The 144,179-nt window shown below is 39.0% G+C and overlaps 2 protein-coding genes across 2 annotated transcripts in view; one reads left to right on the forward strand and one right to left on the reverse strand.

The window, feature by feature from the left end:
• Positions 1 to 593: 593 nt before the first annotated feature.
• Positions 594 to 61,292, reverse strand: CDS1 (CDP-diacylglycerol synthase 1; the record flags this gene model as incomplete). Its single annotated transcript, XM_084233186.1, has 13 exons — positions 594 to 723; positions 9,554 to 9,657; positions 11,648 to 11,767; positions 13,291 to 13,443; positions 15,240 to 15,308; positions 17,936 to 18,023; positions 19,561 to 19,643; positions 21,202 to 21,260; positions 26,094 to 26,233; positions 29,051 to 29,148; positions 36,591 to 36,687; positions 40,354 to 40,481; positions 61,173 to 61,292. 13 exons carry the CDS (start codon positions 61,290 to 61,292, stop codon positions 594 to 596), a joined length of 1,389 nt encoding a protein of 462 aa, XP_084089312.1.
• Positions 61,293 to 143,695: 82,403 nt separating this feature from the next.
• NKX6-1 (NK6 homeobox 1) overlaps positions 143,696 to 144,179 on the forward strand; it is a gene marked incomplete at both ends in the record, with an annotated part of 5,026 nt that continues 4,542 nt past the window's right edge. Inside the window, one exon of the mRNA XM_084233630.1 lies at positions 143,696 to 144,179. This exon is cut by the window's right edge and continues 186 nt beyond it. Coding sequence (XP_084089756.1) covers positions 143,696 to 144,179 — 484 coding nt within the window.

Raw genomic sequence — 144,179 nt, forward strand, 5'->3', positions numbered from 1 at the left:
TTTACCCTAAAAATGGAATATTTTCTCCTGACAAATGATTACTTCTTTGAAAAGTAGAACAATCTTTTTTTTTTTTTTCTTTTTGGCTCCAACTCAGCCCTTCTGCAAATACTTCAGGCTAAAAGAGGAGGAAGTGCAGAAGAACTAACTTCCTATTGTGCCTTACATAAAACATTTTGCTAAAATTACAATAGCAGCTCCAAGTGCAAAAGTAAATATTTGTGCAAAGGGCACACTGCCAGGTGCAACCTTAAGACAACCTCAATTTACTCATTTTATAGTATTTGACTTTGTGAAACACAAGTCTTTTAAATTATGAAACCTAGCAAGTAAAGGGAAGGAAATCAACATCAGAAAATACACTTTGGAAAAAGTACAGGAGATTTTGCTGACAATTTGCTACTTATTTCATAACTTAGATCAAGTAAGTGTTTGTTAAATATTCACAGTAATTTCAGAGAAGAAACATTCATGTCTGTAAAACTTCAATCTATTGCATTTTCAACCATTTTTCTGTACAATTACAAATTTTCATCTGTCAGTGCTTTTCTGCAGAATTCCTTATTGCCAGTCCTTCCCATCTCTTGGTCCAGTTATACCTTCAAGGTAGGCTGTAGGATTCCTTTCTCAATGAGATGAGTCTTCAGGGTTTTATATATATTTAACTGCTGTTCTGGCTGAAGCACCAACAACTGTTGTAGCACTTTGCTGGGATTTGGACCCCTGACAACAAAACAGAAAAGACAAAGTTCATGCAACTTTAAGAGAGCTGAAGGAAGCAGGAACCTGCCGGTTAAAAGGAATCATGCATTTAAGTAGGGTGGCAGCGAGCTTTACAGAATTCACAGTCTTGATCAGTTCATGTCAAGGCCCAGGGTTAGTGTTAAAGGGACAAAAACCCCAGCAGGATTCTGTATCAAGGGATACACAGCCCAACTGTGGAAGGAAGGCACAAACACAAAACAGAGCAACAACAGAAGGCAGGTCTAAGTTCCACAGATTCTCACAAAGTAGGGAGTAATAACAAATCCTGAGATTGGAAAAGATACAAAAACTAACCTGTAAAGAAAGGAGTAAAATTGCCGGTAGATGAGGCTAAACCAAAACAGAGGTCATGAGAACAGAACTTAAATTTTGGCCCTCAAAGAAACTTCGGACAGTGGAAGATACTTTGTTGAAGCAATACCCCTGGGGAACTAGGACTGTTCAAGACAAAGGACACAAAAGTCATGAACCAAGCACTGAGGGGCCTGTCTGGAATTTACAAAAGGTGCCTGAGCCTTTGCTCAAAGAAAGTTTTAGGCAAACCCTAAAACAGTAGACAAAAGTGCTCTGGTTGCAAGAAGGGAAGAGAGGAGGTGAGCTCTGCCCTCCTTGGCATCAATGCGGAAGAAACAAGTCCAGGAGAACTGAAGGGGCAGTGATGCCAGGTACACACCATCCGCCCCTCCAAAACACATTTCCACAGCTGGGGAGGGGCTTCTCCTCAGGCCACTCCCTCTGGGCAAGCCCCCCAACATCCTGCTCCTGAGTTTGTCCTGCCCCCTTCAGTGGCACACTCCAGGTCAGAAACTTCCTGGAAAGGACGCCTACTCTGCCACCTTACCCAACGGGTGACTTGAAAATACCTTCTCCCACTGGATAGGCGGTCTTTTGTTTTGTTGATGATTTCCTCAAGGTACAGAAGCTATAGATCATCACATTAGCTCATTTTTGCCTTTAGTTGCCTTTGCTTTTGGAGTTAAGTCCAAAAAAATCATCTCATTGCCAAGATGAATATCAAGGAGTGTATTGCCTAAGTTTTCCTCTAGGGCTTTTAGATTTCAGGATTTAACATTCAAATCTTTGATACCTTTGTGTTAATCTGTGTGTGCGCTGTAAGGCTGTGGTCCACTTTCCTTCTTTTGCATGTGGCTGACCTGTTTTCTACCATTTATTGAAAAGTCTGTCATTTCTTGCCCTCATAAATAAATTGAATATATATGTGTGGGTTTACTTCTGGACTCTATTCCATTGATCTCTGTGCCTGTTTTGGTGGCAATAACATACTGTTTGATTCCTATAGCTCTGTAGTATTGTTTGAAATCAAGAAATGTGATGCCTCCAGCTCTGTACTTCTTTCCCAACATTGCTCTGGCTCTTTGGACATTTGCAGTTCCATACAAATTTTACTATTGCTTATTTTAAAATTCTAATGCTTTTGGTGTTTTGATAGGGATTGCACTGACTCTAGATTGCTTTGTGAGTGTGGATATTTTAACAATAATAATGCTTGCAATGATAAGCACAGATTCTCTTTTCTTTGTGTCTTCTTCAATTCCTATCAATGCCTTACAGTTTATAGTGCATAGGCCATTTACCTACCTAGTCAAATTTATTCCTAAGTATTTCATTCTTTTTGATGCTACAGTAAATGGGACTGTTTTCTTAATTTCTCTTTCTGCTACCTCATTGTTTGTGTATAGGAACACTACTCATTTTTGTATATTGATTTTATGTCCTGTAAATTTACTAAATTCATTTATCAGTTCTAACTGTTCCTTGGTGGTGTCCTTAGATTTTCCATGTCATCTATAAAGAGTGGCAGTTTTCCAACTTGGATCCTATTTATTTCTCTTACCTAATTAATTGCTCTGAGGACTTTCCAGTGTTATGCTGACTGAAGTGATGAGGGCAAGCACCTTTCCTGGTCTTAGAGATAAAAACTTTCAGCTTTTTTACAGTTGAGTATGAAGTTATTAGCTCTATATTCTTAAAATATGGCCTTTGAGATGTTGAGGCATGTTCCCTCTATACCCACTTTATTGAGCATTTTAAAGCATAAATGGATATTGAATTTTTCAAATTTAAGAGGGGTATTGAATTTTTCTGCATCTATTAAAATGATTGTATGATTTTTATCCTCCATTTTGTTGATGTGGATTATTATTTTACTGATTTGCATATGTTGAACCATTCTTGTATCCTTGGAATAAATCCTACTCAATCAAGGTGCAGGATCATTTTAATATACTATTGAATTCAGTTTAGGAATATTTTGTTGAGGATTTTTGCATTTATGCTCATCTGGGATATTGGCCTATAACTTTTTTTGTAATGTACTTCTCTGGTTTTAGTATTAGCGTAATGCCTTATAAAATCAATTTTGAAGTAGCTCTTGAGTATAATTATTAAATCTTTGAATATTTGGTAGACTTTCCCAGTGAAGTCATCTGGTTCAAGGTTTTTATTTTGGGTTTTTTTTTTTTTTTTTTTTTTTTTTACTACTGTTTCAATCTCTTTACTAGTCTTTTCAGACTATTCAGATTTTTTAGTCATTAGTCAGCCTCAGAAAATACATGCTTCTAAAGATTTATCCATTTTATTCTAGGTTGTCAAATTTTTTTGTTATATGGGTATTATTGATCTATTAGTCTGTAATGACCCTTTGTTTCTATGATAGCAGTTGTAACATTTTTGACTGAGTACACTATTTTTTGTGACTCTAAAAGGCTTATCAATTTTATTTTTGTCAAAGAACCAGCTGATAGTATCACTGACCATTTCTATTGTTTTTTAATATTTTTTTCCTACTCTGAAATTTATTATACCCTTCTTTTAATTCCCTCTGGGCTTTATTTATTCTTTTTCTAGTTCTTTCAGCTGTAAAGTTAGATTGTTTATTTGAGAAATTTTTTCATGTTTTCTGTATTGGTCTGTGCTCCCCTTTTAGAACCAATTTTGCTGCAGCCCATAGATTTTGGTAACTTATATTTCCATCATGTTACCAATACTTTCTTCTTTGATTTGGTCATATAGTCAATGTTTGTTTAGCATCTTGTTTTTTAATTTCCACATTTTTGTGATTTTTTCAATTTTTTACTCTTATTCACTTCTAGTTTCAACCATTGTGGTGGCAAAAGCTTGATATAATTTCAGTCTTTGTGAATTTATTGAAATTTGTTTTGTGGCTTAATGTGTTCTTTTCTGGAGAATGTTCCATGTGACCATCAGAAAGAATGTGTATTCTGCTGAATTTAGAGGGAATGTTCTGCATATATCTATTAAATCCATCTGTTATAACATGCTTAAGGCTAATGTTTCCTATTTGATTTTCTCTATGGATGATGTAGCCAATGATTCAAGTAGGATATTAAAGTCTTCTGCTCTTATGGTATTGCTGTAAATTTCCTTTAAGCCTGTATTTGCTTTATGTATTTTGGTGCTCCCATATAAGGTACATATATAAACAAATATATCTTGTTGGACACACCCCTTGATTGTTAAATAGTGTCCTTCTTTGTTTTTCTTTAACAGATATTGTTTTAAAGTCTATTTTGTCTCAGTATAGCTACACTAGCTTTCTTTTCATTTCCATTTTCGTGGAGTAGCTTTTTCCATCCCTTTACTTTCCTCAGCTAGGTGTCCTTATATCAGAAGTGGCTCTCTTTCAGCAGCTTATTGATTAGTTTATTACTATCCATTCAGCCATTCTGTACATTTGATTGGAGAATTTAGTACATTTATATTTAAAGTGATTATTGAGAGGAGTGTATTGCCATTTTGTTGTTTTCTTTATTTGTATTTCCTCTCTTGTTGGTTAATTTTTCTCTTGACCTCTTCCCTTGCAGTTTGGTAACTTCTATAGTATTGTTTAGATTCCTTTCACATTTTGTGATTCTACTATAAGGCTGTTTCTTCTGTGTTTCTCTTTTTACATTGTGGTTGTCATGAGTTTCACTTATAACATCTGATGTATACTGTTGTGTATTTTAAGTTCATAGCAACTTAATTTTAAGCTCACTCTAAAATTCTATATTTTTACTCCCTCCTCCTCCACATGATTTTATATTTTCCTGTCAGTTTTTTATATTTTTTTACTATATGTATCTCAATAAATTTTAGTTCTAATATTTCTATTTTTGTTTTTTAACCTTCATATTTGCTTTATAGAGTAATTAATAGATCCACTATCTTTACTATATATTTTTTCCAGTGAGAATTCTTCTATCATTTTGTTGTTATTGTTGTTACTAATTACTGTCATTTCTCTTTAGCTTACAGCTTTCCCTTTAATATTTGTTCTGAGGCCAATTTAGTGATGATGAGCTCTTAGTTTTTGTTTATCTGGATAACTTTTTCCTGCTGCTTTGAGTGATAACCATGGTAGAGTATTCAGAATTTTAAGTTTTTCCTTCCACACTTTGAATATATCATGCTACTTTCTTCTGGTCTGCAGGTTTGCCGATAATTGCTAATAGTCTTTTGTGGGTATGTGCAGGGGGAGGGCATTCCCTTGCATGTAAAATATTTTGCTCTTTTTTTCCCTTGTAATAGAAGTTTCTCCAGGTTCTATTTGCCTGGGAAAGCCTTTATTTCTTCCTCTTATTTGAGAGTTTTCCTGGATAAAGGATTTCTGATTGGTAGTTCCTTTTATCTTTGAGTATTTTGAATGTCATTCCACTATCTCCTGTCCTATAGAGTTTCTACTGAGAAGTCTGAAGATAACCTGATAGGAGTATCTTCTTATGTTAACTGCCTTTTTCCCTTAGCCACCTTTAACAACTGTTCTTTGTCTAGGACTATTGATAGATTCACTAACATGTGTAGGTGTTGTTCTCTTTGCATTGAGATAATCAGGTATTCTGTTCATGAACTTGTATATTCAATTCCTCTCCTAGCTCTGGGAAGTTTTCAGCTATTAATTCTTTGGTGTCTTCATCCATTCTTATCCAAACTTCAGTGAACATCTTTATGAACATTATTCTGAATTCTGTGTCAGGTTGTATATCTGTTTCATTGCATCTTTTGGGGAGGCTTTGTTTTGTCTTTTATTTGGAACACATTCCTGTGTTTCTTCATTTTGTTGATTTTCAGTGTTTATTTCTATGACTAAGCAAAAGAGATGGTTCTCCCAGTCTTGAAAGGCTAGCATTTTGTAGGGTTGAATCTTAACATTCAACTTTGTCCTGGTTATTGCCTGTTTCTCAAATTTTTATGAATGTTAAGGCAGCCTCATTTATTCTTGATAGGCCCCTGCTGTTGAGGGTGTACCAAGATCCGTGTTCCAAGGGGAAGGGATCTCTTTTAGCAACCAGTCTCAGGTTGACCGGAGGCCAGAATCTCAGGTATTAGTTTTTAAATTATGTCAATATGAACAGTTCTGTGGCACCACAGTTATAACCTCTGCTAGTCTCCAGACAAGTTAATACAAAGATGTCTCCTTAGGGACAGCAACAATAATGGTTCTAGATAAGTGTATGATTTCATTTCTGGAAGATACTAGTGAGCTGTAGTTAGAGTAAAGTGGGGACAAAGATATCGTCCCTCAGTCTACATTCCCTGAGACTGCTGTTGTTCCAGCAGTGCTGGTGGGGGATGAAGAGAAGCAGAGCACATGACAAGATATCTGTGTTTAATGAGTCTGGCATGGTGGGCCATGGCAAGTCTCATGGCCCCTCCAGCTGTGGCTCTAGTAAGGTATTGCAGAAGCACAAAAATGGTTCTTGCTGATACCTTCATCCCTAGAGAAACTTCTTATATATCCTTGCCCTCACACCATGCAGACACTTCAAAATTAACTAGTGAATCTCCTTTGTGATCTAGGTGCTTTTCTATGAACTTGCCCTTTAAGAGAACCCTTTGTTCCCCACCCCCTCTCAGGTATCCTTTCGGAAGCCCTGTTGGTTTTCAAATCTGGATGTTTGGGTGGGCTTGTACCTCCTCTGCAGGTTTCAAAGGTTGTCATACTGGATGTGAAGTATGAACTGCTCACTGCTTGGGAGGAAGCTCCATAACTGTGAAACCCTCCTAATTGTGGGTTTCTGCATTGGGGTTGGGGTGAGGAGTGCATGGGGGGAGGGTTCTAAGAGAGACTGTATCTTTGCCTCCTCTACCCATTTTGATGTGTTCTTTTTATCTTTGGATTACTGAGGAGCTGGTCAGCTTATTTTCAAATCCTTTTAATAGGGAACTGTTGCATATGTAGCTATATATTTAGAGTATCCACACGAAGAGATAAACCCAGGTTTTTCTACTGTGTCATCTTGAACTCTCCTGAATGTCTTTCCTTTAAAAAACTGAAGAGCTCAACTCTTCTGCCAAAAATCTATGGCCATCTGTCTCTTAGAGTGAAAGTCTACTCAAGTCAGGACAATACTTATTTTAGCTTGTTTTCAAAGGATTCAGCAACTTCGTAACATAAATTCAGAGTAGGGGCACACAGAGAAAAGGAACCTCTTCTAGCAAGTTCAGCTAAATGCAAAATTATGTCAATAAGTGCTCTTGGAAAAGAGTTGCCTCCTGGCACTATCATGGTATTTTTAATAGTATAAATATTTGCTTTCAAATGGTGGATACCAAGGCTCACAGTATGACTTCTCTCTAGAGAAGAAAACAGTAGATTCAAAATAAAGTGTTTATGCCCTAAAAACGGCTATTTTCTGATCAGTTGATTTTACCACTAATTACTAATGCTGAAGTACATCAGTAAACAAATCATATGTAAATGGAAATATTCCAATTAAAAAGGCAAATATTGAATAACAAAAAACAAAGCTATATGCTTGTGAGAGGGAAAAAAAGGAAATTTTAAATATGATAAAGCAATGCTAAAAATAAAAGGCTAGACAAAGAAATACCATACAAATACTAACCAAAAGAAAATTAATATAGCTTTTCTAAGATCCAAGAAAATAAATTTTAAGCAAGTAGTTAATAAAGATGGATATTATGTAATGAAACAAAAGGATTAATTTAACAGATATGACAGAACTGGATCAACTTCAAAATATATAAAGCAAACTGACAGAATTAAAAATAGGAATGATATGTATATTTACCATCATAATGGGAGATTTAGACAAAAGTTCTCTTTATAATAGATAGAACAGGTAGACAGAAAAAAACAAACCAAAAATTCAATACAGAGAACTTAGCTAAACTTCATGTAATTGATGTATGTTAAAATATCCATAAGCTTCAGAATGCACATTCATTACAGGTGCACATGGAACAAGTATCTGAAGAGACGATATACTGGGGCATAAGATAAATCTCAACAAATACTGAATACTGAAACAAGAAAGTATTTTTCTGGAAACATACTCTATTAATTAAGGCAATAATTAATAAAGGAAGAAGGATGAGAAAATGTCTGTTTGGAAACCTAACGATACACTTCTAAATATTCCATGTGTCAAAGAACAGATAATAGGGAAATCAACTTATCTGTGACTGAATAATAAAAATCTATAAAATGAAAATAAAGTGGTGCTTTAGAGGAAATTTACGTCTTATATGGATATAATAGACAAGGCTGACAGAAAGAAAAAGAAAAATACCGGATGGTCTCACTCACAGCAGGAATCTAGAAAACTTAAATAAGGGACCAGGAAAATGAATAATGATAAGAAAGTGAAAATCAAAATCAACAAAAAACTATGAACCAGAGACACTTTTTGGGGGGTGGGGGGTGAGAGGGGAGGGATTGGGGTCAGAAAAAAAAAATAGACAAGGCTGAAAATCAATAAGCTAAGCTGTTTTAAGAAGCTTAAAGGGCAAATTCAAACTAAAGATGAAGAAATGAAAGATGAGTGGGGCTCAATGAAATTGATGAAATATACAATAGCACATGGGTGAAAGAGAAAAAACATACAAAATAGAGGAAGTTTAACAAACTTGGATTTGATTCTTTGTAAATTATAATGAAACATATAAACTCCAATAGGAATATCCAAGAAAATAAGTTAATATAAAAGCTCTTACACTGCTAGAGGCATATATTTGAAATGCATATTTAGGGATGTATATATACATTTCACTCTAAACTTATGAGGAACATAGAAATTTTCTATGACTCTGGCACTAGCAGACCATGGAAAATAAAGTTAACATGTAATTGATAATGGTAGCTCTTCACACCACAAAGTGGCATCTTAAGGCAGATCCAAAACATTAAGATTGAATAACAGTAATAAACCACCTTATATAAAATAGTAACTAACATCCCTCCACTCACCTCACATCACCTCCCCAGCCCCTACACATACCTACTATCCCCTGGCCTGCTTTATTTTTCTGCATGGCACTTGTTACCACCTAAAAGTTGTATTAATTTGTTTATTGTCTTCTGCTCCTGCTCCCTCTGACGAATGTAAGCTCTATATCTAGAACATTCTCCAACACTTAGCAAGCACTGAAGCAATAATTAGTAGGCTGGATCAATTATTGTGTCCCCCTCCCCCCCTTTTAACTCTTAGTATTTACTGCAATATCCGTAGTCGAGATATTACAACTCCCGATGTGCCAAATCCAGTGCAATTGGCCATAACTGGATCTTTAACACAGCCCTGTTAAGTACCATGCACTATTGTTTTTTCAATTATTCAAATGTATGTAAAACAATTATAATTTAACCACAACATTCAGGATTCCATGTGACACAACTTCAGGGCTCTCCATTCCCCTTAATACATTTTCTTTTCAACGGTCATCTACAGTAACTCATTCAAGCTAATGCCTATGGGAATAAAAACTCAAATTATCTAATAAATCATTAAAAAAGTAAAAGTACCTTATAAAACTTGTGATGTACACATGAACAAATGTTGCCATCAAATACTGACAATCAAATCTGTCCATTATCCCACCATGTCCAGGAATGGTGTTTGCAAAATCCTTCAGAAACAAATATACATATTAGCAAAGTTTCTAGAAAAAAAAAGAAAAAGAAAACCTCCTACCTGTAAATGTCTCTGGCATCATGAACTCTAAGACAAATACTTTACTACTGTATTTTTCCCACTAAATACAAACATATTAGAACATGACCAACAGATCTAAAAATATATCCATGTTAGAATGATTCCTGAATTGAGCCTCAACATTCAAAAACATGAATTAAAATTAACTGAATCTAGCACCAAATTCTTTCAGTTAACAAAACTCCTAAATCCACCAGCTATTATTAATCTGATCTTGTGGTAGCCTACTTACTCTTCTATTTAATCAGAAACTATTTGGTGAGCTATTTTATTGTTGTTGACAGATGCACAACTGGTTCTCTTACTACTCCTAAAAGTCCTTACACTGAAATAAACATTTTACTACTATGATAAGAATTTCTTCTTTAAAATGTATGTGTAAAAAGAAGAGCACATGTTAGTCCCTTAAATGGCCAAATTGAAGGAATGGTTAGTAAGCCTCTGCAGATGGACTCCATGTAGACAGCTCCACATGTCTGAGCGTCTAGAAAATGGAAACTGATTTTGCGCTTCCAAGTTTACTCAGGCAGCCTAAAAACATCTAAAATGCAATAACAATTATGTTTTCATTTCAAAACAAAATGCCGAAAACAATCAACAAGAGATTTTAGACTGCAAGCCATTTAAGAAACACCATTCTAAAATATGACATTTCTCTGTTTATAACAAATATTGAACAACTCTTTAATGTTTGCCAACACACTTCCTTCTCTTCCCTGCTAGCCAAAGCCTAAGAGCCATGGTGACTAAATACCACTCTCCTGTGTGCAACTTTATAGGACACTCATCACACATGGTTGTGTGTGGCTCCCTGTGGACATATATTATCTCTCCTTGTAGGTGGTGAGTGTCTAGAGAACAGAAACAACACCCTCCACCTTGTTGTATACTATATCCCACCTAACAGAGTTTCCCTCCCATTTCAAGAGCTCACTGAGTTCATTAATTAGTTTTCCTGGCCTCTGGGGCCAGTGCAGTCCCATCTTCTATTCCACCTCAGCCACACTGTTTTGCTCCTCTTTACACAGGTTAAGCTCCTCCACTCCTCTGCACTCACTGGAACTCCCTTCCTTAGATTTCTCTGCAGGACTCATTTTCCTCCTTTTCTCAGATCCCTGCTCCCAATGTCACCTCCTCAGAAAAGCCTGCCTTGACCTTGCAGCCTTTAGCAATCACGCTGTAAGTGCTAGTGTTATGTTTAATCTTAACTTGGTGAAGCAATGTGAGGGATGCTGAGAAAACAGGGCAAATATATTTCATGTTATGAAACTCTAACTTAAAGCACAGGGAGAACTGTAAGTATCTGAGACAGGTGACAGGAAACTATGTCCCACAGATCAGATCCAGCCACTGCCTATTTTTGAAAATAGTTTCATTAAGGCCCAGCTACCCCCAATCTCTGACCAAGTCCCCTTAAGGACTTCCATACTACAAAGGCATAATTCACATTGAGTAACTGCAGTGTGATTAATAAATAGATGCCTTGTTCCTTATACAAAGAGTTTGCTGACTCTTATCTCGCTGAATGGACAGTTAAATATGCAAAGTTATCTTACATGTCCCTTTAGATGAGACTGTAGCAAGGAACTAAATTTTAGATAATTCATGGCTAGATTATTAAACACTCAGCAGACCAAGATTCTGTGTATGTTCCAACAATTAGTGGCACATGCCATTTCTACATGGCCCTTTAGAATTCATCAGTATGATATGATCAAACCTTACAGTAAGAAAGAATACACTCAAAATTAGCCAAGAGTTCAGTTCCATGAGGCTGAAACAAATAGGTATAAAGGTTTTTGCCTAAGGGCTTAATGTATGAAATCAACCAAACAAAATTCCAACTATATGATAATCTTGAATTACATCCTCTAATAACATGACAAAGTTTCAAAATATATCACCTTGATTTTGAAAGCTCTTTTGAATCCACTGGCAAAAAAGCCTCCAAAAGGACCAATCAACGATGCAAAAGTTGAAAGAGCAATGCTGTGTATCTGGAAAGGATACAAACTCACTGTTTCCTAAAGGAGAAAAAAAGGTGGAAAAGGGTTGGGGTTCACCACATGAAAACTACTTGAGCATGCCATCCACAGTAATAATAGTAATCTTACTTTATGACAAGTAGTAAGGCAGAGCATATACCATATTTTTGTTAATTTCACAAACTTTCAGGATCATGAGAAAAATATATCGTAAACTCTCATTATTATTCTCTACTTAGCCAACACTCCCCATTTCCTCTGTAAACACGCTGACAGCATCTAGCACACTAAAATCTTGAAGCTCATAAAGAAGTTTCTAAGTAACCTAGAAAATAGCCTAACAACTGAGTTGTAGACTTACCAAAACTTAATTGAGCTAATATCTGATTTTGTTTTTACCACTAGTACTTTGTTTTAGTAATTACATAAAGTACTTTTATTTTTATCTTATTTCACTTTAATTTTATATGAGTAAATGAAGGAAAAGTTGGTCTTTCTCTTAAAACTAAATGCTGTGGGACCACATGAAAGTATAAGTTGTTTTTAAAAAACTACCAAATGAGTACAAGACAATTATAAATGATTTAGGGAGGGAGATCATAAACATTGAGATTTCTGCAACTTATTTTGTAATTGATAGAAACTACAACAGTCTATAATGGATATGGCTTTAAACAGAAACTGCAGAAACTACAATAGTCTATAATGGATATGGCTTTAGAAAGATCACGGAGAAAGACTATCAATCTTTGGACCTACTCTCAAAGCAATGGCCTTGTCCGTAATCAAAGACTGGAAACCTCAAGAAGTATTTATAGCAGGTAATAGATGGTTTTGACATTGAAAAAATTCTTATAGTTCACGAATTTAACTCAAGGAGAGAAACAATTCACTACTTAACCTGCTTCTGAAAAATTATGGATTTTAGCAAAAAAAAAAAAGATACACATGTGTGCATATGTGCACGCACATATGCAAATTTTTGACTCCTCCATTTTAACCAATTAGCCACCAGTCTTGATACACAGATCAATAGGTTTCAAGTAGACAGATGTAAGTGAACAGTCATCTGGGGCAAACCTCACATTGCCTTTAAATGACAGAAATGTGCTTTTGGAAAGGAAACTGATTTTCAGAAGCAGCAGTTTTAATAGTAAACATTCCCTAAAAAATCAAGTAATCTTTGAACTGGTGAATTTAATTGGTTTTAAATTGAGTAAATAATCCCAATTACATGTGAAACTCACTTTAACCCATTCCATTTCTAGAAACTAAAGGAATATTGAAAGATGTTTTCAAAACAAATACAAGATAAATTAACAACAGTGTTCAAACCATTAGGAGGTAAATCCCTAATAGACAACTTGATGGCAGCAGTTATATTCATTGTATGTTCAAGAAGAGGAATCACTGGAGGATCAAATATATTATTGATGTTAAGCTGACAGTGCTTAACACCTCTATATTGTAAAGTTAAAAATTCAGCAAAAATAAATTTCTTAAAAAATCTTAACTCTACTTTTAAATGAAAATCTAAAGGACCCAAATCATATTTATCTTACCCATCTCAACACTGCCTTTAGAAAAGGAGGAAGTGAATAGTTCTGAAGCTGGAAAAGCTCTGAGGGTTCACATTCCGTAACGAAGGAGTTGACATCACTTCGGTATTCCACTGGGCAGACAAAGTACTGGTATTTGGATAGCAGGTAAGCAGCCTGAATAACAAAGCAAGAGTTCATGAAACACTGAATGGAAGTGTGTGTATATGTGTGTGTGTTACATGTCAGAAAGACCAGAGATAGAATATCAAAATTTCTTTGCATTTACTTTCTGTTATGTATATTTGAAGTTATACCGACCCAGTAAAAAACTTGGAAGAGTGATTGCAAAATCAAAGGGGCTTTTTAAATCTTTTGCATCAACACAATCTATAAAGGGTAAAGAGACAAGAAGCTGATTTGAACATTTAGAGAAGCAGTATATCAAGGTTTTACTTTTTTTAAAATATACATAATATTAGCAGAAACTAACAATTATAAATGTATGGGAGATTATAGGGCTAAGGTTCTTTGGATAAAGATTATGTTAATTTCACCAATTAATAAATAACCAGTGATTAAAAATTATTCTGAAAATAGTACAGGTGAAAAATACCAATTGTTCTTAACCAACCCAGGAAACTTTGACTAAATTATCTTGCCTAACCACATTACATTATTGCAGTTTTTTTTAACTGGTTGTCCAGAGTCATGGATTCATAAAACAAATATTATTATACATTTAAATTGCAAGAGTACAGTTTATTCTCTTTCTTTTCCAATGCAGCCATCCCATCTATTATTTACTCAAAAACTTAACAGAAGTGCAATTATGACACCAGGAATAGGCATAAACTGATTTTGCTTCCAGTTTCCTCAAAATCATTTATTAGAAAAGATAATTTCCTTCACTATTATTTCATCTTGCATTTCATTCTTACAAGATAGCTCTTTATTTTCTTCCAATGATATGGTTACTTTTGTAATTCCAAATTAGTCTTTAACAATACCAAACTCTTGCAGTATTATTAACTTAATAATAATGTTACCCATGCTTTGTAATATACAAACACTGGACAGAACCAGATCTCTTTTACTATTTTACTTACTGTTATCTCATCAATATTCTACCACATGAACAGTGGAATAATTTTATCAACTTCTGCTCAAATTTTCTTGAGAATGAACTAAACTTATATATCAAAGAGAGGAATTATGGTGGCTTTTCCATTTGGGAGCATGGCATGTTTCCCATTTATTTTACATTTTCTCCTTCTCAAAGCTTCACATTGCTACTAGTTATTCTGTATTTGGGTATATGAAATATTCCAGAACTGTCAGGGACTAGACTTAAGAAGTGTAATTTCCTAACATTAATTATATTGTATATTTAGCTTATATATAGTCATCTTATTGTAACTTTCTTAATTCTCATGAGACATTTTTTAATAAAAACCTGGATTCCATAGCTATAAGCTAATTTTTAAAGCACTGACAATATCTATTATTTACTTTTAAATGAACATCAATTATTTTTAACCAATTTTCCATGCAAGCTGGGGTCACAGCAGTAGGACCCACCAAGCCAAGTAGCTGATGTGTGTGGAGGCACAGCTCCTTAACATCGCTCAAATACCACCCATCCAAGTGCCTCTGACCACCACAAGGCTGTTAGAAACTTCGTAAACATAACTGCATGGAAGTGGGGCTCAAGCCTAGCTCACATGAGGATCACCTGGAGGAGTGACTGGAACCTGGAACTGTCTGGGAGAGGCTGGTTTTACCTACACCTGCCAAGTGATTCAGATCTGAGGCCAGCAAGAGAGCTACTAGAGTACAGAATAGGTTCTGTTTGGTGAGTTTCAGTAATTGAATTATTAGCATTTTGTGGTTTCTTTTAGCTTTACAATAGACTAATAAACTTGCTACCATTTTTCAAAATGTAAGTAAAATAAATTCCCAGTAAAACTCACAATGAATCCAAACACGACTGTGGAAAAGAAACCACCGATGAATCCTTCCCACGTCTTTTTAGGAGACAACTAAAAAAAGGCCAAATAAAAATTTTAAGGTTACTGCATTAACAAAATACACATATATACAAATTTTGTTCAAATTCCCACAATACCTTTTACTTTTCTGCTCACTTTTTCTCACTAGAATGGCTTTGCACCCCCTTTCCTTCATTCTATGATCCCGATTTATCTGGGCTTTTATTTCTAGTAACATCTAACTCATATTAGGTCCTCCAACATTTGCTATACTGTGAATATCTGTTTCTGTATACAGCCTCAATGATTTGTATTTTTTTTTAAACTCTATACTGAAATAATCATCCTATGAATTTTATGCTTATATAAATTCCCTTCATAGTGTAGTTCTTGAAATAAGGAGACATATTCAAGTACACATGTTCTGTGCTGACCTATTACTAACCAAAAATAGACGGAGTGTAACAAAACATGAATACTGCAGCTTACCAGTTTCACATGCTCCCCTAAAGTCACACAACTACAGACCTCTTTCTGAAATGATAAAATACCCCTCAGGCCCAGACACCAACTTTGCTCCACTTACATATCCAGCATTCTCTGCTGGGTCATAGTCTATGCCTATCTCCTTAAGAAAGGCACATGCTGTGCTTCTAAGAATAGATACCATTTGTCAGAGTCAGGCTACTGCTTTTCAGACAATGGCGGATTCAGGAAGACAAATTTGAAGGAAAGTCTGGAATTTGGTAAAGCAGGGGCAGAAGGAAAAGACTGAGAGGGTGCTGCAGAACATAAAGATGGGTCTATGGGAATCTATTATCAGGAGATCACTGATGATCCCCGTGATGGTCCTTTTGGTGGAACAATGGAGAATAAAACAATGTAAGTATCAGAGTTAAGGTGGACAGAACTGGGTGGACAAAGATAGATGAGTTCTTTCTTTATAGAACTCTTGTCCTGATGTTCAAAGAGCCCCAAACTCAACATGTGGGCAGAAATGGTTTCCTGACAATCTGATCACAATTCCGCCATTAAGGAGGGCCTTCTGTGTACCTTCTCCTGGGATAATTCACTATTGCCAAGAAATAGGAGTTGGGCCTCCCTGGTGGCGCAGGTAGTTGAGTGCCACACTGTGAAGCTGTCCGCAGCCTCTGCAGCGCGAGTTTGATCCTGGCCGGCAGGGGAGAAACCCACATGGTGCAGCAGATCTCTCCTGTCTCGCCCACTACTCCCCTCAGCAGTGTATTTTGTCAGTCTGCCCGTTCTGTTCCCCACTCTGTCTCTGGTGAATCCTCTCACCCTCCCACACCTCTGGCCTGTACCCTGGTTCTTGTATAAATAAATAAATCTTTAAAATAAAAATAAATAGAAGAACTATATAAACAAAATTCAACTTAAAAAAAAAGTAGGAATTGACTCAAATTAAGGGTACCTGCTGATTATTTTAAAAATAGCTTATCAAATTAAATGGGAACCAGATCCTATTTGTGTAGGAGTTAATTTGCTTATTTACATCTGGGTAATATTATACTACTAACCCATATTCAAATTCAGACAATGAGAGTCTTCTGAAGTTGTAATGGCCTCACCTAAGACAGCTAAACAAAAACTTCTCAGCATAGAACAGATTTAATCATTTGCTTTTGTAATGAAGCAGCTTTAGAAACTTTAAAGCATACACAGCTTGCCGGCAAGTACCCTTAGAGTTGAGCCTGATTCTGTGTACTGGACTCCTATGTGGGACAGATTTAGGGAAGGTTTTTTGAAGGACAGACTGTTCAGACATCTCACCCTGAACAACAGAAGGTTTTATATCTGAATTCTGAAGAGCCTTTGTCTCTTTGAAACTGCCTTCACAAAATAACATCAAAATAGCCCATTAATATATCTATGGGATTATTAAAGACTTTACTCAATATATGAAACTGAGTGAGTCTTTATCTAAAGTCCCAATATGAAACGTGTTTTTTTTTAAAGAAATCAATTTGAGAAAAAGGTTTGTTTTACCATAAGTTGGTTTGTTTCATTCTGTCTCCAAATGAGAATGGTATAACTTAATTCATTTCCATTTTTGTCTCCACCGACTGAAAACCAAATCTAGGGCAAAACATTCTGCTCGTGTGTTTTTTTCTTTCTCTTATCTTTCATTATAACTTTTCATTATAACTTGCATTGTCAATGTTTTATTCTTTGGATGTCAAAAATTTTTAGTGAGTTTGGATGTACAAGTCTTACCAATGGACATGAATGTGTAGAGATATGGCAATGCACACTTTCAAAAAGTTTGGTAGATGAATGGATCAACAAAGAGATGGCTTGAAGGGAGAGCAGAACCAAAGAAAAGTTTTGTTTATAGGGTTTTTCAATGGGATAAAGAATGACATAAAAGCTAAGGGAAATTAAATAACAGAAAGATGAAAAGCTTTCATGGGAGAGAGGTTACTGGTAGAGTCAAATCCCTACTAAGGAGTCAGAGGAGCATCTGATGAAGAACCCAGATGGAATTTTGGGATGTATGCCCTTCTACCACTACACTGCAGTTGCTATGCACAGCTAGGGAAAATCAAAGTGCCTTGGAAACCAAACAATGTATAAAGGTACAAAATTGTTGGAAATTTGCTCCAGTGGCTAATCTTAAATGTTATGACAGTAGCTTACTTGTGATATTTTGCTATTACCTTAATTAGTGGAGTTCTCCCAAAAAAAAATCCAAAAAGGTAAGCAGTTATGTCATTGCAGATAACACTTGATATTGGGACAAGGAACCTTAAAAAAAAAAAAAGGTCAGCAGAATAAAGTCCATGTGATTAAATGACAAATATTCATATGATTATGACACACTATCAATGTAATAACCATTTGGATTAATCACAGTCTGGTCTAGAAAATAACACTTGATAAAACATTTGTAGAGACAACAAATATCAGCCACATTTGCCCAATGAATAAATAAACAGCAAAATCTATATGTAAACTAAAGTACTGCTAAGTAAAAATTAAATAATAATAAATTTCAGTTTTGTTAGGAATAAGAGTTCCTAATAAATGAAAGATTTTAAAATTTAAATTCTCTTAAATAGGACCCTTTTTAAAAGCAGCTTTTCAAAATAGAATGTTATTTGTTTAGACAGTATAATTGATAAATTTATAGCAAGAGCTTAATACAAATTCCCTCAGGAAAATTGTCAATTTTAATTTTTATATCTTAACCTATAGTTGCATTAAAACACTAGTAATTGTAGAATCCTTCTTCTTTCAGTAGGTGTCCCTTATCAATTAAAAGTTTGTATGTGGAAGACAGTATCAAAATGATTGCAATTATTCACACACACACACACACACACAGCTGGTAAGAGGATATATTTATCTTGACAAAACCCATCAACTTTAAACGACTTCAGCGAATGGATTTTAAAAGAAAGTAGGGAAAACATAAGATCAGATTTTTAAAATCTTAGTTTTTTTCTCCATTGTACTTTTTAACTAACAGTATTTTTTTTAATTTTAGGCTAAAATTTTAACTAATACAAATATTTTCTTAGCCTACAAGTTACTACTGCGTAGCAACTAATTCTGTACATCAGAAATCTGGTAATTACTCCTAGATAAAGGCAGTGTAGAACAGAACCTACCCATCCTTCACCTAGAGAAGTACACTGTCAGTACCTGTCTGCTGGCAAGCAAACTTCATGTTCTTTTTGCATTTCATGGAAGTAATACTTTTTAAAGTCAATGATTTATAATAAGTCACATTAAGGTGTAGTAACAATTAATTGTGGCTTTCATAACTTTCTGCATTTTATTTGGAACCTTAACAAGAAAGTTTCCAGCTATTAATAAAGTATTTGTATGTAGTTATCAAACAGTAAGCAAAACTGAGTATTTTAATGGAATGAGAGCAACGACAAATAGTACGTTTTAGTAGATATATTTAAGACACGGTCCAATGTAAAAGAGCTTTAAGTGCTATGTACAGGGCCTCCCTGGTGGCACAAGTGGTTAAGACGCAACCTAGGAAGCTAACACCAGCCACTGCAAGCACAAGTTTTGATCCCCAGCCAGGGAGCAACCCACATGGTGCAGCAGACCTCTCCTAACTCGCCTGCTGCTCCTCTCAGCTGTGTATTTCAGTTGATCTACCTGTTCTGTTCCCCACTCTGTCTCTGGTGAATCCTCTCAGCCCCCTGCATCTCTGGCCTGTACCCCAGCTCTTGTATGCATAAAAATAAAATAAATCTTAAAAAAAAGTGCTATGTACACATAAATATAATAAATATAAAGCAGCACAGTATCATCCCCTTACCATATCATGCCTTCAAACAGATTTTGGATGACAAGATGTGACTGAGTAACTGTTATCAGTAAAGTGACATGGGTCCATGCGAACTGTTAATAGCCCAACAACACAACAATTAGTGAACACGACTGATCAGTGTAGCCCAGGAAGGAACAGCAATGTTGAAACAAATTTCTAGAATGACTTTTGTTCAAAGCTTGAAACACAGGTAGTTAAATGTCATTAGTAAAATTATATTTATTTTGGTGCCCACTGGAACCTTAAAACCAGGAAAAAAATTAATGAACTGATCATAATTTACACACAAATGGTATATTAATAACACTGAGTTAGACTACTAACTTAAAAAAACAAAAACCTTGAGTCATTAGATTAAAATCATAATGAGAAATTTTGGGTATTATTGTGGCATTTACAAAACCATTTTATGCTGGCTGCATCCTGCAGTTATTAAAAATACTAAAAAGATTTATTTCAAAAATTTCAAAAGATCAAATAAGCAGGGATCAATTGCTCTGAAACTCTATCCTTTCAAACTTGAAAGTTGATCTTCACAGCTCTGTTCAATAACAGTATTCAATTTCTCATTTTCAAAGGCCTGTTTCATCAATTTCACCTAGCCTGAGAGAAAACTACTTTGGTGATTTTTAGCATCATCAGTATGAATAGAATATAAATAAGAAAAGCTAACATTTCCATGTATTAAGTTTCATAAATTGTATTTTATAAAATGACTTCAAAATTCTTAGTATTTTGATTTCTTCATAATAAACTTATTTCCCATCTTGGCAAGCAATTTATTATATTGGTACTTTAATTTAATCTGCTTAAAAGATCTAATTTCTTTTACCTCCTGCTTCAAAATGCATAAATGACTATTTTCCCAATAGGGACCATCTATATTTTCATAGGAAATTCTAATATTTTAAATTTGTCTGGATGGTTCTAGATTTTCACTTAGAATTTTATACTTTCCTCTGAGATCCTCAGAAATTAGAAACATTAAGAAATACTACCATTTCCCAGCAATAATGTGCTGCAGGTTGTCTTAATGAAGTAAAGCAAAGTAGAAAGAATAGGAAATATATCCTAATCTAAACTAAGATGTAAACAGTCATTGTATTTTATAGTCTCATAATTAGTAACATTTGCAAGAAAAAGTGAATTCATTACGTACAGAGATAAATTTCATAAGATGCTAAAAACTGTTCAAGGATATGCAGAATAAAATATTAAAGGCCAAAAAGAATTATGCAAGTCTATGACTAACCATAGCTAAATAAAAAAAATAAGTGTTCTGCTTCCTTTATCCTCAGGCTAAGCACAAGTAAACAGCTACTTTCCATAGAAGTACATGGTAGATGTTTCTCAGACCTACTAACTATCCAATATACCATGGAAATTCTAAAAGCTTCTGCAATTAATTGAAATATTGAAATAATAAGTTTTTAGGAAACTGAAAACATTTAAAATTTCTGAATTGTGAAATAACTTTTGTATTTGATAGTTATCCAAATTTGAAATACCCCTCACATTTAGGTAAGACATCGAATAGCAGATAATATTATATCTTCTCACTATAGAAAAAAACTAAAGGTAAGATCTTTAACTATAGATAGTGACTACAGAATACTGGTTAATACACACCATATAAAACTGCAGACGATAATGTTTCTTCACCAAGCTCAGCACAAACATGCAGAAACCTGTTCAAGAACAAAAACATATGCTTGTTATGCAATTTGGTGCAAAGTGTGAGATTCACTGAGTACAAATAAAATCAATCTTTTATACCATAACTATACCATTTATTAACTTATTAAATATTAAGCATTTTAAGCGAAAGTTTCTTGAAGGAAATAATCTTGTTTTCTCCAAAATGTCCCAATATATTCCATGGCATAATTTCAGTAAGTTTCCCCCTGCATTAAATGAATTAGTCTCTTATAAATATTGATACAAGGATGTGGAAAAACATCTTGAATTTCGGTTGAATAAGATTTGTTGTATTGATTGATCAAAAAATACAAAATACACAAAATACAAAAGTTAATAATTATTATGGCAGCTACTATCTATTGAACACTTATTATGTCCCAGTTGCTGGTCTAGATATTTTAGAAGTATTAACTATTTAATGGCTCCAACAACCTTATGATAGGTTGTACAGATTAAGAAAATATATATGAGACTTATTTTAATGGCAATTAAAGAGCTAGGAGTAGTTAAGCCTCCAATCTTACTGACCCTCCAGTGTCATGTAGTTCTATAAACCATTTGAGCAAGATGTGGTTTGTGACTTGAAATTTCTCAGAAGTATAATTATAATAAAATATGTTTATTATATAATGTTTACAAACAGCATTTTGTTTTCTATCCTACAAATTTATTAAACAATGAAATGCTCCTAAATAAAAATTGTTAAGTGAAATATAGTGAGACAGCATGGGGAACAGGACTAGATCTACTGGAATACACTGCTGAGGGGAGCCGCGGGAGAGACAGGAGAGGTCTACTGCACCGTGTGGGTCAGCTCCCTGGCTGGGGATCAAACTCAGGCCCTGGTGGTGATAGCACTGAGACTTAACCCCTATGCTACCATGGAGGCCCCTTATATTGTTTGAATGTGTAAAAAACATACTCTATTTAGTAACTTTGTACATTTGGGGAGGGAGTGGGGGGCACGGCAAATTATTACGCATTAATTTTAGCTATAATTTTAAATATATATCTCCACTAATTTTGCTGAATTCAGAACATTATTGTTCAAGTCACACCTTAAGGGTTTTTAAAGAGAGATCAAAATAGTTATATATATACAAATACAAGGAAAAATCCCTCCCACTAAACATAATATGCATTTCTCTGTCTGAAGAGATATTAAGGGTGATGACATGTAGGGTTAAACATTTTAAACTCATTAGGCGACATACACTAGCATGGCTGCTTGGCTTCTAAACAGCCCCAAACCCAAATCACCAAGATCTTTTAAAAATATATTAGGCCCTAGAGAAAATGTTCATCATTTTTAGTCTCACAGATATTTACTTTGTCAGTCAAATTCATTTTGAAACAAAATTTTCTAAATATAAGAATGACTTCCGGGTCCTACTCAGCAAGCAAGCCATTTTGTATGCTATTAAACATGTCATTTAATATCATGACTTTTTTATTTTAATTTAATTTTATTTTATTTTATATAATTCTTACATCATTTTTCATTTTTGCACAATGTATGCATTTTCATTTTGGTTATAATCCCCATAAAATTCCACCCCCTTATTTGACCCTAATCCCTTCTCTCCTCTCCCTCCCCCTCAACCCCCCCACCATAGTGTGCCTCTGGTTTATAGTTACTTGTTGATTTTGATTTTTTCTTTATTATAATTAGTCTTTTTCCTGGTCCCTTATTTAGGTTTTTCTAAATTCCTGCTATGAGTGAAACCATCTGGTATTTTTCTTTTTCTTTCTGGCTTATTTTGCTGAACATGATCCTGTCCAGCTCCATCCATGTTGCTGCAAATTGCATGTAATCTCATGACTCTTGATGAGGGAGTCAGAGCTAGAGATCCCCATATTTATTTTAATTAAATTGAAAATTAATGGACTAACTTGGGCGCTCTCTGCTTTTTTTTTTTTTTTTTGCTGTTACATGGCATATGCAAATATGTTTATAGGCAATTATAATATATATTGTTCTTTATATATAAAAAAAGAGAAAATACATATCTCTCTGCTTTTTAAATCTGCTAACATCTATACTTTAAAAGTCTTTTGATGACTACAGAACTAAAATTGTGACAGGACCTGTGGGATATTTAACAAAGAATTCCAAAGACTTTGACAGCAGAGTTTGATAGAAAAGCACAAATATCTCAACCTAGTATAATCTGTACTTCCAACTCCTCCATTTGATAGGCAAAGCTCTTGAAGGTCGCTGACAAGTTCAGGAGTCACAAGCAGAGGCTCAAAACTGAACAAAACACTGATCCTAAGCAGCACCATGTAAAAGTGCTCTCAGTCTTTATTATTCATTCATCTAACAAATATGTATGAAAACCAAATGCCAGATCATGTATAAGAAACTGATTACCAAACAAATAAAAGACACAAAGTGCTGGCTAATGGTCTATTAGGACCACGTTTAGGTCATACATAAAATAACAGCTAGAGAACACTATGTGTGATTTATATTGGAAGTTTTATTATTTAACCCATTCATTCCTATTTTATAAGGTTACATTTCAAAAATATTTTTGTAAGACTATAATGACAATATTCTGGTGTGATTATAATTTTACCACTGTTAGAATGTGGGCAAAGTACATGAGGGATTTCTTATAACTGCATGTAAGTAAACAATTATCTCAATAAAAAAAATTTTTATTTTTCCATTTATAATACTTTTGGTGTTAAATACAAATCTAAATGTCTCAGGTCCTCACTTTATTTACTATGAATTGCAGCATTAATTTCCTATCTAGTCTCCCAAGTTATTCATTTAATTACAAATCTGGTTGTATTATCTCCTAGCTTGAAATCCTCCCATGTTTTCCCAGGTATAAGTCCAAACCCTTTCATTATGTACAAAGCTTCTCAAGACACAGCTTGCCAAACGTTAAAGACTGTCACAGGCCCAGAACATGCAATCCCTGAGCAGCTGTTTTCTCTGCCTGAATGCCCTTTCCACTATCCACAGGCCAGTGCCTGCTTGTTCTTTACATTTCGTGATTCCTGTCATCTCTTCTCAAGCGCCTTCTGCAGCCTTCCCATGCTCTAGCACAGCTAGGGGCCTCCTTCCCTTTCTTTATACTTTTAGAGATCTTCTGGCATATTTCAGAAGTCAACTAGGGCACAAAAGTCTCACCAGTTTCATTGTGCCATAAAGCAAACTATAGACCTTATTTATACTTTGTATTTTCAACATTATTCATGGTGCTGAGATTTGGAAAACACTCAAATTTTTATTTGAAGGAAAAACACTAATAACTATCCCTGAATTTCTGTGATTCTATGAGCTTGAAATAGCAAGCAGTGAGCCATTTTTATAGCAAAAATCAGTAAGAAAAGGAATAATGATTTTATTTTATTAAAGAATCATAAAGTTTAGTATAGGAAACAGTTACTAAAAAGGGTGGGTTGGAAGGTATCATGTGAACTGAGGAGATACTATATTCTTCTCACCTGTGACAGTAAAGAATCCACCCCAGAATCTACCTTACATTTAGCAAAATAAATCAAATTTTTGGCTTAAAAAGTGGGAGAAACTATTCATGATCTCTATAATCACAATTCTTCTAAACTAATTAGCATTGAAAACAGAATGACTTAAAATGAATTACCTCTGCAAAAGAAGAGAAGTGCTTTTCAGTATCTTTTTCCAAGAATGTACTTTCTTTAGGTATATAAGTAATATATTTTTTTAAATGAATACACTCAAAACTGAACAAAAATACTGAATGTAAAAGAGGGAACTTGTTAGAAAATGTAGCATCCCATTCCCACTGCCTGCAAAAATGTTTCTCTAAAAACTATTATCATTTCAGATTGTGTTTCACTTTCTGGTGTTCTATAATCAAAAACGATCTGAAGATCAGGATATGAAGGTGCCTGACTAAAGTAAAAACACCATGAAGAACAACATTATAATTACTGGATAAAATTCTCTATATACTTCATGTATTTTCAGTTTAATGAGAAAGAGAAAGGAGTCTGTTATATACTTATATTGTATTCAGTTCCAAAATTGTACTAAAGGAGAACTAATTTACAGAGAAACTCCTAAGAGCTAAAACAACAAGGATTAAAAGTTAAAGTGAAAACTCGAAAATTTCATTTCCTCTTTTAAGATTGAAATGATAATAGTCAAATATTTAAATAGTGCCAGATACTACTCAAAGTGCTTTACAAAGAAGTTGAGACACAGAGAAATTAATTACATTCCCCAAATATTTATTCAGCTAGTAAGTGGTAGAGCCAGGATTCACATCAGCAATCAGACTTTTAAAAAAGCACATCTAAATCAATGTCTGAGATTTTTTTAATAATTGGTAAAATTTTATGGAAAATAAATCTGTTAATTTGAACTTTATCTGAAGTATCAAATTCTTAGTCTAAGATCATAAAAATGTGTGGCATGGCATAATATAAACAAATATATATACTCATATATATTATAAATATACAATAAACATGTCAGGAAAACTAAGTACCCTCATCAATTTTATGAGTCTATTTTCTAGGGACAAAGCAATATACATGTGAAATTTTCTTTGTAAATTATATTTAAGTTTTTTACTATAATTTGCAAAGAAAATAGTCAAATATATGGGGCTTCTATTAAGTAAATAATTTTTTAACCACCAGCAGAGAATAACTGCTCTTTAAGATGAGAGAGAGATATTTATGCATGGGACACAACTGAAAAGAGAAGTTGGGTTAAAATGTAACAAAGAATGTTGTGAATTTATATGACATAAATAAAAATGTACATAGAAAATATATAGCTACATAGCAACAGGATAGTGTCCTTAACTTACCTGCCAGATAGAGGGCAAATGATATAAATCTGTGATAGCGAATGAGGAACTGAAGTTGCTCTTCTCTTTGAACAAATGTAGCAAAATAATCAGCTACTGTCTCTCCATAGAAAAAGTAATTAACACACAGTAGAAAGTACCTGTAATTTAAAAACAATTAGCCTTTTTATATTTAAAGCTTTCTTCTCAACTTAAAACCATTCACTACATTCGATGATGACACAAAGATCAAAACCAAAGTCAGAAATCCAATTTAGAATGCAACTTACCATAATACTACATTGCTGTTTTAAATTTAATTTCAAACTCATCAGTCAACCAGAAAATGACTGCTTATAATTTATCTTTAATTAGCTTAAAATCTACTGGAGATAATTAGGAAGCAATGTAGAAAATACTATACATCAATAATCCTTCCCTCCAACTCTCCCTCTCTCCATCCTTCTCTCTCTTACCCACACATATACCCCCCCACCCATGCCACACACACATAGGTATTTATTAAATTTACATTGAAAACTCCCGATGACTACAGCTCTATTACTTTTAAGAATAGAGGTCCTAAGCCAAATTCCCACTTGTCCTAAGGAAGATCAACAGAGAGCGAAGGAAGAGGTAATTCAACCTCTTTCCTCACCATCCACACTTAATAGCATCTTTCTCTCTCCTCTCAATGCTCCAGTGATTCCTAAGGGTGCAGGCAGGAAGCAGCAGAAGACAAAAATCTCCAGGAGGAAATTTTTAAAACTGTTTAAATTACCTGTCTTTCCTCTGTCTGATACACCTTTCCCCCAGGGAGAGGTTGAACCCATGGCATTTGCCGTTGGCAGCTTGTGTGAACCAGAAAAAAGGGCTGAGAAACACTGCCTTACAGTCCCTCTGTGCCTCAACCTTTGAGACTGGTCCTAGGTAACAGGGAGAGCAAAGAAGATGGAACTGAACAGAGGCCATTCCTCTGGTCTCACAGATGGAATTACACCCTGCTGTTCTCAAAGTAAAGGGCATGTATTTTTTATTTCCATTTTTCTATTCTCCTACAATGGAAATTGTCTCTGATGCCTCTGTAAGCCCACCCACCCAACTCTGTGCCCCCCATTGCCAAGGCAGTGCCTTCTGCTCGGAAGGACCACCATGTCTTACCATCTGCGACACATCCCTCTTCTGTGTCACATCTACTTGGTGCAGCTTCCCTGACTCAAAATACCCTTCTCCATTCAACTGGTCTTCATTTTTCAAGAGTCAGGTCAGCTTATTTCTCACACCCTCTAGGAAGCCTCCACCATCACTGGAACACATACCCGCCTACAGTCTTTCTTTTCTGCACCTATAACCAATCCCGTGAGGCTTAGCTTTTAATTATTCTCTAACTACTTATCTACTTAATATTTCCCATGAATGTTGCCCATTCCTGAAGAAACTTGCTAGAATAAAAATCAGCTATTACCAAAATCAAGGAACTATTTTTTTTTATTATTTTAGCCCCAAAATACATGTTGTCTTAAGATACCAAAACTTTCTGGTTGATATTAATCAAGCAACTATATTAAAAGACATGACGAATTAGAATAATTATCATGTTTCCTGATCCAGGTCTTGAGAACTAAGAATTATACCTGAACAATTTTATTTATTTATTTATTTTTTTAATTTCTTCTTCTTTTTTTTTTAATAGAGGCATGTTTTTATTTATTTATTTATTTATTTGTTTGTTTGTTTGTTTGTTTGTTTATACATGCACTGGGTACAGTCAGAAGCGCGGGAGGGTGAGAGAATTCACCAGAGCCAGAGCGGGGAGCAGAGCAGGCAGAATGACCGAAGTACACTGCTGAGGGGAGCAGCGGGCGGCAGGAGAGGTCTGCGCGCCATGTGGGACCCTCCTCTGGTGGCCGGGAGCAGCCGGGAATCGAACCGGCGCTGCAGAGGCTGCGGGCAGCTTCGCAACCCAGCGCTCAACCACTGCGCCACCAGGGAGGCCCTACCTGAACAATTTTAAAAGAGATTATAAAACTCTAAATGTTAAAATTATCCAGCATTTTTTTTACTGGTTTTTCCTGCATTTGTACGTATACAACAGGTCATCAAATAATGTTATTTGATTATAACACACTGAGAAGAAAAATATCAATTCCCAGGCATAGTCACTATTTGGTTGTATTGTCCTAAGTGGATTTTCTCTAGGGATATTGGGTTCCCTCCCATATCCCAAAGATGTACATGTGAGGTTCACTGTTGTGTTTACATTATCTCAGTCTGAAGTGTGAATGTGTGTGTATGTGTGTAAAAGCACCCTGCAGTGGAAGGGACTTCTACTCAGGGTTGATTTCCGCCTCACACCTGGAGCTGCCAGCATAGACTCTGACCAACCAAGACCCTGAACTGGAATATGTGGATTGGAAAATAAAAGAATAAATTCAAACAATTATTGTATAATATTATAAGTGTTATGGGTCTTTATTTATTAGTTTGGTGATGTTTCTGTGAGCAGATGTGCTATAGAATTGATTTATATTTACATTTACATTGATTTACATTTACATTGCTACAGAATTCACTTACATCAATTTGTCTAACTGGTCTCTCTATAGGTTGTTTTGCTTCAAGTTTCAATTTCTAAGAATCTGCTATGACAGTATTTGAGGACTTACTGTACATTATTTCATGGGCTTTTCAATGCTGGTGCTATCTATTTACAAAGGTGTCTCACACACTACCCCTGCCCCCTTTTCTGCTGCTCCTCAGAGTTTTCCTCTTCCCTCTAACTCCCTCCTTGTATTTCATAGAACACAATGCCTAAAGAGTAGGAAAAAACAGAACAGCAAAGGAGGGGGCATTTTTCTTTAATCTCTTTCTCAATCTATAAGGTCAACAGTGTGGATCATGACTGATTAGGATGGTTCCTTTGCATACTTTAGCAAAGAATCAGATTTTCATATCGGAAACAGTTTTAAGCTACTTACCAGCTCAGTGTCCTAAACCAGGGAAGGTCATAAGAACGATAGACTCTGTAACCAATAGTGATAATTTCATGGAAGCATTTCACTTGGATGCCTAGAACCTGAAACCAAGGGAAAACATTAACATGCATTTCTCAATGATTACATCTGTGCTTATTTAATAAAGTAACATTGTCATATGCATTCAATAACTCTTTAGTCTGTCCAATTTTGATTATTCTAAATGTCAGTAGCAAAATTCAATAGTCAACATCTAGAAAATCAAGTGATGTCAAAAAAGGATAAATAAAACAATGTTTTATTCAAAATGTTTGGGCAGGGCCTCCCTGGTGGCACAGGCGCTATAAAGCTATCACCAGCCACTGCGGCATGAGTTTGATCACCAGCCAGGGAGCTAACTCACGTGGCACAGCAGTCCTCTCCTGTCTCACTCGCTGCTCCCCTCAGCAGTGTATTTCAGTAGATCCTCCTGTTCTGCTCCCCACTCTGTCCCTGGTGAATTCTCTTACCTACAGCACCTCTTGCCTACACCCCAGTTCTTGGATGCATAAATAAATAAAAACAAAACAAAACAAAACAAAAAGCATAAAATGTTTGGGCAAGCCTATTGGAGTAGAAGACAGTATTGTAGAGGAAAGTTTGAGGGATATAGTCTAGTTGGTGGCAGCTAACTAGATTTTATCTCTTGTTACTTCTTTATTTCTTGAGGTTTTCATCTATTTTGTTTCTTAGATAGTTTAGAAAAATGATCATATGTAAAACTTTGCTTGCATATATTTGTTTTTAATTATATGGTCTAGTATACTTAAAAAGGATAAAGATACTAGAGGGGCAAATGGCTGAATCATCTTTACCCAATGATCCAGGAGTTTGGGCATAGTCTTTTTATTCTCCTAGCGGTGCTAACTTTCCCATAGCAAGCTATATTCATCCCTGATCACCCCAGGCTATGCTATCTTGGCAAATGATAGGCAGCCTTCTCCAAATACCTCCACTTTGACCAGTCAATTGAGACTATGCAGTTCTCTTTGAACAGTATTCTGTATACATGCCTAAGCAAATGGGCTTGTATTTATGAATTTCTTTTTGATGGTCTCCATTTAGTGGTCCTCAAACTACTCTAATCCACCAATCTGAATAAAGTTTATTACCAAAGATATAACATTATTACTAGGGCTTGATTTAAGTCAATTCCAAGACTCAAGGAGCAAACGCTGAACACATATTTCCATGGACTTAGAGATTAAAATCTTTGCAAACAGAATCACTTTTTCAATCTCCAGAGAGTACACTCAAAGGCTCACTTTTACACAGCCCTAAAGCTATGAATGCACTTTATATTTTTAAAGAGTTAAACACACAAGAAAGTAAAGATTATATGACAGAGACATAGTGGTTCCTTAATGCTTAAATTATTACCATCTGGTCCTTTATAGCAAAAGCTTTCCAAACTCTGCGAAGGAAATAGAGTGGGATTTCTTTTTAAGATTTCCACAAACTAGCTTTCCCAAACCTAGTTTCCCAACAGTTATCACAAAGAAATTGATACTCCAATTCATGAATACTAGTAGTAATGCATAGTAACAAAACTGTTGCCCTGATTAATGTGTTACAAAGCCTTAGGAAAAAAACAGTATGTCAGTGCCTGCTCTGTACTGGTTACTGAGGATTCAGAGAAACAGTAAAGGGTGTAAGTTCCAGGGGAGCCTAGTTTGTCAGGGTGCCACACACCTCTACAATATAGCATAGAAGGAGCCACAAGGATGAAAGCACAGGCAGACAACCTGTGGCAAGAGTTGGGAAATGGAGGTTAACCTATGTAGGAGTGGCTGTGGTGCCACAAGTAGTTCAGTTTCTGGAACACAAAGGTGTGGGTGACAAATGCCCAAAAATAGATGACTGGATCAAGAAGATGTGGTACATATATACCATGGAATATTACTCAGCATTCAAAAAAGATAAACACATGCAATTTGCAGCAACATGGATGGTGCTGGAAGGGATCATGCTCAGCGAAATAAGCCAAAAAGAAAAAGAAAAATACCGGATGGTCTCACTCATAGCAGGAATCTAGAAAACTTAAATAAGGGACCAGGAAAATGAATGTAAGAAAGTGAAAATCAAAATCAACAAAAAACTATGAACCAGAGACACGTTTTGAGGGGTGGGGGGCGGGAGGGGAAGGATTGGGGTCAGAATGGGGCATTTGCAATTGTATGGGGGAATATAAAAATAAAATTTATTATTTAAAAAAAAAAAAAAAAAAGGTGTGGGTGAGAAGTGGAGAAAAAGAGCATTTTCACAGCATCACAGGAAATAAGCCAAAGGCGTGCACAGAGGAGTGCAACTCATCGTGAAAGGCCATGATCAGATGTTGAGTGTTTGGGGATGATGGGGATGGAAAGAACTAACTGTATTGTCAACGAGCTTAGATGCAACAAGGCAGGTATGACACCATCATCCAGGCGAGTCTGGATGAAGCATCTCTCCAGAACAGCGACAGACGGGGGAGTACAAGGCCTAAGAGACAACACAATACAACTGACTGGATTTAGTGGTTGAAGAATTGGGCACATAAGAGAAAGCATAGAATATAGAATAATGCCAGAGAAGGTTTAGGAAAAAGACATACTTATGAAGGATGGCTTGGAATGGAACAGAAGTTCAAAATGGATATGCTGATTTTGAACTGTTTTAACCTAGGGATAATCTAAATTAAAATGCTTATTTTTACCTTGGGAATCTACCTACAGAGAATAATCCTGCATATGAAAAAGTCTTTACTTTCTAATCTGTGCAGAACTGTGTTATTTCCAATGAAGAAAAACCAGAACACAATCTGAATATCTAAAAATAACACAATGGTTTAAATAACTTATGATGCACTCCCTTCCACTGAGTAGATGAATGTTTAAAGCTGATAGTTGTAAAGACTGTGGAGAAACACAAAGCGCCTGATATGACATTGAGCTTAAAAAATAAGATGTAGGGGCCTCCCTGGTGGCGCAGTGGTTGAGCGCTGGGTTGCGAAGTTGCCCGCAGCCTCTGCAGCCCTGGTTCAATCCCCTGCTGTTCCCGGCCACCGGAGGAGGGTCCCACATGGCTCGCAGACCTCTCCTGCCGCCCGCTGCTCCCCTCAGCAGTGTACTTCGGTCCTTCTGCCTGTTCTGCTTCCTGCTCTGGCTCTGGTGAATTCTCTCACCTTCCCGTGCTTCTGACTGTACCAGTGCTTGTATAAATAAATAAATAAATAAATAAATAAATCTTTAAAAAAATGTAAAATTTTAGTCACATTATGATACAATTGTGGTCTAAGTAAAGAGAATGAAAGAAAATATATTAAGTGGTTGTATTAATTGGATTTTTGGTGGTTGATGATAGAACTGGGGTGATTTTTAAAAAAATTATCTACTTTCCAAAGTACTCCTAATACACTTTCATAAATCTCACAATGAGAAAAAATTAAATACAGGATTCAAAAATCAATTACACAATGTAAACTAAAAATTTAACATATGACTTTCCAAGAAGATAGGGAAGAAAAATTCTTATAGTTATCTTTTAAATGTTCATATCTGCCTTATTTATTTATTCAAATATGAAATGCTTCACTAATTTGCATATCATCTCTGTGCAGGGGCCATGCTAATCTTCTCTGGATTGTTCCAATTTTAGTGTAGGTGCTTCCAAAGCCAGCCCCACATTTACCTTTAAATCAAAACATGTGTTAGTGACTCCACCACTTAGACTGTGACTCCAAGCTGTGAATACAACAATTAAAGTACTATAAATAGAAGGCTGAAGGGGAAAAAAAAAAACTGGAACATGAATATGAGTTCCATTTTTAAATTATAGCTATCATTTCCTAGAAGTAGGTTTTTAATAAGACTCTCTAGAGTTAGCTATTTGTGAGTGTGGTATCATAAGGCAATGCAATCAAGGTAATAATGTGTACTTCTCGAGATATAAATGGGTGAGTTAGAGATATGAACAGAATGAGACTTTATTTTTTCTTGGCGTGTGTAGAAGCACTGGGGTGTAGGCCAGAGGCATGGGGGTAAGAGGATTCACCAGAGTCAGAGTGGGGAGCAGAACAGGCCAATCGACTGAATACACTGCTGAGGAGAGCAGTGGGCGAGACAGGAGAGGTCTGCTGCGCCATATGTGGGTTAGCTCCCTGTCTGGGGATTGAACTCAGGCCAAAGCAGTGACAGTACCGAGACTGAAGCCTAGGTCACTGGGGAGGCCTCAGAATGAAACTTTAAAATGCACAGAAGTACTGTCACTTCAGTACCAACAATGTGCTGTTCTTTATTCATGTTCCCTAGACATAAATTCATAGAAATATAACAGACATACATATGCATATGAACACATGTGTGCATGTATATGCAATAAACTTAAAGGCAAAAACAGTTTAAATCTATTTAACTGGATTTTTAATATTCTTACTTTCTTCTCTGACTAAATTCACCAGTCTAAGCAAATAACTTGCCATAAAATGGTATTTTCCTGTTACAATAAAAAGATGAACAAAAAATTCCAAGTACCTTAAGTGTGTTTGTGATTTGCATTTAAAAAAAAAAATCAGAAAGTGAATAGGCAAGGATGTCTTTACAAGTGTTCAGAACTTTGTCAAAATGGAGTGGTTATAAAACAGTCATTCTTCATTAATTCTGGACCTAGATACCACACTAAGTCGTTCAGTTTGGCAAACAACGTGACTTATTCACAGCAAAGTCTACCAAACCAACCTGAGTCAGTGTACCTAAGACTCTGCTGTTTTTCAATGTCTTACATAAAAATTATCTTCTAAAGAGGAATAATAATTCAGAGGATCATCAATATTTCCAAAACTTTATAAATAAATTCCAAACTTCTCCACATAGCATTTTTTTTTTAAGATTTATTTATTTATTTATACAAGCACTGGGTACAGTCAGAAGCGCGGGAAGGTGAGAGAATTCACCAGAGCTAGAGCGGGGAGCAGAACAAGCAGAAGGACCGAAGTACACTGCTGAGGGGAGCAGCGGGCGGCAGGAGAGGTCTGCGCGCCAAGTGGGACCCTCCCCTGGTGGTCCAGGAGCAGCCAGGAATCAAACCAGCACTGCAGAGGCTACGGGCAGCTTCGCAACCCAGCGCTCAACCACTGCGCCACCGGGGAGGTCCTCCACATAGCATTTTAAAGCTCATCCAGAATCTGATCCCTAATTATTTTTCCAGTTTCAAAAGTCCTAGGGAACAAACTTAAAAGCAGGAACAGGACATCACCTGTTCTTTCCTGATACATCTTAGCCATTTGCCCCTTGGGTCACAGACCTTACTCAATGCTGCAAGATCCTTAAGGTCAGTTCAAAGATCCTGTCATTTGCAAAGCTGTCCTGAGCTGCCTGCCATCATGCAACCCTTTCTTCCTCAGGCTGCCCACTTACCCCGCTATACCGAAAAGTGCTCTGCACACCGTCACCTTAAATGCCCATATCCCAGGAGGCTGAGGATCCACTGGGCCGCAAGGCCCTCAACTGTCTCAAAAGTCTCAGAGTGAGAAGACTGCAAGCTGGGTGCTTCCCTCCAGTCACACCTGGCAGTGCTCACACCGGCATGCCTGACCTTAGAAAAGCATGTTCTGCCCTCACCTTAAGTTGGTCCTATCCATTATTCACTTTCCCTTTGTAAGAAAACACTCTTTAAGATGTCAGCAAATTAACAGAACAAAGGTAGTAATTTCTGATTCATTTTCATTATCGTGATATCCCCCAAGGATGTACAAAATTAACAAGGATAAAAAGTGAAAGACTTAAACAGGCTTAAAAGAGCTGCTTCAAGTATTTTTGTTTAAGTGTGGTGTTACTTTCTTTTCAATTGTGTCTAATTTCACTCCATATCTTTTTCTTTTATAAAATCAAATGAAAACCATATCATATTGCCCATAAGGTTATCACTATGACTAGGACTGAGCATGAAGGTGGAGGGGAAGACAGGTGAGCTAGATAAACAGACTTCTAAGTGGGCAGGAGAAGCCAGAAAACAGAGGGATGCATACAGAAGATGCTAAGTTAACTGCGATGGGATAAAGAAAAATAATAACAAAGAGGGATGCCTAACATATCCCTAAGAGCAGCTCACTGCTCAGTAGCTAGTGATTGATGAGTGCTGAACAAATGCACTTCTCTTCACACTTCCACCACTTTGGACTTCAAATGCTTCATGCTCCTTTAGATAGCAAGGCTTTTATCCACAGATATTCTCTGCTGTGACACTCTGTCCCCCCCTGCAACTCACTTCAACTCTCTGACTCCGACACAGCCTTCTGGGCACAGTATCCCTGGAGTCTCCTGGCTCCCATTTGTTCTGTTAGCACCCACTGCTTTCAAATACTTGCTGCAGTTTATCATTATATATCTAACAGATGCTCTAAAGTATAGCCAGTAAGCTCCAAGAGGACAGAGGCAGGTGTGACTTCTCAGCACCAGTGGATCATTTCCCAGAACTGGCGTCTTGAGTTTACCTGGAAGCATTTGCTGGATGAATTAATTAGAAGCATAAAAGACTCATCTGGCTTCATGACTTGTTAGGCTTCCCCAAAACAATAAAATCCCAAACTCTGACAATGGTTAGAGTCTCATCCCTAAATACGCTCTACTTGCACAACTTGTAGATCCTCCAAGGAACCGCATTCTGTTATTACCTCCATGCCTTCCCCTTCCAGCCCTTTCTTCAGGACTCAGTTTTGTCTTTACCTCTTCTGGAAGTGTTCCTTTATGTCGCTCTCAGATTGGGATACACACTTTTTTTTTTTTTAATAGAGGCATGTTTTATTTATTTGTTTGTTTTTTTGTTTGTTAGTTTTGTTTATACATGCACTGGGTACAGTCAGAAGCAGGGGAGGGTGAGAGAATTCACCAGAGCCAGAGCGGGGAGCAGAGCAGGCAGAAGGACCGAAGTACACTGCTGAGGGGAGCAGCGGGCGGCAGGAGAGGTCTGCGCGCCATGTGGGACCCTCCTCCGGTGGCCGGGAGCAGCCGGGGATCGAACCGGCGCCGCAGAGGCCGCGGGCAGCTTCGCAACCCAGCGCTCAACCACTGCACCACCGGGGAGGCCCGGGATACACACTTTTTTATTGAGCTCTCTTTACAAGGTCTATCAAGAGATTTATTCCACTATTTCCAATTCTCATATGGTTACTTACATGTCTCTGCCATTAGACTGAGTTCCTTGAAGTTAGTGATCTAGCTATATTATATATGCTGAATGTGTGTGTGCGCGTTTCTGTCATATATAATGTTTGGAAAAATGTCTGACAAAAAGATAAATATCTATTGTGTGTATTTGGTCTCTGCTGACTGAATATATTAAATAGCCATTCTTGAAGTAGAAAAGATTGGCCTAGGTCATTTCATGAACTAGAAGATGCTCAAAGGAACTAAATTTGCTATAACTGAGCTTCAAACTACCTTCTTTTTTATGACATGCTCAAATTACTTAAATTGTATCAATGCTGAAAATAAAGCAAGGGATGTTTATGAAAAGGTAAAACACTTACAAGAAGCATCAGCATAAACGATCCCATATAGATGATCAGGAAAAACAATGAAATCATAGTTAAAGTAAGAATTCCACGAATCCACCAGTTTTTCCACCTACAAAGAAAATGTTTATAAAGTTAGCATTTAATGTGTTCTTAGTTTTTTGTTTGGTTTCAGCACTGATTTGATATACTTAATGGAATTGTCCAAACCATACATTAAGAATCTCAACTTTTACTTTATGTAATAAGAACCAACACCAAAAAACAAAAACAAAAACACCAACCAACCTAGCAACATTCATTCACTACTGAGAGCGAAATTCAATCTAAAAATTATGTTAGGTAAAGAAAGAAAAGTAACTTCTGTTCAATATGACTGAGGATGAGACACAAGGCAAGGTGGTCACTGTGTGTTTGAGCACATCCCACTAGTGGTCACCAGGAGAGGGAGGAGAAGCTGGATGTAAAAAGTCCTATTAAAAAAAGGGGGATCAGGGTGTCGCTTGTGGCACAGGTGGTTGAGCGCAGTGCTGTGAAGCTGTCCACAGCCTCTGCAGTGCAGCTATCCACAGCCTCTGCAGTGCAGCTGTCCATAGCCTCTGCAGTGCGGATTCAATCCTGGCCAGCCAGGGAGATACCCACATGGCATGGCAGACCTGTCCTGTCTCACCTGCTGCTCCCCTCAGCAGTGTATTTCAGTCAGTCTGCCTGTTCTGCTCCCACTCTGTCTCTGGTGAATCCTCTCACCCCCACACCTCTAGCCTGTACCCAGTTCTTGTATGCATAAATAAATCAATCTTTAAAAAAAAAAAAAAAAGGTGTTTAGTCCTGTAGGGTGGTGTATAAAAATAGTAGTGACATTAACGTGATATAGAAAGAGAGCGTGGCCTTTCAATGAGGAAAAAGTAAAGAAAGGATAATGCAGAACTGAAACTGGAGAGCCCTATGATCTTCGTGAAGGAGGAGGCACTCAGTGAAAGGGAGGTCAGTCACCAAAGGCAGAGCCAGACTGATGGACACGTCCTTCTACTGCTCACAGAATGCTGCCTGCCTGCTGTCCTCGATTAGGGACAGGTCCTTTGGAGCAGAGATGTCCTGCGGGTATGCCTGGCTGGTTCCTCGTGGGCTGGAAACTCATCTCCGGCAACCCCCAGGAGCCTCACACTGCATGTCCAGCGTATCTTACAAATAGCATCACTCTTTAGGTGACAATGTCATGAAAAATGTTGGCAACTGCTTTGAAAAAACCAAATTCTAACACGTACACATGGACGATGATTTCTGAATCTAAAATTGCTGCCCCCTACTTTTGCTCATTCTATACTATACTCATAGTAATTTTCTTTAAGAATTCTCTGATTTCTATTAATTCAAATGACAGCATTTAAATTATAAGAGATTTTAATTCAATATAATGTATGGTAACGTATGCACTGCATTCTGAGCACAGATCCTCATTCTGTTTCCTATAAAAAATACTAATTGACTTCATCCACTTATCAAATATTGCTTATCAATGCTGCTTTCAACAACTCTCCTGTATAGCCCATATACTCTAACAAATTACTCATTCTCAAATATTCCTTTTATCAAGTCATTCCTGCATTCAAATCTAAATGCCAACAACATTAAGTCAAAGATTCTGAGGTTAATCATGAAGTCGTCAAATTGTGCTTTCCTCTACTGTTTAAACAACTAAAGTCTCATGAATTTCTTTACAGACTCATAAATTTCTCACAAGACTGTATGCTTTGGGCTAATTTGAAATGGGTCTAGAGTGAAAAATGCTATAGTTAAATAAAATATTTAAATAATTAAAAAATGCTATAGTTAAAAGGTTCCATTGTGGGTTTTTTTTCTTTTTTAGGTAATGTTAATTTTAATCATTGTAATTTGGAAGTACAGAACACCCTCCCCCACCACATCTGGTGAAGTTACCATAGCTCGCCCACCACCAAAGCCCCCAAAGTCACCACCACAGCCCATTGTGCTTCTCCCTCCCCCCACTTTGTACTCACCCCTCCTTCTCCCCTCCCATCTGATGCCTCAGTTCTATAGTCAGCTTTCTAGGGCTTGTTTTTGAGTTTGGCTTTAGATGGCCCTTTGTCTGGTTTCTCTCTATATATTACATTTGGTTGTATAGATCTAACTCTTTGGGGATTAATAAACGGATTAGGAAACTGAGCTGTCACAGAGCTAGTCAAATGGGAATAAAGAATCATAACCTGCAAATAATCCTGTCCTGTATAAATGAAACTCAGAAGCATATTTATTCCTCCTTTGGAACTTATCCTCAGCCTCAAAATCATCAAGAACCTCTTCTAGAAAAGAGGATACTACATATGTCAGAAATGAGTCCTTTGGTGGGTGCTGCCAATGTCAATGTTTGTTCCTGACACTGGAGCCTGGCTTGAACTACAGAGAATGGCAGCATCTGAGACCTGAGGTTTTAAACAGGGAAGCTACTGTCTTTGTATTATCTAACAATTCCAAGGTAATTGAAACTCTGAGCCCTCAACATATTCTGATTATCTTTATTAGATTTTGAAACATTCACTTAGTATTTATAGAGAAGTTTCTTAAAAAGACTGAAGCTGGTCACATATTTCATATTGTTCACTTTTTTTACAAAAAAATTCATTCATAAATAAAGTACAATTTCTGGTTCAGAATATGATTCTATCATTACTAACTATGTGACTGTTGCTATATATCTGTGTATCAGTTTCCTTAGTATACAATAGATTTAACTGTATATATGTTACAGGGTTGCTGTGAAAATTAAATTAGTGGATACATGTAAAGCACCTAGACCAGTGTCTACCACAGAATAAATATCAGCTACTATTACTTCTTGTTAGTTTGTATCAGAAGAAAAATATTAATCATTAAGGGAAATCTCATAAATGATATACATTATCATTCTTATTTAATAACCATTATTAAAAAACTCGGGGGTTTGAGATAGATATCATGAGATTTTAAATTAATGGTATATTTGTGAACTAGGTCATGAAAACAACCAGGAATAAGAACAGTTAAAACAATAATCATGCTTTCAATAATGGACAGCAAGAAGTTTGTTCTATTGGTCAAAAATAAGAAAACTTTTGCTTTGAGTCAAGTTATTCCCTAGAAATTAAAAAATCAGAAACCCCTATATTTCATTTCCTACATAAGACTAAACCAGTGGTATTAAAATCACCTTAGTAAGTCACAACCAGCATTTTTTGTTCAACAATACAAAACAGTATCAAATATCAAAGAGAGAAAACAGGGGATCAATACATAGTAATGCCCAGAATTGGTTTTTTGCCAACCTATTTTGTAGCAGTTAAAATGTACATTTTTATGTCCTTTGGATGAGATGTAAAATGTGTGTTATAGTCAAAAAACTTGGAAAAACACTATTTCTATACCAGCATTTAAAATTTCATATGTTAATCTGGATAAAAGCTTACATTATTTTGCTTTTAAAAATTGTATAATTTATATCGTTATAGCATATAATGGAAGGCAATATAAAATTATTTAAAATTGGGCACAAATATAAAAGAGCAAAAAGCTGTGGAGCTTTGACTAGTAATTTTATTGAGTTAAAATGAAAAGTTACCTATTTCTGCCCGGTATTTGAAAAAGAGGGAACAAAAAATTTGGAATTTGCTTTTTTAGATGTTCCAATAGCAATACTTCACAAAAGTAAAATTAATTACACATACCAGTATAACCTCATAGCTTATTTTGTGCACCCGTAACATTTATCCTCATCCAATCATACCTTGAAGATAAACCAGATAAAGCTTTCTTGAGGATCTCAGGGGTTCTATCTGAGGATGGTGGAATTTCTGGAATATCAGAATCTATTCTGGAATCCAAATCTCCATATCGGTCATCAATATCTGTTTCCTAAAATTAAAGAAAAGGAAAATCATTGCAAAATGGGAGATGGAAGCACATGGTTGCCAATACATTTATTTGTTGCTATGTGTCAACTGCTCAGCGACATAACTTGAAACAGACGAGAAAACCAAGTTAACTTATCTTGAATTTCTAAGCACTGCTGTACTTCCTTATTAGAAAGATTTGATCATCTTTGCTAACATCTATCAATAGACAGGATTATTTCATTTATTTATTTTTTTAAAGATTTATTTATTTATTTATACAAGCACTGGGTACAGTCAGAAGCGCGGGAGGGTGAGAGAATTCACCAGAGCCAAAGCGGGGAGCAGAGCAGGCAGAAGGACCGAAGTACACTGCTGAGGGGAGCAGTGGGCGGCAGGAGAGGTCTGCACGCCATGTGGGACACTCCTCCGGTGGCCGGGGAGCAGCCGGGGATCGAACCGGCGCTGCAGAGGCTGTGGGCAGCTTTGCAACCCAGCGCTCAACCACTGCACCACCGGGGAGGCCCTATACAGGATTATTTTAAATAAAGGACAAAAAAGAAACTTCCATACCATCTAAATCAGAAATTTACAATACAAAGTTTACTATTCAACTCCTTAACTAGCAGAATAAGATATTAATTCTATGTGGAGCCTGAGAGCTGTGCACAGTTCCTTTTCAAAATCTGATGACAATCAAAGCATGAAAAACAAGAGTAATATCTCAAATGGGCATAACATTACATATATGTACATATACACATATAACTATATACCAATACATGTATATTATGTTGAAATATACATATACAATGTGTATGCATTGCATATAATATATACTCATGTATATTTAAACTTAACTTACATCATTTTTTATTAGAACCTCAAGAGACAATCCCAACATAGCAGGTAAAATCCATTATCATCTCAGTTTCATTAACAGTAAACTATGATCACAAGCATTTGCTTTGTATGAGATTTTTTAAAGTTATTTAAACTCAACTGACTTTTTAAAAAGTATAATTGATATATAACATTAAGTTAGTTTCAGGTATTACAATATTGTATATATATTTAGTCATTCAGATGACCAAAATGTATTTCTCATATGTATTTGATCTTCATTCATAGTTCCAAAACCACAGTTCCCAAAAGTCTTGGAATTTTCTAAATACTGAGGATGGCAAAAGTATCTTTTTTGCTATCTAAATAAGGTGACTTTGGGGGAATACCTATGGATAAGGACTTATTGCTGGTAGAACCAACCCTTGATTATACGGGGTTGGAACTTCCACTCATTCCTCGAGACTTCTGGAGGCTGCGTTCAGTTTCCAATGGCCAGTGATTTAATCAATCATGCCTAAGTAATGAACCCTCCATAAAAAAATCAAAAGCATCAGCTTTGGAGAACATCTGGGTTGAACACATGGATGGGGAGATAGGGCAGACAGAAATCACGGGAGCTTTGTGCTCTCTCTCCATACTTGCCCAATATATCTCTTCCATCAGGCTGTTACTAAGTTATAGCCTCTCAAGAAGATGTGGTATATATACACCACGGAATGCTACTCAGCAATCATAAGAGATAAACTCATGCCATTTGCAGCAATGTGAATGGAACTGAAAGGGATTATGCTAAGTGAAATAAGTCAAAGAGAGAAAGATAAATATAGAATAGTGTCACTGCCGGGTAGATTATAGAAAAACCAAACAAAGCATCCGACAAAGGCAAACTTTACAACCAACACTTGAAATTTGATCATTGATCTATGATTTTCAGAGGGGAAGGTGTGTAAATGAGGGCACAAGTTGGGAGAAGCACTACAGTGCCTACATCTGAGGGGGAAATCCTATACTATAAAAATATTAGCAAGGATGTAAAACAAGGCTACTTCAATAACAAAATAAAGTTATATTCGATATGATAAATTAGTCATCCAATGAGTTACCTGAGTTCTGTAAGCTGCCCTAGCAAATTAATCAAACGTAAGTATGAAATCCAGAAACTTCATTTATATAACTAGTTGGTCAGAAATATAGATAATGGGGGGGTTGTGAAAGGAGGGGGATTGTGACTGGATCTGAAGTGGAAGGTGATCTTGGGAGACTGAGAACTTAACCCTGTAGAATCTAATGGTACCTCTGGGTAGATCATATTAGAATTGAGCATGAATCGAGTTAAATTTTATGATACCCGCTGGTGTCTTGAAAATTGTATGTGTGTGTGGAGGGCCCCCCATCAGGTATACAAGATGATTTATATTTATATATACTGCTAAATAATGACCACAGTAGGCCTCATTATCACCCATTAACATACATAGTTGGAAACATTTTTGTGTATGTCTGATGAACCCTTTTAAGATTTATTACTAGCAACTTGCAAACACAGAGTATTATTAACTATAGTCATGTCATTTTTATCCTTCATTTTGTTTATCTTTGATCTGTAAATGTTGAACCATTCTTGTGTCCCTTGAATAAATCCCCTGTGGTCATGGTTTATGATGCTTTTAATGTATACTTGAATTTGGTTTGCTAATAATTTGTTGAGGATTTTTGCATCTAGGTTCATGAGGGATATTGGCCTGGAATATTCTTTATTGAGGTGTCCTTGTCTGGTTTTGGCATCAGAGTAATGGTAACCTTGTAAGATGAGTTAGGAAGAATTCCCTTCTCTTCTACTTTCTGAAGTATTTGAAAAGGATTGGTATTCATTTTTCTTTGCATCTTTGTTATAATTCACTAGTGATGCCTGGTCTTTTGTTTCCTTGGAAGACTTTGGATTCCATCTCCCTACCAGTAATCAGTCTATTCATACTTTCCATTTTTTCATGATTCAATCTGTGAAGGTTGTATGTTTCCAGGTATTTACCTATTTTTTATAGGTTATCCAATTTGTTGGCATATGATTTTTCATAATAGTCACATGAGGTCTTCTCTATTTCTGTGGTGTCACTTGTAATACCTCTTTCACTTCTGATTCACTTATTTGAATAAATGTAGCTACAAGTCAGTCCTTTTATCTTTTCAAAGAATCAGTCTTTGGTTTAGTTTCATCAATCTTTTTTCTATTTTCTTCAGTCTCTTGCATTTATTTCTGCCGTGATGATTATCATTTCCTTCCTTCTACTAATTTGGGGCTTCATTTGCTTTAAAAAAATTCTTTTGATTCCCTGAGATATAAAGCTAGATTAAGATTTTTTTATCATTCCTGAGGTACCCTGTATTACTATGAACATCCCTCTTAGAACCGCTTTCACTGTATACTGTATGTTTCGTTATGCCATTTTTCCATCTTTGTCTCGAGGGACTGTTAAAAATTTCTCCTTTGATTTCTATATTGACCCATTGTTAGTTCAGCAGCACTGTTATTTAACCTGCACATAGAAGTGTTTGTAACTGATTGACAATTGTGGTCAGAGAAGTTGTTCGTTATGATTTCAATCTTAAATTTATTAAACTTATTTTTTTGTGCTAATGTACAATTTATCCTGAAGAATGCCCCATGTGCACTTGAGAAGACTGTATTCTTCTGCTTTGGAATGGAATGTTCTGTATATACCTATAAAGTTCATCTGATCTAATGTGTCATTTAATGCTGATGTTACCTTATTGGTTTTCTGCCTAGATGATCTATTTATTAAGTGGGGTATTAAAATTCCCTATTAATACTGGATTGCTGTCTATCTTTCTTTAGGTCTGTTAAAATTTGCTCAATATAAGTAGGTGCTCCTATGTTGGGTGCATAAATATTTATAACTGCTATGTCTTCCTGTAGGATTGATTATTTACCATTAGGTAATACCACTATTTGTCTTTATTACAATCTTTGTTTTAAAGTCTATTTTATCTGATATAGTATAGTTTCCCAGCTCTCTTTTGTTTTCTATTTAAATGGGCCACCTATTTCCTTCTATGTCTTCCTTACATCTGCAATAAATCACTTCTAGATAGCATATAGATGTTTTTTTCCACCATCAATTCAGTTATACTTTGTCTTTTAATTAAAGAATATAGTTGATTTATATTTAAAGTAATTATTGATAGATATGAATCTGCTATTTTATTCATTGTTTTTTTTGTGTGTTTTGTAGTTCTTCACAAATGAGTTCCAAGAGTGCATGTATGTGAGCTGTATGTATACTGGAGTCTTTAGACAAAAGTGCTCAATTTAAATTTTCAGATAGAGTATAGACAAAGAATTTTAAGACCAGAGCTGCCTGCTCAGTTTAGATACTGCACATTGTGTTGAGATGTAATGCTCTCCATTTGTATGTGCTCCCTTTTCCTATACAACCCTTGCAGCCCTTCAAATAAAGAACGATACCAACACAAATGCTTGGGGAGAGTAATCTACAGAGGCCTAAGCTGGGGGCAAAGAAACTGGCTGAGTTGGGATACAGGGGAGACAACACTCACAGGAAATAAACAAATACACACACACACACACACACACACACAAACCAGATGGAACATATACTAGAACACTGGGCCAGAAGTGATCATGGGAGTAAAATAGCTAGGAATTCATTATATTTTGGAATCACAACTCAAACTTAGCCCTTATTAGCAACAATGTCTTGGCAAATTTCATCACCCTTTTAACTGATTCTTCATTCATAAAATGAAAGCATTTACTATAATGCTAATATTGCAATTGAATTGTCTCTCAGTTCCTCATTAAGTGACTTGGCAAGTAAAATCTTAACCTTAGGGGAATATTTCAGTTTTCATAACACAATAAACCTTTGTTTACTAACTATAATTTTCTTATTAAACAATGTGAAATTAAATGTATCATTGTACCAAGGCTGACAAATGAAACAGACACGTTGGGTTCCCATTGACACTAGAGTCAGCTAGCCACAAAGCAGTGTAAGCAGACAGAGATGCTCACTAATAATCCAACACACAGATATCCCCTGAAAATGTCAAAGTACCTGCTGTCAGTTTGACCTGCCAGCAGGTCTTTGACATCTAGAACAATGGAGCACATCACTATTTTTCTTTTCCTGACACTCTTGTTTCACCTTTAATAACCCAGAGTGTTGAGGGCATAGAGTGAGTGGTAACAGAAAAGATGAATAATGGAAGTGAATGCAGAAGGCAACATATCACCATATCACATGTCACAGAAAGAGCACTAGACTTAGGAATCAGGTATTGCCAGTACAAAATCCACCTCTACAAGGGTAAAGCACTTGTCCTAGAAGAAACTCACCCTTCAGTTTCCTCATTTATAAAATAAAAGCACTACAGTAGAAGTCAAATGGTATTCCTCAAACATCAAAGAACTTGACAAGTCACTTCAAAGTCTAATTGGCAAAAATGGTGTTACAACCTTCCCCTTCCCTCTGCACAAACTTCCCCTTCCTCTGCTCTCAAGAAAGCTGTCTTGCTTTTTATTTTTATTTAGTTCCTGATTCATATACCTTAGAGAAACACATAATAAATAACAAGATTTAACTAGGTCTCTTCAATGTCATTCCAATAATTAAGGAATAAAATTTTTAAACAGTGGCATTTTAGAACAATCCTACTCAACTACTGAAATTTGCAGCAGGGGCTCTTGTTTTTCTCTGTTTCATGTATAGATCATCTGTTACAACAACGCGAGTCTTGACAAGAAAAGCAAGAATGTAACTGGAGATCACAGGAAAAAAAGGAAGTTGTATTTTAAAGATCAACTAGAGCAACAAGGCATTGGAGGTACATGAGGAAACCAAATAAGAAACTTCTTCTGAATCCCATAATTTAAAGACAATGGTCCTCTACTTTGCATCTTAGTGCCACATTTTCCCAAGACCCACCAGGCAATCTATGTGCCTTCGTGGTTTCCTTTTTCATCTCTCTAAAACATTGATGACTCCTATACACCTGCAGCTCTAGCTCCCAGCACTCTTAAAGTACAGATGAGTTTTCTACACACACCACCTGAAATTCAACATAAGCAAACTGACCTCTCTCTTTTCCATACCAAACTTGCTGCTGCCTCTGTATTCCCCTCTCAGAGGAAGACACCACCAGCAAAACAGTTAACTACTCAGGCCAGAAATTTGGCCAAATTTCTGGCCATCACCTTATCAAACTTGTAAGTTCTTTAACCAAAGCACATTCAGTTAGTCAGCACCAAACTTGTTCTATGTCTTTCCCCCATTTCCACCCTCACTCACTGCTGCTCCTCTTGCTGAACATCATCCTCTCTCATGTAATTCATCTGTAATCCATTTTCCATGGTACATTCAAAAGAATTTCTCTAAACTGCAAATCTGATTGTAATACTCTCCTGCCTAAAACCACCAGGATAAAGCCACACTACTTGACATTCTATTGATAATCACAATAGAAACCAGCCCTTCTTTTATGACTCTCTAATTTTCAAAGAGTGCCATTCTCTCCATTGCATCCAGATGTTTTTTCTATGTACAAAGTGTACATTTTCTCTCTTGCCCACAAGCCCTCCCCATTTCTCAAACCTGGTCCTTTCATTCTCTGAAATGAAAGGTCACTAAAATGTCTTTAGAAATGCCTTCCCTGACCCTCAGGCCCAGGTTAGCTGCTCTTCAACTGTGTTTCCACAATTTCCCTACTTTTACCTACTGGCCTATATTTAATTATCTGTTTGCTTGTCTTTATTTTTAGAAGCCTATAAACACTGTGAAGAGAGGAAATGCTGTACATTGGTCTCACTCTGGAGTCCCAAGAGGTCAGGAGAGGCCTTGTACAATGACTGGCATTTATTAGGCACTACGTAAATAGATGCTGAGTGAATTCTAAGTCTGTCAACTGAACTCATGCTAACATTTAAGATTAAAATGAAAAGTTCTCATCTGTTTTTGCCAACTGAGTAGTTTTGGCCAAGTCATGGTGCTTAGAATCCTCAGTTGCACTTGTACAAAATGAACGCTTCTGACCATAAAGGAATACTCTTTTCCAAATATAAAATAATGATAACATCTGGAAAATGATGTCTGAAAGCTGAAGAAATGAAAGTTTCTTTACTACCTACAGTGAAAATACATAGGCAGTAACAGCAAAAGCACTTTATAAATACTTATTTACTCCTCACATTACCATACAGGTGTGCATATAATCATTTCCATTCTGTAGGTAATAAGTTTAGGTTCAAAAAATTAAATGCTCAACCTTTACAACCTAAACAATATTGCTGGGATTTGGAATCATACAGGAGAGAAATTATAATGACAATTCTCCGCCAAATTGATCTACACATTCAATGCAGTATCAATAAATATCTAAACAGGGCTATTGTTTTTTTCCTGGTAGAAATATACAAGCTGATTCTAAAATTTACATGACAATGTAAAGAATCTACAAGAACCAATGCAGCTTGGAAAAAGAAAAAAGTTGAAGGACTCTATTTTCATGAGTTACTATAAAGCTGTATCAACACAGTGTGGTATTGGCCTAAACAGGGGGAAAAAAAAAAAAAAGATCAATGGAACAGAACAAAGAGTATAGAAATAAACTCATTTTCAACAAAGTTAGTATTTACCACAATAGATGATGCTGAAAGAGTTGGATATTGACATACACAAAAGAACTTTGAACAATTCCTCATGCCATTTGAAAAATTAGTTCAAAATAATATTTATGTAAAACTTACTATAAAACTTCCATGAGATTGTTACAGAGACATCTCCATAAAAAAGAGAAGTATCATTTCTCCCAACCCCACTCAACTAAGGGTGTTGCTGAGCAGCGAGGTGAAAATATGTAATGTGGAAGGCAGGGAGGATCCTAGGAAGGAGAAAAAGAGGGGAGGGCTCTTTTTCCTGCAGCCTGACTTGCACCCTGGTATTGCTGGGAAGGAGATGTGTAAGGAGACACCTGGAAGAGACAGTGGGAGTGAGACACCCAGGGAAGCTGACAATAGCAGCTGTTATTTTGGTGTGGTACATTCTTTTGTCACAGTTTTCTATGATCTAGTTCAGAACTCCATTCCCCCACGAGAAGGTGCCTTAGACTTGTAGCAAGCTTTTGGGCCTCAGTGGGCCCTGTTTGGCTGGGCATTTACCCACCAGGTGATGGGTAATTTGGGGTGTTTTATTCTGAACAGCCTTCTCTTTTGTCTCATTAATTCTATTAAAGTTCTTTCACACTAAGAGTCTACCTTGCCTTTGTGCACAAGGATGGCCAGACCCTTTGAGAGGGAGTAAGTTCGGGGATCCCAGGGTACCCCTCAGTCACACAGTAACAAAATCTTTGGAACCTAGGTTAGCCAAAGATTCCTTAAACATGATAACAAAAGTACAATCCACTAAAGAAAAAACTGATAAACAAAACTGCATTAAAATAAAAAATGTGGGGCCTTTTTGGTGGCGCAGGGGTTAAAGTGCTATCAAGCTATCTCCAGCCACAGTGGCATGAGTTCAGTCCCCGCCAGGGAGCTAACCACATGAAGCAGCAGACCTCTCCACCTCTCCTATCTCACCCTCTACTCCCCCCAGCAGTGTATTTCAGTGGATCTGCCTGTTCTGCTCCCCCCTCTGTCTCTGGTGAATCCTCTCACCCCTGCACCTCTGGCCTGTACCCCAGGTCTTGTATGCACAAATAAATAAAAAATAAATATCTTAAATATCTTAAAAATAAATAAATAAATGTTCTGCTTTTCAAAGACATTGTTAATAGAATAAGGAGACAAATTATAGACTAGGAAAGGAGATTTGTAAATTACTGCAAATAGAGGCCTTGCCTCTCAAATACATAAAGAACTTTCAAAACTCAGTAAGAAAACAATCAACTCAATTAAAATACATGGACAAAATATCCAAACACACTTCACCAAAGATAATACATAGATGACAAGTAAGCATTTGCAAAATGTACAACATTATTTGTTATTAGGGACCCACAATAAGAAATGACTATATAGTTATTGGCAAACTATTTAAAAACTGAATAAGCCAAGTGTTGGAGAACATGAGGAGAAACAGAAATTCTCATATAATGCTATTGGATTTTGGGAAATGGTACAACTTTGGAAAGCAGTTTGGCCGTTTTTTTTAAAGTGAAATACACATCCATCATATGACCAGTTATTCCACACCTAAGAATTTAGCAAAAGGAAATGAAAGTATATCTCTGCACAAAAACCATACACAAGCATTCTTGGCAACTTCATTTGTAATAGCTCTAAGCTGCAATAGCTCCAACTCAAATGTCCAACAGGAAAAAGGACAAACTGAACTACATCTATAGAACAGGATACTACTTGGCAACAAAAATGAATGAACTATTGATGTCTGCAACAATATGAATGTCAAAATAATTATGCTGAGTAAAATGAAGTCAAAAAAAATATACAGCGTAAGTATGCGTATTATATATATATATATATGTATGTATGTGTATATACAAACATATATGAACAGCATCCCATTAAATGACATTCTAGAAAATGCAAATTTACTTGTTGAGCTAGAAAGCAGATCAATGGTTGTCTGAGGGTCAGGGGGCAGCTACAGAAGAGCGGGAGCAAATTTTTCATGGTAATGTATAGGTTCATTATCTAGTGAATTCCTGGGTGTATAGGTATGTCAAAAGTCAGCAATTTGCATAGTTTAAGTATGGTCAGTTCAGTGGATGTTGCTGAATACAATGAAATCTATGAGATTGCAGGAAACCATGATCAGGGAAAAAGGACAGAGGTGTTTCCCGGCACTGGGGAGTGAATGGACAGGAAATGGGGCACAGAGTTCAGAAAGGTCTCAAATTTAATGAATGGTTTAGAAGTCAACAAAGAATTATACACTAATTCTCTCACACTTTCCACCCTTTCACATCTGGTCCCCTAAAAAGTGAGTAAGGTAGCCAAGGTCAACTTCTCCACTAGGGGCCACTTGGGGTTCACACTGCTCCTTTTACCTCAGTCTTGCATAGAAACTGCAATTAAGCAAAACAGAAACCCTCAAGTGACGCGAAGTTCGGTGTCTAAAAGGAAGACGCTTTTAAAAATCTTGATGCTAAACAGTTCTTACTTGAAAGAACACTAGGTTAGATTCCCTATTTCAGCATTTTCCATTTATTTCTTGATAGTTTTCCACATAAACATGGATTCCTTCTCATTCTCCTAGCAGAGGAAGTGAACAGAGCATAGAACTATCTCTAGGGAGGGGAACTAAGCTGATATATTTCCTAGTAAGTCAGCAGTGTTGTCAAACAAAAGCTGCCTGGCAGTGGGAGGGGTGTGATGGGCAGGTAGGGGGGCAGGTGATGGAGCTTCAAGATTCCAAATGATGATCAATGGTCGAAGGACTTAACATTGTATTCTATAGAGAAATCTGATAATCTCAGTCCTATGATCCTATTCTATACTTGTTAATTATGATCCTTTCTAAATTTGAATTGGAAAGGGATAAACAGATCCTCCAAATCTGTTCCCCTCCACTGAAGAAAGAGGTGATTAGATGGCTGAGTACACCACCATACTATTCTGATCAGGCATTGCACTATAAAGAGGATCCCAATGCTTAGATCAGAGAAAAACAAATGTGCCCCAGCAGAATAGACAATGTCTTAGTAAAAGGCAAATCCAACAACATTTATCAATCATTTAAAATCTTCCAAATCCAATCTCCTCTTACTCTTCAGCAAATGCCCTGTGCACACTACCCTGCCAAATTCAGGTTCCACAGAACTGAGCTTCCTATAGTCTCCAGAATGAACAAAGTCTTAATGTCTCAACCTTGCAGTTTCTAAAAGCCTTCTTTCTCAAGACTGGTTTTGTTGTCTGGCATTTAATTATCCATAAGGTCTCATATCCATAGCTTAGATTATCACTTTCAAAAACTTTTCTTAAGCAAAATAATTGTAATATCACAATGCAAGGTAGAATTAAAACAACAGCTGTAGTTATCCTGGGGCAGTTTTTTAGCCTGGACTACCCAGGTGGGTTTAATATAATCACAAGGGTCCTTACAAGTGAAGAAGACCAGGGCATCAGAGAGGTGACGACAGCAGAGGGTTAACAGATGCTGACTTTGAAGACAAAGAAAGAGACCACAAGCCAAACTACAGAAGGCAGGGAAGATCCCCCTAAAGTTTCCAGAAGCAACACAGCCTAGCCAGCATCTTGAATTTAGCCCAGTGAAACCCATTTTAGACTGTAACATAGCACATTCATGGTGAATTGTGACAGCAGCTTTAGAAAAATCAATTCAGAGCTCTTCAGCCCTGTTTGTGCAGCCTTCCTCTACCACAGGTCACGTGACACACATTTGGTTTCGTGCCCACCCATGATGGCCCAGTCTGCAACCAAGAGCTCCATGAGTACCTGTTGGATAAATGAGAAGGAGCATTCATCTTTATATCCCCACTTGGAATCAGGCCAGTTCACCCAATCTGCAACACTAAAGTTTTTGCTATTTTTTGCCAATCCTAAAATGCCATTTACAATACTTAAATCTTAAGATTTTCATAATTTTCTGGTTTATCCTGATCTTTCCCAAGTGGCACTCCATTTCATTATATATTAAACTCATACTATGTCTTAAAGTTTTATGTATGTTAGTGTTAAATTCCAAATTAGGAACAAAGCTCCCTAAAGGAAACATCCAGGAGGAAGTGAGTTTTATTCAAACATGCAATATTGCTGTCATCATAAATTTACATTTTACATGTGATCTTATCAGTGCTGGGCTCTGGCATTTCACTTTTTCAGGGCTAAGAGAAATAATGGCAGAAAAGTTCTTCTACGTTGTCTCCATTTAGAGGGAAACATAATTATACGACATAAGGATAGTTAACCTGTCTTAGATATTTTTCTGTACTGTTTAAACCTCAGTTGGATCTTGGGTTGGGCTGAAGAGGGAAGAAGGATGAAGGAGTGAAACCTGATAGCCATTTTGTTGGTAAAAATTAGGAAATTTTGAATATGAGTGATTTATTGATAAGGAATTTCTACTAATTTTTTTATGTATGACAAAGGTATTAAAGGAGAACGCCTTTAAGAGATATATGCCTTCACTAGAGGTGAAAGGCCATGAAGTCTACAGATTGTTTTCAAATGGTTCACCCACAAAGTATTTGTATATACATATATTGTAGGATAAAGCAATTTGGTAAAAATCAATTGTTAAATCTAAGCAGTGAATGATAATCATTATATGATTATTTTAGCTTTTCTATGTTATTAAACATTTTTATAATATAAGGGTAGAGAAACAAACATATTATAAAGCTATCAAGAGAATGAAATGCTAAATATAAAATTCAAGCTATAATCACTTCTGAGAAAAAGATGCCTAGGTGTTCCTTGTATCATCACCCTTTTCATAGATAACATATTTAGTAATAGTCATATAAAATTAGTATTAATACTACCAGATGCAGAATTCCACCAGGCACCAACTACGTTGTGGCATCCCAGTTATTCAAAGTCCCAAGCAAGAAACAGTTCAAGTACGAACCTAAGTGGGTAAAATATTAAGAACCAAAACTTTGAAAGAGATTGACTCTAATTTTGCTTTCCAGACCTGGTTTTTTGTACACCAAGGTAAAATGTTAAGCTCTTGATGGGTTTAATAAATATTTGCTGCCCCATAGCACACTGTTATCAAACAACCTGCTTGGAATAGGAAGGTGGCAGAGTCCAATCTCACTGCCAAGGTGTTGGGTCCCACCTGGGCCAGCCAGACAATAAAGTCAAATTTGCTTCATCAGCCTTACATAAAACTCTTAAATAGCTGGCCATGGTCCTGGCAAATAAAAAGACTAGCAAGCACAGCTAGGAAACAGAAAAGTAATACTGCTTTCCTAGCCACCAAGTTTGCAAAATGTAGTTTTAAATTTCCACAGGAATAAGCTCCACACTGTACTGAATTTTACATTTAAAAGGAAGTCTAAATCTTGGTAGTTGTTACAAAGTCTTAGACAAGCATTCAAATCCCTAACATGAAAAATAACTTTGACCTCTCCATGTGGATAAGAAAACAAGTAAACATTTAGAAAGGCAACTAAACTTGGCATGACCTTAGAAATGTTCAAAAACCAATTGGTCATTAATGATATTAGTTCTCCTTATTTGCAGTTACTTAAAAATGTGACATCATTCTTAATACATTAGGTAATGAGACATCTAACTAAATGAATCAAAGAGGAAACTGCTAAAAATAAAAAGATAATAATAACTTCTACTCAATTATAAAATAAGCAAAATACAAGACAGTTTTGTTTGATCTACGTTCAAGTGCCTGAAATCAGAGATTTAAGCGTTTTCAGTTCAAAGTTTCTAGCCAAATTCAGAAAGGCCAAATTAGTTAAAAATCACACAAAGTAGTAACATTGAAAAATGTATGTAAATATGTTAATTTTATAAATTTAGAACCACATAACTAATTTTTCCTTTACTTTCTTTTTAGTTAGAAAATTTAGAGTAAATCTCAGTTTAAAATATGGTGTGACCTTGTGAGACAGCCTAGGTAAAAGAAATTTTGAACCTATAGGATGAGTTGCCTCATGTCCTGTTTAAACAGGTGGACTAAATCATGGGTTGGTGATCTCTGTGGAAACAATTTTACCCACCACACTAACCATACAATTTCCTAGAGGGAGAAGGCTGAGACCCTGTGTGTGAAGTTGGTATGTTACCTCCGCACAGGCCAGGGCATAGCTCAACCCAGAACAAGTTATGTCCTGCTCTCCTCCTGCCCACCCTGTGGGCCTACCCTTCAAATATCTCCTCCTACTGCCCATTGTGGAGCCAGGCTAACTTGTCCTTTCCAGCACAGTTTCCCTCATATGTGAGTCTCCAAGAAAGCCTTGTTTGGTTCAGCTAGCGTTCTCTGTCGAATTGTCTCCTTAACAGCCAAAGGACCCACTCTTTTGGGCTGGGGCCTGTAACATGTGGGACAAGCATTTAGATCTTCAAACCTTACTTTTCTCAAGTGTAAACAAAGATTATTTCTTTACTCCATATTTGTTAAGAGATTCACATTGATGTTGTGTATCAAGTGTAAATTTTGTAAACTGTAAATTTATTTTACACTAACAAATTATCTTTTTTACATGCAATTAAAGTCCACAATCCAAGACAGTACAATCTACAATTAGATGCTGAGCAACAGACACACCCCTGGTCTCACCCCTTTTCTCAAAGGTACAAACAGCCACAAAAATGTGCCATTCAGTTAGAACCTCAAATTAAATAGGCACTTACTAAAGGCATTTACTGAATGTTCAGCATTTGCTGAACACACAGAACCAAGCCAAACCTCAGGAAATATGTCAGTAAATTCTTCAATGACCTATTTTCCTTATACTGAATAAAGACCTCTATCTTTTTCTTTTTTAAGATTTATTTATTCATGCATACTAGAACCTGGGTACAGGCCAGATTTGCGGGAGGGTGAGAGGATTCACCAGAGACAGAGCGGGGAACAGAACAAGCAGACTGATGAAATACACTGCTGAGGGGAGCAGCGGGCGAGGCCGGGTCTGCCGCGCCATGTGGGTATCTCCCCCACAGGCCGGAATCGGACCGCACTGCAGAAGATGAGCTCAACTGCCTGCACCACCAGGGAGGGGACCTCTATCTTTTGAAAGAGACATCCCCAAATACAGAAACACACAAAGTCTCTGTATTTAACTGTGCCATCCAAGAAGAAACATGTTAAAGTTTGCTTTACAAAAATGCATATAAATATATGGAGAACAACCACAATGCATATGCATATGTAATCTTTCTCTTTAGGAGATAACTTTCCAGAGAGCTACTTTAAATTGTCCCAATTTTCCCTGGTGTATTGATGATGGACAAAATTTTGCCTGTATGGAAAAGTCCCCTGAAGCACACACATCCAAATCATGATAGCTGATGGCTTCCTATGGTAAAATTCCCATAATAGTAGTAAGTTGTTTAAAATGAAAATCATCAACATTAAGTTAAAAAACTCAGGTGATAACACTTAGAAACCCAATGTTTTAAAGATGTGAGAATGAAACGACAGCCCTTAGGCCACAAAGCTTAAGATCTATATTACCATGACTTTAGAATTCCACCGTCCTCATAAGCATAACTATGCTATTCTTGAAGCCTTGCTAGAATTTGTGTCCATCTTTAGAACTTCTGAAAAACATATCAACTCTTCAGTAGGAAGTATCAACAAGCTCCTTCCTAAACCAGCCTCAAAACCCTTGCTTGGCTATTGCCACCAATCCCAACCTGTGATACTGTCATTCCTTTATGCAATTTTAATCAAGTCCCTGCAATGAAAGAACCACCAAGCCTAAATTCATAATTCTTAATAAAATCCAAGCTTGCCTTTTCCCCTTCAAGGCTGCCAAAGCTCTGTCCTGGTGGTGTTCTAGCTTACTGTAGGAAGTCATAAGCTCATCTGAGTGATAACTCAATTGGCTGGGGTGGTGATATTTGAGGAACCTGCATTAAGAAAATGTTGAATAAAATGAATATCCTGCAAATGACAAAGATTCATGAAAAATCATTTAGGTGGTGGACCTCCCCGGTGGCGCAGTAGTTGAGCGCTGGGTTGCAAAGCTGCCTGCAGCCTCTGCAGCACCAGTTTGATCCCCGCCACCGGACGAGGGTCCCACATGGCGCGCAGACCTCTCCTGCTGCCCACTGCTCCCCTCAGCAGTCCACTTCGTCCATCAGCCTGTTCTGCTCTCCACTCTGGCTCTGGTGAATTCTCTCACCCTCCCGCACTTCTGACTGTACCCCAGTGCTTGCATAAATAAATAAATAAATCTTTAAAAAAAATTATTTAGGTGGTAATACTGGATAACAACTGATTAACAATCAGGGAGTATCAATCAGCCTAGATGGCATGGTAGAAGCCCCATAATGTTAATAGCTTGTTAGATGAAAAAAAAAGAAAAAGAAAATGTCCATTACACGTACAGGTGACACCAAGACCAGTCATATGAAGTGTGCCACAATTAAGAATGGGCAGAAACAAAAGTTCCAAAGCTTAAAGTTTATTTTTAAAATGCTGGAATATTTGTGAAACAAGCCGTACACATCTCAAACAGGGAGGACAGAAGTTAATTGACCTTCAGATCCACAAACCAAATTCTGTATCAAAGAAGCCAGCCCACATATAAGTGCATCAGGCCTCTTCTCTGAAAGCACACCCTTCCTGTGTGCTCCCCTTTACTGGCCACTGCTTCAACATGTACCCCTGTCATCTCTCCCACTTCTGGTCTCAGCTTTCACTTCCAATTGCTCTATCCTTCTCATCCGCCCAGAAGGCCAGTAGCCCTCTGTGTGCGTCAGAGTGCTTCCTGGCCCATGCTGATGTGTGCTCAGCCACCTCACTGACTTGCTAATTCTTTTGGCATCCTTGATTTGGCAATTCCAGGCCTAAATAACCATGTCTTTCTTCTCAGTTTTTAAATAATGGATATTCCTAAGATGGATAGTCATTAGGCAGAGCAAGTAAAATAAGACATAAAAATACCCCATAACTCTAAATCACTCCACAAGCAGCAACCACACTGACTCTTACTGTTACTGAGTTAGGAATTATGCTAATTTAGTACACAAAAAATTTGTGTTGTTTTAGTTCAACTGAATCCTCGAGTTTGATCATTAATTCTATTGATTGCCTCTTAGTTATTTCATATAACACACCCATAAAGACACTTCAAATGTGTCCCAGAGGAGTTCTAGCTACAGCTTTGCTCTGTATCATTTTGGGGGAATAACTACCACACTCTAGCAGTGTTTTTTTTATTTTATATATTAAGTTGAACTAAATGGTTTCTAAGATCCCTTGAAGCTCTACAGGCCTGACTGCCTACATTACTGAAAAAATTGAAAGCATCAGTCATTTTGATCTCCCCTCTTATGCTTTTCAAAATGTTTCTGTATGTATCCTCCATTCTTTCTTCTTTTCCTTTAGAGACCCCAATCATCTGTTTTCTCCACACCATGCTGGCTTTCTTTATTTTATGATCTGCCATCCTTGTCAGTATTGTCACTCTCACTTGATTTCTTTCATACAAATACATATCTCCCTCTTATGATAAAGAAAATCTTCCTTTAATCCTTCAATCCTCTCTCACTGCTCTTCAGTATTCCCTCTCACTGGCGCTTCCTAACAATAACTACAAATATTCTCACTATATGCCTTATGTTCTTCAACCTAAAACACGGCTTCTACTTAGCTGTTTTGCTAAACACAGTGTTCCATAGATACCTCACCTTCATCCCAAAATACTCTTGGTGACATTCTGTAAGAAATTCCTCCTTCTGGGCCTCCCCGGTGGCGCAGAGGTTGAGCGCTGGGCTGTGAGGCTGCCTGCAGCCTCTGCAGCACCAGTTAGATCCCCAGCCACCAGCGAGGGTCCCACATGGCACGCAGACCTCTCCTGCCGCCTGCTGCTCCTCTCAGCAGTGTACTTCGGTCCTTCTGCTTACTCTGCTCCCCGCTCTGGCTCTGGTGAATTCTCTCACCCTCCCGTGCTTCTGACTGTACCCAGTGCTTGTATAAATAAATAAATAAATAAATCTTAAAAAAAAGAAATTCCTCCTTCTGTAGTTGCCAGAATCCTCATTATCTTGGCTCTTTCCCTGTATCTCCTTCCTTACTCTAAAGAGGGTGCCTCCCAAGGCTCTGTCTTTAGTCCTTTCTCCTCCATACTAATCAAAAGTTGACATCTCCAGCCCTGACATGTCCATCACCACTTTGAACCTCCTCTCTTTTTTAGAGAATAACACAAACCTATCTAACCCAACTCAGGAGTAACCCATGCTTATTCCTAACCTGCAAAACTGCCCAATATCTTTTTCTTCTTTACAAAGTCTCTTAAATTGTGAATCAAAATGTATCTCTCAGGCAGGATTTTCTTTTCTTAGTCATATTCTGATTATCCCAGTTTAGGAAATATCATCATTATCTAAAATATGCATCCTCTTTTTCAACCCCTACTTCCTCACCCCTACCAGACTTACATGCAAGCTCTCACCACTTCATGTTAATAGCATTTGCAGTGTGTACCCATATGATTTCTGGCAGATCGCCCTAGCTTCCAACATTTTCTCCATATGGCTGCTAGAGTAACAGGCTCATGTCTCTGCAAAAATTTTTCAATGGTTTCCAGAGTTCATAGAATAAAGTCTAACCTCCTTCACAAGTTTCTCAAACTGCCAATCTCAACTCCCAATTGTGCACAGATTATGCTGCAGGGTTATCAAACTAAATTCAGTTCCCTGTACCTAGAGCACTGACTCAAGTGTGCCCTTTGCCTGGGATGCCAGTCCCAACACAAGTCCACCTGGTGAGGCCTCCAACATCTTTAAGTTCCAAATTCACCCCTCACTCCCTCTTCAAAGCTTTTCCTGTGGTCTCCTTATACAGTCCAAATACGCCCTCTGTGTTACCATGAGTCTTATTCCAATTTTCAATAAATCTAACTCATATGTCTCCTGCAGATTTCCTTGAGGGGGTGGTAGGTAGTGTTTCCTTTCAAGTACTTCTCCACTTTTCACAATTGAGAACATTCCCCTGCAGGTAAAAAAAAAGCACTTTTTTACTCACTAATTCTCTGGAGCAGAGCATTCTCTCAGCATAGTCTCCAGATTCTGAACAGTGAGAATGTCATGTTAATAATAGCACTATTAAAAGACAATAAAATGACATGGGAGTGTACTACAATAACACAATATAACATACTTTCTCTGCTTCTTTCATTAATTTCCCAAGAGTTTTGCCTTTACTACAACTTTATCAGAGAAGGCACCAAATATTAACCAGCTTCCAATTTATAAACTGATTTTAAAATAGCCCTTGACCTGGAAATAGAGGTACATTCAAATATACACCCTGATAAGAAAGGACAGAGGATAGAGTTCACTGTCTCCGAGCTTGCCAAATTAAGAATTCCTTATAACAAACTCTAAATGTAAAGCAATTTTTAGCTCATCCTTCTTAGCAACACAGGTTACATGTAGCAATGTCTACTCTCTGAAAACAAAATCCAGCTGGGAATGGATTAATGAAAACCAACAGTGCAATGTTTATAAATAAATAGCCAGTGAGTTAACCCATCACAGAGAGCTAGAGACAGCAGTTCTAGTGAGTCAAATCAAACCACAGAAGTACTATCCATTTTAAATAGATGAACTTGCTATGAAATTAAATTTAAGTTATTTTATGTGTGGCTTCCTGACTGTTTTCTCTTGCGAAAAGCCTGTTAGTTTCTTCTAGTTGAAGAACTCAACATGAAGAAGCTGATGTTTCCTTGAGTCTAAACTATATCAGTGCTAAAACAAAAGAAATCCCAACCCAATTAATTCTATTTTTGGTCTAGTTTCCAAGGCAGCTTTCACAAAGACTATTCTCAGCCCACTGTTTCTAGCTTTATAACATCAACCACGGCTAGCTGGAAGCTGTTATATTTTGTGTGATTCCTGACACATATGTTCTATCACAGACTTTCATTTTATTCCACCCACTCTCAGAGGTAGGAAAAAAAGGATCTTGTCACTCCATTGATTTTAAAATTTCAGTCCTAAAATCACTGTTGAATTTAGTATTTTGTGATATTCTGTGGTATGTTCCTACCAGGGTTTTGTAGTTTGGATTATATCAATTTCACCAACATCAAGTTCTAGGTGGAGCCCTTCCCAAATCAGAACTGCCAAGGAGTCTCAGCAAGAGTATAAATCGGAAGAAAAGCAATCAGAAAACAGGTCCTAGTTCTAAACTGCCACTGACTTGACCTTGGGCAGTCCACTGCACTTCTGCAATTCAGCTTGTGATACCTGTTACCAAAACAAAATGTTTCCAGGAACAGCTTAAGTGTTTTGAGTGTCTACATAAAAAGGAATTTTATCAACCTGCCTTATAAAACAAACTTTTCTCTGGCCCGATTTCTTAACAACCCCCTCCCCCCCAAGAGGTCATAAAACCGCATTAAAAAAAATCCTCCTTGCACCACAATTACCACCAAATTAACGCAAACTCGGACTCTTTCTAGCTTTAAATACAATAGTGGCATAGATAGCATCAACCAGTTCTTACATGTGAAGCAAGGGTAATTTACAAAAAGGGAGTTTAAAGTCTTGATGAATTAACGTCTCAGGCTAAATGAAATCTACTGGTAGACAGAAGAACTGCACTGTCTGCCAAGGACTCAAAAGAAACTGGAGAATTACAGTGTGTCACGTGTATGATTCTCTCAAGCCTCCAAAATCTATTACACTGAAAAAGGACAGAGGAAACGAAAGTGCTGATGGGGGAGCGCAGAAGCCAAGCCTCCAGCGTCAGGATCCAATGACAAGTTAGAGCCGAAGGTGCCTGTCTTAAGTTTTAGTCCTTACTAACTTTGTTCCTCTGCGGAGAAGAGGTGTGAGGTGGCAGCTACTAGAAAACTGCAGCTCCTAGCTTGGAGGGCAGGTTCCATTCTGATTCTAGCGTCGCCCCCAGGTCCGGGGAACAGGGATTGAAATCGGAAAAGCTATAAACTACAGTCAAACTCAATCATCCAGGTTTCCCGGCCAGCGTACAGCGACTGCAGGAATCCTGGGCAGACAGCATCACCACTGGGGTCCTGAATCGCGACCCCACTAGGGAAAGGAGGAAACAACGCGAGTCGGGGAGGAGAGCGCAACAGGCAGCTCGCACCTTCACCTGACATGCCGTGGGCCCCACCCTCGCTCCCAGGTGTCCCGGCCCAAACCAGCCCGGCGCGGGCGCGGCTGCGCGCCGCTCGCAGCTCCACTCACTTTGTCACTGGTGCTCTCGGTTTCGTGGTCGCCGCCCGCGCCCTCTCCTTCGCGGGGTGGCGGCGGAGCCCCCGCTCCCCCGGGGCTGGGGCAGCCTCCCCGGTGCCTCAGCTCCAACATCTCCGGCTCCCGCGCGGCCCTGGCGGTCTCCTGCAGCGCCCCGAAATCCGAGCTGCGCGCGGGGTCTCGCTGGCCGGCCGCCCTGCCACCCCGCAGCCGTGCACTCCGTGTCCGCTGGAACCACGACCACTAACACGCCCCCACCATGGAGGCGCCGCCGCCGCGCCGGATCACCCCCAAAACGGCATCAACGAGCGAGCGCTCGAGGCCGCCGCCAGCGAGCGCGGCGCCAGCGGAGGGGCGAAGGGCGAGCGCAGGGTCTGGCTCGGGGTGCGGGGCCAGCTCGGGGCGCCCGGCCCGAGCAGAGAAGGCGGAGACGCGGCGGAGCGCGGCCGCCGGTTGCCAGGTGCGCGTCTCCACGCAGAGGCCCAGGTGGGAGGAGAAGGGGCGGGGAGGGAAGGAGGAAGCGTGACCCGCCTTGGCGCGGCGCCGGCCGCCACCTCGCCGGCCCGGCCACTCCCCGCCCCGCCTTCGGCTCCGGGATCTGCAGGTCCGAGCGCCCCTCCCCCACACCTTTCTCGCGGCTCCTGCCTCCCGCAGCCAGGTCACGCGCCGCAGGCCCCGCCCCGCCCCGCCCCTCTGCGCTGCACTGCGGTTCCACGGCCCCGCCCCCTCCGGGTGACGTCACGAGCCCGCCCCTCCGGCTCCGCCTCCGTCTCTGCGCGCCCCCAGGTGCGGGCTCCGAGCGAAGGTGAGAGAGGCCCGGGCTGGAGGGAAGGGGAGGAGCCCCGAGGGGGGCGGGAGCTTGTGCGGCGAACTTGGAAGTGAAGAGTGAGAACTTGTAGCCTCGCCCCCCAGGCGCTGGGCGGGCTGGAAGAACTACTCTGAGGCGCCTGGTAAATATTGACAGCGCTCGGCGCTACCCCTTCCAATGACTCCACGAATCACCTTGACACACCGCGGCGTGTCGGAGGCAGAGAGGCGTCCAGAAGCAGAAACTTGTCTGGCCGGAAGGACTCGGGACATTCTAGTCTAGTGTCATCACCTTGAAAAGAGTAAATGTTTTTGTCTCACGGAACGTTCCGGGATGGGCTGGCCAGGTTTAGTCACAAACTCAAACTCTGAGAAACTGCAGTATCGAATACCCCAAAATTCACTGCCTAGAGTCTGAAGGGAGTCTGAGATGGGATGTGTGTATGGAGGGTGGGGGAGGTGGGGAGACGGGGTAGTTGTGGTGGTGCACTTCCAATCATTTAATCTCTGAACAGTCTACAGGTTGGGTTGCTAAAGATGGAACAGGAAGGGCACAAGGTCTGCCTTAGTTCCATTTCAAATCCTATCAGAGGGTGGTTAGCTTTCTTGACAAGTGTATGCGACTTGGTTATTACTGGCAAGCTGAAAAATGGTGACTGGTAGGGGAGACAGGTGATCACAAACAGGACAACATTCAAGAAGGCACCTTTATAGAAAGAGATCAACAACAGAAACATCTCAAGGTCATTGCTGACATATTTAAAATCAATAAAGTTGTTCTGAAAATTTAATAACAAACAAGCAAAAAAATCAACATAGGAAAAGCAGAGTACAAGAACATCTTTTTACTTCAGGAAACAAAGCTTTGGCTCAGTACCACATTTTCAAAAGGAGATAGAGAAATCGGTCAAACTTATGAGACAAGTAGCAAAAATGGTAAGAGATATGAAAATTCTTTAAGTGATGGTCATGGTGTGGTTTTCCTTATGGAACAGAAGATTATGAGGTGACTAAGTTAAAATAGACATTTAAAACTGCTTGTAAATAGCGTAAGGTTGACGATGATATGGAAGGTAGTAGTGGAGCTTCTATCTCTGACTTGATAGCCCCACCCAGCAAAAAGGGGCATTAGAAATGCTCCATTGGCCCATTCTAATCTTTGTGAAAGTGAGGAAGACTGAATTCCAGCCCTACCATTGCCACTAATCGATTATATGATTTTGGTTGTCATTAAGCCTCAGTGTCCACAACTATACAATGTATGGTACAGGCCTCTGTGGCTTCTTCTACACATGATTCTCTCAGGAAGTCTCATTTTATCAGAATACAGCCCTCCTTTTCCCCCAGTTCTCCAGAAGAGGAGATCTAACATAGGAAGCTACGAGAATGGTTTCCTCCTTCCCTTTAAACCCAATAGTTTCTTTGATTTTCTTCTCCCTTTGCTACAGGAAGAGAAAGATTGAGAATTGGCAGGAGAGAACAAAGGAGAGAAGTGTAAGGCAGAAGAATTAACATTCCCTGACTTAGAAAAATTGGATCCAAAGTAGAGATTGCCAAAATAGTGTTAGCTACTTAAACTCTGCCTTCTTTCTGTATTTCATCTGAGATAATGACTTCTTTCTGCTGTCTTCATTATAGTCACTTCCACACATCGAGTGATTATACTATGTCCAGACAGCAGGAACCACAGTTTATTCATCTTCACAGGCAAAACCCTTGCCAGATCATTTGCCAATATTGACAGGTTGTTGAAGAAGTGAATGAAGAAATGAGTGAATGGCAGAGGTATAGCACACTTAGGGAAAGATAGATGGTTGTCTCTTGAACAACTAAGGGGATTAGAGGCAACAACTTCCTATACAGGTTATAACTCAGTTTGCAGCCTGTATTTGTGGGTTCTGCTTACATGATTCAACCAGTGGGCATTATGTTTGATTGAATCCACGGACAAGGAAACTGGATAGAAAAAAATATATGCATGTAAGTGAACTCTGGCAGTTCAAATCTGTGTTGGTCAAGGGTCAACTGTATACTATTTATGGTTTCTTAAGTAAAAAGGTCTATAATAGACCTAGATAGGAATTCACTTATCTTTGTTTTTCACCATATATGATAAAGAGATTGATTTTAACATGTATTAAAAGGGGATTCCAGTAATGAGTTGCATATTTTACTTAAGATATATTATGATTTAGTCAACTGTAACTAAGGTCTGTGTTCTCAGACTTCCCAATGCCTTTTTTCTGTTTCTGTTCCATTTTTCTTCTGTTTTTCATTCAGGAAACTTACATCCTCTAAGTTGATTATATTTACGTTTGGTGACACAAAATCTAGCATGTTTGAAAAGGCCTCAGCTACTAACGTTTAATCTGCTAGGGCCTCCCCCGGTGGCGCAGGCTGTTGAGCGCTGCCCTGTGAAGCTGTCCGAAGCCTCTGCAGCGCCGATTCGATCCTGGCCGGCTGGCGAGGGTCCCACATGGTGCAGCAGACCTCTCCTGTCTTGCTCGCTGCTCCCCTCAGCAGTGTATTTCATCAGTCTGCCTGTTCTGTTCCCCGCTCTGTCTCTGGTGAATCCTCTCACCCTCCCGCGCATCTGGCCTGTACCCCGATTCTTGTATAAATAAATAAGTCTTAAAAAAAAAAGTTTAATCTGCTAAAGGACATCATATAAACCCCAAGCTCATGCCTGGGATAATCACATAGGAGATACTCATCAGTACTTCTTCGTTGATTAATAGATTTTCCACCTTAGTGGGACTGGAAAGACATATAACGCCTAGGAATTTGCTGAAGGGGATAAAGGGAGACTGCTAACATTATTATGCATGTGGTTTTTATTTTAGTTTGATTTTGTTTTTACTTTCTCCTTTGCCTAAACATGGAAAGACCTTGCCTGACAAAGTAACAGTATGACCTTGAGAAATCAGTTATCATTCTCTTTCCTAAGTATTGCAGAACATTCCCAGACTGGCAATCCCCATCTTGTGTGGGAATTTGAGCTGCTTTCCGGCTCAGAGTCTCAAAGGTGCATAGCTAGAATGTCCCCAGTTTGCCAGGGAAAGGAGAAATCCTCCTTATCCAAGCATTTCTATTTACGTGGACACCCACTTTTTTTTGTCACTTCACCTCTCTTTCTCTGTTGCTTCTGTCATCTCAGTATGTAGGTCAGAAATAGGAACTTGTGATTTAGGCCACCAGAGAAACATTTTGTGGGGTATTCTTGAAGGACAATTTTTATCTAAATTCTTATTTTTAATGACTGCACTGGAAAACAATGGTGTGTCATTAATTATGATCATGACAACATGTCAGAGGAGTGAGTGCCGTGGTGTAGTTAGAAACATGGGTTTTATATACCAGAAACACTGCTCCAACTCATAGCTGCTCCATCTTCTAGGTATAGCCCAATTAACTTTAATGCAACATTTCATATCAAACAGCCAAAATTATAGTCTAACAGACATGACCATTTAAAGTTTAACAAATAACTATGTAACACTTCACCTTCACATATATTTTTCTATTCTACTCAATAATACATGAGGCAGGCAAGATAAACATATTATTGTTTCTACATACAACAAAAAAATCCTGAAGCTCAGAGTGTAAACTGCCCAGGTACTCAGGAGAAAGTTGAAATTGAATGCTAGGTTTTTGAACTTCCAGTTCTCTCTGGTCCACTACCTACTGCAAATATGTAGCAGCAGAAACTATGAAAAGGGGCCAACTTGTAACAACTATGCAAGCATTCTGGAGCCAATCTACCTTCAAGTCCCAGCTCTGCCACCTACTGGCCTGTGCTCCCCACCAAAAAACAACCTCTCTGTGCCTCTCTGTATTCATGTATAAGATGAGGAAAAGGATATTATTTTCCTCCTAGAATTTTTATGAGGATTAAATTAGTTAATATATGTAAGACACTTTGAAAAATTCTTGGTCACTACGAAGCACCAAGCTCCATATAAATGTTAATTAACTATCATTACCATTTATATCATTGAAAGCTTTGAATCACCATACTTGCAAAGCAAATTTAGACATCTGGTCACTTGGCAGTCTTGTCAGGAGAATACAGAAATAGACTCAATCTACACATATGTTATTAGAGATATTACTCTTCAATCCACATATAGACAAATATATTGACAAATATTAGAAAAGATACTCGAAAGTGTTTCAAAACACAAAGAGTAGAGAGTATATAAACAATTGTCTCTACTCTTTGTGTTTTGAAACACTTTCGAGTCAGAATAAATTGACAAAGTTTTGGAAATGACCAAAGAGATTCCTGATTGTCCTTGAAATGGGTATTAAGTATTGTCTAACAGGTCTGCTGGTGATTTTCTGATACTATAGGAGGGATGTATCTTTGATTGTTGTCTTAGTCAGTTCAAGCTGTCATGACAGATGTACCACAGACTGGATGGTTATAAAGAACGAATTTATTTCTCACAGATCAGGGTGCAGGCATGATCAGATTCTTGGAAGCAGTGTACAACTTGAAGGTTGTGGACTGCTCACTTCTTGTATCCTCATATGGCAAGAACAGAGAGAAGCAGCAAACACTCTCATGACTCATAAAGTTATTAATCCCATTCATGAGGATTCCACCCTTGTGGCCTCATCAAATCTCAATTACCCCTCAAAGGTCCTCCTCCTGATTCCATCACCTTGGAGAGCAGTGTTTCATTAAAAAAAAATTGCATTTGGGAGGAACACAAACATTCTGTCTATATGAATTGTCATTGATCAATTAGGCTATTTACAACTCTTTGGGGATGAAAGTTAGTATGTGTAAAACTGATAATAATGCCACATTTCTTATTTATGACAATGTAATTGAACTTTTTTTTTTAAAGATTTATTTATTTATTTATTTATACAAGAACCTGGGTACAGGCCAGATGTGAGAAGATTCACCAGAGACAGAGTGGGGAACAGAACAGGCAGACTGACGCAATACACTGCTGAGGGGAGCAGCGGGCGCAACAGGAGAGGTCTGTCGCGCCATGTGGGACCCTCGCCAGCTGGTAGGGATTGAAGCTGCACTGCAGAGGCTGCGGACAGCTTCACAGCGTGGTGCTTAACCGCCTGCGCCATGAGGGGAGGCCCAATTGAACTTTTCTGATAAAGAATATAAGTAATTCAAAGTCAAATCCCATTTGAACTGATTTTAATACCTTTGTCTCCCTTACCAATAATATTCATTAAATAAAATCTTTGACATGTGTTCATTTGTATTTGTACAAGATTCATAAATTATGAATTTTAGAAATTACACTTCAGCAGCAATAATAGTGCATGTCTATTTTTATTTAATAATCATCTGTTTATGTAACAAATATGTGAGTACCTCAATGTCAGAATACTGAGATAACACAATTTATTAAATTCAAAAGGATTAAAATCAACTGAAATTGGTTTTATTTTTTAATGTAGCTTTTATTTATTTACATCTTATTAATTACTAATTTAATTTAAACTTAAATTTAAATATAAATTTAAATTTAATTACAAATTTGTTTTTATATAGGCAGGATAGTCATTTTGATTATATTAATTCTCCTCATCCATAATTGTGGGATATCTGCCTATCTCCTTATGTGACTTCAGTAACAGCTTGTCTTTTATAGATTGCTATTTTATATGTAACATACACATAATATTTAATTACAAATTATATGTGAATATGCACTCAAAGTTAAAAAGTTAAACAATATAGTATTATCTGGAATATATAGTAATAAAAGACCATTTTTATTTTCCTAGAAACATATTGCTTTCCCTAGAAATAACCATTGTTTAAGAAGCAAGAAAAATCCCAAATAATCTAACGTCACACTTCAGGCAACTTGAAAAAAGAGGAACAAACAAGGTACATAATTAGTAGAAGGAAGGAAATAATAAAAATAAGAGCAGAAATAGATGAAAAAGACTATATTAAAAAAAATCAACGAAACTAAGAGCTGGTTCTTTGAAAAGATAAACAAAATAGATAAACCTCTAGCAAGGCCAATGGAAAAAAGAGACATGTTAACAAACATAATAACAAACAAAAGAGGAAAAATCTGTATAGATAGCACAGAAATACAAAATATCATGAGATTACTATGTATGACTATATGCCAATAAATTCAATAACCTTGAAGATATGGATACATTTCTAGATCATTATAGTCTATCAAGACTAACCCACAAAGATGAACTGAATAACCATATCACAAGCAGGGAATTTAAAACAGTAATAATAAAATTAATTTAATAAAAACATAATAAAATTAAAACAATAAATTTCAGAATAAAAAATATTCTGAAAAATAAAAGCCTAGGGCCAAATGGTTTTTTCATCAAACTTTTAAAGAAGTATTAATGCTCACTTCTCTTAAATTGTTTTCAGAAATACAAGAAGGAATGCCCCCTAATATATTTGACAATGTCAACATTATCCTAATACCAAAACTGGACAAAGACAACACAAGAAAATTATAGTCCATTATCCCTAATGAACAGCAAAGCAAACATTTTCAACAATATACTAGCGAATCAAATTCAATAGTATTATACACCTTGATCAAGTGGGATTTTTCCAGGGGACTCAAGGATGGTTTAATATACATAAATCAATCAATGTAATACATTAGATCAACAAAAATAAAGATAAAAATCACACTATTATATAAGTGCAGGGGAAGCATTTGTAAGATTCAGTGTTCATTTATGATAAAAATTAGTAAGTTGGGAATAGAAGGACCCTACCTCACTAAAATAAAAGCTATATATCATAAACCAACAGCCAATATAATATTCAATGGTGAAAAACTGAAATCATTCCTCTTAAGAATGTGAACAAGACAAGTATGTCCATTGTCTATTTAACTTAGTACTACAGGTTTTGGCCAAGGCATCAGACTAACACAGAAAATAAAGGGAATCTAAGTACAGAAATTAGTGGAAGTATTGCTATTCATAGATGACATGATATTATATATACAGCCCTAAAATTCCATCAAAAATTATTAGAAACAATAAATGAATACAGCAAAGTGGCAATCTATATACAAAAATCTATAACTGTTTTATATATAAACAACAAACAAGAAACAGAAGAAATTAGGAAATAACCCCATTTATAATTACTTCAAAAAGAAGTAAATCCCTCGGTATAGCCTAACAAAGAAGGTTAAAAAAACTAGCAGTCTATAAAAGATAAGCTGTTACTGAAGTCACATAAGGAGATAGGCAGATATCCCATGATTGTGGATGAAGAAAATTAATATAATCAAAATGACTATCCTGCCTAAAATGATTTACAAATTTAATACAATCCCCATAAAAGTACCAGCAATGTTTTTCAAAGAAATGAAACAAAAATAGTGAAATTTATATAGAATCACGAAAGACCTAATCTATGCTAAAGCAGCTATGGCTGTAAAATAGGGTAAAGACAGTCTCTTTAATAAATGATGCTGGGAAATCTGGAAAGTCACACATAAAATAATGAAGTTGGATACTCTCTAGTTTCATACACAAAAATAACTCCAACTGGATGAAAGATTTAGATATAAGGCCTGCAACAATAAAATACATAGATGAAAACACTTGCTGTATTTTCCATGATATCAACAATAAACATATTTTTGGTGACTCCATTCTTATAGTAAAGGAATTAAAAACAAAATAAATGATTAGGATTACTTCAAGTTTAAAAGCTTTTATACAAAAAAAGAAAATACAGTACAGTTAAATAGACCTCTCATTGAATGGGAGAAAAAATATATACAACAATATATAACTGATAAAGAGTTTAGTATCTAAGATAAAAACTCATACAAGTGAGTGCCTCCCCTGGAGGAGCAGCGGTTGAGCTCTGGGCTGCGAATCTGCCTGCAGCCTCTGCAGCGCTTGTTCGATCCCAGGCCACCAGCGAGGGTCCCACATGGCGTGCAGACCTCTCCTGTCTCGCCCGCTGCTCCCCTCAGCAGTGTATTTCGTCAGTCTACTTGTTCTGTTCCCTGCTCTGGCTCTGGTGAATTCTCTCACCCTCCCGTGCTTCTGACTGTACCCAGTGCTTGTATAAATAAATAAATAAATATTTAAAAAAATAATGTCATACAAGTCAACAATAAAATATCAAAAACCCCAATAAATAAATGGGCAACAGATATGGACAACTCACCAGAGAGAATGTTCAAAGTCCAAAAGATATGAAACAATGTTCACCATTACTTCTAATAAGAGAAGCAGATTAAATGAGATACCATCAATGAGATACCATCTTACACCCATGGGAATGGCACATATTGAAAAGATGCCAGTAAGTATTGGAGATAATGTGGAAAAAAAGATACCCTATTACATTCTTGGTGGGATCTAGATTTACCTCAAAAAACTAAGGCTGGATACCATATGACCCAGCAATCCTGCTCTTTGGCATATATATCCACATACTATGTGGCCCCCTTATATTCCATGATGTTCATAACAATGTTACTTACAATCACTAGGATGTAGAAGAAACCTCCTAAATGTCTATGAGCACATGACTGGATCAAGAAGATGTGTCATACATCTTATAGAGTATTATAAAGCCAGAAGAAAGGATTAAATGCAGCCATTTTCAACAAAATGGAAGGAATTTAAGAAAAGTATGTGCAGCAAAGTAAGTCAGGATGATCCAAATACTGGACATTCATACAGCAGACAACTCAATAGTGTAAAACACTTTCAAAAACCAGTGGATATCAATAGACATCCTAAAGAGTCTGAGGTTAAGGAGGAGTGAGGGAAAGGGAAAACAGAATACAAAGGATGTTATGGGGACTTACACCTGAGAGGAGAAATGAAACATTGTACAAAAATGCACAATGATGAAAAAAAAAATATATATATAAATATATATTTTTTGAAAATACAAAGGTTGGTGGTGGGGGAAGAACATTCTTAAAATTACTCCACCCAGAGGGCTCACCCTGAGGTAGGTGAAACAGAGGGCAGCAGAGCTAGAAATAGTATTGTCCTGGGAAAACCTGAAATAAAAGACCTCATTAAAAAAAAGAAAGAAAGAAAAAGATGTAGCCATTGTTAACTGTTTGCTGGGCTTTCTCATCCATCTCTTTCTATGCTATTGTGTGTATGCACATGTCTATATGCTACATGATATTACCTAACAGACTTCTTTATTTAATAACATGCCATGGAGCATATTATTTAGTGATATGTCAGATATCAGAAAGGGCAATAAAACGAACCGAAGGGATTAATTGAAGAATTGACCTCATTCCATTGTCTCATCTATCCATTCACCTCAAACCATCCTTGTGCACAGAATGCTTGGAAAATATCAGACATTTTTTCTCTGAAGATACTGCATTAGGGCCTCCCTGGGAGTACAAGGGGTTAAGTCTCAGCACTCTCATGCTATCCTCAGCCACTGCAGAACAAGATTGATCCCTGGCCAGGGAGCTAACCTGCATGGCGCAGCAGACCTCTCCTGTCTCGTCCACTGCTCCCCTCAGCAGTGTATTTCAGTTAATTAGTCTGTCTGTTCCCTACTCTGTCTCTGGTGGATCCTCTCACCACTGCTGCACCTCTGGCCTACACCCCAGCTCTTGTATGCATAAATAAATAAAATAAATCTTAAAAAAAAAAAGATGCTACATTAGGCCCAGAGGAAAACAATTCTCTACTATCTGCATCTTAACTAGATCTAAAGCAAAGTCCCATTGTTCATCAACCCCTTCCATTAACAGTCCTCACAGTCATGTAGTATCAGCTTGTTCTTTAATATGAATGGGGAAAAATATATCAGACATTTGGAAAACATGTACTACAAATCAAAGATACAGAAATCTAAGAAGCAACAATTACCCCCAGTAGAAGTCAGAGAGATTTTTATTTTTTAATTTTCTTTTTAAAGATTTATTTGTTTATACAAGTACTAGGGTACAGGCCAGAGGTGGGGGGAGGTGAAAGAATCCACCAGAGACAGAGCAGGGAGCAGAACAGGCAGAAGGACTGAAATACATTGCTGAGGGGAGCAGTGGGCGAGACAGGAGAGGTCTGTCGCACCATGTGGGAATCTCCCCTGGCCAGGTGGGAATAGAACGTGTGCCACGAAGGCTGTGGACAGTTTCACAGGGCTGTGCTCAACCCACTGCGCCACCAAGGAGGCCCCAGAAGAGATTTTTAAAACAAGGACATAGTGCTATAAAAAAAGGAAGATAGAATAAAAACGAACTATTAGAAATGGCAAATGTGATTGTCAGAAAACAACAAACAAAAAAACCAAAATGCATCAGAGGTAGATGTTTTAGCCAGGGTGCTCCAGAGAAACACAGCCAATAAAATATACATCTATAAAAATATGTATTATCAATTATTGGTTCATGTGCTTGTGGAGGTTAGGAAGGCTCAGTACTTTGTCTATAGGGAGGAGAGCTAGGGAAGCCAGGTGGTATAGATCAGTGCAAACCCAAAGGCCTGATCACCAGGGGAGGCAGTGATATAAGTCCTATTCTGAGTCTAAAGGCCCCAAAACTAGAAATACCAGTGTCTAAGTGGCAGGGTAAAGTGGATATCCCAGTGAAGTTGACATAAATTAAACACTATAATGGGACAGTCAGGTAGAACGAACATACAATAAATCACAGCAGGGATACCTAAATTCACAAAGAATAAAGAAGATGATTGCAAGGTTTTGACCTTAGAGACTATTAGAGAATGACTACATTTGCCCAAAGCAAGGAAACTGGAAAAAGTTGTCTGCTTCCTCCCTAATCCCAGCAGGAATTGTCAGTGGGTGAAAGTTAAGAATTTTACTTTGGACTTGCATGTTTTGAAATAAAATTAATACTCAAGTAAAAAATGTTGAGGTTGTGGGAGTTGTGTGAGACTATTTTATAAGTGGGGGAATGAAGATTGAAAAGACTCAGGAATTGTCTGTGTGGAGGCGGGAGCTGGAGCAGAGAGACTGGACAACCTCCCTGAATGAGTGTGCAAAACTATTTGAGTGGGCAGAGAAAAGGGAAGAAGGCTGGAACAGCAAGCAAAGAAAGGATGGAGAGGTAAAGAGAGAATCAGAATTTTAAGGAATTATGAAAAATTGGAATAAGTTTAAAGAACACACTAACTAATATTTATAAACTTTTAATAATGGAATATATTATTTCAGCTATTTTTCAATAGCTATATAACCAAAGTATTGTCATACTTCTCTTCATTGATGAGGAACTGACTTATGAAAGTTAAATAATTTGTCCAGAGCCACATAGCTGGTAATAAACAAAGATTATGTGGATTCTAGAATTCAGGTCCTTAAGCTCTACTCTATAGGATACACTTGAGAATCCAGAATTTCCACACAGTTATATAATCTTCATTGCATACCAGAGTCTGTGAGCCTTTTATATACTTATTGAATTCTCACACATGTTTCAGATTTACTATATCCAAGTAAGATATAGAGAGGAGTTATGTAACATACCCAAGATCACTCACTCCTTTAATAATGGAGCTGGTATTTGAACTGCACGTCTGTTCCAGAATGGATACAAAAAATGGTTAAGAGATTTTAAAAGGCCATTATCCCATTTTAGCAGTTAAAAACCAGCAAGCCTTTCCTTGCCTTCCAATATATTCCATGGGACTCAGAAACCCAGTGTCCTAACCTGTGTCAAATGGCTCCAGTGTTCTCTCCCTAGCAGTTACATCTTGCAAGCTCAGAGTCTGAAAAAATAATAGTATCTTATCCATTTCAGGGCCTCTGCTCCCTTTGCTCCCTTTTTTCCTTCTCAGCTGTAGCAGAGAAGTTTTCCAAGGGTCCAGTCATCTCAGTTGAGCAGAAAATAACAGACTTCCCCCAATGTGGTAAAAATATTCATTGTGTAGGTATTATTTTCTTCCTACTGTCTCCATTTCTTTTCTCTCAGATCAAAGTCTGGAGAAAGGATAAATATTTTCTACTGTCTCCTGGGTTCATATTCTCCCTTCCTTCACCCAAGATGGCTAGGGGAGCAATGGTTAAAGTGTCTGTGCTTACTATAAAGAGAAATGTGAGGTTGCTCGATTTCCCAAACAAAAATTATAGGATCCCCTGGGAATTGGAATTTCAGATAAACAAAAACCAGTTTCTTTTTAGTATAAGTATGTAAGTGTTTGAAGGATATCCTAAAAATACTCTGTTTAGCTGAAATTGAAATTTAACTAAGCAGCCTACTTTTTATATGGCAACTGTACCAGACTATGAATTCAGAACATCTTTTCTTCCGAGTTGCCAATTCAAATTAATTCAAAATAGCAATTTATGGCACAAAATGAGAAATGGCACAAAATGTTGCCTCTGAGATTCTGTTCCTTTTGAACACACCTGAAGATATTTATAAACTGTGCTTGCTGAGTGCTTTGATACCACAGCACTGGAGACAGTACACACACCCACACTCCCCAGAGAACACAGCATAAATTTGAAACTAACACTGAAAAAAAAAAAATACTACTTCACAGTAATTTTGAACATTCACTACCTACATCTTCTAATTGAAAATTAAAGTCAATTAATGATTTTCAAATTCATTTACATCAAGTAAATAACCATCTGAAGTCCCTCCAAAACCTGTCCCTTTTAGTTTTAAATATCTGGTTTAAGATTTGAAGTAACTGACTTGTCTAATGGACTACCCATTTCCTCATAGTACAGTAACTTCCTTCTACACTACTGTAAACTTCACACCTTTTTTCTTACCTATAAAGCTACTGAAGACATCTAATCAGAAACACGATTGCAACTGTGATGGCTAGACTATGTATTGATGTGTGATTTTCCTAATTCAGGCTACTCTATACTGTGGTAGCTATAACATTCTTAGACATTTTGACAGTCAAAAATTCTTACTGTTAGGAGTGTAGCAGCTTCAGAGTGAAGGTGACTCAGTGCTTGGTACTAGATGGTCATAACAAATAAAAATTACAGGTTCAAACTTTAAGAGTAAGACTGGAAACCCAGGGCTCAGAAGGGTCTGCCCGGCAACCTCTTTTAAAGCTGTGAATCCAGAACCCTTTATTAGATACAATTAATCTATAATGACTTTAGCTTTGCATGGCTTATCTTGGAGAACAAGAGAATAGAAAGGCCCTCCATGAAGCTATTGACAGTGAGAGACCCCATTATATGAAGAGGAGAATGCTAAATTAGATAGTGTTATTTACTACTTAAGGAGCTTTATTAGGGGCCCTGGAATCTTCAAATGAAAGATTTTCTGAGTGCACAGCATCACCTTTCTTGTTTTAGAATAAGTTAATGAGGAAAGAAGATAACAGTTGTAACCCAGACCAATGCAATTAATTTTGTCCTTTCAAAATTGCAGTCATTATCTCATTCTTTTTCCAGAGAGAGAAGTTCTCAATATTTTTATTTTATTAAATTATCTTATAAAAGTGCCATGAGAAGGAAAATCATTTTTTGTTAATAAAGTCTATATAATAAAATCACCCAGTTTGTTTCAAAAAGTAAAGAATTCTTTTGTATGTCAGTACCATGTAATTACCATTGAGTTCATCTCCATTATCAAAACCAAAAAGAATAAAAAGACATGATTTTTTGTCATTTATTTATTCAGCCCACAAATATTTACTTTGAGCTTGGTTAGGGATACAGCTGTGAAGAATGATAGCTACATTGTATTTGTGCCATCCATAGCTCCAAGTGCTATATATGAAAGTCATTTAACCTTCACAGATTCCTAGGAGTAAGCATTTAAATTATCATCCCACAGTATACAGTTGGGTAATCTGTAACATCACTATCTGGATATGCAAGGAGAGGTTGAATACTTGCCTAAGTTCATATTCCTAGATAGTGTCAGTGGCAAAATGAAATGTTGGCAGTTCAGTGATAAAGTCCACTCTCTTATAATAAACAGAGTCTCTATGCAAAAAAAAAAAGGCCCAGTCCCGCTCCTGATGAAATTTACAATACTACATCATTGCAAAAAACATTTCACAGATAAGTACCTGGAAGTAAAATGGCTAAAATACTTTAGTGAACCATGACTTACCCCTCACTTGTCTTCCCTGGTAGGAATTCTTAGAATGCAGAAGGTCTCTATGTCCAAAAATTAATCAGTCTTACTCCAAAACCACTGAACTAATGGGCTTAATATCTGCCATGATGTGCCAATTCACTTTGTCCCTTTCAGAATAGTCCTCTTAGATAGATTCCTTTGTGCATTTTGTATAAAGAATTTTAAAAGTAGCTTTCCTGCTTTTTATTCATAGGTGATATTTGACCTTTCTCCTACTCCAGTTACTGTTTCTAAATAAAATATGTGCTATTTCATAATCTGACATGGACCTTTAATCTTGTTTTCATTTTGTATTTGCCCACTCTGACTCTGGGTACTTTGTAAGAGAGTTTTCTATGTGCTAATTCAAATGGTTTCTCATTAAGAATTTCTTATCAAAAAGTCCAAATTCAATTCCTTTTAAATTAGCAGTAGTTGCACACACATACATTACCTTTTAATGGGATTACTTTAAAAAGGAAGTTCCTCCTGGCTTATTTGAAATCTTGTTGTAAATATATAAGATAATACCTATTTTCTGAACTCAGTCCCTCTGACCACAGGAGAGTCAAACTTTTCAGTGGTTCGGGGCTTAGCTTGGTCATCAAGGAGCAAGCAGTAGTGGCAGTGGATATAGGGAGGGTTGGTGAGACCAAGCGGAGGGAAGAAGAGGCAACCAGACAAGTTAAACCATTTTGAGTGGTTGGGTGCCCTTAGCTGGCTATGGAAAGGCCACGCATCCAGTGGTTCAGAGCCTGGGCTCCCCAGGTAGGCCGCTCTCATTGGTAATTCGGCTTTTTACTTACCCGCCGTGTGGTTTTGAGCCAGCTGTTTAATCTCCGTTCACATGTTTCCTCGTCTGAAGGAATAATACTATAGACCTCATAGGGTCGCTATAAAAATTTTAAAATAATTTGATTTACACGAGTATTTAAGACTTGCTAACTATCTGATTCACAATTATAGTCAGGCATTCCAGTTATCTGGTTCCATTGGCTCAGGTGGGCAGTGGGAAGAAAGCATTGTTTTTAATTATGTCTAGTAGGATGTTATCACTGAATCATGTCAGTCCTGTTTTCACAGGTTGTCCACATGCCACAAATAACTAGCTGCTCTGAAAAATCCTTGAACACAGATCGTATCTCTTCTCAGGTGGAAGTTAAAAGCAGTTAACGACAGCCTCACTTCTCTAAGTTCATTTTATTTTATTTATTTATTTTTTAAAATGGGGTGCGGATTGCTTTACTCGCTGTTTTGTTTTTTTTTTTAAAGATTTATTTATTTATTTATACAAGCACTGGATACAGTCAGAAGCGCAGGAGGGTGAGAGAATTCACCAGAGCCAGAGCGGGGAGCAGAACAGGCAGAAGGACCGAAGCACACTGCTGAGGGGAGCAGCGGGCGGCAGGAGAGGTCTGTGGCCATGTGGGACCCTCCTCCGGTGGTCGGGGAGCAGCCGGGGATTGAACCGGCGCCGCAGAGGCCGCGGGCAGCTTCGCAACCCAGCGCTCAACCGCTGCGCCACCGGGGAGGCCCTCTCCAAGTTCATTTTAATACATTTATCAGCAAAAGTTTTTTCTTCTTTAGCATTGCAATTCAAAGGAAAGACTGAACCTAGAGTATCAACTTTCTGTGTAAAAGAGAATCAAAAATAGAATTAATTGTAGTTCTCTGCAGTTCCAACTTTCACTACCCTGCTGATTTTTCAGACACACCCAGAAACAACCTTAAAAGATCCTTATCTAAACCAAAAACCAAATCCCAACAGATCAGCATGCCTCATGAAATGAAAAAGAACACTGACAGCCTAGAGATTATTCATTTCACTGTTGGTAGGAGGATTAGTTTGATTTTTTTCCCCTGCCAAAATCCATAAAAGTAGATTTTATGGAGTTTTGGTTGGTTTGTTTATTAACTCTACCCTTTAGAATGGTTATGTTCTTCTTCCAGGATTTGGATTTATCTGAGCTCTTGCTTTAAACTTTATATTATTGTGGATATTTTGACATATTCCCTTCTCAATACACATACACACAAACACACACATCTCCATTACTCTGTTTTAAATTTTCTTCCTTTTCTTAATAGGATGGAACATCACAAGCATTTTCCCAAGCATAAGTTTTAAGGACTGGCTTACACAGAATGTTTTCCTCCTAATTCTGCTTTCTGTGAAGCAGACTGTCAAGCAGCTGGCTTGATGTGCAGTGTCCTCTCTGTGACTGGGCTGTGAGGAGTCTGATGATATCCTGGGGACTCATCTACTCATTTGTCAATTCCCCATCTTAACCACTACATGGTATCCTAAGTGGGCATCTAGTTGCACACAACCTCAGACTTGGTTGTTTAACTATTAATCTTCATTCCTCCATGCCTCCCTCCTCTATTAAAATGGATTTCCATTTTAATAGTGAGTGTGCCACACCTCCTTAGGGCCTTATTTACTCCTTAGGGATAAGGAAAATGAGGGAAAAGAAAGTCAACCAGGCTTATTTTTTTCATAGTGTTAAGGTCCCCCAGATCATTGTTTAATTGCCAGTTATCTACACTGTGCTTGATTTATAACATATAGGGATTAGGTGTGAATCATTATCCATAGTCTGCTTTGATGCAGGGTAGACAACCTGTCCTTCACCTATTCTAGCCTTCTCCCACTTCCTTAAACACTTCACAATTCAAACCAAAGCAGGGTTTAGGGCTTGCTGTTCACCTAGAGGGGGGAAATCAGCAGCTAAATGGAATAACACTTAGTGAGAACCTACTACAGGCAGCACTGTACTTGGCCTGACCTACTTACTTTCTTTCAGTTCACAGAGTGACAGCACCACACATTGTCATTAATTGTGTCTCAACTGAAATTCAGAGAAGGTGAAAATAAGAAATTGCCAATGACTTAATAGCCAGTCATAGCCCAAACTAAGGTTTGGACATAGGTCTATTTTAGGTGAAAGTATTGTTCTTTTTATTAGAACAATCTGACTCCTGATATATGGTGATATATTGCAGACCTGTTTACTTATTTTTGAAATATAACTTGGAGCTCTTAGTAATGAGGCCAACCCTATATACTTCATAGTTTTAATATCTGGATAACATTCCAGTTTTCATTGTAGTGTTTATCATGATTCTTAGTTGTGAACACCAGAATTTCCTTTGGCTGATTTAAACAGAAGAGAATTGTGTAAGACTGTTGAGGGGCTTAAGAAGTCTCTGGGGCAAAGAAAGTACCAGTCTTTAAAGCCCTGCAGCCAGCAACACAGTTCCTAAAACACTGCTAACACTCCCTGAGCACTGTAGGCCTTCCTGACTGGTAGACTGGATTGAGAGGAGGCCCTGAATGTCAATGTAGCTTTTTTTCCCTTGATTTGTTCATTTTTCCCTAGAGAAAAATCCCCAATCTTCTGCTTATAAAGTCTGCATCTCATATTCTGGAAGCCATGTGGAGTGTGGTGAAAAAGGGAAGTAGAGTGGAAATCTTTGTTTGAGGATACAGATTTCTGTACTTGCTTTCCATTCAGTTCCCTTCCACTGCTTTCAGCTGTGTCTAATGACAGGAAATGCATGGATTCCATGATTAAATAGAATTACCATGTCTTCTGCTGGCATTCAAATACTCTTCTGCCAGAGTAGGCAATGCTACTGACTTGGTTTCATAGGGTAGTCATGGGTATCTTGAACTTCTTATATTTGTTCCTTGTATAGAACCTCAATCATTCGGTTTTCAATGCTACCCTAACATTTCACCTGCTGCTTCCATGCCTTCTCCATGGCAGGGGTAAAAGGTGAAGGTGGCTTCCAGTGAAAAATACCTTGCTTTTTATATATTGACTTCTCTCTCTGATGACAGTATAATTTCAGCTTCCTCTGGTCTACTTTATCAGTTTATTCCTCTAGCTACCTTCTAGTTTCCAATATTTTGTTGACACTCATATTGTCTTCTCTTTCTTTTTCTTTTTCTTTTTAATTTTTTTTATTTTTTACACCATTGTTCATTTTTAAACAATATTTGATCCTCCCTACCCCCTCAGGTGTAGTCCCCACAGAGTTTCCTTCACCAATGTGCCCGTGCACCATCACCTCAGTCCTGTGCTCCTCCCTCCCTTCCTCCCTCTGATCCCTGTCCCTCCTCCTCCCCTGCAGGATGTCTCTGATGTATAATTGTCTGTTTTTGCTTGGTTGTGTTTTGTACTGTTGTTATTTTTTTTACACTGATGTCTTATTTGGTTTCCCTATATTCCTGCTATAAGTGAAACCATCCGATATTTTTCTTTTTCCTTCTGGCTTATTTCACTGAGCATAATTCCTTCTAGCTCCATCCACGTTGCTGTGAATGGCGTGAGTTTATCTTTTTTGATTGATGAATAATATTCCATTGTGTCTATATGCCACATCTTCTTGATCCAGTCATCTATTTTTGGGCATTTGGGTTATTTCCAGGTTTTACCTATTGTAAATAGTGCTGCAATAAGCATAGGGGTAAAGGTGTTCTTTTGAATCAATGTTTTTTTGGGTCCCTTGGGTAGATCCCTAGGAGTGGAATTGCCGGGTCATACGGTAGCTCCATTTTTAGTAGACTGAAGAAACTCCACACAGCTCTCCATAGTGGTTGGACCAGTTTGCACTCCTATCAGCAATGTAGGAGACTTCCTTTTTCACGACATCCTCGCCAACATTTGTTGTTGCTGGTTTTTTTGATATGTACCATTCTTACTGGTGTAAGATGGTATCTCAATGTGGTTTTGATTTGCATTTCCCTGATTATAAGGGATGTTGAACATATTTTCATGTGCCTGTTGGCCATTTGCATTTCCTCTTTGGAGAAATGTCTTTTGAGTTCTTCTGCCCATTTCTTGACTGGATTGTTTATTTTATTTTTGTTGGTCATGTGAGTTCTTTGTGATTAGTCCCTTATCAGTTGAATGGAGTGCAAAGATTTTTTCCCAATCAGTGGGGTGTCTCTCTGTTTTGGTTAATGTCTCTTTTGCTATGCAGAAGCTTGTCAGTTTGATGTAATCCCAAGTGTTTATCTTTTCCTGGACTTTCTTTGCTTTGGTGATGAGTCTCTAAAAATGTTATTCTGATGTACGTCTTGTAGTGTTTTACCTATATTTTTTCCATGTATTTTATGGTTTCAGGTCTTATGTCCAGTTCTTTAATCCATTAAAAGTTGATTTTTGTGCAGGGTGAGAGGTAGTGGTTTAGTTTCATTTTTTTTGCATGTGGTGGTCCAGTTTTCCCAGCACCACTTATTGAACAAACTATCTGTGTTCCATTGCATATTCTTTGCTCCTTTGTCAAAGATCAGTTGTCCATATAAGTGCAGTTTTATTTCTGGGCTTTCTATTTGGTTCCATTCATCTGTGTGTCTGTTTCTCTTCCAATGCCAAACTGTTTTAATTATGGCTTTGTAGTATAGCTTGAAGTTTGGAAGTGTGATACCTCCTTTCTCCTTTGTTTTCATCAGTAGGGCTTTGGATATTCATAGTTTTTTGTGGTTCCATATGAATTTCATCAATATTTGTTCTATTTCTTTGAAAAATATCATTGAGATTTTTATTGGAATAACATTGAATATTGCTTTTGGTAGAGTGGTCATTTTAATAATGTTAATTCTTCCAATCCATGAGCAGGGATATCTTTCCATTTCTTTGGGTCTTCTTCTATTTCTTTTAACAGTGTTTTATAATTTTCTTTGTATAGGTCCTTCACCTCTTTTGTTAGGTTTATTCTCAAATATTTGATTTTTTTGGTTTCAATCATAAAAGGGATGGTTTTCTTGATTTATTCTTCTTCAGACTGATTGTTTGTGTATAGGAAGGCTACTGACTTTTGTGTGTTGATTTTGTATCCTGCTACTTTACTAAACTGGTTGCTTACTTCGAGTAGTTTTTCTGTGGAGTTTTTAGGGTTTTCTATGTATATTATCATATCATCTACAAATAGTGATCTTTTTCTTTTTCTAATCACCCATTTTCTTTATTCTTTTGGCTTTTAATCATTCCCTTACTGTAGTTTTGGTAGTATCAGTGGTAGTAGTGATAAACATGGTACTAAACATACTTTGTTTAAATGAGATCCCTATTCCAACACAATCTGCAATAACATTTACTAAAAAATCTCAAACCCTGCTCTTATTTATCAAGTGATATTGTTGTCAGTGTTCCTAAGCATATCATATGAAGTTACTTCATCCCTGAGGAAGCTCAGGTCACTGACTTAGCATTCCAGGACTGTTGGCCAAGCTGTGCCTCATAATAGCTTGCTTCACTGGTAAATGAGTGCCCTGCCCATAAAGAGATACCCTGGTGCCAAAGAAAATACAATCATAAAAGCATGGCTTTGCTTCTTAAGCCTTGTTAAAGGGCCATAAGAAAACATAGACACTATTTTGTAGTGTTTTACTTTACTGTTTCAGAGCTTTATAAATTATTCACCTTCTCAGCATGGTGGTTGTGATATTTCTCAGTTTTTATAAACAGATTTTGTTTAGAGGATAGAGAAAGAAATCGAATTTGGAGGCTGAGAAAGAATGGAGATAATGTGGCCCTAGAGGAAAGTTATCCAAAAAGCCTTAGACATAAAAGGAAGACATTTAAAGGCAAAATGAAATAATTCATGTCAAACTAATAATATACATGATTAGCTTAGGTGACTGAACAGGAATTGAAATTATTTTGAAATTTCCATTTTTAATTTATTTTTATATAATGAGAAGAATCGTGAAGACTTCTTGAAACCTGTTACAATGACTCTCTGCTGTATTTAGTTCAGTCTCTCTCAGCTCAATAAACCTGGCTTCAAGAAATGGTTTTACATCTGGGATTTGCTTCAGAATAACTCAGGGGAGGTGGTGGAGAGAGGTGAGTGTGTGTATAGATTAAACAAGCTTGGCTGTGTGTGGACGGTTATTGAGGCAGCATAATACGTTCATTCTATTCCTTTTCCTTTTGTATTTCTGGAAAAAATCATAATAAAATCTTAAATGAAGAAAACTCTGTGAAAAAATAAGTTTTAATTTTTAGAGGAGTTTTGGAGAGCAGTAAAATTGAGCAGAAAACAGTTCCTGTGACCCCCCTGTCTCCAAACAGCCGCCCCCTATATTAACATCCCACACAAAGTAGGACATTTGTTACAATGAACCCACGGTGATAGACAGGTGTCATCCAGTGTTCAGGGTTTACATTAAGTTTCACTCTTGGTGTACATTCTATAGGTCTGAACAAATGTAGAATGGCATATGTCTGCCATGATGATAGCTTCCAAAATAGTTTTATGTCCTTGAACATTCTCTGTGCTCTGCTATTCACCCCTGTCTGAAAATTTCTGATCTTTTCACCAGTTCCATAGTTTTTGTAGAATATCGTTAGTTAGAATCAGATGTCATTTTTAAAAATCACTATTCAAAATTAAAATCAGTATGTTGCCACCTAACATTTATTCATGTAAAAATAAAAAGAATGCAAACATAATGGCGTTTTTAACCTGGTTTTCCCATGAAATCATGAATGAGAATGTATAAAAATCATCTTCTTCGAGAGTAATACTTCAGCTCAGGAATGAATACAAGCCTATCTCCTGTTTGCTGGTTTGAATGTACTTCTCTTCCTTTTGTCTACCAAGATGCCTTCATATACTCTCTTATGCTCCTTCTGATTGGAGAACTATGTTGATCTTGATTTCATGACTTTCTTGCTTTCATGGCTTTACTCTTCTCCTTTAAGCCTCCATTCTACACAGGAGCAGGCTATATACTGTCTCACTAAACAACTGTTTGCTCTTGTAACATTTGCAATGGCAGATAATAAAATAGTAGGAAGCAGCAGTTTTTAATCTGTTGACTTACAGATTAACTAATTACTTACAGATTGACTAATTTCATCTTCACTATAACCTTAGCACGTAGACTTCAGTTTTGTCTCCATTTCGTAGATGAGGACACTGAGGCAGCAGAAGTTAAGGCATTGAGTCCAGTTTGCAGTGGTGGTAAGGGGTGCATGAACCTTGGTTTAAGACTCAGGCCTCTCTAGCACTCTTCTCTAGCCTCTGCTGTGAGCTAGTTATGTAACTCTAGTAAGCCTCATAAACACCCTGGATCAGACAGTCATGGGTTGGACTTGCACCAGATTATCTTCATGATCCATTCAGTTCTGTGATTCTGTGTGTGATATTCACCCAAAAGGAGACACACCCAGCCTTCAAGTGAGACACTTTTGTGGTATTATTTTTAGTTAACTTTTCAACTAAATGAAATGTGCCCAAGTAGTATACAATGCTTCATTTCTTTTCTTTCATTCTTGCATCCTCAAGTAGTTTCTCTAAGTATGACTTATAACTCAGTGGCTGGGGCAGTTTTTTCTCTCTTCTGAGGATTCCAGAAGCATAATGCAATATATATAATTCATTACGATCCTTTACTAAATATAAACATCTGTCTGGAATCTACTCATCAATCATTTCATCATTCTCTACTCTGCTTTTGTTAATCTTTTGAGGCAAGATGAAAGACCAGGACAAGCAAATTTGCATTTGTGGTGACCCCCCCAGGTCTTACTTTTTGGTATTTACAACCTTATATTGGATGAGTTGTGCTTTCTCCCATATTGTTGCACTCTGTTTGTTTTTTTTTTTAAAGATTTACTTATTTATGCATACAAGAGCTGGGGTGTAGGCCAGAGGTGGGGGGAGGGTAAGAGGATTCACCAGAGACAGTTGGGAGCAGAACAGGCAGATCCACTGAAATACACTGCTGAGGGGAGCAGCAGGCAACACAGGAGAGGTCTGCTGTGCCATGTGAGTCACCTCCCTGGCCCGCCAGGGAATTGAGTTCCTTCTGCAGTGGCTGGCGATAGCTTGATAGTGCTGTCTTTAACCCCTGTGCCGCTCCGGAGACCCCGCACTCTGTCTTTGTGACCAAGAATAAGTGGTAGACATGATACTACATCACTTCCAAGACTGAGTTATAAAAGGTATTCTTGCTTCCATCTTGGTTTCTCTCTCTAATTTTGCTTGGATCATTTGCTCTGAGGCAAGCCAGCTGCCATGTCAGGTATAACCCTCCGAAGAGGTCCATGGATGGAAGAGCTGAAGTCTTCTGCTGAGAAGCAGCCCCACCAAGCCTGAGATGACTACAGCTCCACCTGACTCCTTGGGTACAACCTCATCAGAGATCCTGAGCCAGAACTGCCCAGCTAAGTCCCACCCAGTTTGGTGGGTAATTTGTTATGCAGAAACAGGAAATTATCTTATACAAGGGAAAAGTGAGGTACTGAGAAGTTAAGTGCATTATATAAGAATGTTATGGTTGAATAAAGATAATAGTTGTTACTTTCTTTTCATTTATTTTTTAATTTTTAAAATTTTATTTATTTATTTAAGATTTATTTATTTATGCATACTAGAGCTGGGGTACAGGCCAGAGATGCAGAGGGTGAGAGGATTCACCAGAGACAGAGTGGGGAACAAAACAGGCAGACTGAGTGAAATACACTCCTGAGGGCAGCAGCGGGCGTGACAGGAGAGGTCTCCTTCACCATGTGGGTTTCTCTCTGGCAGGCTGGGGATCGAACTTGTGCTGCAGAGGCTGTGGCTTGCCTCACAGTGTGGTGCTTAACCCCTTGCGCCACCAGGGAGGCCCTACTTTCTTTTCATTTTAACATCATTTATCAGTGGTACATATTCTTGGTCACTTGATGAAGGCATTCATCAAGATAGAAAATTTTAATTTAATGTATAGGAAAAGAAAGTTTAACAATTATTTTGAAAAGGCAGAATAGCATAGAGAGTAGTGACTACAGAGTTAGACAGCATGAGTTCAAATCCCACACACTTACTAGCTTGGGAGAGTTACTCAAAGTTTTTTTTTTCAGTTTCTTCTGCCCATGAAGGCATTTTTGTTTTGATTAATGATATAAAAAATGTCTTGCTATAACTTTAATTTGTAAAGTTATTCATTGTTTTCCTTACAGTTTTTAATTATTCTAAGAGAATAGTTACTTAATTGCAAAAAATAAAGCTAAATTTAAAGTTACTTTTGTATATTTGCATCATACATGGTACCTGAGTAGCAGGGTGACCTGGTGTGCTCAGCACAGTCCTACTTTTTACCTGTTATCTGGTGTAATTATTAATCGTGCTCCCTTTTGTTATCAAAAGTGGACTGTGAGGGCCTCCCCTGGTGGCACAGGCGGTTGAGTGCTGTGCTGCGAAGCTGTCTGCAGCCTCTGCAGCGCTGGTTTGATCCCTGCCGGCCGGTGAGGGTCCCACATAGCACGGCAGACCTCTCCTGTTGCTCCTGCTGCTCCCCTCAGGTATTTTGTCAGTCTGCCTGTTCTGTTCCCCGCTTTGTCTCAGATGAATCCTCTCACCCTTCTGTGAACTGGCCTGTACCCCAATTCTTGTATAAAAGAAATAAAATAAATCTTTAAAAAAAAGAAAGTGGACTGTGAAATTCATGCTCATGGTGGTGGGCCACGTTAACAAGTTGGTAATTGCTTATTTCCTACATTAGTACCTCTCTTAATGAGTTACCTGCTTGGCTTCTTAAGACTCAAGCTCATTTGTCTGAATTCTCAGGTGGGTTCTGGTTGGACTAGGTATTCCTCAGTGAGTCCCTGTCTATGTCACCTTCCACTAAGAATCAATCAGCACTTTCCGTGTCCTTTTTCCTACTGGTAGAAAGAGTAGGCTTTATACTCAAAAATCTCCTCTCAAACCACCAATCCATGACTTACCAGATATGAGATGAAGCTGAATTAGACTTGGCTGTCCAATAACTAGAACAATTCTATACTTTGCCATTTCCAATATGGCAGTCACTAGTCACATGTGGCTCTTGAATACTGCAGTGGGGCTACTGTGAATGGACAATTTAATTTTAATTTTTAATCTTAATGGATTTTTAATCTTATTTAATGTTACCTCAATAAAAAATTATACATTTGTAAAATAAGTAATTTATGAGTAAAATGGTCATATATGCCTAATGGCTACCATACTGAACAGTACAAAAACTCTTTGGGCCTTAATTTCCTCCCTGAAGAAATAGAGATATTGATTCTTACTTTATACGATTGTGTAAGATTTGAAAACAATGCATCACACATAATTGACACTCAATTTATCTTTACATTTATATAGAAGGACTGTTTGCTAGACTATGTTGTTCAATGGATTTCTCTTTGGCTCTATATCTTTATATCTCCTTCCTCAGTGCCCCAGTTTGCAATCAGTCACCCTCCACTGTTATTTCTCAGAATACACATATCTACACTTTGCTCTAGTGCCACCATCCTAGTCAAGTTATCTATAGCTGTCAGTTTTGGTCTAACTACTTTCTCTGCTTCATTCTTGGATCCTTTTCAAATCATTCATCACACTTCTGCTAGAGGCATATTTAAAAAACACAAATATTATCATTCTCCTACTCAACGTCTTTCTGTGGCTTCTCATTTATTAAGCAAAAATAAAAGACCTAGACTCTTCCTGTGACATAAATGTGCACACAGTCCCTCCTCACCTACCTCTCTAGCTCTCCTGACTCATTTCCTTCCTCCTTGCCTATAGCCAAGCTAGCCTCCTTCTGACCACCAAATGCAGTTAGCTCCTTCATGCCCAGGCCTTTCACCCAGGCTGTTGCTTTCGACCAGACTGCTCCCGTTCTTTCCTTTATGTCATACCTCTTCACTATTATTAAGATCTCCACTCCAAAATTTCTCCTACCCAGGAGAGCAGTTGCTGACACCCCCAAATAATTAAGATCAACTCTCATTGCACTCTGCCTTGTCCTTATGAGATGCTTACCGCAGTCTGAAATTCTGTATTTGTGAGTTATTATATTTTTTTTTGGAACAAGAGCCATGTTTTTTATTTGTTCATTTCCTGCATTGGAAATACTTTTTGATGACGTGGTTGGCTTGAAACTCTCTGCCATCATCTTTAACCAACTACTGCACAACTGAAATCAACCATTTTAAGGGGCTTTTCCTCTCTCTCAGATTTATAGAGACCTACCCATTTCCCTTTCTAGCTCTCTAGCTCTGTTTCTATTGTCATCAACCTTAATTAGGTTGGCCTGGTGTTCAGCACAAAGTGTCTTCGCTAATGTAACATACTCAAGCTCATCACAGTTGAATGCAGACACAGAGATGAGTTTGTCTAAAGCTTTTGCTGCTGTATCATGGATAAGGGTGGACTTCAACCCACCTTGTAAAGCAGGATTACACCTCCAGCAGCAATACCATCTTCAGCCGCCGAGGTGGGTTATGGGTGGAGCAGCAGCTCAATTGTATCCAAATCTGTGCTACTTTGGCAGTGGAGGGGAAAGACCCATAGATTATTTTTTAAAGAACTAACTCTCACACCTGACTGTAAACTTCAAAAGTTTTGAAGTTTACAGTCTATCTACAAACAGACTATCTACAAATAGATAGTATTTTCTTTTGCTTACCGTTGTATTCCTGCCTCTTAACACCTGGCTAATAGCAGAAGGTGCTCAATAGATATTCGTGAAGGGTTGGAGCCATGAAGAATGATGGATTTTGCAATAGGTAAACTAAATCTGTAGTTCAGACAGAAGCAAAACAGGACATAGAAACAATAACAACAAGTGTGGGAAGAGAGGCAGCGAGAGAGGAAAGTTCAAATTCACAATAGTGCTTCAGAAAAATCTAGAAATAACCTATTCAATATCAATACATATGTAAATTTTGTGTTCATGTGCTTAGAATAGAATTACACTGAAAGTGAACTAGGGATCTTACAGTGCTTTGTGCTTAATGTTAATGATCTTTCCCTGAATTTGGCTGATTTTTAAAAAACTTGATTGTGTTTTTCAAATTAATAAAAATGACCTGCATTACTTTTGCTTCATGTAGTAACACACACATGAAGGGTGTGATCTATACCTCTGAATTATATACAGTGTTATTAACCAATGTTACTAAAAAAAAAAAAAAGCAAGAAAAAAAATCCTTCTATTTTCAGCTAAATAAAATACTTTATTAAATGCAATTTCACTTGTTTCTTTTTGTTTTTAATGTGGCTGCCAAAAAACTTATAAGTATATATGTGTCTGACAATATATTTCTTTTGGACAATACTGAGCATGACTGACAAGAAATTTGACTTCAGAGTTGGTTGGTGTACAATTTGCACAACTGTATGGTACAGACCTACCATGTCTGGATTAGAAAAATAAAATAAAACAATGTAAAAGCTAGATTAAAATATGTTGTTTATGTTGATAAATATTTTCAAATTCAGTATCACTTTATAATTTAGATAGTATGAAAATTAGAGTATACTAAATTCATACTAAATTTATCTACAGTATCTTTTTACTCTTATTTTCAGAAAATGAAGGCTGAAATAATCAGGAAGGAGCCCTGATCATGTATGAAATAAAGTCATTTTGTGAGAAATGATATGCATAATCAGAAAAAAAAATTTTAAAGGCAGGAACACACAACAAAGAAAAAAAAGGGCAAAAACTTTGAAAGCATCTCACTGGATTTGAACATCACAGATTTGATAAAATACATGAAAAATTTGAAAATAAAGTGGAAGCCTCCTTATATTGGATAAAAGTCCTTAAAATACATTAACTAAAAGGCCATGATTCATGGGACTTCTAAGACTGTTCATGGAAACCTAATGAATGGTAATGGGTGACCGAACTTTTATTTATTTATTTATTTATTTATTTATTTATTTATTTATTTATTTGTCTATTTATACAAGAACTGGGGTACAGGCCAGATGTGCAGGAGGGTGAGAGGATTCATCAGAGACAGAGTGGGGAACAGAACAGGCAGACTGACAAAATGCACTGCTGAGGCAAGCAGCGGGCACGACAGGATCGGTTTGCCGCTCCATGTGGGACCCTCGCCAGCCAGTCAGGATTGAACCCGTGCTGCAGACGCTGCGGGCAGACCCTGTGTGTTTTTTCTTTACCCCAACTCATTCCTTATATGTAGACTCAATCTTCTCAGTATTTTGGTTACTGGTTCAACAGAAGCCAGGACAATCAGTAACTTTGTAGTAATCAGAATGTTGTTCAGCTGTATATTGTGTACTTTATTGTAAATACTGGTGAACAGTGGTCCATAAATAGTTTTATATTTAAAAAGTCCTTAAAATAACACAAGAAAAGCCATAAATATTTGGAATGAGATTAACGTCATATTAGATATAAAGTACATTATGTTATTAAATCATATTCAAAGACCAACACTCACTAGAATTATTCTTTTGGACAAATATTTTTTTTAAATGCCTAAGATTATAAGTAGGTGAAATAATAGAAAAGAAAAAGAAGGCAAAAATTCTTTAAAGGGACTAACATTTTTCTGTCATATATGGAGTATTTCCAGTGAATTTTGGGCAACTGTCAGTATTTGAGTTTTAGTTGAATTAAATTAAGGATGATTGTTTTAAAACCAACTGGTTTGTTACTAATATAACGGAAATGAGACTGGTAAGGAAGGGAGATATTTAGAAGGAAAAAGATGCAGAACTTGGGAATTATTAAATAGGTGAATGTGACACAGAAGAAAGCAGTGACTCTCAGGTTCTCTACTTGAACACCTGTGTAGATGCTGATTATATCATCCTGAGAGGAGAAGTCAGAAGGAGGAGTGTGTCTGTGGGCAGAAGTGAGTTCACTTGGAGGGAGCTGAGTTTGAGATACTTCTCAAATCATAAGCTATGCCCCATTTAGCACTTACAAATACAGGCATGGAACTCAGGAAAAAAATTGGAGAGTGGTAACAAGATATAGGAATTCTCCACATTAGTGATATTTGATGTCATGGGAGTAACAACAAAATTCTCCAAGCGTTTTGTGTAGTCTTGCTCTTCAGAAGTGGCTCCTAGGCCAGTGCGAAATGGGCAGCCAGGATGATCCCCACCTCCAGGTGTTCAAAACCTTAGGGAGCCTCTACAACAGAGAATGGGGCTGACATGTGTAACCAGCAGGATATCATGTTAAGTATCCTACTGAACTGTGAAGATAGTCTGACCTTTGAGGTTGGATCATAATGAACACAGTGGCTTCTCTTTTGCTTTCTTGAACTTCTAGCTTTGCAGGAAGCCATCTGCCATTGCCCAAGATCAGCAACTGAGGCCTCCTTTTCATAGTCCTGGAAGTGAGCTCTACTGAAAGTGCATCGTCCTCCACTCCCACTGGAGCTTCAGATGACTATAGCTTTTTCTAGACTTGCCTACAACTCCATGAGATCCTGAACCAGAATCATCCCATGCCCAGATTCCTGGTCTCCAAAAACTGTGCAAAATATTTCATTGGCTGTGTTTAGCTGTTAAAATTTAGAGTTCTTTGTATGCAGCAATAGATATATGATCAGAACTAAAGTTGTTACCTAAAAGTTGGTTGAAATGCCGAATCTTAGCCCCTGCACTGGAGTTAATGAATTAGAATCTGCATTTTTAACAGAACTCCAGGTGAGTTTGAGAAGCCCTGACATAGTATAGAGAATATAAAAGTGGCCTAGACAGTAGTGGGAGAGGGAGGTTATTCTTCACATATTGGCCAGAGAAAAAAGGAGAGTGGCAGAGGAAGATTGGTTAGTAAGGGAGAAGGGGCATAAGGAGAAATACAATAACCAGGAGAGAGAAGTAACAAAGAAGACAAAAGGGAAAAGGCTTCAAGAAGACAGGAAATGTTGACAAGAATCAAAGGATGCTGTGAGATAAATGAAATGGAAAATGACCTTTAATGTTGTGCTTGTGCTATTTAAAAAGTGTTCTTACATTTTAGAAATGGATAATGAAATATTAAAGAATAAAATGTCATAATGTCTTGGATTTGCTTCCTAATCCTATGATATGGGTGGCAATGGTGGTATAGAGAAATGTTTGGCCATGAGTGATAATTGTTGAAACCAGAGGATGGGTGCAGGGGACAAATAATACTTTATATTAGTTGGTCTATTTTATGTATGTTTGAAATTCCTCACGTTAAAAAGCTTTAAAATAGTCATAAAATTGTTTTCAGAGATTTTATGTGAGAGTAAATTTATTAGACTATTAAAGGCCAGACTGCTGTGGGTTGAGGAGGGAAGGGAAAGAATTGAGGATAGTGAGTAGTGATTATTCTTTTTAGAAGTTTGATTCTGAAGAAAATGAGAGAAAGCAGATGTTTCAAGGGGAGGAAAGATTAATGTGGGGTTTTTAGAATAAAAGAAGTAGTCAAAGACAGCATAAAATAAAGACTAAAGAAAAATATCCATTGTTATAACCCAAAACAACCAAAATCAAGGCCTTGAGTCTTCTGGTTGCTATTCTTTAGCTTTGTATGAAGACATTGCAAAATTTCTTTGAATTGGCATAAGTTAAATATTTTCATAAACAGCTATATATAACACTCAGATGGTGAAAGCACTACCTGAGTTGAAAATTTGAGCATTGTTCAATGAAATCTCAAATAGAAATGGGTGGCCAAAATCCAGTAATATCAGTCATAGTGTTGTTGTAAGTATTAAGTAACTTGAATAACTGCTTTAGCAAGTATTACTGAGGTTTTCTTCATTATGAAACAGCATTCTCCAAAATCTGTATAAAGGACACTATTCCTGAAAGATGTTAACAAGTGTTACAACAACAAAACAAGTATGCCATGGTCAAATAAGTTTGGGACAGGCTGGGTTAACAGTAAAAACCTGTCCTTATTTGTGGAGTTTCTCAAGACATTTGCACGCTTAAGTGCTTTGTTAATTTCAAGATTATGCAATATTTTTCCATCTGAATTTAACTTTAGAATGCTTTTGGAAAGGAGAATCTCTCAGGATTGCTGTTCCTCAGGATCTACTTTGGAAACAATTGTACCAAATTGTGTGATCCAATGAATTATCACATGACTCCGAACACATTTAAACCCTTATCACAGTGACAATTCCTTACACTGCAGTGGTCACTGTGATTTTTCTGGTCGTAACAGTTACTAGTATTAATGCCTTATACATTCTGCATGGAAACACATCTGCCCTGAGCCATTCAGAAGGAGTCAGAAAGATACCCTCCAACTCTAACAGAAATGATTTTTCTTTTTTGTATCACATTCTCCTGTAAAGCCTTAATTTCTCTCTCTTTTGCAGAATGTAGGTGTCACAGCAGGAAGGTACGGTGCAGGATCTCTATGATCCGAGCAGATGGGTGAAGGAGGAGTCCTAGGTACCCTTGGTAGATTTTCAGGCTTTTATTGGGTTTACCAGGTACATGGTAGGCAGGGGAGGAGGGGGAGGGGAGAGGGGGGAAGCTCCCCACCACAGTCTGGAAGGTCTCCCAGCCCCCCCCCCCCCTGGGGAATCATTACTCATTCTGGGCTCTCTGGTGTTCTCTCCCGGCCTCTGCTTCATTTCTGGTTCACTTCTGTTCTGCTCTCTCGCTGGTTCTCCTCTGGTCTCTCTTTTGCTCTGCTGGCGTCCCTGTGATGCCGCCCTTATAAGCCCAGACTTAGCCAAGGTGAATCCCACCTATGTATGCCCACACCCCACTCCAAGTGCCCTCATCAGGCAGGCATTCAGTTCCCCATCATCAACCCTAACGGCGGGAGGGCAGAAAAGCCTGATACTTTACTTACCCGACAGCAGGACTATCAATTCTGGAATCTGGTAACCAATATAGATTTAGAACACAGCTAAATCTCTTGGAGAAAACCCTGAGACTTTGGAGACAAACTGCAGTCACAGCTTTTATATATCATTAAGTATATATCATATAAATATTTTAGTTAGTTCTAGTAATTGATAACACTTGTAGATTTAAGTATTTAAAAATACAACCTTTGTTTCCTTAATAAAGTCTCTATAGGTACTATTAGAGAAAAAATTAGATCCTTGAACTGAGAGGGCTTCCCCAACCTGCAGTGAAGCGAGCCTGCTACTCATGAAAAAGTGTTAAATACCTAGGAATAAACCTAACAAAGGACATGAAAGACCTATTTGATGAAAACTATAACACATTATTAAAAGAAATAGGAGAAGACACAGGAAATAGATATTTCATCAGCAGCTCTCCTGCCTACGTGTAAGTATGCAGGTGTTTCTCTTCACCAATCTTCTCCATTTGCAAAGCAGCAGAGGCAGCTCTCCTGCCAAGACTGCTCACCTGTGACTATGCAGGCCTCTATTTTAACAAGCCTGTGTCTTTCAGGGGCAGCTTTCTGCCTGCTTGTGTCTGTAAAAGTGTCCTTTACGCTTCTCTCCCTTTTTATAGGAAACCTGACCTTTTGTATAGTAAAAAAAAGATATTTCATAATTATGGATTGGAAAAATTAATATTGTTAAAGTGTCCATTGTACCCAAAGCAATACATTCAGTGCACTCTTTATTAAAGTTTCAGTGAAATTCTTCAAAGAACTAGAGCAAACATTATTGAAATGTATATGGAACCACAAAAGACCTGAATGGTCGTAATAATCTTGACCAAAAACAGGAGGAGTGATGGTATCACACTCCCAGACAAAAACTATACTACAAGGCTATCATAATCAAAACAGTATAGTATTAGACTAAAAATACACACAGAGGACAGTGGAATAGAATTGAGAACCCATAAATAAGCCTATTATGGACAATGAATCTATAATAAAGGATCTACGAGTATACAATAGAGAAAGTCTTTTTCTTTCTAATGGTTCCAAAAAAAACCCTGGACAAACACATACAGAAAAGTGAAACTAGACCATTTTCTCACACCATACACAAAAATTAACTCAAAATAGATTAAAGCTTGGCTGTAAGACTGGAGATATATAATACATAGAGTAAAACATAAACACTCCATGACTTTAGTTTCAGGGATGTCTTTGGGGACTCTACTCCTACAGCAAGGAAAAAAGCAAAAATAAACAAATGTGATACATCAAGAAAAAGTTTCAGTAAGGTAAAAGAAACTATCATTAAAACAAAAGGACACCTCATTGAATGGGAGAAAGTATTTGTGCATCATACATCTGATAAGGAACTGATATCCAAGATCTGTAAAAAACTCATACAATTCAACAAAAAGAAAACAGAAAATCCAATTAAAAAAATGGATTCGATCCCTGGCCAGGGAGCTACCAACATGGTGCAGCAGACCTCTCTTGACTTGCCCACTCCTCCCCTCAGCAGTGTATATCAGTTGATCTGCCTGTTCTGCTCCCTACTCTGTCTCTGGTGAATCCTCTCACCCCCACACCTGTGGCCTGTACCCCAGCTCTTGTATACATAAATAAATAATTCTTTTTTTAAAAATGGGCAGAAAAGCGAAATAGATACTTCTTCAAAGAAAACATACAGATGTACAACAGACACATAAAAAAATTTCAACATAACTTATTAGATAAATGCAAATAAAAACCACAATGAGATACCATCTCACACCTGTGAGAATGGCCCATAAAAACCAACCAACCAAAAACAACAACAAAAAGCCAGAAACAACAAATTGGTAAGAGTGTGGAGAAAATGGAACCCAAATACACTCTTGGTGGGAATGTAGACTGGTCCAGCCCCAGGATAGAGGCTTCTCAATATATTAAAAATAGATCTACCATACCATCCAGCAATTCCATTCCTAGTATCCACTTGAAGAATATAAAATGACTAATTTGAAGAGATATATACACGTCTTTGTTCACTGTAGCATATTTACAATAGCAAAGTTTTGGAAACAACTTAAATATCCATTGTCAGAGCATATTAAAAAGATGTGATATATACACAATGGAATACTATGCAGCTATAAAAATGAACTCTTGCCATTCACAACAGCATGGATGGAATTGGAGGGGCTTAGGCTAAGCCAAATAAGTCAGAAGAAGACAGAGGAATACGGAATGATTTCACTCATATCTGGAATATTAGGAAAACAATCAACAAAAACAACAACAAAAACACAAAGGAATCACAAAACTAAACCAAAATAAACTCTAGGAATATGATGAAGAATTGAGATTACTAGAAAGGGAGGGAGGTTGGGTGGGAACAAATGTGGGAGGAGGCACAATGGGCTATGGTAAAGGACTCTGGGTGCTTGGATGGTGAGGGTGGGATGGTGACATACATTTGATGAAGTGTGAACCTATTTTTCCTAAATCATATACAGTGTTGGTATCCAATATTACCCAATAAAGTTGTGGGGGGATGGAAACCCTGCTACTAATGAAATACAGGTATGAGTGTCTCCTTAATGAGTGATGAGCAATCTAGGATTGTGGCTAGAGATTGGGAATTGTGTGGAAAGAATTCAAGAGTGGAAAAAGCTAGAGAACAAGTCAAAACATGTTCATGGAAGATAACCAAGGAGTTGGCTGAAGAAACCAAATCTATCATCAGGTGATAGGAAGGATGGTGATTATGAGGGCCAAGGTGGTAACCAGAGGCTGACTTGTGTAGGGATCAGAATATATCACCCCCAAACATGCCAGTTTGGTGTATGGATTACTTTGAATTTATAGTACTTGAGAAACAACTGGTACAAGAAAAACACTCTGATCCTGTGTTGCCACACTGAAAGCAGGGCTTAAATCTTCCATGTGAAAGGTACTCTCCCTGTAGCAGGAGAGTAAAAGGCAACCTTATCACCAACATTCAGGAATTTAGGACTGAGAAAATTGTGTAAACAAACCTTATCACTTCACTTTACTAACCCTGACCCAAACCCCTTCGTCTTGCCAATTCTTCACAAATTTATTGTTTCTTTGTCTAGACAAAGAAACAGACAAATACCAGATGATTTCACCATATGTGGAATATAGAAAAAACAATCAACAACAAAAAATAAAACACAAAGGAACTGAGAAAACTAAACCAAAATAAACTCTAGAAATATGATGGCAGAATTGAGACTACTAGAGAGAGGGAGGTTGGGTGGGAAACTCTCTCCTTTGCTCTCATCACGTCTCATACTTTATGGAACTCCTATATGTACATGTTTGTATGTAATTAAATGTTTTTCTTCTGTTAATCTGTCTTTTTTTTATTCCAGACAGTCTCAAGAACCTAGAAAGGTAGAGGGAATATTATTTTTCTTTCCCTATACTTTTAAATACATTCAAGAAACAAAATAGGAACAATTGGGAAGTTCAAACCTTTGATTTGAATAGGGATGAGTCATCTGAGCTCCCTCTTATTGCATGGTGTCTGATGGTGGATAAGTGATTTGGCCTGGTTATAAAACCTTGTGTCACAGCCAGAAGGAGGCTGGACTGGTCTGATGTCTGTGTTGTTCCACTCATTACAGATGCATTCACTTAATGAGTCATCTCCTCAGGCTCATTCCTTTTTTCCCACATTCTTACTTTCAAGTGTCACTTGCAAACCCCTTACTATTTGTATTAGTCAGGGAGTCAAGAATCTCCAGAGAAACAGAACCCATAGGATATCTGGTGTGTGTATGTGTGTGTGTGTGTGTGTGTTAAAGAATTGGCTGATATTACTGTAGGAGTTGGGAGGTTCAAAATCTGTGCGGCTGGTCAGCAGGCTGGGTACTCAAAGAAGAGTTGATGCTGCAATTTAAGTCTAAAAGTAGTCTGCTGGTGGAATTCTTTCTTTTTGTAGGGAGGGAAGTCTTTTGTTATTAAGGTCTTCAACTGATTGGGTGCGGCCCACCCATATTATGGAGAATGATCTGCTTTAAATAAAAGTTACTGATTTAAATGTTAATGTTACCTAAATTCCTCCACAGAACATCTAGAATAATAGCTGATCAAATATCTGGGTACCAGAGACTAGCCAATTTGATACATAAAAATTAAACATAACACTATTCTTTCTTCTTTCACCAAAAGCTTCCTAGCATTTTCTACCAGTTAGCATATTAAAAAGAGAATTAGGTTGATTCTTGGAACTTGAAACTCATCTTGAAGATGTGTATTAATTTTTACATTCTGGGCTGTTGCATTAGCATGGCCTAATTCCACTACCAGGAATAGGATGCATGCTGTGCTAATGGGAAATGATATATTTAGTGTTTTGTATGATCATTCTTTAGTGTCTGTTTCCCTTTTATTGGATGAGAGCCCACATGGAGTGGTTTGATGAAAATGTTCTTTCTACTTACCCCTGCATTAGGAATAAGAGAGAGAGAAAATATGCATGTGCTCAGGGAAAAAAATCCATTATTTTATAGTTATTTATGGTATTATAATCAATTTAATAACTTTTAAGTAACTTCTAGTTAGTAAGATTTGAGAGGACAAAGTAATTCCACATCAGCTGACTTCTCCCATGTTGGGTTCAATTCTAGTTATGATTTAAATGACACATGCACCTCCAAAAAGTTTAACAACTAAGTACAGATTTTATTGGGCAATATAATCAGCACAATAATGACAACTATAATTAAAAACAAGGACAATACTTTTCAAACCTTATGTAAATAAATTATGCTTGGCATATTTTTTTCTGAGTTGGAATAATTTAAATCAATTCAATATTTAAATACCACAATCAATTTAATGTTCACAATATGTTCAATAACTATATTCAGTTTACAAAATAGTGTAGCAAGGTAAAACCAATCTTTTGAAGCATGTTGACATTTCTCTTTGTTGATGTGTGGGAAAAGATAACATTTTCAAGTTAGTCTATTTGTTTCCATCAAAGATTAAGAGAAAAATAATAATATACACTTTTTAAAAAAGATTTATTTATTTATACAAGAGCTGGGGTACAGGCCAGAGGTGCGGGAGGGTGAGAGGATTCACCAGAGACAGAGCGGGGAACAGAACAGGCAGACAGACCGAAGGCACTGCTGAGGGGAACCGTGGGCGAGACAGGAGAGGTCTGGGCACCATTTGGGTCTCTCCCTGGCCTGCTGGGAATTGAATCTGCACTGCAGAGGCTGCGGACAGGTTCACAGCGCTGGGCTCAACCGGCTGCGCCACCAGGGAGGACCAATAATATAGACTCTTAAAAAGTGGAGACCAAATTTCCACTTTCTCTAAAGGAACTTAACATGAAGCTATGTCTTCACTGATAAAGGAAATCTGTTGTTCCTGGAGTCTGCTGGATTTCTTATGTCTCTCTTGTCTCTCCTTAAGACTCCAAAGTTCACACAGGCTGAAGGGAAGTTAGGAATGACCCTGAGGTCTCTTCAGTGCCCTGTGTGTTCCTTTAGCAACAAGAAATAATCATAGAAATGGGTACCCTGTGTTCTATCTTTTGCTATTCTTTCAGTGATTTGTGAATTTAAGTTTATGTATTTCCACTGTGACAAAGGAAACGATCTAAAACTATATAGTTGAGAGAAAAATAAATACAAATGTCCCTAAACATACACAGAGAATGTGAGAGTGAGGAACATGGCAAGCCACATTTCACCTTGATGGGAAAACATCCCAAGGTCTGACAATTCATTCTGTGAGTGAAACTTAGAGAAACCGGTATTATGGGTCATTGCTGTTGGGGGTCACAAAACCTTATAACTTATATGGCAGGGAAACTGCCCAAATCTTCAAATAATGAAATACATTTAGCTCCTGTGGAATTTTATTTTTGTCCCTTCTCTTAACCCAGATTCATTTTTTTCCTCTTCTCTGTGCTGTTCTGTACTATGAAGCTAACTCTTTTGAAAGGCCTCACTCAGGTTCCCTTTATAGCTAGCTGCCTTAAACTACTACAAGGTTTGTTATGGTTTGTTAACAGCTAGTTGACTTGCTGGGACTGCAGACAAGACCACTGGTCAGGCTGGATTTCTATTATGTCTCTCTTGTCTCCCCTTATACCACCAAAGTTTGCAGAGGATGAAGGGAAAAAGTCTTCTGGAGTTGTGAAATGCATGCTTTAACGAAATAGCATTGGTATGATTAGTGGCTCTCCAACTTGAACTCCAATCAGACTCATCTCCAGTGCTTTTAAGGTGAATGTGAATTCCTGGGCCTCATTGTGTTCAGTTGCATCAGAATCTCAGGTGTGTAGGGGGGATTGGGGTGGGAGTTGACAATGTATCATTTGAAAATCCACCAGGTGGGGTAACCATTGATCTAGGGCAGCTTCTCAAGTTGCTAAATGTGCTCTAGAACTGAAATGTTAATGTATCATCCTCTAAAATAACAATTGAAATGACAATAGCAATAGCATAATCATAATGACATAACAGTCACTTTTTCTAGTGTTTACTATGAGTCAGTAATGTTACAAATACTTCACATATGTTAACTCATTGTATCTTCCTAATAATCCAGTAAAGTAGCTACCTTTATTGTCCCAGCTGGACTGGCTGCCTGCTGGAGTCTGTCCCCACCAGGAACTTTCCCACCAACGTTGGCTGGGAGTTGGGTTCCCAATATCAGAATTATAAGTCTCACAAGCAGCATCATGTGACAGTCATTGGAATGGATGGGGCAATTAGTGGGAATGAGAAGGCATGGAACCCAGACACCACACTGGTCTGGGGAAAAACAGACAGTTCCCTTATACCACAGGAAGTTCCAAAATCAAGGAGTCCGGAGAACCACCCCACCCTCCCTCCCTACAAGAGGTTGCAGCAGAAGGGCTCTGCCTTGCCACCTGCCTGCAGGTGCTCCTGGGGATTTGAGCAGACTAGTCTATTGAAGTCCAGGAGCTCAGGTCCTCATCCAGGAAAAGGACAGGTTTCCAGAAAAAGGAAATATCTCATGGGCCGACCATCTACTAAGGTATGCTTCAAGGGAGGAGTTGGAATGAATGGGGCAGAGAAGGAAGACACAAGGGAGTGGGGTGGTGGTTCATGGGTGGAATATCAGTGGAAGGGCCTCACCTAAGGGGAACAATAACTATACAAAGATGACCAATGATGTAAGAAAATAAATAAATAAACAAAATTTTAAAGATTTATTTATGCATACAAGAGCTGGGGTACAGGCCAGAGGTACAGGGGGTGAAAGGACTCACCAGAGACAGAGTGGGAAGCAGAAGGACTGACCGAGATACACTGCTGAGGGGAGCAGCAGGTGAGACAGGAGAGGTCTGCTGTGCCGTGTGAGTATCTCCCTGGCCAGGTATTGAACTCATGCTGCAGAGGCTGCAGATAGCTTCATAGTGCTGTGCTTAACCCCTGTGCAACCAGGGAGCCGCCCCTCCCAATTAAAATTTAAAATAAACAAATAAATAAATCTTGGGGAACATGTGCTCCAAGAAACAATCTGATATACAGTAGAGATAGGGTGTCTTGATTATGGCATTTCTCATCTTTTTAGATGTATAATGTTGTGAACCCTTGACCTGTAGTTCAGAGACTTAGATTGTACTTCAGGCTTCCCCCTCTGCCAGTTGTAGCATCTTGATTCTTGATTCAACATGTGGACCTTTGTTTCCTCCTGTGTAGAATGAGAAGGCTGGACTGATAGTCAATTCCCCTCCCAGCAAAAGCATGTTTGAATCTGTGATGTTTGATTTTTGTTTTTTTGATAGAATAAGTGATGTTGTATGGATCCATCCATTCATTTTCACTAAGAACAGTGGCCTTTAATTTTAAGTAAAATTTAAGAAAAAAACATTCTGAACATAAGGATTTCATGATTTTGAAACATTTTACCATGAAAGTTTTCTACTAATAACAACAACTAATACATAGTCAGGCTGCAACAGTTACAAAGTTCTGTCCTCCCCATGCCACCGCTAGCATCCTGGTTATTTCCATTTTAAAGATGAAGGACTAAGGTTCAGTGAGGCTAAATGACTTGGCCAAGAACAAAACCAGTACATATCTGAGATGACTTCAATTCATTACTTTTGTCTCCAAATGACATATTCATTCAAGTTTCCCCAATGGATTAAAGTTTACATAGCAAGTGATACCCTTGCTCAGGCTAGATGTTCATCCGTGTGGCAGATTTGTATAAAGATCTTCTGGAATACAAGGGATGATATTTTGGCTTCAGGGGAGTTCTGCAATTCACAAAGAATGTTCCTTTGCCTCACCGCCCCCCATCTTCCATGGACTTCTTTTCTTTTCCAATAAAGACATAAGTCCAGTTAACATTGTACAGAGCATAAAGTAATTCAAAGAGCAGTGTCAAGTATGGTGGGATTCTAGCCACAATTAAAATAGTGATGTTAATATTTGTGAAACATTCTTACCATCACCACCAATGTCAAGTCCTGCTTTCTTCTTTGTTAGTTAGCTCTGGTATTTCTTTTTTCTTAAAGATTTATTTTTATTTATTTATACACACAGGAACTGGGGTATAGGCCAGAGGTAAGGGGGTGGGGGGTGTTGAGAGGATTCACCAGAGACAGAGTGGCGAGAAGAACAGGCAGATCTACTGAAATACACTGCTGAGGGGAGCAGCAGGCAAGACAGGAGAGACCTGCTGTGTCATATGGGTCACCTCCTTGGCTGGGAAGTGAACTCATGCCACAGTGGCTGGCAATAGCTTGATAGCGCTGAGACTTTGACCCCTGTGCCAGCAGGGAGGCCCCAGCTCCGGCATGTCTATATTATTCTTTAGGGTTACCTATTATCATGTTATTTCTATAAGTTGAGTGATAGAAATGACCTTTAAAAAGGTCTCACGTTTGAATATATTTTATAGAATCAGAAAGTTTCAAGTTAATGAGTCTTCTCAGATAGGTATTTGTCAATTAAGAGTTTCAAAGTTACTCCATTGCTTATTGAGTGCTGACTGGATGGTTTCCTACCATCCTCACGGCAGGAAGCAGAAGCACAATCAGGCCACCTAGGACAGACAGCTCCCAGCACAAAAGGCACGTTATAGAAATGGCAATGGGACAACATCTGCCCTGAAAGGAAAAGGTTGTAAGCCAGGAATCCTCCACCCCATTGTCATTTGAGTGTGATGGGAATAAAAAGGCATTGTGGATTAGATTCCATCCCTTATTTTCTACTCAAGAACACTCTCAGTTCTGGGTCATCCCTATCAGCATTCAAATAGACTATAGATTCTTTTTCTTTTTAAATATTAAGATATAATTCATATATTATTTAACTGGTTTAAGTATATTCCCAAAGTTGTGCAACCATCACCACCATCTAATTGTAGAACATTTTCATTATCCCTGAAAAATCCCTTTTCCCATTAACACAGATAATTTCTTTTATTGGTTTATTGTTTATCTCCCCACAAAACAGTTTGTTTTTCTGTATCATCAGCCTTTAGAAAAAGTACCTAATATATAGTAGATACTCAATAATATTTTACTGAATAAGTCAATAAACTGTCAAATATATAAGGATAGATTCACAAAAATATATCACTGAGATACAGTTCCCTAAATAGCTACTCAAGATCAGAAAAAAAAGTAAATCAAAGTCCAGTATTCAAAACCAAGAAAATTCACATGTTAGAATTGTCAGACCCTCATTATTGATTATTATGGATTATTTATATTCAAAAGTTGATAAAAGTAGAAGTGTATCACTTATTTTGGAAAAAGAAGAGAAATCATATTTGGTACAAAAGGCGACAGAATATAACATAGTGTATATAATATTTGATATCATTTATATGTATAGGAAACAGGTGAAAACATACCCAAGGGAATAGTTAATAGTTAATAGTTCACTTTCTATTCTTCTACATTGCTCAAATTTGTTGTTTAGTAGGTAGATAAAACACTTACAAGAAAAAATTTAAAAATCAACAGGAAAACCAAGAATGTCTAGAAGTACTACAAATATTTAAAGCTGATCTAGAAGTTTTAGGGCAACAAAACAAATAACAAAGACAAGTACAAGTAGGATGCAAAACAATTACTCTTTGCAGAGTGTACCATTGTCTCCTCTAAAATCCAAGAGAATAATCTTAGAAATCACTTTAATTAACAACAATTTGGTAAATGACTAAGAAATATATTTACTCATTCAATAACATAACTTTCTTGTATACCAGCAGTAATACCATCAGAACATATAATGGAATAAAACTAATAATTTAACAAAAGATAAGTGAAGTTTATGTTAAGAAACTTTCCTTTGTGGCCTTCAATTGTTTTTACTTGCCTAGCTTCCAATTCTAGTAACATTTGACTTGACATTGTTTTCTTTGGGTGACATTTGTTTGACTTACGCTCCCATGTGACCAGGCTGACTCAGTGGATCCCTTCAATTTGAGTTCTGACTTGGTGACATAAGGGCTGAAAAACCTAAACTCATTCTTCCTAAGGATTGTGCCCTATAAGTATCTGTTTCCTGTCACCCAGAACCCTGGAGCTTCTAGGTTTTGGACTTTTGCTCTGATTGTTAAGCTTTCTTTTGACTCTGGAATCTACCACATCTGTCCCAATTTCTTCTTTGTCCAAGTTAGACAGAGGCAGACTTTAACTGAAAAGATCTCTGACTGATGGCTATTGCAAAACTGTCTTAGTTTTATATTTTAAGCAATTACTAACAAAACTCCAAAGAGAATAAATAGGCCAGAAACAGAATTGAAAATGTAAAAGGACTTGTTGTATGGTAATGGATGTACCTTGAACAAACAAGATATACTAGGAAAATTGGCAGTTTTGGGGGAAAATTGATTTGGTTTTCATATGTTATATCATATACTAATCATTCTCCCCTCCCCAAATATCCAAAACCGAAAGCATTAAAGATCCCCAAATATCCAAAACTGAAAGCATTAAAGATTTAAATCTTGCAAAGAGAAAAAATACAAGGAAATTATATGAAGGCTGAAAGGGAACTCACACTCCCATGTTTATTGCAACCCTATTTATTATAACTAAACTATGGAAACAACCTAAGTGCCTGAGAAAACTTAATGAGTAGATCCACTTCTTGAGTGGATCAAGAAGATGTGGTAGAAGTACTCAGTGGAAAGACAAACTCATGCCATTTGCAGCAACACAGATGGAGCTTGAAATAATGTTAAGTGAAGTAAGTCAGAAGGAGAAAGATAAATACTGGATGGTGTCACTAATACATGGAATAAAAGTAATTAAATTAATAGTCAGATAAAGACAAGCTTAAAAACTAATCCTTGATAGTTGCCTACAGAACTAGACACAAGGGCGAGAAGATGTGGGGGAGGGGGAAGAACAGGATGGGAGGGAGGCATAACGGTCTGTGGTGGGGGAATATGGACAAGCTGGTGGTCCTACCTGCACTTAGTGCTAAGATTTAATGGGGGTACCCCCAATGTTACCACAGTTAAAAATAAATAACTAATTTTTAAAAAATGAACAGAAAGTCAAAATAATTGTTAGTGTTTAAACAAATTATAGGCATAAAATGGAAGAAATGCAACAGAAGTAGATTTAACAACATGAATTCTACAATGTTGTGTTGGTTTTAAAATGAAAAAATAAAGAGAAGCACAAAGTGCCTGAGTGCCACACACACCTACCCAATTGCACAGCTGAGCATCAAAAACGAATCTGTAGAGCAAAGGAAAGAAAAACTTTGAAGTACTTAAGAGTGAGATCTTGAAAGTTCTGTGGTTTATCTGAAAAGCCCTACAGGAATTTGCTATCCTATTGCATATAATTATTTGAATATGAAAATGTATTAAAGTGCCCTTAACCATGGGCCATTTTATCCGATTGCTCAGATCTTGGTGCACATGCTCCAGAGAAACTTTCTTTGAGAAGCATGATGCCTTCAAATGCTACATAGAACAAGTTTTCCGCTCTGCTTGTCCGTCCCTTTGAATCTGCCACCAGCTTTTCATGTGACAACCACGAGAATGTACGTATACATATATGTACATATACATATACATACCTGTTATTTTATGAGTCTTAGGTTCAAACTGTTGCATTGAGCATACTCCTTAGTTCCTGTTTGGTAAACTCTTTATCTTTCAACACTCATCTCAATACAGAGGCTTCCACAACATGTGGCCTTGAGTCTAGCTGGATGATCCTGCAGAGAGGAGGAGCTGGTCCCAACATTGTCTAGATATCACTATTACATATTATTTTGTCCTGGAGAGCAGATGCTGTCTGGATATTGCCATTGTCCAGCACAACTGTGATTTTTGAATAAACACTTATTAGATAGTGACTTTTTTTTTTTTTGTTAAGGTTAATGGAATCTTCTACTGCTAATACTACTTTTAGGCCTTGGGTGGGAGACCTTGCCTCCCCAGACAGTCATTCTGCACTGAGGAGAAAATGGGAGGTACTTAGATAACTGTGTCTACACAGATCTATCTGTCTGCCTATTTATCCCTCAGTGAGTCATCTGTCTATACACCCATTCCCTCAGGTACTAGGCAGACTGTATATTACTCTGTCAAAACAGGCCTTCTTGGGGCCTCCCTGGTGGTGCAAGGGGTTAAGATGCAAAACTATGAAGCTATCCACAGCCACTGCAGCACGAGTTCAACTCCTGGCCAGGGAGCTACCCACATGGCACAGCAGACCTCTCCAGTCAGGCCCACTGCTCCCCTCAGCAGTGTATTTCAGTAGATCCACCTGTTCTGCTCCCCACTCTGTCTCTGGTGAGTCCTCTCACGAACACACCTCTGGCCTGCACCCCAGCTTTTGTATACACAAATAAATAAATAAATCTTAAAAAAAAAAAAAGCCTCCCACTGAGGCCCAAGAGGTGGAAGCTGGTCACTGTTGGTCCTATACATAGCCTCATGTATTTCCTTCTACTCTGACATATGCCTGTGAGCACACACCATTTCATGGACAAATGATTTTTAGTATTTTTCTTTCTAACTTGTGGCCTGCTCCTCTTCCTTAGCACCTGACTTTATTGTTCTTTCTCTTCTTGCCCCTTGCCCATCTCCATCTGTGAGGACTTACAATAATAGATAACAGCTACAAACTAAACAAAACAAACAATCCTTCAATTTTTTTTTTTTTAACAAAATGAAGACATGGGGGCTGGATAGGGAGGAGGAAAAGACCTTTTTCTCCAAGGACTTGGAGAAAAGAATGAAGGGCAAACATAATTTAGAATTACAGGCACTGTTGGCTTATCAGGATGGTCTGTCCAGCTGGTGACCTTCAATTTACAGTGGCTGCGATCTGAATGGTCCAGAAGCCCATCCAGCAGGACTCAGGGTCAGGGGCCTCTAATTAGCTGCAGAAAAGTTTCCATATCTCAGTACCCCCCAAGGTAAATGACTATTGTCATTTAAGTTGTTTGCAGCATTTTGCCACTAAAATGACTAGATTCATCAGGATTCCTTATATTTTTGTCTAAATAGCATAAATATGTTAAATATATATATGTGTATATATATATATAATTTGGCCTGAAAAATGTTAGTGTTGAAGTATTCAAACTTTATTTTTTTTTAGTATATTGGAAAATCTACTTCTGTGAGCTATCAATTTTCTCAGTAATGAAAGATGAACATATTGTAATGAAAGTATAGAAATATAGAAAATAAAGCACTATTAGGTGCTATTCTTTTTGTAATGAAAATAACAGGAAAGGCAACATGACACTTTCTAAGCCCTTCTGTTTCAGATGTTTTCTTGCTTATTTTATTGAACTTTTCTTCTGAAAAAATTTCAGGTCCCAGAAAAACTATAAGAATGCAAAGTGAACCTCTAGATTTTGCCACATATCTCTCTATATAATGTAATGATAATATTTTAATTCTAAGGTATTTTTATTGTTTTCTTTATTTCTAATCTTTTCTTTCTAACTTGTGGCCCGCTCCTCTTCCTCAGTACCTAACTCTATTGTTCTTACTCTTCTTGTCCATCTCTATCTATGGGAATTTATAACAATAGCTAATAGCGAAAAACAAAACAAAACAAACAACACTTCAATTTTTTTTTTTTTATCAAAATGAAGACATGGGGTTTTGGAGGAGGGAGAAGAAAACCTTTTCCTCTAAGAATATAAAAAAAACTTATGTTTTTCATTCTTCTTGTCATTTTTTTCTGAGCCAATTAAAAATAAGAGATTATGACCTTTCATCCCTAAGTGCTTGAGTATGTTTGCTACGCCCAGGGGCATTTCCTTGAGTAGCCATGGTGTAATTACCAAATTTGGAAAACTTTACAGGAAAACAATATTATCTGATACACAGCACAAATTGTAATTTTGGAAACTGTCCCAATAATGTCTTTTACGAAAGCAATTTTTCCCCTAATGAAAATTCCAACTAGAACCACATTTTCAATTGTTATCATACTCCTCTAGTGTTCTTTATTTTAGAAGGTATATTCTCAGTTTTCCTTTACCTTTCATGACAGTGATGCATTTGAAACATACAGACTTGCCATTTTGTAGAAAAAATCTCATGGGTGTTGAAATTTTTGATGGAAAGAACATCAACTCAGAATCAAAAACAGTAAAGAGGGCCTCCCTGGTGGCGCAGCGGTTGAACGCTGGGCTCGGAAGCTGCCCACAGCCTCTGCAGCGCCAGTTCGATCCCCGGCCACCGGGTGAGGGTCCCACATGGCGCGCAGACCTCTCCTGCCGCGCTGCTCCCCCTCAGCAGTGTACTTCCTCAGTCTGCATGCTCTGCCCTCTGCTCTGACTCTGGTGAATTCTCTCGCCCTCCCATGCTTCTTACTGTACCCAGTGCTTGTATAAATAAATAAATAAATAAATAAAGCTTTAAAAAAAAAAAAGTAAAGAAAAAAGTGAAAGGATTCTAATCTATGAGCCTCCAGAAATTAACTGTGGGTCATTTGCTTTCTTGAAACCAGTTTATTTATCTTTAAAATTGGAATAAGATTGCTGATCAAATTGTCTTACAGTCCTTTGGGAGGTAAAAAGAGACTGGACATGGGATTACTTGGATGTTTTTGTTATAGGACAGGGAGAGGGGCAGCCCAAACCCCGCAAACCTGCCTATTGTAAATGGTTCTGCCATCCGCCGCATCAACACAAAACATAGGAGACTTTAATGGGAAGGAACTTTAATAAAACTAGGAAACAATACAGGAAAGGCAAAGAGTCTAGTTTCTAAATGAAGCACCCAAAGTTACCCATCCCCTCGTGGGTAAAATTCCATCCATATGGGAATGGCGCAGAGCAAGGCCCCAAAGCCTGCCACAAGTCTAAAGCATCTTCCAGTGGGGACCCACAGAAAAGGGTCAGAAACAACCAGACAAGCCCGGAAGGAAAAGAGCAAAATCAACATCAAGATAAAAGCTGTCATTGTCACCTCCCCTCGGGTCTCTCACCCACATCTGTGTCACCCAGTCCACGACCAAAAAACAAGCGCAGTTTTTTCACGTGTCTCCTGGCTCCATCCTGCTTCCTTCCTCAGTCTCTTCTGCAGCTTCTCCTCTTCATGCTCAGCTCCACCCTCCCTTGGGTGGGGCAGGGAATCTCCCCCTTTCCTGGGGACCACCCTGTTACAATTTCACCTGGTAAAGGAAATGCCCATCTACTCCAGTAACTATGCCTCTCTGAGCTATGCTTGTTTACCAGGGCCATGGCAGAATGCTAGTAAATTCAGAGTGGATCAAATCAGTCTGTTACAGGGCAGGAGGAAGGGTACCCTGGGATCCCCAAACCTGCCTGCTCCAAATAGTTTCTGCCCTCTGCCACATCAAGACAAAACACACTCAAGCACATGAGACCTTCAGTAGAAAGAAACTTTGATACAATTAGTGTACAATAGAGAGAAGAGAAAGACAAAGAATACATTTTTCAAATTAAACACCCACAGTACCCATCCCCTCCTGAGTAAATGCCCAGACAAACAGGGTTGGCTCAAAGCAGGCCTACTGAGACCCGGAAGCCTGCCACAAGTCTAAGACACCCTCTGATGGGGACTCATAGGAAAGGGGCAGAAGGGGCCAAGAAAGTCTGAAAGAAAAAGAGCAAAATTAAAACAGAGATAAAGGCTGCCATTGTCAGCCTTCCCACCAGTCTCTTACCAAGTCTCTGTCTCTTTCAAGTGTCTCCTTCCATGTCCTCCAAGTCCCTAGTACAAGTCTAAGGCTGAGAAACAAGTGCGGCTTCTTCATCTTGTAACAGGGTGGTCCCCAGGAAAGGGGGAGGTTCCAGGTTCCCTGCCCCACCCAAGGGAGGGTGGAGCTGAGCAGGGAGAGAAGAAGCTGAATAAGAGACTAAGGAAGGAAGCAGGATGGAGCCAGGAGACCTGGAGGAGGCACATGGAGCCTAGAGACACGTAAAGAAACTGCGCTTGTCTTTTGTTCGTGGACTGGGTGACACAGATGTGGGTGAGACCTGTGGGGAGGTGACAATGGCAGCTTTTATCTTGATGTTGATTTTGCTCTTTTCCTTCCGGGCTTGTCCGGTTGTTTGTGACCCTTTTCTGTGGGTCCCCACTGGAAGATGCTTTAGACTTGTGGCAGGCTTTGGGGCCTTGTTCTGGGCCGATCCCATATGGATGGACTTTTACCCACGAGGGGACGGGTAACTTTGGGTGCTTCATTTAGAAACTAGACTCTTTGCCTTACCTGTATTGTTTCCTAGTTTTATTAAAGATCCTTCCCATTAGTCTCATGTGTTTTGTGTTGATGCGGCGGATGGCCTAACCCATTTAGAATAGGCAGGTTTGCGGGGTTTGGGCTGCCCCTCTCCCCGTCCTATAACAATCTGTCTCTGCTCCATATGCCTCCTCCAGGTCCTCTTATTGCTCTCCTTCCTTCCTTCTCCCTCTCTTCTTCTTCTTTTTTATTTTTTAAAAGATTTATTTACTTATGCATACAAGAACTGGGGTACAGGCCAGAGGTGCAGGGGATGAGAGGATTCACCAGACTTAGAGTGGGGAACACAACAGGCAGATCGGATGAAATACACTGCTGAGGGGAGCAGCAGGCGAGACAGGAGAGGTCTGCTGCACCATTGGGTAGCTCCCTGGCCGGCCAGGCATCAAACTCGTGCTGCAGTCGCTGCAGATAGCTTGATAGCACTGTCTTTAACCCCTGTGTCACCAGGGAGGCCCTCCCTCTCTTCTTTAGCTTCTCCTCCTAGCTCAGCTCTTCCCTCCCTTGGGTGGGGCAAGGAACTGGGAAACGCCCTTTCCCCTGAGGATTACCCTGTTATAAGTCATTCCCGAGAAATCAATGGGGTGTCTAGTGCAAGAGATGTGTGCAAAGGTTCCTGGTGCAAAAAGATATCATCTCTTCATGTCCACTGGAACCTCATCCTAGACCTGTGACAAGCAACTCTTCCCCATATAGGATCTGACACCCCCTTGCTTGGGGCCCTGTCTTGTGAGCTTGTGCTTACCCTTCTCCATTCCTTGATTGCAGAATAGTTTCCATTTGCATTGCCAAACTCAGTTTCATTTCACTGGGCGTGAATGATTCTGAATAGAAAAAGAACCAGCCCTTGGGGCTATTTACTTGGATATTTAAAAGGCGTTTATTTGATACAGTGAAAGGCGTGACTTTTTAATTATCTCTCCCTACACACACACACACACACACACACACACTTATCCTTACCTTTAGATTCCCCAGAATGTGACAGGATAACAAACCAAAAGTTTAGTAACAAAAGAAAAAGTAAGGTAGTAAGGTATGGAAGATTTCAAGTCTTCTGTGTTTGTATAATTACAGACCTATTGCCTACTGCTGAATGAGTGGCCCTGCTCTGAGAAGCGGTGGTAGTCAGACATAAAATCCTGTCACGGAGGACTCTAGACAAATTCCAGGTCCAAGTGTTCATCTCCTCTGGGTGGTGGTCCTTGAGTGTGGGTCCCTGGGCTCCTTGCCCAGTGCACACCCACTTTATTGCACACCCACTTCCTAGTTCATCCAGGTCTCAGGCAGCAAGTCAGTTCATTTAAAGAATGGACACAGTTTAGTCAGCTAAGTTCATGTCAGAAACCTGATGGAAAGTGTTACTGCAGAGTTTCAGAACAGAGGGAGAGGAGCAGCCCTCTCCCCCAGCAGAGCCATGAACTAGCCCTGACTGGTTTCCATGAATTTAGTTATATGTAAAATTTTATTTGGAAATAAGTTCAAATTTAAAGAAAAACTGCCAAAACAAAAAATAGTACAAAGGGCACCCAGATACTTTTTACTCAAATTCACCTAATATTATTTTATCCCATTTACTCCTTCTTTCTGTCTCTCTCACACTATGGATAATGTATTACATGAATAGATGTAATTTTGTAAATAATTACAGCAAAATATACTTTACATAAAATTCACCATCTTTAATAATTTTCAACTGTTTAGTGACACTAAATACATTCATATCATGTTACCATCACCACAATCCACCAAAACTCTTTTCGTCTTGCAAAGGGGTACATCTTGTTTGTGTACCCCTAAAATATATGTATATATACATCCTTTTAAAAGTGAACTACATCTGAATCAATTTACCCAAATTATATACGTGATCACCCTTTACCTTTAAATATTTTCATGTATATTTTCTAACGGTGGGAATAAAATTTTACAAAACTATAGTATAATCCTCAAATTTAGTGACTTTGCATTGATACAGAACTTTTATCTAATTCCTATCCTTTTTATTTCAACTTTGCCAGTTGGCCCAATAACACCCAAAAGCATGTCTCCCTCCTGTACAGAATTAAGTCTAGAAACAGACATTGCATTTGGTCCTACACCAGTTTTTCCCCTTTAATCTGGAGTGTTTCCAAAGTCTTTCTTGAAATTTTATGGTTTTGACTATTTTAAAGTAAAAACTCCCCCCTTTAAAAGGAGCAGAATAAGAATACAAAGGTTTTAATTAAAACATGAGATGGAAATAAAAATTTCATAGAAAATGAGAGACTCTTATAATGAGAATAATATAACTTACTCTGCCTGCTTATAAATACAAAAAATTAAAAGTGAAATAAAAATTGCCTGATAAAAAGAAGAGCAGAAAATCATCATTTTGTTTTTTGCCTGATGTTTCCTTGTGGCTGCAGTTAGGTTATGTATCGAATTGGAACATGGAACACGGCATTTTGAGGTCTTCTGAGGGTCTCATGTCTGGAGCCTGTGGTATCTCATTTGCTTCTTCATTCTCTTCAGCTGGTCCTCACTGGTGCTGCTACTTCTTTCTCCATTTTATAATTACTTTTTATTTTTCTCCAATGCCTGGTAAGTAGTAGGTGAGGAGATACTTTAATATCACATGAATTTATTCTTAATCATATATTTTCTTTAGATTCGGTACTGACGTTTTCTACATCATTCAATCTTACTATGATTGTAACATGTGGTCCCCAGGAAAGGAGGAGGTTCCAGGTTCCCTGTCCCCCCCAAAAGGAGGGTAGAGCTGAGCAGAGGGAGAAGAAGCTGCAGAGGAGACTGAGGAAGGAAGGAAGCAGGATGGAGAGCCAGAAGGAGACCTGGAGGAGGCACATGGAGCCGGGAGGCACGTGAAGAAACTGCACTTGCCTTTTGGTGGTGGACTGGGTGACACAGATGTGGGTGAGAGACCCATAGGGAGGTGACAGTGGCAGTTTTTGTCTTGATTTTGATCTTGCTCTTTTCCTTCCAGACTTGTCTCGTTGTTGCTGATCCTTTTCTGTGGGTCTCCACTGGAAGATGCTTTAGACTTGTGGCAGGCTTTGGGGCCCTGCTCTGGGCCAATCCTGCTTGGGTGGACTTTTACCCACGAGGGGACGGGTAACTTTGGGTGCTTGATTTAGAAACTAGATTCTTTGCTTTTCCTGTATTGTTTCCTAGTTGTATTAAAGTTCCTTCCCATTAAAGTCTCATATGTTTTGTGCTGATGCGGGGGATGGCAGAACCCATTTAGAGTCGGGAGGTTTGCGGGGTCTGGGGTGCCCCGCTCCCTGCCCTGTAACATGATGACAACAAAATGATCATTTTTTTTTTAACTGCTGCACTCCCTCCAAACTTACTGGTCAGCCCTCAACATTGTCCTGTTGCAGCAAGGTGGTCCCCAGGGAAGGGGAGGCTCCAAGATCCCTGTCCCACCCAAGAAAGGGAGGGGCTGAGCAGGGAGAAGGAGAAGCTGGAGAGGGATCTGGGAGAAGGAAGGCAATGATCAAGATGACCTGGAGAAGGCATGTGGAGTGGAAAGCCATGTGCAGAGGAAGCTACGCTTGCTTCTCAGCCTTCACTGATATCAGGGACTTCGGGGACATGGAAGAGACACTTGAAACAAATATGAGTGAGAGACCTGAAGGGAGGATGACAATAGCAGGCTTTATCTGGATTTTGATTTTGTTCTTTACTTTCCAGACTTGCCTGGCCCCTTCTGCCCCTGTCCTATGGGTCCCCACCAAAAGGTGTCTCAGAGTTGTGGCAAGTTTTTAGGCCTCAGCGGTCCTGCTTTGGTCCAACCCTGTTTGGCTGGGCATTTGCCCACAAGGGGGTGAGTAACTTTGGGTATTTCATGTGAGAACTATTTTATCTATTCTTTCTCTTCTCTTTATGGCACACTAATTATCTAATTATATCAAAGATCCTTTCTGTTATAGGTCTCATACAGGGGCCTCCCTGGTGGTACAGGAGTTAAAGACAGTGCTATGAAGCTATTGCCAGCTTCTGTAGCACTAGTTTGATTCCCCCTCCAGCTAGGGCACAACAGACCTCTCCTGTCTTGCCTGCAGCAGTGTATTTCAGTAGATTCACTTGTTCTGCTCCCCATTCTGTCTCTGGTGAATCCTCTCACCCCACATACTTCTGGCCTACACCCCAGCTCTTTTATGCATCAATAAAGAAATCTTAAAAAAAAAAAAAAGATCTCATGCAGTAGAACGTTTTATCTTGATGTGGCAGATGGCAGAACCTATTTAGAGCAGGGCTGGGGATTTGGGGGTACCCCTCCTCCTACCCAATGACAATGTCAGCAAAGCCCCACCCTTTTATTCATCTGCCATTCTGACCTACCTACTTATTTGTATGGGCTCATCAATTATTATTTTTCAATGGAGTATAATGAATAATTTTTATACTCAAATTGTCCCAGGTTTGGCCACAAAAAGTGCCTTCAGGTGATACCTGTATGATTATCACTTGCGCCTATTGGTTTTTTTCTTTTAAGCCCTTCCTTGTTTCTATTCTGTTCCAGCCCTGACATTAGTAACTACTAATTCTTAACTAGGTGGCAGTTGTATCAGATGAGTAGGCTCTGGGGTCGGAAGATTTGGGCCTCAACTGTGACATAAGCAAAGTAGAATGGATAAATAATGCAATAATCTGGCAAACAAGTTTGCTATTATAAGAAAATTCAGGTTTGTGGGCCTCCCTAGTGATGTAACAGTTTAAGTCGCAACCTACGAGGCTGTCCGCAGCCACTGCAGCACAAGCCCGATACCTGGACAGGGAGGTTACCCACATGGCGCAGCAGACCTCTCCTGACTCGACCGCTGTTCCCCTCAGCAGTGTATTTCAGTGAATCTGCATGTTCTGTTCCCCACTCTGTCTCTGGTGAATGCTCTCACCCCCCACATCTCTGGCCTACACCCCAGCTCTTGTATGCATATATAAATAAATCTTTAAAAAAAAAAGGAAAATTCAGTTTTGTCATATAAGTTATCCTGTGGCTGTGTCCACACAACAGAATAGTGCCTGGGGTGTGGGCACTGGAGTCAAACTTTCTGGCTTCTAATTTCAGCTTCTTTTGTCCACAGATCACAGAGTTAGTTTCTTCATTTGCAAAGTGAGATTAGTAATAGTATATTAACACCATATAAGGATTAAATTAAATATGTCATATTAATGCTGAGCAGATCTAGAGCAGAAAATTAAAGCTCAGTAAATCATAGTTATCAGTTATATTTGCTGCATTTTCTCCCCTATTTCAAGTTGAATTCATAAAACTATTTTCTAGTTGCAAACCATTCTGCTAAGGTTAATTCTTGTGAGTATATATGGTGCAAAAAAGACCATTTGGTAACATTTTACATTATATGTGTAACAGATAACTTCTAACTTTTAAGATTAATAAACCCAAAGGATGTTCAGAAAAATAGTGGGAATGCTCGCTAGGGGGAGCTATTATAACAAATTATGTGTTGTTCCTTTAAGACATATTTTTCAGAGTTTAATGATAATGTGTTTTTGCTGTGAAGGGAATGATGATAAGTATTATGTTGTACTTTTTTGCAGACTATAAATATGACCAATGACTTTTTAAAGATAAACATTAATGTAGTTTTGAGAGGATAAATATTTACTAAACTTTGAAAATAGCACTAGGCTCTTGTTAGATCCTGGCCAAAAATCCTGGCTGAATAATGAGTGGAGCTATACAATTAAATAAAATTTATTAAGTATATTAAATAGCGATATGAAAACAAACCACATTACAATGGTTGATAATATTCTCTGAAATGACTGTCGAAAGTAAAATAAGGACAAACAACAATTTAAGAATGGTCCTCCTGGTTGCTCTACCAGGAGGAGTGGTAAATTTCAGCTATCACTTGGCAATTTGGGAATCAGCATGCCATCATAGCAGGGAAAAGGCCTGGTAGGAAGGTGATCTGGTTTGGGGGCCAGGTTTCCTGCTGTTTTGTTGAGGATCACCTACACCCTTCCTGCTGTTTTGTTGAGGATCACCTACACCCTTGGGGTCTCTCTCTCTCTTTTTTAAGAGTTATGTATTTTTGCGTACAAGAACAGGGGGTGGGAGGGTTTACAGGCCAGAGATGCGGAGGGGTGAGAGGATTCACCAGAGACAGAGTGGGGAACAGAACGGGCAGATTGACCAAAATACACTGCTCAGGGGAGCAGTGGGCAAGTCAGGAGAGGTCTGCTGTGCCATGTGGGTTACTCCTTGGCCAACCAGGGATCGAACTCATGCTGCAGAGGCTGCGGATTTCTTCATAGTGTGGTGCTTAACTCCTTGCACCACCAGGGAGGCCCTATTCTCCCTCTTTTCAAATGGGAAAAACTAAATAGTTTAAAGACTCTCTCAGGCCTCCCAGACCTGCCAGAACTTCTCTGATCCTTGAAACAAAGTGATCACCACAGCTGGACTGTGAATTGTATGTGTGTGTGTGTTGGGGAGAGAGGGCGTGGTGGGCTGTGGAGGTCCTTTTTCTATCCCTACCAGTTTGACCCCAGACAAATCACTCAGCCTCAGTTGCCGCACCTCTAACATGAGTTGGATATCAAAGGTTTCTTCCTTTCTGATGCTCTATGATGCTGACAGTGAAAAAATGTTAATTAGTATAATTATATTTAAAGTAGTTATTGTTTAACTTCAGATATCTTATTGGCTACAGCCACATTATCCTTATTTTGCTCCAACTAAATTTCCCCTAAAACCAGAATCAGACATAATTTAAATACCTAATTTATTTACACAGAAATTTCTTTTTTTTTAAAGATTTATTTATGCATACAAGAACTGGGGTATAGGCCAGAGGTGTTGGGGGGGGGGGTGAGAGGATTCAAGAGATAGAGTGGGGAACAGAACAGGCAGATTGACTGAAATACATTGCTGAGTGGAGCAGCGGGAGAGTCAGGAGAGGTCTGCTGTACCATGTGGGTATCTCCCTGGCCGGGAATCAAACTCGCACTGCAGCAGCTGCAGACAGCCACATAGGTTGCGTCTTAACCCTTTGTGCCACCAGGGAGGCCCTACACAAAAATTTCTTTTCTTTTTTTTTAAAGATTTATTTATTTGTTTATACAAGCACTGGGTACAGTCAGAAGCACGGGAGGTGAGAGAATTCACCAGAGTCAGAGCAGAGAGCAGAGCAGGCAGAAGGACCGAAGTACACTGCTGAGGGGAGCAGCGGGCAGCAGGAAAGGTCTGCGCGCCATGTGGGACCCTCACCAGCGGCCGGGGATGGAACCAGAGCTGCAGAGGCTGCAGGCAGCTTCCCAACCCAGCGCTCAACCGCTGCGCCACAAGGGAGGCCCATACACAAAAATTTCTAATGTGTAAATTATTTTTCCATTTTCTTTGGTTCTTTTTTATGTGTAAGAGAATAGATTCTTAGAATTAGACTGAAGTGAGGAATGTTTAAACTAACACTGCTAGTGTGTCTGGAAGAACGGGTAGGTTATAATTTATAGCATATAGCCAAGTCATCCAGTAAAAGAAATTTGTTTTTAAAAACTGTTTTTGTGTTTTCTTTTTTTAAGATTTATTTATTTATGCATTCAAGAGCTGGGCTACAGGCCAGAGATGCGGGGGGTGGGAGTGAGAGCATCCACCAGAGACAGAATGGGGAACAGAACAGGCAGACAGACGGAAATACACTGCTGAGGGGAGCAGCAGGTGAGACAGGAGACACATCTGCTTTGCCATGTGGGTTTCTCCCTGGCCAATGGGAGATCGAACTCATGCTGCAGAGGCTGTGGATTGCTTTATAGAGTGGTGCTTAACCACTTGCGCCACCAGGGAGGCTCTGTTTTTGTATTTTCAAGCACAGACTCTCAGGTCTGTTGTGAATATATTTGTAATTGGCAGCCTTAAGTCATATTCCCACTTTCAATTTTGTTTGAGAAAATACTCTTTAGTACTTGGAAGATTCCTTAGATCCTCTTTGAGTGATTTTTAAAAACACACTTTTCCCATTTTAATCAATAATAGTTTTATACTATATAGCATAATATTAAAGAGTTTCTGGCCATTGCTTTTAATAACACTAAAATTCACCATTTTGTTCCTTTCAAAAATGATATGTTCATTTGGAGAACTTGTTAGGACCCTGATTCTGATATTTATGGGACATATCAGGAAATGTTAGCTCTGAACAATATTTGATGGAATTAAGGAACTAGTCTAACTTTTAGGCATGAAAATAATATAGTTATGTGGCTTTTGATAAGGAGTTCTCTTTCAGACATGTATACAGAAATAATTATAAATATAATGATATGATGTCTGAGGTTCGCCTGAAAATAGTTCAGTGCTTGGAGGAAGAGAGTGGGTGAGAATATAGGTGAAATAAGCTTTGCCATGAGCTAGTAATGGTTGAAGCTAGGTGCTGAGTATAGAGGGGAAGAGTCATTATCTATTTCACAGTTTTTTCACGTTTTGAAATTTTTCCGAGTAAAAAGTTAAAAACAAGATATACTCCAAAAAAAAAAAAAAAAAACCCAAACAACCAATGGTCACTGTTTAATAACTTTGAACTTAGTATGGACCTAGGAAGACATCTTTTATAAGAGAAATTTGCAGTTCCAAGTCTTTTTCTTGATGATTGGGTTTGAATGTGTTAATCAATGCTGCCCTGTCATAGCCTCTGACATAAAGAAAATGCTGAAATGTGATTTTTAAATCATAAAAATGTACCCATAGTAATAGCTCCCATCTTTTGCATAATATTTAAATCAATTCATTGATTTCCAGTTGCCTGATGCTCTTATTTCACTAACAAAATAAATGATACATAGTTCAGTAAAGTTGAATCCATTGGGTTCATTTGTGCTCAAAGTCTGAAGCTTATTAAGAACTGCTTCTTAGCTTCATGTTGGGGGACAGGATGTCAGTCTCTTTGTAAGATTTGGGTGCTTGCTTTCTTTAGTGTGAAGTTTCTAACTATGCTCACAGTAGAGCAAAACCCTCCATGTCCTGCCTTAGCCTTTATATAGTCACACATAAAGAATTATAAATACAGTATCAATGAACAAAGCAACTCCCACGTAAAATTCAAAATACTCCCAGAAAACAAAACTTCTCCATCCCATTTTCTTCTCCCTCTCTATTTTTCTGTCTTCCTTTACAGCAGTACCTCTCAAAAGAGCCATCTCTACTTGCTATATCCAGTTCTTTTATTCATATTTTTTCCTACATTCAGTTCATTTAAGGTTTTACTATATCACTGTCCTGTTTATGTGTCATTAATCAATTTCCCTTTGCAAGTGTCAACTCTTAGTCTGCATCTATAGGAAAGCCAAAGTGACTCCATGTCATCTTAGGGCTGTGACCAGTAACTGCTCTAACCTAAGAAGATAGCCAATTCTCCCATTCTTTCTTTCATCTGTGTTATGTGTACTTGTGATCCTCACACAACTCCGCTGATGTTAGAATAAGGACACATGTACATGCCTCCTGGATATCTGGCATCAAAATCTTATGCAAAAAACATCACACATACTAAGCAGGGTATAAGAAGACCTGTGTTGGGGGTGCTGGAGCTTTCCTCAACCTGAAGACCTGTCTGTAGGCTTGGGGATGGAGAACTCCTCTATGTAAGTTGCCCCTCACCAACTTTAATTGTGATTAATAGGCATGTCTTCTTTGTCCTTTGGTTAGAAATTACCTCCTCAACTTGGGGGAACTTATTCAATTCCATAGCCACACAACAGCTAACTCGCCCTTTCAGCAGCATTTGAAAAGTTAACCCTGCCTGTACCCTGATAGGCTTCTGATTCACTTGGAGATCACAACAGTCTGTAGGTTTGCCTTACACTTCATTGCTCACATGTTCTCAGCCTTTCCTCTGGTCTTTATTGGTTTAAAAAGTTCAGGTTTCAGTGCTTAAAATCCTTCCTATTCATATTCATCATTTTGGTGATATCATTCAGTGTCAACTGAGCGCTAAGTATCATTTAAATACAGAGGCTCCGAATTTATTTCCAGCCTACACCTCTCTTACTTCTGACTACCACCACGACTGCCTTGGAAAATAAACAGCATCTCAAAATTAACATGTTCAAAACAACTGATAATCTTTTCACCTACCCCAAAACTATCTACATATAGACCATTTCATCTAAGTGAATTATTCCATTGTCTACTTCTTCAGACTAAATCTTGAAAGTTGTCTTTTTATAAGAACTCACATCTAATTCTTTTGCAAATCCTGTAGATTCTACCATCAAATATAGACTCTGATTACCTCTCATTATCTCCATGGTTACAATTCTGATCTCCTGTGTTATTTCCAAAGCCTCCTAGCTGGTTTTTCTTTATTTGTCTTTGTTACTCAATAGTCTATTCTCCATACAGTAGTCAAATTCTTTTCAACCCTTAAATTCTTTCATGCAGTCATCTGCTCAAAGCCCTTCTGTAGGTGACGGGAATAACCACAAAGTCTTGCTATTTTCTCCCAGGACTCTGTCTTAGTCCCATGTCTCGATACTCTCTCCCTCTTTATTTTTTTTTAAAGATTTATTTCTATTATTTATACAAGAACTGGGGTAAAGGCCAGAAATGTGGGAGAGTGAGAGGATTCACCAGAAACAGAGCAGGGAACTGACCAGGCAGACTGACTGAAATACACTGCTGAGAGGAGCAGTGGGTGAGACAGGAGAGGTCTGCTGCGCCATGTGGGTATCTCCCTGGCTGGCTGGGGATTTAACCAGCACTGCTGCAGAGGCTGCAGACAGCTTCACAGCACCGTGCTCAACTCGCTGCGCCACTGGGGAGACCCTCCACCTCTTTATTTCCCTAAGTACCCTGGCTTCTTTGCTGTCCCCTGAATATCACAGGCCTCAGGACTGTTGTGCTTGCCATCTCTGATGTAAACCATCTTCTCCTTGATAACCACATCAACTCTTGCTTGAATAGTATCACATGGTAGTGGAGCCTTGCCTCGACTTCATTATTTAAAATTTCTCCCACCACTCTGCCAGCAATGCCCTGCATTCTCTATCCCCTTCCCATCTTTTTCTCATATCACCCTTTGACATAGTGAGTCAGGGTTTTTGAGCAGGCCCAGAGTCTGAGGACCCCAGGCAGACTCTGTCTCAGTTTGTGTCTTCAGGGAGGAAAGAATTCAATGTCGAGACCAAAGATACAGAAAAGCAAGAGATGTATTGACAGACAAGAGGAAGGACAGAAAGCTTTTCAAGCATGTGGAATGGGGTCCTGAGTGAGTAGCCACTGCGGTGGCAAGAAGCAGAAGTTTATATGGGTACAGTGGGCAAAGAGTCGGGGGTTGGCCATTGGGGTGTCTCTGTGTGTCTCTTGCTGATTGGCTGGGCCCTCAGGGTCTCCTGGACTACCACTAGGCCAAGGGGGTCTAATAAGCTACCAAGGGGGTCTATTAAGCTACAGAGTTTGCCCACATTACCTGGCCTACCTTCCTGAAACTAGCTTTGGTCTATTTCTTTAGCATTGTGTTATTGTGTTGGTGTTCTGGACTTTCCACTCTTTACTGGGTTGTGTGTGTGGGGGACCCTCCTGGTCCAGGATTGTTTGCTAATCAGACTGATAAATGGACCTAGGGCACCTGGACATGGAGGGTAAGGGAGAGAGGGTGCCCGCCTGGTTCCAGCCAAGGATTTCTAAATCAGGCTGATAAGTGGACTTAGGGGTTTGGGGCACCCTGTTTCTAACTGCCTAGATTCTTTTCCTAACTTCCTCCTTCAAGTGTTGGGTTTCACCTGCTTATCATCACAATGCCCACCTCCTACCCACTAGAAAATAAGCTCTATTTAGGCAGATATTTTTGTGTGTTCTTTTCACTGTTATATTTTCATTGCTTAGTCCAAACTGGGACACTTAGAGGATACGTAAATATTTATTGAATGCTAATTGATTGCACAATTCAGTCACTGATCATTTCAAATTCTTCTTGTATAAATATCTTATTGTAAATATTAAATAAAACAAAGAACAGAAATATGTAGAATGTCTAAGTATAGCTGCTGGGGAGTAGCCGTTTTCTTGGATGAAGAGTAAGGTAAATCTACTTTAAGTCTATATTTTTATAGCAAAAGCTATGTGTAGGGGGCAGAAAGGACACAGTGCAGTTTTTCTATGATCCAGCAGATCAGGTAAAGGAGGAGTCAGAGTCCTCAGTGGTTTTGCAGGTTTTTATTGGGATTACCAGGTACATGGCAGGCAGGGTTGCTGGGGGTGCCGGGAGGCTGGCAGGCCTCCCAGCCCCCAGCAGGTCTTCACTCTGGGCTCTCCGGCCTTCTCTCGGCTTCTGCTTCTCTTGCTTCTCTCTCAGCTTTGGCTGCTGCTGGCATCCCCGTGACACCACCCTTAAAAGTCCAGTCTCTCAGCCCAGGTGTACCCACTTCAGGTGCCCGCCATCAGGCATGCATTCAGGACCACAGGGTTCCCTCATCTATCCTAATGGCAGAAGGGCAGAAAAGCCTGATACTTTTTAACTATCCTACACTATGATTTTTACTTTGGTTGTGCTTGGGCTGAATTGAGGGTGAGGATGAAAATGGGAGAGAAATAGTTACTCTATCAAACTTTCCCCTGGCTCTGTCAGTTGTATAAGACACTTCACACTTCATCAAAAGTTTTTTCATATATGAGTCTCACAAAAATCGGACAGGCTTTACTTTCCTCAGGTGAGAGGAGGAATCAGGAGCCGTGAGAGATTAAGGAACATTCTCACCACTGCACAGCCACCTGGCGATAGACACAATAAGAGAGAAGCCCAGTATTTGCTACTGTGGATCTGGACTGAGCTCTATGTCCTTAAATATGAGAACGTATTACTAAAATATCACAGGGTCTCCTCAAAGTCACTTAGGGTTTGCATATGTGCCACCAACAAAACTTAATAATAATGAAATATTTTGCCAACATTTTGTCTGTATTCTAGTTTGACAGTTTCACTCTGCTGATCCATTATGTCCTCATGGTGTGGAGACAGCTATGATTTTGAATATCAGATATTTCATGACTGAGTTATGCAAATTTTTCAAATGTTGGCCTGTATCGTTTTAAAATATCCTCCTCAAAATCACATTTATTAATATCACCCCTGTTGTAATTAGAATAATAATTCCCTGAATATGTATGTATCCTAATCCCCAGAGTGTGTGAATGTCAGCTTACATGGTCAAGGAGAATTAAGGTTGCAGATGAAATGAATATTGCTAATCAACTGATCTTAAAATTGGGCGATTAACCAGGATAACCCAGGTGGGTGAAATTTAATCCAAGGCACTTTAAAAATGGGAGTAGTTGGAAGAAATGGTCAGAGGAAAAATATATGAGCACAGAAGCAGAGGTCAGAGAGATGCAATATTGCTGGATTTGAATATGGAGGAAGGGACTGTAAGCCAAGATATAGGGGCAGCCTCTAGAAGCTGACAAAAGCAAGCAAGTTGTTCTCTCCTAGTTAGTCCCACTGACTCCTTGATTTTAGCTGAGTGAGACGTGTCAGACTTCTAGATTTCTTAACTATAAGATGAAAAATTAGTGTTGTTTTTAACTATTCAGTTTGTGTTAATTTCTTCCAACAAGAAATCAGTTTTTTTTTTTTAAGATTGATTTATTTATGCCTATAAGAACTGGGGTACCAGCCAGAGTGTGGGGGTGAGAGGATTCACCAGAAACAGAGTAGGAAATAGGACAGGAAGATTGACTGGAAATACGCTGCTCACGGGAGCAGCGGGTGAGTCAGGAGAGGCCTGTTGTACCATGTGGGTCACCTCCCTGGCTGGGAATTGAACTCATGCTGCAGTGGCTGCATATAGCTTCATAGCGCTGTGTCTTAACCCCTTGCACCACCAGGGAGACTCCAAGAAATCAATTTTCAATCATCAATGTTATCAGAAAAATTTTTACATACACCTTCCCTATCCCAATGCCAGCCCATATTTGTACTGCCTGTTTTCTTTTCCAGTGTTTTGTGTATACTTGTATTTATCAAATTTTATTCTTTTGGTGCATGAATCTCCTTGTACCTCCCCCTGTCCCACAATGCTGAAATTACTTGAAATTCCTCTTGTAGAACTAATTTATTTTAAGGTTAACATTAAACTGAGTTGCATATGAACTACATCCTGTCATGGTTGAGGGAAAATATTGGTTATGAGAACATAGCTGTGTTGAAGCTTACCATATTTCCAGTAATTGCAGTGCTAGCCAGGGATAAACATATCAATCACATCACCCTGTGCTCAGTGACTCTAGCAAGTGCTTCAGGTGAAGTTTTCAGGGGTAGTTCTCCATATACTGATGGAGGAACTAAGACTGGTATTGGCTGTGTGTATTTTATGACTGAAAAATGCTTCATTTCACTCAGAATTTAATTGAATTTATAACCTGGCATCTGCAGTCATCTGGGTGACTGGGTATTTTTAATGCATTTTAATCAATTGACAGAAAATATGTCTTTTAATATAATTGTCAGTTTCTATGGGTGCTGCTTTGCTGGTCCAGACTCAGAAGTATTGGTCAGGATCAGGTCATGTAAATGGACAGCTTAGAGGAGGTGGCCTCTGTCACTCAGAATAGATATTTATGTTCCTCCTTGGCTAAAAAAAATGTATCATCATCAGTGCAGGATGAAAACAGTCCCCAGGCTTGCTCTTCTGTATGTGAGCTCTTCAGGGCCTGAAAGAGGTAAATTAGGTGACATTTAAATGAAGTGTGGAGATTAAGGCAAATGCAGATCTGTTATAGAGCTGCTATTTTCCATTTCATCTTTTTTCCTGTTAACCGAATCTTGAGCAGGAATCATGCCAGGTGATGAGCTCTGCTCAGAGATAAGCTCTCCCCGGACCTGTTCAAGAGAGGTGGGAAGTCTCCCAGGTATCATCATTTCTTTCTGTCCCTAAACATAAGCTCACATCACCACAAGGCTTTGAGTGGGCAAGTTAAACAAAGGAGGCGTAAGTGGCTAACTTGGGAACTTTGACAAAGGTCTTATATTCCTATTTCCTATGTACACCTCCTGTCTGCCAGGGTTGACACACCTGGAATTTGCAGTGATCATGTTCTCCATTTCTCCTACACGGAAATCAAAACTTATCAGTCATTCCCATATTCTAAGTCATTCTTTTGTGAAGACCCCTTGCTACAACACAATCCCCTTTCTCAACCCTTAGATGCTCCATGTTGTCACACAGTCCTTGCCCTATTCCTGCTGTTGCATTGGTCAGGGGGTTGTTGAAGATGAGCCCCCAGTATGTGATGTGACATGATATGGCCATCCCGGAACCGCAGCTAGCGTAACACAGATTGAAACACTGCGCACAAACAGTAGGAGTCAGCAAGCCGCAGGAAGTTTACTCAAAGATGCCGCCCAGCTCTCCAGTGCAAAGCCACAAGACTTCAAGAAACAGGCTAACTCCTGTCAGCAGCAGGCAAGCCTGAAAAGTTTTATTCAAGGACAGATAACAGTACAGCTCCCATGCGGTGTGGGGAGGGGGGTTGTCCTGTTAGTTTCTGTGAGTGCTGCTTTGCTGGGCCAGACTCGGAAGCATTGGTCAGGATCAAGTCATATAAATGGACAACTTGGAGGAGGGGGATTCCGTCACTCAGAATAGATACATATGTAGCTGGTGAAACTGACTTCGGGGATTTTATAGTTCTGCTTAAGTTTTGGGTCTAGTGGGTGAGCTGTGGTGATCATGCAGTTTCTTTTTTTTTTTTTTTTTACAGTATTGCATGAATTTATTATTGATTCTTTTTTTTTTTTGTTCCTTGGGTTTTGCTTTTATTTTTTTAATAATAAATTTTATTTTTATATTCCCCATACAATTGCAACCCCCTTATTTTGACCCCAATCCCTCCCCTCCCGTCCCCTACCCCCATAGAGTGTCTCTGGTTCATAGTTTTTTGTTGATTCTGATTTTCACTTTCTTATAGTTATTCATTTTCCTGGTCCCTTATTTAAGTTTTCTAGATTCCTGCTATGAGTGAGACCATCCGGTATTTTTCTTTTTCTTTCTGGCTTATTTCGCTGAGCATGATCCCTTCCAGCGCCATGCATGTTGCTGCAAATTGCAGATCATGCAGTTTCTTGATTGGTCACTCTTGGCCAGTGTCCTAACACAGATAATCCGGTGATAGTGTCATGGGCTTTTATCTTGTTAATTGAAATTTCTCTCTTGCTATGTCTCATTATGTCTTCTGGGGTTCCCGTGTCTCCCGGGGTCCCAGTCCTTATGCCTCCTGTATATCTCCCAGGCCCCCAATCTCTCTCCTAGTCTCTCACTGTGATTAAGACTTTTTCTTAGATTAGGATCTGATAAACTCATTATGCCTGGACTTACATGATTGATAAGGCACACTGCTCAGTCCTTTAATTTCAACCAAAGATAAAACCTGACTTTTAAAGAGGAGTCATAAATAAAGCACTAAGTACCATATAGAAGGCAAATCACTCCCGTTGATTATTTAGGGTTTTAAGCTTCTGACCTGATAGTCTGTTCTAAGGCATTTTCAATTTTTATCTAAAGATCTAGACAGAACTGGTTAGTTGATAACAAGAATTTTGCTTCTTACTTCATGCACTTAATGTGCAGAAATAATGAAAAGGGAAAAATTCATCCATTTGTTTTGTGACCAGCCTATGAGGTATATTTATCTATAACAGAATGAATGCAGCATTCAAGAATTTTGCAGAATACCTTATCCTTCAGGGAAAAAGAATACACTGTCTAGTATTCCTGTTCAGAATTTTAATGATAAACTTTATTATAGTTTAGTGTATCATTGGCTTGCATTTTTGTAATTTTACAAGAAAATTTTAGTTTCCACATCCATTAAATATCTGATTCACTTCCTTGGCTCAACATCATGCCTAATAGCTATATCGCCAGCAAACAAGTTTCTGCACTAGAAAAATATGACTGAGTGTGATTAAGCTATTAGATATTTTTAATTATCTTTTCTTCTTTGGATATAGTATGTTTTGGAGAAGCAGAAACAGATTTGATATTATAGAACTTTATAGAACAAGCATATGGACTTGGCATTATTCATTATAATTGGCAGAGATTCTGCTGCACAGAATCTTACAATATCTCAATTTTCTTGCTTTAATAAATGTCATAATGCTTATATTTACAGTATGAGTTAAGGAGAGCAGTGAAAACTTTCAAATATTTATAACATTTTTTGGGGACCTCCCTGGTGTCTCAAGGGGTTAATATGCAACCTATGAAGCTATCTGCAGCCACTGCAGCACAAGTTCAATCCCCAGCCAGGGAGCTACCCACATGGCACAGCAGACCTCTTCTGACTCATCCGCTGCTCCCCTCAGCAGTGTATTTCAGTCAATCTGCCTGTTCTGTTCCCCACTCTGTCTCTGGTGAATCCTCTCACACACCCCCCACCTCTGACCTGAAACCCATTTCTTGTATGCAAAAATAAATAAATCTTAAAAAAAACAAATATTTATAACATTTTTATGTTCTGTCTTCCTTCTTGGTAATCAGATCTTGATTAAGAGGTAGAATTAACACCCAAGAGGACATCAAAATTTCTTGGCTTGAATCCTTTCCATATCTTTATCTCTAGGACAGACAGGAATTATTTATGGGTTTTATGACTGAAATAATAAAAAAAAATCTGAAATGTGTATTGACTGTTTTCCACAAGTCATTACATTTTCGTTACATATGAAACATAAGGCAAACCTAGAAGAAAACAATAAGTAAGTTGATGTAATTTTTTCATGTTGCCTTATTATGTTTTAATTTAACATTTTGTTTATAGGGTAGCCATTCCCATGCCCTTCTCTTCCATATCTATTCCTTTAGCTACAGGCATTTTGTCCCTCCTCCATACCGCCCAGCAAATCTCCAGAAGAAAAGATGACAGTGGGTGCCTCCCTGGTGGTGCAAGGGTTTAAGCATTGCACTATGAAGCTTTCTGCAGCTACCACAGCAGGAGTACGATCCCCAGCCAAGGAGGTGACCCACATGACACAGAAGACCTCTCCTGACTTGTCTGCTGCTCCCCTCAGCAGTGGATTTCAGTAGATCTGTTCTGCTCCCCACTCTGTCTCTGGTGAATCCTCTCTTTCCCGCACCTCTGGCCTGTACCCAGTTCTTGTATGCATAAATAAATAAATAATTCTTTAAAAAAAAGATGGCAGTGACTCATTTGACACTCATACAGCACTTCAGTCTGTGGAGTGCTTTCTCCTGTGTTCTTGCTGCTTTTCATGATCTCTTTAATAGTTGTATTGAGATGTTTCATAAGCCATAGAATTCACCCACATAGAGTATGCAGTTCAAGGGCTTTTAGTGTATTCATAGTTCTGTATCCCTCACTACAATCTCACTTTAGAACATTTTCTATACTCTCTAAATAACTGGTACCCATGAGCACTCATTCCCATTTCTGCTCCTCTCGTCCCCATCTCTTCACCAAGGAATCACAAATCTATTTTTTTGTCTTTACAGACTTGCCTATTCTACATATTTCACATAGATGAAATCATACAACAGGTGATTTTGTGACTGATTTCTTTCATATGTTTTCATGGTCATCCATATTGAAATATGAATGATTACTTCGTTTTTTTATTGTTGAATAATATTCCATTTATATGGATATATGGTGCTTTATTTATCCATTCACTAGTGAATAACACTTGAGTTGCTTTCACTTTTTGTCTATTATGAATATGCTATTGTGAAAATTAATGTACAAGTTTTTGAGGAAACATGTTTTAGTCTGTTTTTTAAGAACGAGGAAAATAAACACTGAGTTCTAGAAACTAGGCTTCTCATTTCTATTAAAGTACTCTTTCTACTCACTATGTTCTATGTTGCAGAAATTTTAGGAATACAAGTTTTGTTTTGTTTTTTTTTTAATAAATTCCTGTGTCACATATTACTTCTGTCTCTGGACTTGATTTGCACCCAAATTATAGAAATATATTTTTATTTTCTCTCAAAATATTTTAAACATCTTTACAACTGCCTTATATCTCTCTTCATAATCCACATTGTAAGTATGCAATGATTCCGTCCTTCTGTATGTTTTTTGTGATGTGTTGCCTGTAATATAATCCTTTTAAATAATAAATAATTGTGAAGGGATTCTGTAGGGAGTTCTCATGGAATGAACCACTCCTTGTTATGGGCCTTAGAACGCTGAGGAAATGAATGTTGCACAGAGCAACTTGGCTGTAATAAATCAACATAATGTAAACGATGTCAAATTAAAATTGAGTACCTAAATGAGCTGTGATCACAGGGTGTTGCTATGCCCCAATACAGAAATTGCACACAGCTAGCAGGGAGCAATCTCCCAGAAAGCCAGCCCTCTGTGAGCCAAACCACAGCAGTTGGTTAATAATATTTTCATTTACACCCTTCTTCAGTCTACTGGGCTTACTCTCTGGTTTCCTAGTTCTAGCCCTGTAGTCTGGTTCATATCTGCTTTTAGTTTGTCCTTTTGCATTCACCTGACCTGATTAATTATTAGACCCTAGAAAATGAGCATTGAAAGTCACCATAGGAATGACCTAAACAACTCTCTCCTTCACCCATCAATTTTTTTTAAAGATTAATTTATTTATGCATACAAGAACTGGGGTACAGGCGAAAGGTGTGGGGAGAGGACTCACCAAAGACAGAGTGGGGAACAGAACAGGAGGATCGACTGAAATACACTGCCAAGGGAAGCAGCGGGCGAGTCAGGAGAGGTCTGCCACACCATGTGGGTAGCTCCCTGGCAGGCTGGGGATTGAACTTGTGCTGCAGTGGCTGCGGATAGCTTCATGGGTTGCGTCTTAACCCCCTGACATCACTAGGGAGGCCCACCCATCAATATTTTGAAAATGAGAAAGATTGAGTCTGCCAAGGTTAAGTCCCTTTTATTGTGGACCTCCTAAATGCTAGTTCAGGCTAATACCAACTGGAAAGAGGCCCAGATCTGAGAACCCTGGCTGATTAAAAGACATGACAATTATGAACCACATTTCAACATGACTGAGTGTTCTCAACAATTTTATTTGTCTTTGACATGGACTCCTCAGCTAGGATTCTCACATATGGTTTAGGGAATGCTAAATCTCTTTTTTAACCCCTGTGGTGGTTAATGTACAATACTGATGTCTATATATCATATCTATAAGTGTTAGGTCTTCAGCTCCCACAGGGCTGCGTTAGATGCTTCTGCCTCCTTCCTTGGTCTGATTTTGTATCTCTATTTGGTCTTTGTTTTTGTTTTCCCCACCTGGTTGAGGTGTGGGCAAGCACTACCAAGTGGTTCCAGGCACTAGTGGGCAAATGCTAATTGTTAAAACTATTTGGCACAATTAGAGGGAAATCTGAGGGAACCTCATATTTTAGGTTCAATTTATAGTTTCCACCTCTATCAAGCAGTGCCCTTTCCTCTCCTCTCCATTAAGAGTACAAAGTATGTCCTTATAAATGCTAAAATGTATTTTGTATTAATTCTTCCCTTGCTGACACATTCATTGCTCCACTGCATGCTTCTTTCCATCTGTAATACTCCTCTCCAGGATCAAAATTCTCTATCTCATTTTCTTTAACTTTACAACTCGTGCTGTTCCGTTAAAATCCACCATAGGTAATTGTTTTCACAAAGCTTTCTCTTCTAGCACAACTTCCCCAGAAAACTGCATAATTCTGAATTCCTGTAACATTTAGTTTATAATCTTCAATGACAAATTCTACTGAATATTTCCTGGTTATTGTCAGATATTTTATGTATTGTACTCAGTTTCTCCAAGGAAAATGGAAATACCATGGGCCAGACCTGTGCTTTCTAGATCTGTTAAATTTTTCTAATTGTACTGCAAACACAGATGTGTTAGTAAATGTCAGATACTTTCATGTGAACCTGATATTTGAACCTATGTGAACCTAATATAGAATCTGATATTCAAGATTAATTGTAGTTACATCCATTATTACATGGGAACACACTCATTTTCATTATCAGCCACCCTGCAAGATCATGACCAAAAAGAAAGTGCATGTGAGGTAGTGTGCTTTGGTGGATGTTAGGCACTGACCGTGAACCAGAAACTGGGAACTAGGGATGCAAAGATGCATAAGACCTGGTCCTGCTCTCAAGAACTGTGTAGCCTGCAAGGGAGATAAATATGTAAGCAAGTAGATTCATAGTGAAGTAGTCAGGCATTTTATGTACAGAACAGCATAAACCAAGTTGTAGAGAGCTGCACATAGCTTGTGTTTGTGTGTGTGTTTAAGACTCAAGCAGGTTAGAGGAAAGAGCTGATATTATGGAGGCAAGTGAAAGGTTAACAGTAAACTGGAATAGTCTACCAGTGCTGCTTGACAGATGTTTTGGCAATAGTGGAATTGTTATGAATCTGTGCTGCTTAATACACAGGGCTGTACCCACTAGCCAGCCACTAGTCACATTTGACTATTGCACATTTGAAATGTGGCTATGACTCAGAAATTATATTCAATATTTTTATATTTTTAATTAATTTAAACTTAAGGATTAGTAGTTACTACATTGCACAGCCCATAGCTAGATAGCCAAGTTAGATATAGTGGGGTTTTCAGGGTTACATATGGAATCATATTGTTTATTTTTTTTTTTTAATAGAGGCATGTTTTTATTTATTTATTTATTTGTTTGTTTGTTTGTTTTGTTTATACATGCACTGGGTACAGTCAGAAGCGCGGGAGGGTGAGAGGATTCACCAGAGCCAGAGCGGGGAGCAGAGCAGGCAGAAAGACCGAAGCACACTGCTGAGGGAGCAGCGGGCGGCAGGAGAGGTCTGCGCACCATGTGGGACCCTCCTCCGGTGGCCGGGGAGCAGCCGGGGATCGAACCGGCGCCACAGAGGTCGCCGACAGCTTGGCAACCCAGCGCTCAACCACTGTGCCACCGGGGAGGCCCGCATATTGTTTATTATATCTGAGTTATCTGTATAGATAAAATGGTAAGTTCAGGAGACGATAAGTATGTACTGTTGTGAGTGATTTTAACTTTTCACATCAACTTTCAGAACCTTAGTTTCTTCTTGTTGACACTAATAATATCCTCATGGTGTGTGGTGGCATTAAATGAGATACTATATGTGAAAACAGTTTATATATATAAGAAATACATAATACATAAGATATATACATATATACATATCTATACATAATATATATAAGAAACACTTTCTTAACTGTGTAATGTTCTGAAACAGTGATTTTTTTTTAAGATTTATTTATTTATTTGTACGAGCACTGGGTACAGTCAGAAGCGCGGGAGGGTGAGAGAATTCACCAGAGCCAGAGCGGGAAACAGAACAGGCAGACTGATGAAACACACTGCTGAGGGGAGCAGCGGGCTTGGCAGGAGAGGTCTGTGTGCCATGTGGGACCCTTGCCCAGTGGCTGGGGATCGAACTAGCGCTGCAGAGGCTGCAGACAGCTTTGCAGCACAGTACTCAACTGCTGCACCACCAGGGGAGGCCCCTGAAAGAGTGATTTTTATTGGGGGCAGGTGCAAAATATGTGGGTGCTTCCCCTTTTCAGATTGGTTAGAGTAATACCATTACTCTATGGACTAAAGCCAGGGAGACTAGACATTCTCCAGTGTTTGGGACATTTGTGCAAAAAGTAAAATTTGTAATTGTAATTTCATACAAAAAGTAAAAGATCAAACCTCATAATAGACCTTTATGTTGGTGAAAAACCTACTTATTTTTAAGTCCAGCATTTTACTTATTTGTTTATTTAAAAATTATTGTTATTGAAGTATCATTATTGTTATTGAAGTATCATTCTTTTACATCCTGCTTAGTATTTTGACAGTATAGGATTTCCCCCAACAGGTGTAGTCACTGTAGAAACTCCCATACCCAAAGCACCCACGTCCTCCTCCATAGAGTATTGTGCTCTCTTTCCCCCTCCTATCATCCTCGCTCCTCCTTTCCCCGCTCCCCCTCTGAAAGCCACAGATCTATGGCCAACTTTCAAAGGTTGGTTTTAAAGTTTGTCTTTAGGACCTTCCTGGTGGTGCAAGGGATAAGTCTCAGCACTTGAAACTATCAGCAGCCACTGCAGCTCGAATTCAATCCCTGGCCAGGGAGCTACCCACATGGCACAGCAGACCTCTCCTGACTCGCCCACTGTTTCCCTCAGTGGTGTATTTCAGCAGATCTGCCTGTTATGCTCCCCACTCTGTCTCTGGTGAATCCTGTCACCCCCTCTCCACACACCTTTGGCCTACACCCCAGCTCTCGTATGCATAAATAAATAAAATAAATATTTAAAAAATAAAGTTTGTCTTTGACACTGTTTTTTTCTATATTCCACCTATAAGTGACACCATATGCTATTTCTCTTTCTCTTTCTGGCTTATTTCTCTTAAATTTTTCTTAATATAATTCCTTTCCAGCCCCATCCTTGTTGCCACAAATGGCATGGATTTATCTCTTTTGATTGCTGAGCAGTATTCCATTGTGTATATGTACCACATCTTCTTGATCCACTCATCTGCTTTGGGACACTTAAGTTGTATTCATATCTTGGCTATTGTAAATAGTGTTGCTGTAAACATAGGAGTGCAGGTGTCCTTTTGCACTAGTGTTTTTTTGGGTAGACACCTAGCAGTGGAATTGCTGGAACATATGGCAGTTCCATTTCCAGTCTTTTGAGGAACCTCCACACCATATTCCACATGGGCTGGACCAGTCTACATTCCCACCAATAGTGTATGAATATCCCTTTTTCTCCACAAACTTGCCAACACTTGTTGTTTCTGCTCTTTTTTTTTTTTAAGATTTTTTTATTTATTTATGCATGCAAGAACTGGGGTATGGGCCAGAGGTGTTGGGGAAAAGGGGGAGAGGATTCACCAGAGACAGAGTGGGGAGCAGAACAGGCAGATTTGTGGAAATACACTGCTGAGGGGAGCAGCGGGCAAGACAGGAGAGGTCTGCTACACCAGATATGTATTACCTCCCTGGCTGGAGATCGAACTCAGGCCATTGTGGTGGTGGTGCTGAGACTTAACCCTCAGGCCACCAGGGAGGCCCCCAAATTGTCTTTCTTATAGAATATGAATTCCCTCCTTCTTGAGGTGAAACAACATTTCTGTGGTGGAAGGGAGAAGTGGCTGGACGTCAGCCTACCTACGCAGCCTAGGAAGGGCACACATCTTTCTTTAATATCCTAGTCCAAATGAGGACAGTGGACTCTTGTTTAACAGCAGCAATTTCTAGACCACATTAGATTGTTTAAACAAAGCCTTACTCTATGCACAGGGAAAATATAACTGGAAAAAAAAGAATATCACGAAACTAGTTAATGTAATGTATTCACTATAAATTTGATATTCCTTCAGAATTTTCTCCTTCTTAAATCAAGGTTTGCCTCCATATGATAGTGCTTACCCTCTATGTTAAAAGCACCTTGGACAGCTCAAAATCCAAACTGAAACAAGGAAGAATCTGAGTGAGATAAACATTTCCCCTTTTTTAATTATCTAAGGCCTGCCTTTCAAGTGTCTTCTTCCCTAAGAACCTTTTCTATTGAGGATTAAGATAAGGAAGGTCCACTTTCTTCCAAGGGACTTTATCCCTATAGATACAGGAGGTTATAACCACTACAAGATGTCCTCTTTAAGACAGCTCTAGGAAAGATAATATACTGGTTAATTATTTCTTCAAGAGTCACCAGTTAGCATGACAAAATTTCAGTTTGAAATTAAGATCACAGTTAGGAAGGGGTAGAGTATAAATTACGTAGGATTGCTATATCCCAGGCTGATCAATTCGCTCTAACAGAGTATCTCTTCTGGTTGCTTGATGGTTGTGCCATGCAGATTATAAAATGGCTTCAATACCACTCCTATTTAATTATTACCCCACGACACCTGAAGTAACCCATAGAAGTAGAGATTTTTCTTGGTAGTCAATGGGGAAACTACAGGATTAGCAACTACAGGATTAAAAACTACGTCAAATGGTTTGTTTTGAAGGCTGCCTAGCCTTTGGATGGTCTTTTTAGAGTTAAAATCTAGACCATTTCTGAAGCAAATCTATGATCAATCAACCTCCTGAATTTAGAAAACAAGGATGTGGAACTGATGTATATATACATGTTAAAAGATAAAACTAAAATGAAAATAACTAAAATGGGCCTCCCTAGTGGCGCAGGGGTTAAGCTATCCACAGCCTCCGCAGCCTCCGCAGCCTCCGCAGCCTCCGCAGCACGAGTTCGATTCCTCAACCAGCCAGGGAGCAACCCACATGGCACAGCAGACCTCTCCTGACTCGTCTGCTGCTCCCCTTGGCAGTGTATTTCAGTCAATCTGCCTGTTCTGTTCCCCACTCTGTCTCTAGTGAATCCTCTCACCCCCCACACCTCTGGCCTGTACCCCAGCTCTTGTATGCATAAATAAATCTTTTTAAAAAAAGAAAATACCTAAAACAACTTTATAATCTATTAATTTTTAAAAAGTAAATAAAATTAAAATAATTTTGAAAGTTAAATATTTGTTTTGTGTTTAAGCCAAGCCTTAACATTGTTTACAGAATTAAGTTTTTATTGAATAATTTTAAAAAGAAGTCCTTTGTGTTTTTTCCTAACAGATGTGCAAAGGCTTACTGTTCATATATCTTATCAATCTAGAATACTCAAACTGCCCTCACATCATTAATTGTTTTCTCAGTTAGCAAGAGACTGTTTACTATAGTGATTAGAAACCTAGACTGAATAGCCAGATTATCTGGGGTTTAAATCCCAGCTTTCACAATTACTAGCTGGATGCTCTCAAACAAGTTATTAACTTCTCTGTGCTTTTATTTTATAATCTGTAGGAGGGGGACAATTACAGTACTCAAATCACAGAGTAGCAGTAAACAATATTAGCTATTATGATAATGAAGATGATGTAAAATTCAGAGGACTAAAGGCAAAATACCAGGATGAAAGTGTTAAATGGCGGCAGGAAGAATATGAGCAGAATCATTGGACACAATGTCTGCCTGCAACATTAACACGTGTTGGAATGAGCTGAATCCAGTCTTCTCACACAGGTTGAGGTCACTTTTCTGTTTCACAGACCAGCTTGGGAGATTTCAATACTGATTTATATCTGCTTCAATAAGTGAAAAAAGTGGGGTATAAATGTGTTCAAGGATTCAATATTATATACTCAATATGACCTCAACCACTAAAGCAAGACATAGAATAAAGACCAGAGAAAAGATAGTAAGTAAATATAGCAGAATAATTTGCCACTGAAGACGGGGGTTCTGTGTAACTGTGTTTTTGTAATTCTCTCCATTTTCCAAATGTTTTATATTGAGCATAGTATTGTTTCTATAGTCAAGAGATAAAAAATTAGAAAACCAAAACACTTCCGATAAAAATGACTTGAATAATTGAGTGTAAAGAAATGTAGGTGAGGACACAACACTAATGATAAAGGACTGATCACAAAAATCTGCAAAGAGCTGATGAGACTCAACAACAACAAAGAAAATAATCCAGTCAAAAAATGGGCAGAAGAGCTAAAAAGAAACTTCTCTGAAGAGGAAATGCAAATGGCCAACAGGCATATGAAAAAATGTTCAACATCACTTGTCATCAGGGAAATGCAAATCAAAACTACCATGAGATACCATCTTACACCAGTGAGAATGGCACATATTAAAAAAACTAGCAACAACAAATGTTGGCGAGGGTGTGGAGAAAAAGGAACTCTTCTGCACTGTTGGTGGAGTGCAAACTGGTCCAACCACTATGGAGAGCTGTGTGGAGATTTCTGCACCTACTAAACATAGAGCTTCCATATGATCCAGCAATTCCACTCCTAGGTATTTACCCAAAGGACACAGAAACATCAATTCCAAAGAACACCTGCACCCCTATGTTTATAGCAGCACTATTTACAAGAGCTAAGCTTTGGAAACAGCCCAAATGCCCAAAAATAGATGACTGGATCAAGAAGATGTGGTACATATATACCATGGAATATTACTCAGCATTCAAAAAAGATAAACACATGCAATTTGCAGCAGCATGGATGGCGCTGGAAGGGATCATGCTCAGCGAAATAAGCCAGAAAGAAAAAGAAAAATACCAGATGGTCTCACTCATAGCAGGAATCTAGAAAACTTAAATAAGGGACCAGGAAAATGAATAACTATAAGAAAGTGAAAATCAAAATCAACAAAAAACTATGAACCAGAGACACTTTTTGGGGGGTGGGGTGCGGGAGGGTAGGGATGAGGGTCAGAATGGGGGGGGGTTGCAATTGTATGGGGAATATAAAAATAAAATTTATTATTTAAAAAAAAAGAAATGTAGGTGAGGAAAAAAATTAGTTGAAATCTAAATGTTCACTTTAGAAAGCTTTTGCTATCTGAGTTAAAGCAAGAATTTCACATTTTGAATTTTGCATTTCAGACAAAAAGTAAGCAAATGTTAACCAACCAGCAAGGCAGTCATATAAAGGCACACCGCCTCATTGAGAGAATTAGCAGTAATACAGTACTCAACAGCTTTGTCTTATCTAGACAGAATAAGAAATGCTAAGAAGTTTTATTCCACGAGAGGGCAGTAACTGCACAGGGTTTCTTTAAAAGGGATCTGAAGGCCCCAGATGCTGCCAGCCAAGCAGGAAACAGTGATGCAAATAAAAAAATCTTCTTTTCTCAAGGAAGAGTAAGGAGTCCCACACTCGAGGTTGTGGAAAGGATGAGAAAACACACAAACACACACACACACACAAACACACATACACACCCTCAGAAGCAATAACTTCTAGTAATGCATAAAGAAGAACTAGTTTACAAATTCGTTTAAAATTACCTGTTATGTTCAGCAGATGTTTTTTATACAAGAATGCTTTTTCATGGCCATTCACGTCAGATGTTGTCTAATTTGGTGGATTAAACTGAACTAACAATTTATTCTGTCAAAATATTGTAGAAACCCACAGACATTCCTTCAAGCACGATTCCATGTGGGATCCCATTCTCCAGAATATATTTCAAAGCAAGTAAAGTAAATGGTTCCCAGGAAGCAAAACAATGTCTGGGGAAAAAATGCCTGGGGGGAGGGGAGCTATGTACAGGTGCATTGCTTAAATTATGTGTGGTTTGGTAAAGTTCACAACCAGTTGTCTCTATAATGGGTCTCTCGTGTTTCCCTGCATTTACACTCATTCTCAAATTCAGGTTTTGATGTCGCAGATGCTTCTGGACTTCAGTTTTCTCAGTCATCTTGTGCTTTTGTGCTCTAGCTTCCAAGGGCAAGTATTCCCGCAGGGAGCTCTCCTGTGATTGTGAGGCATGAGTGCCATGGTGCTTCTCTAAAGATCACAGAGGGATGTTCTGGCTTGTACTTTGGGGCATTTTTGGATGCTGGAACTGAGAAGGTTGTCTACACCAGCTCTCTTTCTTGTTGGCTTTAACTGGGACAGTGAAGACCACAGTGTAGCTCTACAAGCCCTTCTCCATCCGGCATTTGTTGGTTTCTGTCTACCCCAGCCCTAAATTGTCTTATTAATTCCTAGTCAACAGAAGCAGCAATCAGGGGTGCAGCTCCCATCCCATAACATTTACAGGAGACATGGACAGGCAGATGTGCTTTGTAGCTCTTCCCCTGTTCTCCTCCGACACTGGGTTGTTTCAAGCTCGTAGACATTCTTCTTTCTCCTTTGTGTTTCTACTTAGCCACCCACTAGACCACTCTTATAACATTAAACTAAACCTAGCCAATCTCAGGGTTCACCTCAAACAGGCCCCACTCTTTGAGCAAAGTGGAATAAAGAAGTCATCCAGAGAGTACATGCAAACACATTTTAGAGAGATTTGGGGCCTGAAAACACATAATTCCTTTCACCACCCCCCTCATCACCTTTGCGAGTGCAGAATTGACATCCTGTGAATAAGCTTGAGTATCCCGACACATGACAATATATTTGGGGGAAGAATAGTTATCATACACCCCCCACCGTTGAATTTAAATACATTTAGCTGTGATTTCATTTGCATCCCTTCAATGTGTTACCCTGAATTTCGTGGCCGTTCCTTCAACTTAAAGTACAAGCATGAAAACGCGCAGGGCGCCAGCCATATCTGAGTAAGTGTAGGGTGGTCAAGTGGGTGGCACCAGCCTGCACAGCCACCGGAGCAGCTAAAACTGTAGGGGGAGGGGGTGGAAACAAGTGCGGTTGTTCACAGGCTCAAAAAAAGTCAAGGGGGGGCCATCTTCCTCACCCCTACCCCCTTTTTAGCCCTTTTACAATCTCAAAATTTGCCAAAACGCTTTCATTAATTTTTCAATTAAAATGCAAATCATTCTCTTTCAAACATGGTCCACCCCCACCCCCCCCCGCCCCCAAATCTATATAGTGTGCAGAGATGCGGTGGTGGTGGTGGTGGTGGTGGCGTTGGGTGTAGCGAACACGTGTTTCACGTTCTACTCCTAGGGGTTGCTTAGAAATGTCCCACTTAATTAGGTTGTGAGCAGAAGAGGTTGCGGGTCCTGGGGATTCCCAGAAGAAGAGTTAAGACCTCACTCTGGGGCGTTCGTAAGCCTCGGGTCAGATGGCCACGACTAGAAGCTTGCCACCCGCATGGGGCAAGGCGATCTGCTGGTCTAGGACTCCCGTCCCGATGGCGGTTTCAGTTTGGTAGAGCCAGGACGATCTTTCCCGGAGGTAAAGGCAACTCATCCCCTCCGAGACGCCTTTCGCGCTCCGTCTCCAGTCCCAGATCGCGGACACCCGCGCCGGCAGCAGGCAAGCGCCGCCGTGAGCGCTGCGCGGTGGGCTCTGGGACTCACGCTGCCCCACGCGGGATTCCAACTCTCGGGCTTCTCTTCCCACACACCGAGGTACACAGACCCCCGAATTTATTTTGTCATCACCGTTAAGAACAATGAAGGTGTTTAAATTCTGCAACGTGACTGATAAATTAAAGCAAACGTTGGCGACGTCTTGCATCCAGCTTTGCAACTCTTTACCGATAGCAACCCGGAGTTGGGTTGAGTTGAATCAATATCTCAATCTCTCCCTCTCCCCCCACCTCTCTCTCTCTCCCCAATTCATACTCGTCCCTGTATCAGATACTAAATTTATAATAATTTACAATAGAAAAAGTTCAGTTTCTTTCCTAGGTCACACTATTTACACAAATAAAGGGGTGTCGCTCTTTGAAACTGGAATCTTCGGGAATCACCTGCCTTCTCCCCTCTCTATTCCTCTCTATTCCCTCTCTATTCTTCTTAGTCCACGAGAAAGTGGCGTCCTGGGGATGTGAGGAGGTCGCTGGTGGCCTAGGCGCGGGTAGTGCCGCGGCGTAGCTGGGGGTTCCCTGTGAGGAAAAGTTTCGTTGGTAAATACTCCGCTTCTGAGTCCGCTAGGGTCTGGCTTTGGCTCCTGCGGTCCTTCCAGGCCAAAGTGGCCGGGAGCTGGGGTTTAGACCCACAGCCCAGCAGAGCATCCTCGCAGGGTAATGCAGACTATGCCCACGTCAGCTCTCCTCTTGCACGACTCAGCGTAATACACGTTGACTAAGAACTTCTTTGCGGTATCAGATTCCAAGGTCTGTGAAGAGAAGGATTTAGCTCAGTCTGGAAGTTAGTGAAGAGTGAGGAAGGGGGCCAAGTAAAATTAACATTTAAAATAAAAAATCTCAGAAGTGAATAGTAAAAAATGGCAAAGGATTAAAAAAATAAAACTCAAACTCAAGCTGCCACCCTGAAATGACCAGTGCTTTGGTAACCAAGGTTATCGCTGCTGGCTTTTCTTGCTTTGACTGATGTAAGTGCTTTGGCCCTCATAGCCAAACTTTATCCCTGGGTGGTACCACTCACAATTTATCCTTAAGCCATGTATTTTTGTTTCCTGAGAATAAGTTTGGACTTCATGATCTTATCCGATTGCCTGACAGACTAGCCCCAGGAGTGTGTAACTTGAACATTCTGAAATCTCAAAATTCTCTTCTTCTCGAATGTACAGTTGAGCCCTGCGGGGAGCATAAAGACCCGCCAGGGATGGAAGAGATGGAGAGGGAGTCTAGGAAACTCCCCTCCAAATGCTACCCCCTAGACATCCAGTCCCCACAGCCCGGAAGCCAGGACAGTGCCACCTCCCCAAACTACCGAGGACAAGGATCAGAGTTCCCGACCGACAAGGCTTAAAAAAAAAAATTGCCGTCCCTAAGGGATAGTCACCTACTTCTGCATCTAAACACTACACATCAATTTTGTTGATTCTGCGCCCGTGCAAATCCAAAACAAATAGCAATAATCAAAGGGGAGGAAAATAAAAATAAAAAACCACACTGCTCTCGGGTCTAAGCACCGCACGGGAGATAAACATCCTCATTAAGTCGATTCCTTTCCCAGCGCCTGGAGTAAACCTGTAAAAGATACCATCGCGGGGGGACCCAGGGATGAAAAGAAAAGTGAGGGCGAAAGAACAGACAAGGAAAGCCGGAGGTGGCAAAGATGGAAGAGGACGATCCTTCGGCCCGCAAGGGGATCAAGGACATCTATAGGCTTAAGGAGCAACAAATTAATTTACACAATTCTGGGAGAGCCCAGATGGCCTTTAATTAATCCCTTCAAAAGAAGGCGCTAGGCCAGGGCTGCGCCGGCAGCCTGCTCCATTAGCTCTATTTTGCAAGGGACCAGACTGTTGGAGGTGAGGCGCTGCGAGCTTGTGGGGGGAAGGGGGTAGGGTGACTCTGGAGGGCGGGGGGGGGGGGGGGGGAGGTGAGAGAAGAATATGAACTGTTTTTCCATAAAAGGGCTGGGTTTTCATTATTCTTCTCTTTAAAAAGTAATACCCTCTTCGTCTCTGCTCCCCCCTCCCTTTCCCATTTTATTTAACACAATTAATTGAGGCGTCCACTGGCGGGGCGGTGGAACCGCACCACTCGCCAGGCCCCGCCCCCCGGCCCCACCTACTGGGGGGTGCAAATGGGAGGGGGCGGACACCAAGCGGGCGCGGCCCTACGGCTCCCCAGCTCAGCCAATCAGGGGGCGCGGCGCTCCCGAGTGGGTGCGCCCCACAGGCGACGCGAGCCCTAAGACTGCGCGCTATTGGAGAGGGAGGTTCAGCCCCCGGCCGGCACCCGAGCCCCGCGGCCCCGCCCCTCCCGGCTGCCTCGCAGTGACGTCCCTCAAAGTTCTCATTTTGGACCCCTACTTCCCCCTCCCTCCCGTCCCCCAGCTAAAGAGGGGTAGGGAGTGATGCAAATGTTTTATTACCTTTGAGAGCTTCATCTGAACTGTCAGGCCCGGAGGGAGAGAGGCGAGGAGAGAGGGAGTGGGCGAGCCGCGGGGAGGGTCGCGTGGCCAGAGGACAGGACTTAGGAGAGCCAAGCTTGTAAAGCCGCGAGGAAAATGCGAGCGAAGAGCGGCACAGGCGGCGTGTGAGAGAAAGAGAGCGCGCCGGGGTGGGCTGGGGCGGGGGGCTGCAGGCGCATCTGCAGAAGTGGACAGACGACCGGAGCCGTGGCCGAAGTCGTCAGATTTTCCACACGCAGTCTTTGTTTTTCTGTCTCCCCCCCCCTCCCTTCCCCACTTTCTTTTCAATATTAACTCCAGTGCCCCGCGGCCCAGAGGGGAAGGCAGGTCGGGGCGCCGACTCCGGGAGCCGCAGGCACTGGTGGCACTGCCCTTCCTGGCGCTGCAGCCCGGGCCGCGCCCGCGGGGGAAGCCCGCCCAGAGGCAGGATCCTCGGCGGGGCTGGATGCGCCCCGTGCCAGCGCGCGGCGAGCGCCTGGTGCGAACCTGCCTCTGCACCCCAGCCGGGCGTCCTAGTGAGACTGGAGGAGCTCCCCCGGCGGAACCCCGTGTCCTTTGAACCGCCCCAAGACCAGCGAGCCAGCCGGCGCGGACCGACATCAAAGTGGAGATTCGGTGACTCTTAACTTTGTTGCAAACTCTCTGGGGGCCCGCCTGGGTTTTGTTTGGCGTATTTCCCCCGGGGAGAGAAGATGAGAAGTAGCGCACTTTGAGCCGCTAGGAAAAGTGAGAGAGAAGAGGTCGAGGCGGAATCCAAGACCCTCCCGGTCAAAGAACAGCCAAACCCAGCCCGGCGCTCGCGGGTCACGGCGAGCCACCGCCTCCCGAGCGGCGCGCGTGGACATTTCTGCTGCGCAGCTCCGGGAGCAACTCGGCGGCGGCACTCTCGGCCGGGCGGCGGCCCCCTCCCGGCGCGCGGGGCGGCTCCTCGCGCGCGCCTCCGGGGCTTCGCGCTTCCCCGAGCCCCGCCGGGGGCGGCGGCCTGCGCCCCTCGCTGCGTGGCTGCGGGCTCCGGCCTGGCCGTGGGATGTTAGCGGTGGGGGCGATGGAGGGCACCCGGCAGAGCGCGTTCCTGCTCAGCAGCCCGCCCCTGGCCGCCCTGCACAGCATGGCCGAGATGAAGACCCCGCTGTACCCCGCCGCTTACCCCCCGCTGCCCGCCGGTCCCCCCTCCTCCTCGTCCTCGTCGTCCTCGTCGTCGTCGCCCTCCCCGCCTTTGGGCGCCCACAACCCCGGCAGCCTCAAGCCCCCGGCCGCGGGGGGGCTCTCGTCCCTGGGCAGCCCCCCGCAGCAGCTCTCGGCCGCCACCCCGCACGGCATTAACGACATCCTGAGCCGGCCCTCCATGCCCGTGGCCTCGGGGGCCGCGCTGCCCTCCGCCTCGCCCTCGGGGTCCTCCTCCTCCTCTTCCTCGTCCACCTCGGTTTCTTCTGCTTCGGCGGCCGCCGCGGCCGCAGCGGCTGCCGCGGCCGCCGCCTCGTCCCCCGCGGGGCTGCTGGCCGGCCTGCCCC

This window comes from Talpa europaea, assembly GCF_964194135.1.
Source record: "Talpa europaea genome assembly, chromosome: 5".
Classification (NCBI taxonomy): domain Eukaryota; kingdom Metazoa; phylum Chordata; class Mammalia; order Eulipotyphla; family Talpidae; genus Talpa; species Talpa europaea.